General features: G+C 42.9%; 1 protein-coding gene, 1 long non-coding RNA gene and 1 pseudogene across 6 annotated transcripts; 1 reads left to right on the plus strand and 2 right to left on the minus strand.

The window, feature by feature from the left end:
• Nucleotides 1–17908: 17908 nt before the first annotated feature.
• On the minus strand, nt 17909–37062 carry LOC114114832 (taurochenodeoxycholic 6 alpha-hydroxylase-like). Of its 5 annotated transcripts, none has more exons than XR_009598933.1 (14): nt 36827–37062; nt 34097–34238; nt 33425–33469; nt 32863–32990; nt 31782–31906; nt 31278–31432; nt 30680–30786; nt 30406–30596; nt 30175–30308; nt 28207–28271; nt 27987–28063; nt 25613–25785; nt 21427–22394; nt 17909–18540 (listed from the first exon to the last, which is right to left on the minus strand). XR_009598933.1 is itself a non-coding variant. In XM_060408364.1 (13 exons), exons 1-13 carry the CDS (start codon nt 37019–37021, stop codon nt 22252–22254), a joined length of 1680 nt encoding a protein of 559 aa, XP_060264347.1. In that variant the 5' UTR covers nt 37022–37062; the 3' UTR covers nt 17909–22251. The 5 variants fall into 5 exon arrangements, 3 of the variants coding, with proteins under 3 accessions (XP_060264347.1, XP_027825538.2, XP_027825530.2); XR_009598931.1 differs by having other exon boundaries at nt 17909–18882; nt 19475–22394; XM_060408364.1 differs by having other exon boundaries at nt 17909–22394.
• Nucleotides 37063–49124: 12062 nt separating this feature from the next.
• On the plus strand, nt 49125–80568 carry LOC132659120 (uncharacterized). The gene is made up of 2 exons (XR_009599098.1): nt 49125–49262; nt 74545–80568. It is a non-coding gene; the product is annotated as an uncharacterized LOC132659120 (long non-coding RNA).
• LOC101113645 (cytochrome P450 4A11-like) lies at nt 79908–88987 on the minus strand (annotated as a pseudogene).
• Between the last annotated feature and the right edge of the window lie 36377 nt (nt 88988–125364).

Genomic DNA, 125364 nt, shown 5'->3' on the forward strand with positions numbered 1-125364 from the left:
ATGTGCCTGTCTCTGGGATTGAGCGCATTATTCTAGGGGGCTGTTTCTGATGGATGTATGATGGATATATCTGGTTGAGAGTGAACTGTGGATTGAGCTTGGTGTGAATATGCACAGATGAGAGAGAGGTGGACTCACCACCATCAGTTGGACAGAGTAGGCCATGTGCCCCATGGAGGGCTTCAGGATGTCATGGTGGAAGGCTGGGGTCAGCGTCCGCCTGTACTGGAACCACATCTGCCCCTCCAACAGGAGAGAACCATTCCCTGGGCCACAGTTGTGTGTGTGTGTGGGTCAGGAAGACTGGATCAGAGGGGATAGGAGGCACCAAGATTGTGAGAAGGAGGTATGTGACAGGCAAAGTCAGGAAGGCCAGTACATTTCCAGCAAGTGAATTTCCAAAATTGCTGTACCATTAAGATGTGACAGTTTGAAATAAAGGTTGAAAAAGAGTAGGAGAAACAAGAACCTATGGTATAAAATAAGGAACTATGCTCAATATTTTCTAGTAAGCTCTAAGGGAAAAGCATCAGAATCCCTGTGCTGTACACATAACATTACAGAACAGGGCAAATCAGTGACATGGCAATAAAAGGTTTTTTTAATGAATTTTTAAAAACTCATATAAATTTAAATATAATCACATTCTGAAAACATTTAATAATCTCTTTCCTATGATCGTCCCTGGTGGCTCAGACAGTAAAGCGTCTGTCTACAATGTGGGAGACCTGGGTTCGATCCCTGGGTCGGGAAGATCCCCTGGAGAAGGAAATGGCGATCCACTCCAGGAATATTGCCTGGAAAATCCCATGGACAGAGGAGCCTGGTAGGCTACATTTAATGGGGTCACAAAGAGTTGGACATGACTGAGTGACTTTCCTTTCCTTTCATTTTCCTTTGATCAGTGCAGTTCAGTTCAGTCACTCAGTCGTGTCCAATTCTTTGTGACCCCATGAATCGCAGCATGTCAGGCCTCCCTGTCCATCACCAACTCCCAGGGTTCACTCAAACTCACGTCCATCGAGTCAGTGATGCCATCCAGCCATCTCATCCTCTGTCATCCCCTTCTTCTCCTGCCCCCAATCCCTCCCAGCATCAGAGTCTTTTCCAATGGGTCAACTCTTCGCATGAGGTGGCCAAAGTACTGGAGTTTCAGCTTTAGAATCATTCCTTCCAAAGAATACCCAGGACTGATCTCCATTAGAAAGGACTGGTTGGATCCCCTTGCAGTCCAAGGGAATTGCAAGAGTCTTCTCCAACACCACAGTTCAAAAGCATCAAGTCTTCGGCACTCAGCTTTCTTCACAGTCCAACTCTTACATCCATACATGACCACTGGAAAAACCATTGCCTTGACTAGACGGACCTTTGTTGGCAAAGGGATGTCTCTGCTTTTGAATATACTATCTATATTGGTCATAACTTTCCTTCCAAGGAGTAAGTATCTTTTAATTTCATGGCTGCAATACCATCTGCAGTGATTTTGGAGCATTACTTTACTAGTGTGTGAGATGAGTGCAATTGTGCAGTAGTTTGAGCATTCTTTGGCATTGCCTTTCTTTGGGATTGGAATGAAAACTGACCTTTTCCAATCCTTTGGCCACTGCTGAGTTTTCCAAATTTGCTGGCATATTGAGTGCAGCACTTTCACAGCATCATCTTTCAGGATTTGAAATAGCTCAACTGGAATTCCATCACCTCCACCAGCTTTGTTCGTAGTGATGTTTTCTAAGGACCACTTGACTTCACATTCCAGGATGTCTGGCTCTAGGAGAATAATCACACCATCATGATTATCTTGGTCATGAAGATCGTTTTTGTACAGTTCTTCTGCGGATTCTTGCCATCTCTTCTTAGTATCTTCTGCTTCTGTTAGGTCCAGTCCATTTCTGTCCTTTATCAAGCCCATCTTTGCATGAAATGTTCCCTTGATATCTAATTTCCTTGAAGAGATCTCTAGTCTTTCCTATTCTGTTGTTTCCCTCTATTTCTTTGCATTGATCATTGAGGAAGGCTTTCTTATCTCTTTTTGCTATTGTTTGGAACTCTGCATTCACATGCTTATATCTTTCCTTTTCTCCTTTGCTTTTCACCTCTCTTCTTTTCACAGCTATTTGTAAGGCTTCCCCGATAGCCATTTTGCTTTTTTTGCATTTTTTTCCATGGGGGTGGTCTTGATCCCAGTCTCCTGTACAATGTCACAAACCTCTGTCCATAGCTCATCAGGCACTCTATCTATCAGCTCTAGGCCCTTAAATCTATTGGTCACTTCCACTGTATAATCATAAGGGGTTTGATCTAGGTCATACATGAATGGTCTAGTGATGTTCCGTACTTTCTTCAATTTAAATCTGAATTTGGCAATAAGGAGTTCATGATCTGAGCCACAGTCAGCTCCCAGTCTTATTTTTGCTGACTGTATAGAGCTTCTCCATCGTTGGCTGCAAAGAATATGATTAATCTGATTTTGGTGTTGACCATCTGGTGATGTCCATGTGTAGAGTCTTCTCTTGTGTTGTTGGAAGAGGGTGTTTGCTATGACCAGTGCATTTTCTTGGCAAAACTCTATTAGTTTTGCCCTGCTTCATTCTGTATTCCAAGGCCAAATTTGCCTGATACTCCAGGTGTTTGTTGACTTCCTACTTTTGCATTCCAGTCCCCTATAATAAAAAGGACATATTTTTGGGGTGTTAGTTCTAAAAGGTCTTATAGGTCTTCATAGAAGTGTTCAATTTCAGTTTCTTCAGTGTTACTGGTTGGGGCATAGACTTGGATTACAAATAGAGATCATTCTGTTGTTTTTGAGATTGTATCCAAGTAATGCATTTCCAACTCTTTTGTTGACTATGATGGCTACTCCATTTCTTCTAAGGGATTCCTGCCTGCAGTAGTATATATAATGGTCATCTGAGTTAAATTCACCCATTCCAGTCCATTTTAGTTCGCTGATTCCTAGAATGTCGACGTTCACTCTTGCCATCTCCTGTTTGACCACTTCCAATTTGCCTTGATTCATGGACCTGACATTCCAGGTTCCTATGCCATATTGCTCTTTACAGCATCAGACCTTGCTTCTATCACCAGTCCCATCCACAACTGGGTATTGTTTTTGCTTTGGCTCCATCTCTTCATTCTTTCTGGAGTTATTTCTCCACTGATCTCCAGTAGCATATTGGGCACCTACTGAGCTGGGGAGTTCCTCTTTCAGTATCCTATCATTTTGCCTTTTCATACTGTTCATGGGGTTCTCAAGGCAAGAATACTGAAGTGGCTTGCCATTCCCTTCTCCAGTGGACCACATTCTGTCAGACCTCTCCACCATGACCCGCCTGTCTTAGGGGGCCCCACACGGCATGGCTTAGTTTCATTGAGTTAGATAAGGCTGAGGTCCATGTGATTAGATTGACTAGTTTTCTGTGAGTATGGTTTCAGTGTGTCTGCCCTCTGATGCCCTCTCGCAACACCTGCTGTCTTACTTGGTTTTCTCTTACCTTGGACTGTTCAGAAAAAAATAAGAAAACCAACTTTACTAGCATGTGAGATGAGTGCAATTGTGCAGTAGTTTGAGCATTCTTTGGCATTGCCTTTCTTTGGGATCGGAATGAAAGCTGTCCTTTTCCAATCCGGTGGCAGCTGCTGAGTTTTCCAAATTTGCTGGCATATTGAGTGCAGCACTTTCACAGCATCATCTTTCAGGATTTGAAATAGCTCAGCTGGAATTCCATCACCTCCACTAGCTTTGTTCATAGTGATGCTTTCTAAGGCCCACTTGACCTCACATTCCAGGATATCTGGCTCTAGGTGAGTGATCACACCATCATGATTATCTGGGTCGTGAAGATCATTTTTGTACAGTTCTTCTATGTATTCTTGCCATCTCTTCTTAATATCTTCTGCTTCTGTTAGGTCCATACCATTTCTGTCCTTTATTGAGCCCATTTTTGCATGAAATGTTCCCTTGGTATCTCTAATTTTCTTGAAGAGATCTCTAGTCTTTCCTATTCTGTTGTTTTCCTCACAAGTTTTATCCATCATGATAGGTCATGAAACAATCTCCTTCTTTGTAGTATATGAAGAATAACTCTGGGCAGCTTATAGGGCTATTTTTTTAATTAAAAATTATTTACTTATTTTATTATGTTTGGTTGTGCTGGGTCTTTGTTGCTACATGCAGGCTTTCACTATTTGTGGCAGGTAGGGAAACTCATCTGGCACTTAGTAAGAAGAGTTCGTGTTACTAAGAGGGCTTATTTCTTATTCTTTAGATCTGAGAAAATACTTCAGAGGGTTGTTGCTACTATCATGACTATTTTTAATAATAATAGTACTATGAACTGCATTCCCTTCCTGATGACTCTCAGCTATCAATCTGTCTCAACCACCACAAGCTTGCTTCCCATCCCTGACTCTCTCAGGCTTCAAGGATGGCTGGTAGAAAGTCACATACTGATGCTGAAGGGCCAGGCTCTGTCGGAATTTCCCAGACCCAGGGGCATGTACCCAAGAGGGAAGATTTGCTCCTGCTGGCATGCGGATTTCACTCCACCTGTAATTGCAGGACCACCTTCATGTGTCAGGGTCAGAGTCACAGGGCTAACCTTGCTCACCCACAGTAGTGAACATGAATGCGTGGGAATTTCTCTGTCCTTTTCAGAAGTTGTTGCTGTTTCTGTTCCTTTGGAACTATAAAAAGAGCAAAAAATAAAAAAACAGCAGCAACACTGTTTTAAGGTCAAGTGCTTGAGGTAAGGATGAATGTTTGCACAGGCATGGCGAGATGGTTCTGAGGGTATCCACGGAGATCAAAGACTAGACCTGCTGAGTCAGACTCTGATCCAGACTTCTAGTATCTCTCCAGAACTTGGCCTAAGATCTGATTTAGTTTCCTTGTTTGTTTCTCACTAGAACCATTAGAACTTTAAACACAGTGAATGCTTGACAAATGTTCAGGGATTAACTCCACGAAGTACAAAACATTTTCATAGGCTTGTGTAAACCTCAAGGCAAACCTGTATGAGGGGAGATTATTACTCAATCATGTTTCACTGAAGAATGAGGAAACCCATGTAAAGTAAATATACCCAGGTGAGCTCCATTAAACCCAAAGCTGCTGACCACAAGATGTCCCTTCCCAGGATCCCCAAGACTCCCTGGATGCCTCTCTTATCACGATTCCATTCAATGTTCTAATTGTTTGGCATCATGTTGACAGGCTTGTCTTTCATATCTATCATCCCTGTTTTCACAGCCAGTGTAGAGCATGTTCACAGGGATTAAGCCTCACTTTTCAAAGAAGCAATAAGTTCATGAAGAAGAAATGGTACATATAGGAGTGATGAGTGAGTTTAATACAAAATTCTGTTTGCAAGTATCAGATAGAGTCAGAATTAATGTAGGAAAGAAGGAAGACCAAATACAAAGCTGGGGCTCAGGGGCATCTCACAGAGCTCAAGGGGAGGGGCAGCCAGGGTGTGGAGGGGGAGCCAGGACTGGAGGGCTTCTAGGGCTGCATCTCCCATTCCTTCTCTCTGTACATCCACGCAGTCATCCCTCTGCAAGTGTCTAAGGAGGCTCTACCTTGAACCCGACAGTTTTCTAGGGGTTGGTGACACAGTCATGAATCAACAGACACAGTACTTGTCCTTGGGCGGGGTCTGGGAGGTGGAGGAGGGAATGCCTACCCTTCTGGGCTTGGCACGTTTCCCCAGGTTAGGTGGTCTGTTATTCCCATCTCTTTCAGAATTTTCCACAGTTCATTGTGATCCACACAGTCAAGGGCTTTGGCATAGTCAATAAAGCAGAAATAGATGTCTTTCTGGAACTCTCTTGCTTTTCCATGAACGCGCAGGCGGCTGCGGGCCGGCTCCCTAAGCGCGGGCGGCTGCGGGCCGGCTCCCTAAGCGCGGCCGAGAGAAGGTACCCCACGTCCGAGGTCAGGGGCAGCGGCCTACAGTGCCTAGCTGCAATGGCGCAGGAATGGCCGAGAGGGGCTGTCCGGCGTCTGAGGTCAGTGGTGGCGAGGCAGAGGAGCTACCCTGTGTCCTAGGTCAGTGGCTGCGGCCGGGAGGAGCTACCCTGCGTGTGAGGTTAGGGGCAGCGGCCGGGAGGAGACACCCCGCGTCCGAGGTCAGGGGCTGACGGGAGGAGACACCCCGTGTCCGAGGTCAGTGGCAGCCGGGAGGAGACAACCCGAGTCCGAGATCAGGGTCGGCCAGGAGAAGCCACCTGACGCCCGAGGCCAGGGGCGGTGACCTTGAGGAGCCACCCAGAGCCTGAGGCCAGGGGCGGCAGCTGGAGCAGCCACCCATGCCTGAGGCCATGGCCAGCGGCCAGGAGGAGCAACCCGAGGAGTGGTAGCTGTACAGGCACAGGAGGGCCTAGAGGAGCTATCCCACGTTGAAGGTCTGGAACGGTGGCGGTAACGAGATACCCCTCGTCCAAGGTAAGGAACAGTGGCTGCGCTTTGCTGGAGCAGCTGTGAAGAGATGCCCCATGTCCAAGGTAAGAGAAACCCAGGTAAGACGGTAGGTGTTGCGAGAGGGCATCAGAGGGCAGACACACTGAAACCATACTCACAGAAAACTAGTCAATCTACTCACACTAAGACCACAGCCTTGTCTAACTCAATGAAACCAAGCCATGCCTGCGGGGCAACCCAAGATGGACAGGTCATGGTGGAGAGGTCTGATAGAATGTGGTCCCCTGGAGAAGGGAATGGCAAATCACTTCAGTATTCTTGCCTTGAGAACCACATGAACAGTAGGAAAAGGCAAAATGATAGGATACCAAAAGAGGAAATCCCCAGGTTGTTAGGTGCCCAATATGCTACTGGAGATCAGTGGAGAAATAACTCCAGAAAGAATGAAGGGATGGAGCCAAAACAAAACAATACCCAGTTGTGGATGGGACTGGTGATAGAGGCAAGGTCTGATGCTGTAAAGAGCAATATTGCATAGGAACCTGGAATGTCAGGTCCATGAATCAAGGCAAATTGGAAGTGGTCAAGAGATGGCAAGGGTGAACATCGACATTCTAGGAATCGGCGAACTAAAATGGACTGGAATTGGGTGAATTTAACTCAGATGACCATTACATCTACTACTGCGGGCAGGAATCCCTCAGAAGAAATGGAGTAGCCATCATGGTCAACAAAAGAGTCCAAAATGCAGTACTTGGATGCAATCTCAAAAATGACAGAATGATTCCTGTTCGTCTCCAATGCAAACCATTCAATATCACAGTTATCCAAGTCTATCCCCAACCAGTAACGCTGAAGAAACTGAGTTGAACGGTTTTATGAAGACCTACAAGATCTTTTAGAACTAAAACCCCCAAAAGATGTCCTTTTCATTATAGGGGACTGGGATGCAAAAGTAAGAAGTCAAGAAACACCTGGAGTAACAGGTAAATTTGGCCTTGGAATGCAGAATGAAGCAGGGCAAAGACTAATAGAGTTTTGCCAAGAAAATGCACTGGTCATAGCAAACACCCTCTTCCAACAACACAAGAGAAGACTCTACACAGGGACATCACCAGATGGTCAACACCAAAATCAGATTGATTATATTCTTTGCAGCCAAAGATGGAGAAGCTCTATACAGTCAACAAAAACAAGACCAGCAGCTGACTGTGGCTCAGATCATGAACTCCTTGTTGCCAAATTCAGACTCGAATTGAAGAAAGCAGGGAAAACCACTCGACCATTCAGGTATGACCTAAATCAAATCCCTTATGATTATACAGTGGAAGTGAGAAATAGATTTAAGGGCCTAGAGCTGATAGATAGAGTGCCTGATGAACTACGGAATGAGGTTCGCGACATGGTACAGGAGACAGGGATCAAAACCTTCCCCATGGAAAAGAAATGCAAAAAAGCAAAATGACTGTCTGGGGAGGCCTTACAAATAGCTGTGAAAAGAAGAGAGGCGAAATGCAAAGGAGGAAAGGAAAGATATAAGCATCTGAATGCAGAGTTCCAAAGAATAGCAAGAAGAGATAAGAAAACCTTTCTCAGCGATCAATGCAAAGAAATAGAGGAAAACAACAGAATGGGAAAGACTAGAGATCTCTTCAAGAAAATTAGAGATACCAAGGGAATATATCATGCAAAGATGGGCTCGATAAAGGACAGAAATGGTCTGGACCTAACAGAAGCAGAAGATATTAAGAAGAGGTGGCAAGAATACACAGAGGAACTGTACAAAAAAGATCTTCACGACCCAGATAATCATGATGATGTGATCACTAATCTAGAATCAGACATCTTGGAATGTGAAGTCAACTGGGCCTTAGAAAGCATCACTATGAACAAAGCTAGTGGAGGTGATGGAATTCCAGCTGAGCTATTTCAAATCCTGAAAGATGATGCTGTGAAACTGCTGCACTCAATAGGCCAACAAATTTGGAAAACTCAGCAGTGGCCGCAGGACTGGAAAAGGTCAGTTTTCATTCCAATTCCAAAGAAAGGCAATGCCAAAGAATGCTCAAATTACCGCACAATTGCACTCATCTCACATGCTAGTAAAGTAATCCTCAAAATTCTCCAAGCCAGGCTTCAGCAATACGTGAACCGTGAACTCCCTGATGTTCAGACTGGTTTTAGAGAAGGCAAAGGAACCAGAGATCAAATTGCCAACATCCGCTGGATCATGGAAAAGCAAGAGAGTTCCAGAAAAACATGTATTTCTGCTTTATTGACTATGCCAAAGCCTTTGACTGTGGGGATCACAATAAACTGTGGAACATTCTGAAGGAGATGGGAATACCAGACCACCTGACCTGCCTCTTGAGAAATGTATGCAGGTTAGGCAGCAACAGTTAAAACTGGACATGGAACAACAGACTGGTTCCAAATAGGAAAAGGAGTATGTCAAGGCTGTAGATTGTCACCCTGCTTATTTAACTTCTATGCAGAGTACATCATGAGAAACGCTGGACTGGAAGAAACGCAAGTTGGAATCAAGATTTCCGGGAGAAATATCAATAACCTCAGATATGCAGATGACACCACCCTTCTGGCAGAAGGTGAAGAGGAACTAAAAAGCCTCTTGATGAAAGTGAAAGAGGAGAGTGAAAAAGTTGGCTTAAAGCTCAACATTCAGAAAACGAAGATCATGGCATCTGGTCCCATCACTTCATGGGAAATAGATGGGGCAACAGTGGAAACAGTGTCAGACTTTATTTTGGGGGGCTCCAAAGTCACTGCAGATGGTGACTGCAGCCATGAAATTAAAAGACGCTTACTCCTTGGAAGAAAAGTTATGACCAACCTAGATAGTATATTCAAAAGCAGAGACATTACCTTACCGACTAAGGACCATGTAGTCAAGGCTATGGTTTTTCCTATGGTTATGTATGGATGTAAGAGTTGGACTGTGAAGAAGGCTGGGCGCCAAAGAATTGATGCTTTTGAACTGTGGTGTTGGAGAAGACTCTTGATAGTTCCTTGGACTGCAAGGAGATCCAACCAGTCCATTCTGAAGGAGATCAACCCTGTGATTTCTTTGGAAGGAATGATGCTAAAGCTGAAACTCCAGTACTTTGGACACATGCGAAGAATTGACTCATTGGAAAAGACTCTGATGCTGGGAGGGATTGGGGGCAGGAGGAGAAGGGGACGACCCAGGAGGAGATGGCTGGATGGCATCACGGACTCGATGGACGCGAGTCTGAGTGAACTCCAGAAGATGGTGATGGACAGGCAGGCCTGGCGTACTGCGATTCATGGGGTCACAAAGAGTCGGACACAACTGAGCGACTGAACTGAACTGAATGACCTGGGGAGTTCCTCTTTTGGTATCCTATCATATTGCCTTTTCATACTGTTCATGGGGTTCTCAAGGCAAGAATACTGAAGTGATTTGCCATTCCCTTCTCCAGGGGACCACATTCTGTCAGACCTCTCCACCATGACCTACCCATCTTGGGTTGCCCCACAGGCATGGCTTGGTTTCATTGAGTTAGACAAGGCTGTGATCCTAGTGTGATTAGATTGATTAGTTTTCTGTGAGTATGGTTTCAGTGTGTCTGCCCTCTGATGCCCTCTTGCAACACCTACCATCTTACTTGGGTTTCTCTTACCTTGGACATGGGGCATCTCTTCACAGCAGCTCCAGCAAAGCACAGCCGCTCCAGCAAAGCACAGCCACTGCCCCTTACTTTGGACAAGGGGTATCTCCTTACCGCCGCTGTTCCTGACCTTCAACGTGGGATAGCTCCTCTAGGCCCTCCTGTGCCTGTACAGCCACTGCTCCCTGGGTTGCTCCTCCAGGCCCGCGGCCCTGGCCTCGGGCTTGGGTGGCTCCTCCCATTGCCGCCCCTGGCCTCGGGCTCCGGGTGGCTCCTCAGGGTCACTGCCCCTGGCCTCGAGCGCGAGGTGGCTTCTCCCGGCCGCCCCTGACCTCGGACGTGGGATGTCTCCTCCCAGCTGCCACTGACCTCAGATGCGGGGTAGCTCCTCTCGGTCACTGCCCCTGATCTCGGACGCGGGGTAGCTCCTTCCGGCCACCACTTACCTCTGACACAGAAGAAATTGAGAGATGATTAAGCATCGTGTGTGTGTGTGTGTGTGTGTGTGTGTGTGTGTGTGTGTGTGTGTGTGTTAGTTGCTCAGTTGTGTCCTACTCTTTTTGCCAATTCATGGACTGCAGCCTGCCAAGCTCTTGTGTCCCTGGAATTCTCATAAGTATTGCAATTCTCCAATATACTCCAAAGTATAATGGAGTGGTAGCTATTCCTTTCTTCCGGGGATCCTCCCATTTCAGGGGTCAGACCCAGGTTTCCTGCATTGTAGGCAGATTCTTCACCATCTGAGCCATTATCAAAGCACCATGAGTAATACAATGGACATAAGAGAAATTGTCTACTTACAGAGTCTATCTATTATGTAATGGCCATCGGTGAAATGGGAACATCAGTGACAATGTTTTAATAGTTCCATGTGTCAACCCTTATCCCAGAAAATTGACATTTGCACCCAAAAAAAGACCACAAGTTCTGAAAATCAAAATAATCTGAAAATCTAATACAACAACATCTGTGAACAAACTGCGCTTTGGCTGTCTCCCTGTGTCTGATTCTAACAGTCCCCATCTTACCTCCACTCTGCTGATAATGACTGAGACTCCTTCTCTTGAAAAGACTGGCCCCACAATGAGCCCTCGCCCCCTCTCCCGCCCGGGGCCCAACCCCGCCACAGGGCTGAGTGCTGGCTCATTCAGTGGGTAGATGCTGCGCTTCCCCAGCCTGCAAGCGGCTCATTTCTCTCTTCCTCTCTCTCTCCACACACCTGGGCTAGCATCCCTCCAGGTCAGTCTCTGTGCTGAGTACAGGGATACAGGGAGGGGATGATACCTCAGCCCCAGGAAACTCACAGCACACTGTATGAGGGAAGAACGCCCAGAGATAACCAGACCCAGTTTAAGGGCACAAGTCAAATATCAGCACCCTTTGCTAGACGCCATTCTTGAGGCTGGTCATTCTGTCTGGGAATGTCAGTTTTAAGCAAAGTCCTGTGTTCCACAATCTCAAGCCAGGTAGGGTGGGATTGAGGAATGGGCAGGGAAGCATCCAGAAGCCTGTGAGAACAGCTGAAGGTGCTCAGCTTGGAGGACAGGGAGACTCAGGAAGGAACAGCTGTTGCCTTCTAAGGGCAGGGCTGCCAGGACAGCCTGAGATCTCCCTAAGGAAGGGGTGTCTGACAGACCCAAGGTTACCAGCACAGGGCCTGAAGAGGAGTGAGCTCCCAGGACTGGGTGAGGGGTCAAGACCTGAGAGGTTAGCTGGCTTTCCCCCAGAAACCATGTGATTGTTACACAACAAGACTTTGTCTTGTGGACTTGTTGACCATAACCATACTCTAAGAACCCGAGCCATTCCGGCCCTCCCAGTCCCCTGTCTTACCCTCTCCTACCAACCTCCTGGTTGTGACTGTAGCTAATTCACAACCCTTAAGCACATTTTTATAATCACATTGCAATGACTGTTTAGTCACGCAAGGCTTTTCTGGGTCTTTCTGACCCCTTGGACTGTAGGCCACTAGGCCTCTCTGTCCATAGAAATTTCCAGGCAAGAATGCTGGAGTGGGTTGCTATGCCCTCCCCAGATGATCCTCCTGACCCAGGGATCAAACCTGGGTCTCCTGCATTGCAGTAGATTCTTTATTGTCTCAGCCTCCAGGGAAGCCCTATGATCACATTGGAATGATTGGTTCTGCAATATCAATACATAATTACTTCTCCATTCAAACACTTGAGAATTTCAACAAAGTTTTGTTCTTGATATTAATTATGATATTTTCCTACTAATAGGTTTACTTTGAGCTGCAACCAGAAAATGTGCTCACCTTGGACTACACCCTTCACTTTCCATCAGCCATAGAGGATCCAACACCAGTTTCAGTCCTACTTCACTGAAGTACTACACTTGTAGCAGGAGTAGGTCTAGTAATTCCCTTTTATACTATGTTAGAAAACAATTATAATCAACAATTTTACATGCTGCTTGGGAGCTTTTAATACACTGCTTGTTGCAATCTGTTCTTAAATCAAAAAAAAGTGGTATTTTAAAACTTGTTGCTTTCTTCTAAGAAAACTTTAGCTAGACTCACCAAGAAAAAGAAAAGATGTTACAAGTGATACCTCAGAAATACAAGTAAGAGAATACTATGAACAATTACATGCTAACAAATTTGATGACCTAGAAGAAATGGTAAATTTCTATAATCATTCAAACTACCAAGTCTGAAACATGAAGAAAAGAGAAAATCTAAACTTACTGAGTAGTAGTAAGGAGATTGAATTGGTAATCAAAAACCTTCAATAAACAAGTTGTCTAGGACCAGACAGTTTCACTGGTGAGTTCTACCAAACCTTTGAAGAAGAATTCATACCGATCCTTTTCAGACTCTTATCAAAGTAGAATAGGTGAAAACACTTCCAAACCCTTTGTACGAGGCCAGTATTACCCTGGTAACAAAACCAAATAATGATATCTCAAGAAAAGAAACTTTCAGGCCAATATCTGGTGGACATAGACACAAGCATCTTCAACAAAATATTAACAAACTGAATTCAATAATAATTTAAAATTGGAAGCATGAAAGTCCCCACATACCCAAAGCAATCTTGAGAAAATGAACAAATCTGGAGGTATCATGCTCCCAGGCTTCAGCCTAGACTACAAAGCTGTAGTAATCAAAACAGTACAGTATTGTCATAAAAATGGACCCATAGATCATTGACATAGAACAGAGATCCCAGAAATAATCCCACATATATATGGTTGGTTAATTCATGACTAAGGAGTCAAGAATATACTATGGGAAAAAGACAATCTCTTTAACAAGTGGTGTTGGGAAAACTGGACCATATAACATGCAAAATAATCATACTGAACCACTATCTTACACTTAACTGAAAATAGATTAAAGACTTGAACATAAGCTCAAAGATCTTAAAACTCCTTTGAATAAAACATAGTTGATAACCTTCTTGACATCAGTCTTGCCAATGACTTTTTGAATTTGACACCAAAAGCAAAATAACCAAGTGGGATATAACATATAAGTCAAACTGAAAAGCTTCTGCACAGCAAAGTAAGTGATCAACAAAATGAAGAGGCAACCTACCAGATGGGAGAAAATATTTGCAATTCATAAGTCTGATAAAGGGTTGGTATACAAAATGTATAAAGAACTCATAAAATTAATAGCAGACTTATATATCTGATTAGAAATTGGTAAAGATCTGGATAGGCATTTTTCAAAAGAAAACATATAGATGGCCCACAGATACATGAAAAGGTGCTCAATATCAGTAATCATCAGGGAAATGGAAGTCAAACCACGATGAGTTATCACCTCGGAACTGTTAAAATGCTTATTACCAAAAAGACAAGAAATGTGTTAGCAAAGATAATGAGAGAAGGGAACAATAGTGTATCATGTGTGGCAATGTAACTTGGTAAAACCACTATGAAAACAGTATGTTATTAATAACAGCTAAGAAAAAGAGAAACAATCTAAGTGTTAATTGATGGATGAATGAATAAGAAAATGTTTCAGTTCAGTTCAGTTCAGTCACTCAGTCGTTTCCGACTCTTTGTGACCTCATGAATTGCAGCACGCCAGGCCTCCCTGTCCATCACCAACTCCCGGAGTTCACTCAGACTCACATCCATCGAGTCGGTGACGCCATTCAGCCATTTCATCCTCTGTCGTCCCCTTCTCCTCCTGCCCTCAATCCCTCCCAGCATCAGAGTCTTTTCCAATGAGTCAACTCTTCGCATGAGGTGGCCAAAGTACTGGAGTTTCAGCTTTAGCATCATTCCTTCCAAAGAAATCCCAGGGCTGATCTCCTTCAGAATGGACTGGTTGGATCTCCTTGCAGTCCAAGGGACTCTCAAGAGTCTTTTCCAACACCACAGTTCAAATGGATAAAACATGTTTTATGTATATATACACACATATATATAGAGAGAGAGAGGGAGAGAGAGGCTCCCCTAGTGTCACAGTGGTAAAGAATCCGCCTGCAATGCAGTAGCCACAGGGGACATGGGTTCGATCCCTGAGTTGGGAAGATCCCCCGGAGGAGGGCATAGCAATCCACTCCAGTATTCTTGCTTGGAGAATCCCCATGGACAGAAGAGCCTGGTAGGTTACAGTCTATAGGGTCACAAAGAGTCAAACATGACTGAATCGATTGAGCACATATATAGATATATATAACTGGAATGTAATTCAGACATAAAAAAGGAAGGAAATCTGGCTATTTGTGACAACATGGATGAAACTTGAGGGCATTATGCCAATATTTCACTTAGTTATGTCTTATTAAGTGAGACATCATCTCAATTAAATGTCTAATCCAAAATAAAACAATTGGACTTACACAGAAAAAATTGGAGGTTGCCAGAGGTGGGGGATGGGAGTTAGCCAAAATGGGTTGAGTCAAAAGGTTCAAACTGTCAGTTATAAAATAAATAAATCCTGGGGTGCAGGAGATGCAGGAGATTCTGGCTAAATCCCTGGGTCAAGAAGATGCCCTGAAAGAGGAATCGGCAACCCACTCTAGTGGGTTAGTCTTATGCTTTGTATCTATTATTCGTAATTTAAATGATGAGCCAGGTTTGCAAAAAATAGAATGATCACTTGAAACTCTTCCTGTATCTTTGGTAAATTTTGGAAATCTAGCCCTAACAGACAAACAGTTCCTGACAGGCTTCTATATTTTAAGGAGGGCAACAGATGTAAGGCCGATCTTTTGAAAGTTTTTTCTATTCTTATAAATGAAATCATCTTAATCAACCCCATAAATATTAGCTTTACTCCAAGATGGGTTTCTTAAGGTAGCCAGGCCTGGCAATTTTATAACACTTTAACCTTTCTATTCAGAGGGGCAATTCCTCTTAACAATATGTTCATTACCAATGACGTATTGTTAGCTGTGTGTGTGTTTGAGTGTGCCAAGTCGCTCAGTCATGACCACCTCTTTGCAACCCCATGGACTATAGCCCTCCAGGCTCCTCTGTCCATGGGATTTTCCAGGCAAGAATTCTGGAGTGGGTTGCCATTTCCTCCTCCAGGGATCTTCCCGACCCACGGATCAAGCCTGTCCCAGGCCATCTCCTGCGCTGGCAGGCAGATTCTTTACCACTGCACCACCTGGGAAGCCCTGTGACTAGCTATTCCTATTTAATTAGCCTTAGCTTTCCTAATATTAATGGTACAAAAAGTTTTAGGGTGTGCATAACTTCACAAAGGATCTAGTTTATTGTCTTCTATGGAATACCAATACTAATTGATGAAGCTATAAAGTTACTAAAGAATTATTATACAAATGAGCTTCCTCTGTATTAATATTTATCATTGCATCAGTTCTATTGCTTGCCTTAATATTAACAAATTGAATTTTTCTACCCATACCACATCCCCTAATTAATATAAGATTAATGCTAATATTTATTCTACAAATAACAAGTTAGCTCTGTACTCCATCCTAAGGTCAGAATGAGCTTCCAATTCAAAATATTCCTACAATTGGTACATTAAGAGCAGCTGTGGGGACAGGGGAGAGAATGAATTCACCGTAGAGATTCCAAGGAGGGTATGGCCCTGCCAATATCTTGATTTTGGCCCAGTAATATTGATTTCATACTATGATCCCAAGAATTATGGCACAATAAATTTATATTGTTTTAAGTCACCAAGTTTCTGGTCAATTGGTACAGTTCCCCTGCAAAACTAATAAAGATAGGATGGTAATTCTTTCTCTAAATACCTCACACAATTATTCATTCATTCACTCAAAAATTAATATCTTTTGAGTTCATGGTTTGGTGACTTAAGACAGAAAAATTCATTAGTTCAATCAAATATGATTAAGGATACACTGAAGGAATGAATAGTAGGCTTGGGCCACCTAAGGAAGGTGAAAATTAAAAGATAAAGAGGTCTTGGAAGATGGGGTTGGAGAACACAAGTTGGCAAATGCTAGGAAAATTTTCCAAGTGTTGGCAAATCCATGGATGTCATACATGAAAAAGCAAGGGGTGAGGACATCACCTTCAATTCAACACACCTCTCACTTTTCCCACGATTATCTCCTAGGTCATGTCCAAGGCCCATAACACAGAAAGTAAAACACCATACATTTCAGGAAGGACTCTTTGGAAAGCTTTCCCAAAGGGGCCCCATTTCCTACAGACATGCTTTTTGAACTATTTAACCTCTTACTCCCAACAACCTCCTCCTTTGCCCATCCTCATGACAAGGGATTTATTACACAACCCGTGAGACCAGAGTTCTTCTCTTTTTCCCCTAAATCCTGAGCTCTGTCCAAACACCAGGGCATGTAACCGCTTACACTCATTCCTCTCCACTTTCACCTAGTTCTTTGGTTGCCTTCCATCCCACTCTGTGCCCTGACACAAGGACTCTTGGACCCTGACTCTTTCCTTCACTTGGCTCAGCGCTAGCTTTTCTCCCACAGCATAGGGGTAGTAAGGGAAAGAACTTTGAACTGGGAGAAGCTGGATTTGAATTCTGGTTGTTATCCTTTCCCTCCCTCAGTCCTTGCCTTCTTCTGTATACCTGGGCTCAAAAAGCTTGGCAATAGCTAATGTTAGTGAGCACCTCCTACATTCCAGGCACTAAACAACGAACATTATATATGTTATCCCACAACGATCCTACAAGACAGATTAAGAAATTCCCCATAGTCTAGACAAGAAAATGAAGGCACTAAGAGGCTAGTTTCTCACCCAGGGTCACTCTGTTGGTGAGAGGTAGAACCAGGATTCAAACCCAGGCAGTTTGGATCCAGAGACTTTGCCGTTAACCACGAGCAGAAAAAGATAATGAATGGGTTGAGCTGTCATCCATATATGAATGCAACCCAATTTTCCAAGGGCGTTTCATGTTTGATCTGTTTTCCAGTGTTCCAAGTAGCAGGGAGAGTCTTTCAGGTTATCAACTTCATGTATTCGTATAAACGCAGCCTCACTACTCAGGGCTGCCTTTGTGAGAAAGTGTTGGCAAACTCTGTGGTTAGATGAAGCAATCACTGAAAATGATGTTTATGGAGAATTTTCAACGAGCTTTTTACAAAGTGAAACCATTTAGCTAAAGTATGAGCTAAACTCTTTAAATTAACCAGTAAATATTTTTTCCACTCATTTGGTACTCACCTAACCCAACCAAGGATTCCTTGAAAGTTGTCACTAAGCATTCTACGTCCTTATAATTTCCATAACCTGGACCAGAAGACAGTACCTACTGATGATCCTCAGTAAATACTTACTGATTTGAATGAAATCAAATCATCTGAATGAATGAAAGAGGGAAGAAGTGTAACTTTGGACTAGTTAAATCATAATCTTCAACAGACTAGAGTCAGTTTTTACTGCCATATTTTAACAAGAAACTCAATATTTTTATTTCAGAATGCTTCCTGGTTCAGGTTATAGGCAATAGAAAGATGGAAGAGGGAATGTAGTCAATTTCCAAGCCAGCAGCTTGTAGTGATGACTGCTGCGGGGAGGTTACAGACACTTCTTGTTCTCTGCATTTGAAAAAGTTGGGTTTGATGCTGATGCAGCTTAACATATCTTGTTTACTTTTACCCTCATATAAAGACAGCAAGTTCCAGGAAAAGTCTTTCAAGCCAAACATTTGCTTGCTTTCCCCATGCAGTGGAAGTCAGAAACCAAATCTCTATTTTAGCCAGGAATCACTATGTATCACCCCCGTGGGAGCTGGCTTAAAACTCAACATTCAAAAAACTAATATCATGGCATCTGGCCCCATCATTTCAGGGCAATTACATGGAGAAACAATGGAAACAGTCACAGACTTTTTTTTCTTGGGCTCCAAAATCGCTGCGGACGGTAACTGAAGCCATGAAATTAAAAGACATTTGCTCCTTGGAAGGAAAACCATGACAAGCCTAGTCAGCATATGAAAAAGTAGAGACATTATTTACTGACAAGGGTATGTAAAGTCAAAGCTATGGCTTTTCCAGTAGTCACGTATGGATGTGAGAGCTGGACCATGAAGACAGCTAAGTGTCGAAGAATCGATGCTTTTGAACTGTGGTGTTGGAGAAGACTCTAGAGAGTCCCTTGGACTGCCAGGAGTTCAAACCAGTCAATCCTAAAGGAAATCAATCCTGAATATTCATTGGAAGGACTGATGCTGAAGCTGACATTCCAATACTTCATCTACCTCATGGGAAGAGCTGACAAAGACCGTGAAGCTGGGAAAGATTGCAGGCAGGAGGAGAAGGGGATGCCAGAGGACGAGATGGTTGGATGGCATCACTGACTCAATGGACATGATTTTGAACAAGCTCCAGGAGATGGTGAAGGATAAGGAAGCCTGACGTGCTGCAGTCCATGGGGTCACAAAGAGTCAAACACGACTGAGGGACTGAACAAGAACAAATTTATGTCACCTCTTTTGGCCTGGATTTAGACAGAGAAATGATTGTGAGAAACACAGAATCCTTTTTCCCTACTCTGCACAATGCTGGCAGTAAAAGCCATAAAGGTTTTAAAGCTGTCTCTTCAATGTTTACACAGAGCTTATACTTTCTAAAGCACAATCACTGCTGCTGCTGCTGCTGCTGCTAAGTCGCTTCAGTCCTGTCTGACTCTGTGCGACCCCAGAGACGGCAGCCCACCAGGCTCCGCCGTCCCTGGGATTTTCCAGGCAAGAGTACTGGAGCGAGGTGCCATTGCCTTCTCCAAAAGCACAATCACTAAGTAAGTGAGTAAGTGAAGTCGCTCAGTCGTGTCCGACTCCTAGAGACCTCATGGACTGTAGCCCACCAGGCTCCGCCGTCCCTGGGATTTTCCAGGCAAGAGTACTGGAGTGAGGTGCCATTGCCTTCTCCGAAAGCACAATCACTAAGTAAGTGAGTAAGTGAAGTCGCTCAGTCGTGTCCGGCTCTTTGCAACCCCACGGACTATAGCCCACCAGCCTCCTCTGTCCATGGGATTTTCCAGGCAATACCGTGGGTTATTAACCTTGTTTTATGGACAAGAAATCAGGGATAGTGGATTTTTCAAGACACAAAACAAGTCAGTGTCAGAATTAAGACCATCACCTTAAATTTATAACTCCAGCTTTGCTAATTCCTGCCTCTCATTCATTTTGTATCAGCTTGCTATGTGCTGGCATGGTGCCAGCTCCTTTCTATGTTCTCAGTCCTAGAGCATACACCACCCTCTAGACAATCTCGCCAACCTTATCTCCGACTACAGCGCCATCTAGTGGCAGCTCCCGGGAGACACAATATTTTTTCCTACTCCAGACACTGCTTGCTCCTCCCTTTACCTGGAATGCCCCTCCCCTTACTCTTCGCAGGGTCAGCTCCATTATCATCCCGCGGTTGACCTTGAATGTCCTCTCCAAAAAGAGTCCATCCTGGGTCTCTCTATCTAAACAGGGCCTCCCTGTCAGTCTGTCTCCCAGCGCTGTGCTTATTTCCTTCTTAGTACTTAGTACTGTCTGCAGTCATTTTACTTCACTGTTTACTTGTTTATCGTGCAGGGAGGGGTGCTCCCTACATCTTCCCGGGCAGCTTTCCCTGTTCCCTGCTGGCCTGGCGGGTGTCCCTGGGTTCATGAGAGGCAGGCCTTCTGTTGCTATTTCAGATCCAGTAAACCAGGAGTTTGAACAAGGTGGTGTCCTGGGCCCCTCAGTTTTCTTATGCCCATCGACTCTGGTTTGGACAGTTCCTAGGCTTCCTAAACATCTATGACCTTGATTTGCCAAGCTGTGTACACTGGAGAAGGTCAGGGCTCCTGGGAGAAGTTGAAGCTCCTGAGAGCACAGGGCTCAAGATGCCATGTGTGGAGGGGTCCTGGACCTGCACCTAAAGTCTGGCCAGGTGGGGACTCACTTTATTTCTCACCTGGCATCCTCAGGGAATCCCTCAGTCTCTGCCTGACTCAGTCTTCTCTGTGTCCTAAAGATCCTAAGGACAAGGTATACATGACTTCTTCTCTAGTGGATTGGTGAGTGAGCACCTGCCTTCCCTGCCCTTCCCACTCCCCTTTGGTGCTGTGTGAGAAGGATCTTGCCTGGCCTGGCTCTCCCTGCCCTGTTCCCACTCAGTTATCTGATCCAGCGGACTGCCTGGTCCCCATGATCCTTTCTTAAGCTCAGCTGTTCAGCTTCCTAGTGGGATGGCAGAGAAGGAGGCAGGAGAACTCGTGGCTGGGCAGAGAAGCAGCGCTCAGGCACCTTCTCCTGCTGCGTTTGTCTTTTTCCCTGTGTGGACGTCTATTCTGCTGGTTCTGTTTCTCTGTTAGAACTCAGACTATCTCAGATTTTGCTACCCATAATGTTGAAGAGCAGCAAAATCTTGGGGATGAGTTTCCTGAATTGGCTTCTGGATGGAACTGGTTCTCTAATAGAAGTAGCTGGAAAGACACTAACGACTATGCAGTCAATGGTAAAGAGGACCCAGGTAGTCTAGGGCATGAGGTAGCAATGTTGTTGTTGTTCCGTTGCTAAGTTGAGTCTGACTCTTTGTGGCCATGGACTGCAGCATGCCAGGCTTCTCTGTTCTTCACTTTCTCCTGGAGTTTGCTCAAATTCATGTCCATTGAATTGGACATTATATCCAACCATCACATCCTCTGCCACCCCCTTCTCTTCCTGCACTCAGTATTTCCCAGCATCAGGGTCTTTTCCAATGAGTCTGTTCTTCATATCATGTAGCCAAAGTACAGGAGCCTCAGCTTCAGTATCAGTCCTTCCAATGAGTATTCAAGGTCGATTTCCTTTAGGAATGACTAGTTTCATCTCCTGGCAGTCCATGGGACTCTCAGGAGTCTTCTCCAGCAGCACAAATCAAAAGCAACAATTCTTTGGCGCTCAGCCTTGTTTATGGTCCAACTCTCACATCCGTACATGACCACTGAAAAAAACCTTAGCTTTGACAATATGGATCGCTGTCAGCAAAATAATGTCTCTGCTTTTTAATATGCTATGTAGTTTTAGCATCGTTTTCCATCCAAGAAGCAAGTGTCTCAAATTTCATGGCTGCAGTCACCATCCACAGTGATTTAGGAGCCCAAGAAAATAAAATCTGTCACTGCTTCCACTTTTTCTGCTTCTTTTTGCCATGAATTGCTGGAATCAGATCCCATGATCTTAGTATTTTGAATACTGAGTTTCAAGCCAGCTTTTTCACTCCCTTCTTTCACTCTTATTAAGAGGCTTTTAGTTCCTCTTCATTTTCTGCCATTAGAGTGGTATCATCTGCGTATCTGTAGTTGTCGGTATTTCTCCCGGCGATTTCGATTCCAGTCTGTGACTCAGCCAGCCCAACATTTGGCATGATATATGCTGCATATAAACTCAATAAACAGGGTGACAATATACTGCCTTGACGTACTCCTTTCTCGATTTGGAACCAGTCTGTTGTTTCATGTCCAGTTCTAACTGTTGCTTGTTGACCAGCATCATTCAGGTTTCTCAGGAGGCAGGTAAGGTGATCTGGTATTCCCATCTCTTGAAGAATTTTCCACAGTTTGTTGTGATCCACATAGTCAAAGGCTTTAGCATAGTCAATGAAGCAGAAGTAGATGTTTTTCTGGAATTCCTTGCTTTCTCAATGATCCAACGAATGTTGATAATTTGATCTCTGGTTCCTCTATTTTTTAAACCCAGCTTCCACATCTGGAAATTCTCAATTCACATACTGCTGAATCCTAGCGTGAAGGATTTTGAGCATAATCTTGCTAGCATGTAATGTGAGCACAAGGATATATAGTTTGAACATTCTTTAGCATTGCCCTTCTTGGGAATTGGAATGAAAACTGACCTTTGCTGAGTTTTCCAAATTTGCTGACATATTGAGTGTGGTCCTTTAAGAGCATCATCTCTGAGGATTTTAAATAAAGATACACAACACATCATCATTGGATGTTACTAACCAAATTTTTACAAAAAGCAAGATTCTGATGACCATATATTCAATATTTTAGAACTTTTCAGTCAAATTAAAGAGTTTAGTAAACCAGCTGGTTGTTCCTAGCTGTACTGGTGAAAGCACTGAAGGAAATGGATGAGGTTGGGAATTCAAATTCCCAGGCCAAACTACACATAACTGACCAGAAAGCTTCAATATCTGACCTGAAAGAAACCTTTGTTTCCTGTAGCCACAGGGCCTCAGCCAGGGCTGACATTTGTGAAAACTAAATCCAGAGTCTCATCCTGTCAGTGTCTGCATTACATGCAAATTGATTTCCCAATCTTCTGCCAAAGTGTGAGCATTTACTGGGAAGTAATGGGAACCTGAAATTGGAATGGGGACATATGGGAAGATCCCAGTGAAGCTGGAAACATTAAACCCCTAAATTTAGCTACTTCTTCTTTACCAACTGATGAATATATGTGGTCTAGTTATGCATTCCAGAACCAGAAAAATACCTTTAGGAGGGGTGGGTATACAGCACCTCTAGGTGCTGGCATGTCTGAGGTAAGGTTCTCCAGGAGAGTGTAAATGCTCGAAATTAAAGGCCAATGTATGGTGCTTTTTTTTTTTTTTACTTGATTGACTTCTAGTTGATTTGCAATACTGTGTTAGTTTAGTTGCACAGCAAAGTGACTCAGATATATGCACCATATGCATACATATTCTTTTCCAGATTCTTCTCCATTATAGGTTATCAAAATATGTTGAATAAGATTCCCTGTGCTCACACTAAATTCTTGATATTTATCTACTTTATATACAGTAGTGTTTATCGAATAATTCCATGCTCTGAATTTATTCCTTTCTCCCTTTTTCCTTGGTTAAGCTAATGCATGTTTCTATGACTGTACATCATTTCTGTTTTGTAAACAAATTCAATCATTTTTTTAATAATTATTCCACACTGCCTCCATTGCTTTTATTTATTTATTTATTTTAAGTGGAGGCTAATTACTTCACAGTATTGTGGTGGTTGTTCCCAAACGTTGACCGAGCACGGGTGTGCATGAGTCCCCCCATCCTGAACCCCCCTCCCACCCCAACTCTCTGGGTTGTCCCAGAGCACCAGCTTTGAGTGCCCTGCTTCATGTATTGAGCTGGCACTGGTCATCTGTTTTACATATGCTAATACACATGTTTCAGTGCTATTCTCTCATATCACCCCACCCTTGCCTCCTCCCACATAGTCCAAAAGTCTGTTCTTTACATCTGTGTCTCTTTTGCTGTCTTCCATGTAGGGTCATCATTACCATCTTTCTAAATTCTAAATATATGCGGTAATGTACTGTATTGGTCTTTCTGACTTACTTCACTCTGGATAATAGGCTCCAGTTTCCTCCACCTCATTAGAACGGACTCAAATGCATTCTTTTTTACAGCTGAGTAATATCCTGATGTGTATATGTACCACAACTTCCTTATCCACTCATCTGCTGATGGACATCCAGGTTACTTCCATGTCCTGGCTATGGTAAACTGTGCCGCGATCAACACTGGGCTACACGTGTCTCTTTCAATTCTGGTTTCCTCAGTGTGTATGCCCTGAAGTGGGATGGCTGGGTCATATGGCAGTTCTATTTCCAGTTTTTTAAGGAATCTCTACACTGTTCTCCATGTGGCTAAACTAGTTTGCATTCCCAACTGAGGCATTGTCATTTCTGCCTTACCCTCTGGAGAAGCTCAGTATTTACAAGTGTCCTGAGGGGCTGGCTTCTCCCTGTGTGGCATCTAAGACTTGTGCCCAGCTGGTTCCTCCAGGCCTTCCGGCACACACACACACCCACCCCTTGTGGCATCTGAGGAGCCTGCAGGCCCTGCCCATGAGGAATGGCTGCCAGGGGGCTAGTGACATGGCCAGGCTGGGCTCTTCTCAAATCTCTTCTAGGGTGAAGGAGGCCTTTGTGCCTGACAAAGTCTGTAAGTCTTCCCTGCTCAGGACAGGGTGGGCGCTGGCTGGGCCCCTCTACAGATGTGGTGAGGAAGCTACCACAGAAGAGGCAGGCTCCCTCCCTGACAGGTGTTGGAGTGAGTGTCTTCCCTCTGAGCCTCAGGTGACGAGGCCTTTCTTCTGACTCAGCTGTCATGGGAGCCTCAGACGCCAGGCAGGCTGTGGGGCTTGAGTGACTCCAGAGTGTGAAGCTGCAGGGGGGCTGGACATGCTCTCCCTACTAGGCCTCGGCCTCACAGAGCAGCTGTTATCTCCCCTCCTCCTCCCTGCTGTTATTCCCTCCCCTTCTCTCTCTTCTGCTTCATCCAACTCCTTTCAGACAAGACACACACATTCCGTATGATATTGTGCACTTTATCCAGGGATGGGGAAAGAGGAAGCCATGTGAGTGAAACGGGGGTAGACCCATCTCACACAGGAGAGAGCAGTGGCCCAGGGCGAAGGGAGGCACACAGGATTTAACAGGTCCAGGGATGGCTCCCCAGGTGTTCTTGTCCTAGTTCCCAGAACCCCAGAATAAGCCTGTTCGATCTGAGTTGCCCAGCTAAGCACAAAGTCTTGATGAAAGAGAGGGTTATGTGAAGATAGAAGCAGAGGGACATTTGAAGATGCTGCTGGATTTGAATGTGGAGGAAGGCCCAGGAGCCAAGGAATGCAAGGATTGAAGCTCTAGATGCAAAAATGACAAAAAGCAGGATCCTGTCCCAGGTCCCTGGATGAGGGGCGTGTCAACATCTTGGTTGTGTCCAGGGAAACCCTTTTCTGACTTCTCACTCCAGAGCCATCAGAGGATAATTTTGTGTTGTTCTAAGTCCCTAAGGCAGACACAATTCATTTTACCATCAAAACAGAAGTGAATTCAGGGACAGAGAGGCAGGCAGAAGGGGAGAAATACAGGAGAGAACAGACAGATTGGAGGGTGTTGGGTGATCAGGATTCAGGTAGACAGTGAGAGATACAAGGGGTCAGAGACAGATGGAGGGACAGCACATAGGGAGCCTGGAGAAAGGTGAGAGGAGAAGGGCAGAAAGTCTGCTGCTGGGCAGGGGGCAGGACATGACGCAAGCTGGCAGGGGGGCAGACAAAAGCAGGAAGTGGGCAAAGGGGCAAGGACAGGGAGAGTGACAGCAAGACGGGATGGCAGACAGGGGCCCTCAGAGCTTGTCCTTGTCCCTACCTGAATCAGAGAGCTTCCTGAGCTGCAGGTGGATCCCATTTGTGGATCTCAGCACAACGACTGGCACGGGCACAGGGACCCTGGCGGGATCTGGTGACAGCTCAAAGCGAAGCAAGGTCAGGGCCACGGCCACCTTCAACTCATTCATGGCAAACTGCTTCCCGATGCAGTTCCTAGGTTGGGAGATAAAAAGGAAGTAAGCAGAGGCTTCTAACCCCTGCTGAGCACAGGGAATCAGGGCTCTCCTCCTGTGGTCAAGATCTGATCCCTTCCTTACTCATCCCACTGAACTTGCCAGCAAAACTCTTGCCCTGACAGATGACAAAGCCCACCTTTCTAAGGACTGCTCCTAACTCATACTCCTGCTCTCAGCAGGAAAACCTGGGGAGCATCAGCGCTTTAAACCGCAGAGTCAAGTTAAGTGATCAAGAACTGTGAACTAGTACTTTATTCACTCATCCACTGGCAATTCCTGGTTTCAGGAAAGCCCAGGGCATTGATCCCCCCACAGTCTGCTCAAGGACTGAATGAGTGAGAGAGCGGATGGGTGAATGATGTCTGTTGAAGTAGACATGTTGTTGACAGTGAGCCCTGGGGGAGGACGGCGTTATCATCCCCGTGTTCCCATCTCCTAGCACAGGTCTTGGCACACGGAGACACGCTTAATACATACTTTCACATTTGAACAATATTGACTGAATTGAAAACAACTCAAGTGGAATGAGAAGAAAAGAAATATTCAGTCTGACGTAGGAATCAAGCTGCCGAGTCCCTCCTGCCCTCTAGCAGCAACTGAATGACCTGCAGCCATGTCTACAAGGAAGAACTGGACCCTGGCATAAACCAAATCCTAGAATCAATTCAGGAAGGCAGTTTACTTCAACACTGTTCTGTAAAGGTTGATTCACCAGCTGAAAATTTCCTAGGTCTGTACAGTCAAAAAAAAACTTGTTTCTACTAAGTTACAAAGCCACTGAAGTTACTATTTCAGGGGAGGTTCTGTGCCCTTTAAGATCTTCACAGCAATCATTTAGGAGTGTATCAATCAGGCTAATAGCTTTCTCAAGGGTGCTTTATGTTTACATGCGATAGATTTTTCAAATGCACATGTCAAACACAAAATACTCTCCCTCCTGTAGGGAAAGAGCAAATTAGCCAAGATGGCATTGTCAGGCGCTCTCTCCCTGAGGCCTCTCACTGTTGCCTCGGGGTTTGTAACTAATGATTATGGAAGAGCTGGATTACCTATAGCACTGCGCACATGCATCACATGGTACTCGCTTGGACTCTGGCTACTTTTGGTATCTAAGTTCCACCTGCAAAAGCTCTGGGGGAGGTGTGAGGTACGCCTTTATGAGTTTCGCTATGAAAGCCCTGGTTACTACTGCACTGGGGCTAAGTTGGACCAACATCATGGTTATATTATATGAGGTTATGTTATGGTTTTTATGGCTGCTGCTACGGCAGCTGTGTCAGGCAGGACAGAGCTGTGTTATGGCGGCCATAACACAGCCAGGACAGAATAAACGTGTCTGCAGTCCCTATGGCTCCTCCAGTCCTCCTCCAGCCTCTTAGCTGATGCTTTGCATCTATCCTGCGTTCAGCAAACAGTGTGCACAGTATGAGCAGTGAGAAACTGGCATCATGAGCAGGATCAGCAATAGACTCCCCAAAGCAGGCTTGATTGTCCTCCACTTTAAGACTGTTCTTACTAACATTACTCTGTATAATCTGGGACCATGGTGTCTAAACTCTGCTTTTTAATAAAGAATTTTGGCAACAGAAAATATCTGTCATGGTTATATTAATACACAGTCAAATCTATGTTGGATGTTAGTGCAGGAAGTGAGAACATACTCATGACTGTGAAACTTTCTTCAAACAACTATAACTGATCACATACATAACTTGAAGCCTCAGGACATGGAATTCCCAATCCAAGCAAGCACGACGAATACAGTGTGGGCGGACAGGTGAATTAAGCAGAAAGGCACGGGGCTGACTAGGAAGGTGGGAACAGAAAAAATCATCTTTCAATGAAGATAATTGTGTGACTGAAATGGTGTTAACCAAACATGTGTAGTTTAAATGTCATGAAGACTGTAATGCTATAACGTCATACTCCTACAGTGAGGAAAACCCTGGATACTTTGGATTGGCCACGGACATGGAAATGAGGTCAATCCTTGTGGACAGTGGGAGGTCTGTCATTGTGGTGGGTCCTGAAGACCTTCTTGTACATGGAGACCCACGCCTCCTTCTCAGCTCATCAACATACAAGGACGGAACTTCATGCTCCTCATATGAAGGTAGACAGTCACACACATCGGGTAGCAACCAGTGACACTTGCTTCCCCCAGTACAGAGGCCTCACCTGGATCCTCCTGAGAAGGGCAGGAAGGCATGGCTGTGTCGAGTAGAACCTGGTGCGAACCGGGTTGGGTCAAATACCTGCAGAGAGAGCACCAGGGCCTGGACATTCGGGGTCAAACCCCTCACATGAATGCACTGGGGGATAAGAATCCCGGAGAGGGAGCAGGGGAAGGGTTTGGTGTCGAGAGAGGCCCCATCTCCTCCTCCCACGTCCATCGTACCTCTGGGTTCGGCCACACCTTTGGGTTGTGATGAAGCCCATAAATGGAGAGGGACAGTAAGATTCCTGTGGGGCAGAGGAGAGAGAAGCTGATGGTCCCATAGTGCAGGGGATGTGTGGCCTCGCAAAAGCCCCGGGAGCCATCATGGGAGCAGCCTCCGTCACTCTGAATGGAATGATGCTCTTTCAAGACAGGTGGGCGGGGCATGACAAAGCACACGGTCACAGATTAGGGGTAGGTGACCACAGCCCAGGACTGAGAATTAAAGGAACGGCAAGGATACACTTAGGAGCAGCTCAGGTGACAACTCACATTTATCAAGTGCCATCATGAACCTGGGGAATGTGCAAGAATCATTTAATCCTCACGCAAGCACTCCTGTCCCCACAAGCCCATGAAGCACCTGAGCCTCAGAGAGGTTAAGGGTTGGGTCTATGATCCCACAATTAGGAGGGAACGGGCTGGGATTCAGACCCACTGGGTGCTGAGTCAGTGGGTGGCCTCCAGCCATGGCAGGGCTCTCAGACCTCATCATCACCTGCTCCTTGCCATCCGCCAGAGGGCACCTCAGAGACTAGAGCCTATGACCCATGTCAGTGGAGTCTCTTGAGCGCCCTCCCTTATTTACACCCCATTTGGAAGCACCATGCCTCCCCCTGCTTCTGCCTTCATGATTCAAGAATTAGAATTTTAGGCTCCATCATAAGACCACACAGAAGGGTCAACATTTACTTGTTGCCCTTTGTTGCATTCAGGTTTTGTGTCAAACATTTTTTTCTTTCAGTAGAGGTTAGTTACTTTCCAAAGGTGTGTTAGTTTCTGCCATGCTGCTGCTGCTGCTGCTGCTAAGTCGCTTCAGTCGTGTCTGACTCTATGAGAGCCCATAGACGGCAGCCCACCAGGCTCTCCCTTCCCTGGGATTCTCCAGGCAAGAACACTGGAGTGGGTTGCCATTTCCTTCTCCAATGCAGGAAAGTGAAAAGTGAAAGTGAAGTCACTCAGTCATGTCCAACTCTTTGCAACCCCATGGACTGCAGCCTACCAGACTCCTCCACAAGGTGCAGTTATGTATCTATATATAGAGAGAGGGAAATGGCAACTCACTTCCTTATTCTTGCCTGACAAATGTCATGGACAGTGGAGCCTGGTGGGCTACACTCTGGGGTCGCAAAAGAGCCAGACATGACTTAGCAACTAAACAACAGCTATATCCCCTCCATCCTGCACCTCTCTCGCCCTTCCCATTCCACCCTGCTAGGCCATTTCAGAGAATTAGGCTGGGCTTCCCTTTATATAGCAGCTTTCCACTAGATACATACTAGTATTTTACACATGATAGTCTATCTGTGCCGATGTTACTTTCTCAACTTGTCCTACCCTCTCCTTCCCCTCCTGCATCCACAAGTCCATTCCCTGTGTCTGCATCTACATTCCTGCTCTGCAAATACATTCATGAGCACTATTTTCCTAGAGTCTATGTTTACGTGTGTGTGTTAATATGCGATATTTGTTTTTCTCTTTCTGAGTGCTTCACTCTGTATAACACGCTGTAGATTTTTCCACCTCACTGCAACTGACTCATATTTGTTCCATTTTATACTGAGTGATATTCCATTGTGTGTACGGACCGCAGCTTCATTATCCATTCATCTATCAGTGAACACCTTGGTTGCCTCCACGTCCTGGCTATTGTAAACAATGCTGCAATGGACACTGCGGCACATGTGATTTTTGGATTCTGGTTTTCCCAAGGTATGTTCCTAGCAGTAGGATTATTTAATATATGGTAGTATTAATCCTAGGATTTATGGAAAAGAATTCTTTAAAGCTCATTCAAACTAGAGAATAAATATTATCTTCAGGCAGACAAGAGCCCGAGCATCCTGAAACTGGAAATGCACAGGTGGATTTCTGATCTAGCATGTGTCCTACAGAGTGCTTAGCTGAGTGGGGAGGTGAAGTTCATACCTGCAGGTAAGGAGCGTCCATCAGGGAAGGTGATGGGCTTGCTAAGCTCTCTGCCAATGACTGGTACTGGTGGATAGAGTCTCATGGCCTCCTTGATGCACATGGTGGTGTAGGGCATCTGGTCCAGATGGTCCCTGAAAGGAAGCCCATCTGAGGGCAGGCAGGACTGGACAACCACGGATTCTCTTGAGTTCAGGTAGGACAGGGTTCTTCCATCTCCAGGACACTCACCAGGTTATGGAAGCACCATCCGCAAGGAGGCTCTGGATCTCTTCCCGACACCTCTGCTGATGTTCTGGGTGGGAGGCTAGAGCATAGAGGATCCAGGAGATGCCACTGGCTGTGGTGTCGTGACCCTCAAACATGAACGTGTCCACCTCGGCACGGAGGTCCTCATCAGACAAGCTGCTCCCATTCTCCATCTGTGGAGGCAGGGCCAGAGTGCAGGTACGCCCTTCCTGTGTGCTTCTGCCCAAAGGCTCAGGCCTCTCCTGCCCACACTCACTCTGGCAAAGAGGAGGATGTCCAGGAAGTCCAAGTGCCTCCTGCTCCTCACCTTCTCCAGCTCTCCCTCCTTCTGCAGGTTAGCCTTCCTCTCCTTGATCACTGCATCTGTCCCAGAGCAGTGGTTCCCAGCCAGAGCTGAGGACTCTGGGCGGTTCAGAGTCTGCAACCACCATAAGCCCCTCTGCCCTTCAGGCCCAGTCTGGGTGCCAGGTGAATGAGGGTGAGGTTGGGACTGGCTGAGCATGTCAGGGATTAGAGTTCCAACATATTCTACTCCAGACGGGAATCCCGACTCTAGCACAGCCCGGGGGGCTCTGCCTGAATGCTGCTGGGAGGGGTCTCACTCAGGCATCACCAACCTGGTGACTCCTGTAACTCCCTGTTCAACACCTGACACCCTGAGCTCTGGGTTCCCAGTCCCTGCAGCAGGCGGGTGTGTGCCAGCTCCTGAAGAGGAAGCAGGGGTCTGGGCTTTGCCTATGGGGTCAAGGCTAGGCCACGTGAGCCTGATGGAGCTGTGGGGGCGGGGCTGTGGTGGGGGCTGGCTGTGGTGGGGGTGTGTGGTCAGGGGGGACCAGCCCAGGTGGGAGGGGAACCTGTGTGTTGATGGGCGAGCTGGCAGGCCTGGTGGTTCCAGCGGCCTTCAGGGGTCAGCCTGTAGATGAGGTCGTTCTGGTGGAGAGCATTCCGCAGTCGGGAAACAACCAGATGACTGAGGTCCCTGATGGCCTGGATGTAGGCCTGGGAGTTTCTGAAGGGAGAGGGCGCAGAAGAGACTGGAGTTGAGAGAGGCACTGACCTGGAGAGGGTCAGATTCCTCAGGCCACACCGAGGCATTGTGATTTCTGCCTCATTTCCCTGGAGCCCTCCCCCTGGAGTCCTTTACAAGTGTCCAGAGAGGCCAGGCTTCTCCCCGAGCAGGAGTCAGGGACCTCTGACTGAGTCAAGGGTGGTCTGGGTGGAATTTGACCATGGTCCATGTCTCTCTGTAGAATGTTACTTTTTGTGCTGATAAGCATCCACACTGCCCTTACTGCCCCTCAGGTAAGTCCTTCCCATTCATGAAAACAGGACCCTGCCCTTGAAGAGCTGTCACTGACCTGTCCGTCTGGACGCTGCCCTGGTGGCTGAAGGCGCACTTCATGATGGTGTCCAGGGTCATCGAGGAGACATGTCCAAAGATCTCCAGGTGTGAGTCCTGGCTGACAAGCTCCTCCCACTTGTCCTGTGGAAGGATGGGGACTGACCCTGCTCTGCTCCCCTAGAAGACCTGTGCTGCCAAGGCCAGGCTTTCTCTCTGTCTCTACATCTGCAGATGAGATTTCCTCATCTTCTAAGCAGACATGTTTTAGCAACTTTGGCCTGTAACACCCATGTGTAACGTTGATGCCTATTTTTTCTGAATCTTTCTTATACACGCAGTTATATTCTCCTCTAATATCCTAACTGATTCTGAATATTTGGAATAATTTATGATAATAACCACCTTTGGCAGAGCAGAAAGCATAGTGTCTCAGGGGACAGAGGGAGAACTTCTGTGTCCTGATGTCAGATGTGGACAGGTGATATCCAACACTAGGAAGCAAAGATTTCAAGGCAAGGAAAAGCTAAAATGGCTCTAATGCAGCTCCTAGAAGGGGCATGAGCTACTCAATTGCTTTCATTCATCTAATGTTAGCTAAGAACAGATGGTACCTGTTCTGGATCAGAGATGATATTTGTGAAGGCCCAGCTCTGTGAGTGTAGACCTGGGCTCATTTCCTCCCATGAGTGGCTCAGTGATGTTCAGAATCCATGGAACCCAGGCCAGAGCCCACCTGCATGACATCATGGGATGTCCACTCTGCCTCTGCAGCTGCCATTGTCCAGGCCAGCCAGGGCCAATTTGAGCTGACCTCCTTGATCTACTCCCCTGTGTTCAAACATGGAGATAGAAGAGTGGACCCTGAATACACCATGGCCCTGATTTCTCTTGGTGAGGAGAAAATTATGGATCCAAGCTGGAGCCTAGATGTTCCTCTGTCCCACCTAGCTTTAATGAGTGCTCTCTCATACAAAGTCATGAGTGCGTCATTCTGGGTGGCTCTATTCAATGGGTGTGTGAGGGACATAAGTGTCTGATAGTGGACTTTGTCAGCTGTGCTGGATTCTAGTGTGTATGGTGACAAGCAATGGACTCACCAGCATCACTCGGACTGAGTCGGCCATGATTCCCACGTAGGGCTTCAGGATGTCATAGTGGAAGGCTGGTGTCAGCATCCGCCGGTGCTGGAACCATGTCTGCCCCTCCAACAGCAGCAAACCTGTCCCTGAACCACAGATGGGTGTGTATGGGTGTCACAGAGACTAGGGCCCTCTTGGGAGGAACCAAGGGTGTCAAGAGAAGTCTCTTCATGGGCAAGGGTCAGCGAACCAGTATACTTCAGGGATGTGAATTTCCAGTATGTCTGTCCAAAGCAGGTGACTATGACAGCAATGAGGTCAAAAAAGTGTAAGGGGGCAGGTCATAAAAGAACTTATCGAAAAGTCAGGCAACATTAGAAAAGACTGAGAAGCGATGAAGAAGCAGCTAGGCTTCAGGAGGGCTAGAGCACCGTTACAAAGACTGGTGGCGTTTTAGAAAAACGAGGTTTGATTCAGAGATGAGGGTGCCTGACACCTGTTTTTCTCCATTTACACAAAGAGACCACTCTTGGTAAACCTAACAGGTGGGTGGTTGGCAGTTGTATTTAAATATACTTACCAATCCAGGGCTTTACGAATCTGTGGGTAATTGGAGATTTTGGGTCTGAAAAATAAGGAGGGAAGATGGATGGGACCAAACATGGAGACAGCCTCTAGAGCACCTGAGGTCTAGACCTTGGGCTCCCTTCCCTTCCTGGTGCTTTTCAAATGGCAGTCACTCTGAAGCCACCACCCACTTGCCTCCCACCCCTGACTCTCTCTGTCCTGATAGTCACCATGGTCCCAGGAACGTAGACTCAGTGTTGCGGAGCAGAACACCCACAGGACTAAGATGGTGAATTGCCCTGAAACATAGACTCTGTTCTGTGCCATAGAATGAGACAGAGTCTGATTTTTCTATAGTCAGTGGTGGTCTGGCCATCTCAAGACCCAGGACTGGCAACAGTGAAAGGTGCCCAACCTAGGACCGTGTGGACAGGGAATTGGCTCCAGGTCTGGGATCATCTCAATTTGTTTGTAAAAAGAAAAGAGACGTAAAAGAGAATCCAGCCCCACCAGGAGTAAAGCATTTAATAACAGTAAATAATGTTGTCCTCTCTGGCTTTGGTTGGGTGGGTGTTTGGAGGAATTCAGGCCTTGGCATCTGATGTGCCTGTGTCTTCTGGAATTTCACACCCAGGGGCATGTACTCAAATGGAAGATTGTTTCCAGCTGAGGGTTTCCCTCTCACCTGATCTCCCCAGGACCATCTTCATGTAGTCAGGGTCGTAGACCAATACAAAGGCCCTTGTGCCCCACAGCCAGCGAACACAGGCCCTTGGGTATTTCTCTACCCTTTTCAGTAGGTGTGGCAGCTCACCCTCCTCTTGGAACTGTCACCAAGGGAAACACAAGTCAATGACCTCTCTTTTAGTTTCAGGGCAGGAGGGGAGGTGAAGGCCTGGAAGGGTACCAGGTGATCACTCTGCATCCATCAGCAGAATTAAGAGTTAGAACTATTACTTCTGACCTGGAATCCCATCCAGCCTGCGAAGATCGGATTCTGTTCCATGTCAAGTAGAGTTGCGGGCCAACACTACAAACTGCCTACAGAATCTTACATCAAAGATAACTCCAGGGCTTGCGAAACATTTGGAAATAATTTGCACACAGTCAAAAAGTTGCTTGAGCAATTTATGATAATTTCTATCACTTGATGGGATTCTCTGGCAAGTCAGCTATTATGAATTTACCTACAAAGTGGGAGACCTGGGTCATGCCTGATTGGGAAGATCCCCTGGGGAAAGCAAGCAATTTTTCATATTATTTGGTTTATTTAGAGAAGAGATAGATATTTTAAGAATTGACTTTATATATAATTTCATTTTGCCACCCTGATAATATATATGTTTGATGTTATCCCAGCATACCTGTTAATGTACATGAGTAGGAAAGAATGTTTGGAATGTGTATGACTAAGTGAAAAAAATTAAGTATTACGTTGTGAGTGTACTCTTATTTTCCATATTGCATGTGTGCACAGTTGTAGGTCAGATTCAGCATGTACACATATGAGAATGGTATTGAAATAAGATTTTGACATGTGGATTTTTGATCTCATTTTCGTTGACTAATTGTCAGAAACTGTTGTGCACTTCCCGTCTTGTAGTGGAACCTTTGTGCACACCTGAGTGTGGACCCCAGAGGCCTTTCCTTTCTGAATTTACCCTCTGTCTTCTTGCCCTGACAGGCTGGCGATTCCACAGGACCCATTGCGATGCCCCCAGGATGCTGCTGCCAGCGCTCCTGCACTGGGTCCACCTGCTCCTCTTCCAGGTCTTTGCTCACGTGCTTCCCTCTGCCCGGTGGCCTGGCATCTTTACCACAGAGCAACTGCCTCTCCTCTCCTTTGCAGACTCAGTTTGTTTTGTTACCTCTGGATTTCTTGTCAACAGTTGATCCCAGGCAAGGTCCAAATAGTCACATCGTCTTTATTTCAATGGCTTCTGTGTAACTCAAATCAAACACTCTGCACTTTGGTATCTGACCTCTACCAGCATCCTTCTACCATCAAGACTCACCAGCTCTGAGGCAAATTGGCCACTCTGGGTCACGTTCCTTCACTGAGCTTGTGTTTACTGAGCAGTAACTCTGTGCCAGACACAGATTGAAGGCGCTAAATTAGGAGGTGGCTCTAGATGCTTGTCTGTTTGTGGCCTGCAGGCTAGTGAAATAGATGAGAGAGCTTCTGGCCATAAGCGGAGGGCGTCATGAAAGGGTGATGGACAGAAGACAAAGCCTATGGGGAGGCTTTGGGGAAGGGGGCCTAACTCAGACCTGGGTGTTAGGAAAGTCTTCCTGCACTTGCTCTTTCTTTGGCTCATAATTTACCAACATGCTTTCAGGATAGAAACATGAGCCAGAGGCAAGGTTTCCCAGAAGCAGCTCATCGCTAAGATCTTGCAGAGAGAGATAGCTGCATCCAGTTACCACTGACTTGTGAGAAGGACATCCAAGGGAAAAAGAGAGTCCTCTCCTCTCCTGGGAAACCCAGGATGAAAATGACTTGGGCCTGGGGCTTGTGAGACAGTCATAGGAGGGATGAGATCATTCCTGGGAGAGGGCACATGGGAGCCGAGTCCCAGAGGCTGGTGTGCACAGGCAGTGGGGGAGGACCTTGAGTGGCCTGGGGTGCAGGAGATCAGGAAGGAGCGGGGAGAGAGGTGCTGGGCCAGCCCGCATGGGGCTTGGGCTGCTTCTAGTTCTCGTCTTTGGCTGCACTCTGCTCTAATCGTGCTGCTGAGTGGGACCTCAGCTCTCTGCAACCTGTGATTATCTCCTAAAATTTGTTTAAGCCACAGACCCTTGGTGGCTTGGTGACCCATGTCCATGTGGGCCCTGACTTTGCTCTGAGCTCCCCCACCCCCAGGCTTTGGTGCCAGTGCTGGGTGGGCAGGTTCTGCCCCTCCCAACCTGCAAGCTGCTCCTTTTCCTCCCGCCTGTCCCTCCGCACAATGGACTGACACCACTCTGTGCAGGCTCTGTTTTGGGGGCCGAGGGTGGGAGGATTACAGGCTCAGTTCCAAGAGCTCATAGTTCAGAGAGAGGACACCAAGCAGGCAGTTTTCCTCATCTGGCCCCATCCTGGGAACTTCGCTCCTGTGTGTGGCCTCTGGTGTGGGTTTCTGGCACTGACCGTATAGGACTAGAAAATCCCTTAGTCTGAATGGACCAAGCCAGTTTGTCTCCACACCTGACGTAACCCAACCTTGCAGATAAGCCTCTTTTCCTGTGACTTGACACCTTCTTAGATTCCTGTCTGTTGTCCCCACACACAGTGAACCCACGGGGCTGATCCATCAGACTGCACATCTGTGCTCTCAGGCAACCACAGGGCCAGGTATGAGCTTGCTGAGTGTGACCATGCTCTAGATCTCCGGCCCTCCCGACCCTCCCACTCCCCCATCCAGCTCCATCCTACCTCCAGCTTGTGTCCATAGAACCAGTGGGAAGGAGGAGACGGGAAGTGATGAAGGGCTTTGAGCAGCCACTGTCTGCGCAGGTAGAGCTGTGCCGCCTTGAGCAGAAGCAGAACCAGGCTGAGCAGCGAGACCACCTGCAGGAGCCCGGGGACCCCGCCCAGGGCTCTGGAGGGGCTCAGTGCAGAGACACTCATGGTGCAGTGGCTTCTGGATCACTGACTCCCTGACTGTGCCTGACCTCCCCTGAGCACCCAGCCTGATCTGGGAGGATGTCCCCGCCCACCTGGGGGAGGATGAAGGTGAAGGCAGAGCTCAGACTGGGCTTCCAGGTTTGTTGCTGTTTTTTGTATTTGTTTTCTTAAACCAATCTCTCTTTTGTTACAAAATGTAAGTATTATAAAGAGAAGATAGTATTTCTAACTTGATCTGAGAGTTTGAGTTGTTCTAGGATACTGCAAACTATCATCTGCTTACATTTTTTAAACCTTTAGACAGTTTGAAATAAAAGAGAAAAGTAAATATTTTTAAAAGCTTCCTAATGACTGAGTCTCTTCAGAGTTCTCCTGAAACTATCACACATTGATCATTGACTGTACTCCAATAAAAATTGGGCTGGTGGCTCAGAGGGTGATTAATCCGCCTGCAATGCAGGAGACCCAGGTTGATCCTTGGTCAGGAAGATCCCCTGGAGAAAGCAATGGCTACCCATTCCAGTATTCTTGCCTGGAGAATTCCACAGACAGAGGAGCCTGGCACTTTACAGTCCATAGGGGTGCAAAGAGTTGTACCCTACTGAGCAACTTTCACTTCAGTAAAAAATACAAAATGTTAAAGAACAAACAAGCTGATTTTAAAAAAGAAAAAAAGCTTCCTTGAATAGAATATCCCTGTGGTGTCTTATTTAACAGTGTGATATTGTTCAGAATCAGGTTTAATTCTCTAGTATAAATAGCCTTGAAATACCCTGCTTGACAACATGAATCATTTTCATTTGTCCAAGGCAACTGAAACTTCCACGGGTTCTCGTAAGACAAGCTGCTCCTATTCTCCATCTATGGAGGCAGGACCAGAGTGCAGGTATCACTTCCTGTTTGCTTCTGCCCAAAGGCTCAGGCCTCTCCTGCCCACACTCACTCTCGCAAAGAGGAAGACGTCCAGGAAGTTCACGTTCCTCCTAGTCTTCTCCTTCTCTAGTTGTCCCTCCTCTTGCAGGTGAGCCTTCCTCTCCTTGATCACTGTGTCTGCCCCAGAACAGTGGTCCCAGCCAGAATTGAGGACTCTGGGGGCCCAGATGCAGCCCCACCATAGCCCCAAATTCTTATTTCTATATGGCATGGTATGTTGAGGTGTGTGTTATATAAGATGGGTAATAATATGTCCATGTGTCTGCAAGAGGGAACAGGCTTGGCTGTAGAAGGGAGTTTCAGCACTTGACAATATGTTTGTGCACTCTAGGGTGTAATGTGCCTGTCTCTGGGATTGAGCGCATTATTCTATGGGGCTATGTCTGATGGATGTTTAATGGATCTATCTACTTGAGAGTGAACTATGGCTTGAGCTTGGTGTGAGTATGAGCAGATGAATCAGAGGTGGACTCACCACCATCAGTTGGACAGAGTAGGCCATGTGCCCCATGGAGGGCTTCAGGATGTCATGGTGGAAGGCTGGGGTCAGCATCCACTGGTACCGGAACCACATCTGCCCCTCCAACAGGACAGTACCATTCCCTGGTCCACAGATGGGTGTGTGTTGAGGAGACTGGATCAGAGAGGTGACTGGGGACACATAGGAGGAACCAAGATTGTCAGAAGGAGGTATGGCACAGGAAAATTCAGCACAGCCAGTACATTTCTGGAAAGTGAATTTCCAAAATTGCTGTTCCATTAAGATGTGACAGTTTGAGATAAAGGTTAAAAAAGAGTAGGAGAGACAAGGACCTACAGTGACAAATGAGGAACTACACTCAATATTTTGTAGTAACCTATAGGAAAAAAGAATCTGAATCCCTGTGCTATACACCTAATGCTGCAAAACAGGGTAAATCAATGATGTGGCAATAAAAGTTTTTAACAATAAGTTATAAAAACTCATATATATTTGAAATATAGTCACACTCTGAAAACATTTAATAATCTCTTTCCTTTGTTAGTTGTTATTAATTATTCATTGTTCAGAAATAAGTAAGAAAACAGATCATCTCACAAGTTTTATCCATAGTGAAACATTCTCCTCCTTTCTAGTATATGAAGAATAACACTGGGAAGCTTATAGGGCTATTTTTTTAATTAAAAATTATTTACTCATTTTATTATGTTTGGTTGTGCTGGGTCTTTGTTGCTACATGCAGGCTTTCACTATTTGTGGCAGGTAGGGGAACGCATCTGGCACTTAATAAGAGTTCGTGTTACTAAGAGGGCTTGTTATCTCTTATTCTTTAAATCTGAGAAAATACTTCAGAGGGTTGTTGGTACTATCAGGACTATTTTTAAAAATAATAATATTATGAACTGTCTTCCCTTCCTGATGACTCTCAGCTACCAAATATCAAACTGTCTCAGTCACCACAAACTTGCCTCCCATCCCTGAGTCTCTCAGGCTTCAAGGATGCCTGGTAGAGTCACGTACTGATGCTGAAGGGCCAGTCTCTGTCGGAATTTCCCAGACCCAGGGGCATGTACCCAAGAGGGAAGATTTGCTCCTGCTGGCATGCGGATTTCACTCCACCTGTAATTGCAGGACCACCTTCATGTGTCAGGGTCAGAGTCACAGGGCTAACCTTGCTCACCCACAGTAGTGAACATGAATGCGTGGGAATTTCTCTGTCCTTTTCAGAAGCTGTTGCTGTTTCTGTTCCTTTGGAACTATAAAAAGAGCAAAAAATAAAAAAACAGCAGCAACACTGTTTTAAGGTCAAGTGCTTGAGGTAAGGATGAATGTTTGCACAGGCATGGCGAGATGGTTCTGAGGGTATCCATGGAGATCAAAGATTAGACCTGCTAAGTCAGACTCTAATCCAGACTTCTAGTATCTCTCCAGAACTTGGCCTAAGATCTGATTTAGTTTTCTTGTTTGTTTCTCACTCAGAACTGCCATTAGAACTTTAAACACAGTGAATGCTTGACAAATGTTCAGGGATTAACTCCATGGAGTACAAAACATTTTCATAGGCTTGTGTAAACCTCAAGGCAAACCTGTATGAGGGGAGATTATTACTCAGTCATGTTTCATTGAAGAATGAGGAAACCGATGTAAAGTAAATATACCCAGGTGAGCTCCATTAAACCCAAAGCTGCTGACCACAAGGTGTCCCTTCCCAGGATTCCCAAGACTCCCGGGATGCCTCTCTTATCGCGATTCCATTCAATGTTCTAATTGTTTGGCATCATGTTGACAGGCTTGTCTTTCATATCTATCATCCCTGTTTTCACAGCCAGTGTAGAGCATGTTCACAGGGATTAAGCCTCACTTTTCAAAGAAGCAATAAGTTCATGAAGAAGAAATGGTACATATAGGAGTGATGAGTGAGTTTAATACAAAATTCTGTTTGCAAGTATCAGATAGAGTCAGAATTAATGTAGGAAAGAAGGAAGCACAAATACAAAGCTGGGGCTCAGGGGCATCTCACAGAGCCCAAGGGCGGGGGCAGCCAGGGTGTGGAAGGGGAGAATCAGGGACTGGAGGGCTTCTAGGGCTGCATCTCCCATTCCTTCTCTCTGTACATCCACACAGTCATCCCTCTGCAAGTATCTATGGAGGCTCTACCTTGAACCAGACAGTTTTATAGGGGTTGGTGACACAGTCATGAATCAACAGACACAGTCCCTGTCCTTGCAGAGCTGGGTCTGGGAGGTGGAGGAGGGAATGACTACCCTTCTGGGGTTGGCACATTTCCCCATTCCGCCACCCTTAAGCCTGAGGGGCCCTGTTGAATCCTGTTCCAAGACTCTGATTCTAATATCATGGCCAAGGTGTCCACCTGTTACAATCACCTGTGGCTGGGGTGAAGGCCTTCCAAAGGCCCGCCCTCTGTGAGGGAAGAGATCTCAGAGCAAGTGAGCTTGGCAGACATCCCATAATGTTTCCACCACAGTGAATGTCAAGTACATGAAAGAGTAGGTGGGTAGATGAGCTGAGTTATTCATTTATTTGATACCTATATCTTGAGTACATGCTTTGGATCAATTGCCATCCTAGGAGCTAGAGATTCAGCAGTGAGCAACAGAATCCTTGCCTTCATGGAGCTCCTATTCTAGTGGGGGCTGACAATCCTGCCTTAACCTGAGACTTGTCCTGCTTGATGGCATTCTGAGGGCCCTCTGTGCTCCAAAGTCATGACCATCATTTGGTCTGCCCTGTTCTTCTCATCCAGTGCAGGGACTGACCTTTAGGAGCTTCTTAAAACTCCAACTATGTTACCTGGTTTTCTTGGATCTCCTCTGGTGGACCCAGAGGTCTTGGACGTCTTTTCTGATTGCTTGGTGCCCAAGAAAGCCAGATGCCTGCAAATCCTTCTTCCTGGACATGTCCTTTGTTCTACCCAATTAAGCTGGCATTCTAATCCCTACTGTGCCAATAACAGAAGTGTTGAAAAAATCTGTGTATTATAACAGCTAGAAATATTTGGTTGCAATTGCTATATTAGACCAGCAGAAATTGAGAGATGATTAAGGACCATGTGTTTGTGTTAGTAGCTCGTCATATCCTACTCTTTGCCACTTGATGGACTGCAGCCTGCCAGGCTCCTGTGTCCCTGGAATTCTCGTAAGTACTACAATTCTCCAATATACTCCAAAGTATAATGCAGTGGTAGCTATTTCCTTCTCCAGGGGATCCTTCCATTTTAGGGATCAGACCCAGGTCTCCTGCATTGTAGGCAGATTCTTCACCATCTGAGCCATTATCGAAGCACCATAAGTAATACAATTGACATAAGAGAAATTGTCTACTTACAGAGTCTATATATTATGTAATGGCCATCAGTGAAATGGGAACAGCAGTGAAAGTGTTTTAATGGTTCCATGTGTCAACCCTTAGTTCAGAAAAGCGACAGTTGCACCCAAAAAAGACCACAATTTCTCAAAATCAAAATAACCTGGAAATCTAATATAACAACTTCCGTGAACAAACTGCGCTTTGGCATCTTTCTGTGGCTGAGTCTAACAGTCCCCGTCTTACCTCCACTCTGCTGATAATGACTGAGATTCCTTCTCTTGAAAAGACTGGCCCCACAGTGAGCCCTCACCCTCTCTACCCGCCAACCACTGCCCCGCCACAGGGCTGAGTGCTGGCTCATTCAGTGGGTAGATGCTGCACTTCCCCAGCCTGCAAGCGGCTCATTTCTCCCTCTCTCTCTCCACATACCTGGGCTGAGCATCCTTCCAGGTCAGTCTCTGTGCTGAGTTCAGGGGTACAGGGAAGAGATGATACCTCAGCCCCAGGAAATTCACAGCATACTGTATGAGGGAAGAACGCCCAGAGATAACCAGACCCAGTTTAAGGGCGCAAGTCAAATATCAGCACCCTTTGCTAGATGCCATCCTTGAGGCTGATCATTCTGTCTGGGAATGTCAGTTTTAAGCAAAGTCCTGTGTTCCACAAAATCAAGCCGGTTGGCCTGCTCTTCCTGACGTAACTCCCCACACGGCAGGTGAGCCTCTTTTCCTTGACATGACAGCTTCTTAGATTCCTGTCTGTTGTCTCCACACACAGTGGACCCACAGGGCTGACCCATCAGACTGATGTCTGTGTCCAAGGCAGGCTCAGGTCCTGGCAGGGAGGGTGGGATTGAGGAATGGGCAGGGAAGCATCCAGAAGCCTGTGAGAACAGCTGAAGGTGCTCAGCCTGGAGGACAGGGAGACTCAGGAAGGAACAGCTGTTGCCTTTTAAGGGCAGGGCTGCCAGGACAGCCTGAGATCTCCCTAAGGAAGAGGTGTCTGACAGACCCGAGGTTATCAGCACAGGGCCTGAAGAGGAGTGAGCTCCCAGGACTGGGTGAGGGGTCAAGACCTGAGAGGTTAGCTGGCTTTTCTCCAGGAATCATGTGATTGTTACACAATAAGACTTTGTCCTGTGGACTTGTTGACCATAACCATACTCTAAGAACCCGAGCCATTTGGCCCTGCAGTCCCCTGTCCTTCCCCCACTACCTACCTCCTGGTTGTGACTGAGGCTAATAAACAACCTTTAAGCACATTTTTATAATCACATTGCTATGACTGCTTAGTCATGCAAGGCTTTTCTGGGTCTTTGTGACCCCTTGGACTGTAGTCCACTAGGCCTCTCTGTCCATAGAATTTTCCAGGCCAGGCAAGAATGCTGGAGTGTGTTGCTATGCCTTCCTCCAGATCTTCCTGACCCCAGGATCAAACCTGGGTCTCCTGCATTGCAGATAAATCTTCACTGTCTGAGCCATCAGGGAAGCCCTATGATAACATTGGAATGATTGGTTTTGCAATATCAGTACATAATTACTTCTCCATTTAAATACTTGAGAATTTCAATGAAGTTTTATCCTTGATCTTAATTATGATATTTTCCTACTAATAGGTTTACTTTGAGCTGCGACCAGAGTACGTGCTCACCGTGGACTACACCCCTCACTTTCCATCAGCCATAGAGGATCCAACACCAGTTTCAGTCCTACTTCACTGAAGTACTACACTTGTAGCAGGAGTAGGTCTAGTAATTCCCTTCATCCTATGATAGACAACAGTTATTTGATTAACGACTTTACACTCTGCTTGGGAACCTTTAATACGGTTTGTTGCAATCTGTTCTTAAACAAAAACTGATAGTATAAAACTTGTTGCTTTCCTCTGAGAAACTTTAGCTAGACCCACCAAAAAAAAAAAAAAAGATGTTAGAACGATATTACAGAAATTCAAGCTACATAAGAGAATACTATGAACAATTACATGCTAACAAATTTGATGACTTAGAAGAAATGGATAAATTTCTAAAATCATTCAACCTACCAAGTCTGAAACATGAAGAAAAGAGAAAATCTAAACTTACAGATTAGTAGTAAGGAGATTGAATCGGTAATCAAAAACCTTCAATAAACAAATTGTCTAGGACCAGACAGTTTCACTGGTGAGTTCTACCAAACCTTTGAAGAAGAATTCATACCGATCCTTTTCAAACTCTTGTCAAAATAGAATAGGTGAAAACACTTCCAAACCCTTTGTACGAGGCCGGTATTACCCTGGTAACAAAACCAAATAAGGATATCTCAAGAAAAGAAACTTTCAGGCCAATATCTGATGGACATAGACACAAGCATCTTCAACAAAATATTAACAAACTGAATTCAATAATAATTTAAAAAGTGGAAGCATGAAAGTCCCCACATACCCAAAGCAATCTTTAGAAAATGAACAAATCTGGAGGTATCATGCTCCCAGACTTCAACCTAGACTACAAAGCTGTAGTAATCAAAACAATACAGTATTGCCATAAAAATGGACCCATAGATCATTGACATAGAACAGAGATCCCAGAAATAATCCCACACATATATGGTTGGTTAATTCATGACAAAAGAGTCAAGAATATACAATGGGAAGAAGACAATCTCTTTAATAAGTGGTGTTGAGAAAACTGGACCAAACATGCAAAGCAAATGATACTGAAACACTGTCTTACACTTAACTGAAAATAGATTAGAGACTTGAACATAAGCTCAAAAGATCCTAAAACTCCTTAGAAGAAAACATAGGGAATAACCTCTTTGACATCAGTCTTGGCAATGATTTTTTGGATTTGACACCAAAAGCAAAAGTAACCAAGTGGGATATAACATATAAGTCAAACTGAAAAGCTTCTGCACAATAAAAGGGGATCAACAAAATGGAGAGGCAACTTACAAGATGGGAGGAAATATTTGCAGCTCATATATCTGATAAAGGGTTGGTATACAAAATGGATAAAGAATTCATAAAATTAATAGCAGAATTATATATCTGATTAGAAATGGGTAGAGGACCTGGATAGGCATTTTTCAAAAGAAAACATATAGATGGCCCACAGATACATGAAACGTTGCTCAATATAAGTAACCATCAGGGAAATGCAAGTCAAACCACAATGAATGATCACCTCAAACTGTTAAAATGCTTGTTACCAAAAAGACAAGAAATGTGTTAAAAAGGATAATGCGAGAAGGGAACACTAGTGCACCATGTGTGGCAATGTAACTTGGTGAAACCACTATGGAAAACATTATGTTATTTATAACGGTCAAGATTCGGAAACAATCTAAGTGTTAATTGATGGATGGATGAATAAGAAAATGTTTATAAATGGATAAAGAGAGAGAGAGAGAGAGAGGCTTCCCCAGTGTCCCAGCGGTAAAGAATCTGCCTGTAATGCAGGAGCCACAGGAGACATGGGTTTGATCCCTGAGTTGGGAAGATCCCCCAGAGGAGGGCATGGAAACACACTCCAGTATTCTTGCCTAGAGAATCCCCATGGACAAAGGAGCCTAGTAAGTTACAGTCTATAGTGTCAGAAGGAGTCAAACATGGCTAAAGTGACTAAGTATATGTATGTATACATACACACATATATATGTATGTATGTATAACTGAAATCTTATTCAGACATAAAAGAGATTGGAAATCTGGTTATTTGTGACAACATGGATGAAACTTGAGGGCATTATGCTAACAAAAATAAGTCAGACCAAGAAAGACATCATCTCACTTAAATGTCTAATTCAAAATAAAGAAAACAACTGGACTTACAGAGAAAAAACTGGAGGTTGCCAGAGGTGGGAATGGGAGTTAGGCAAAATGGGTTGAGTCAAAAGGTTCAAACTGTCAGTTATAAAATAAGTAAATCCTAGGGTGTAGGAGATGCATAGATTCTGGCTCAATCCCAGGGATGAGAAGATCCTTGGAGGAAGAAATGGCAACCCACTCCAGTGGATTAAATTATGCTTTGTATGCATTATTCGTAATTTAAATGATGAGAAAGATCTGCAAAAAATAGGACGATCATTTAAAACTCTTCCTATATGTTTGCTAAATATTGGAAGTCTAGCACTAACAGACATACCATTCCTGACAGGCTTCTATATGGCAAAACCAATACAATAGTGTAATTAGCCTCCAATTAAAATAAATAAATTTAAATTTAAAAATAATAATAAATAAATAAATAAATAATAATAAAAACCATCACAGTATTGTAAAGTAATAAAAATAAAAAGGGCAACAGAAGTAAGGCCTATCTTTTGAAAGTTTTTTATATTAAATAGGTGAAGTCATCTTAGTCAAAACAATAGATTAGCTTTACTCCAAAATGGGTTTGTTAGGGTAGCAAAGCCTGATAATTGTATAACACTTAAACCTTTCTATTCAGAGGGTCAATTCTTCTTAACAATATGTTCATTAGTAATGACATGTTATCAGCTGTCTGCGTGCTCCAGTGTGCCAAGTCGCTCAGTCATGACCACCTCTTTGCAACCCCATGGACTATAGCCCTCCAGGCTCCTCTGTCCATGGGATTTTCCAGGTAAGAATACTGGAGTGGGTTGCCATTTCCTCCTTCAGGGATCTTCCTGACCCATGGATCAAACCTGTCTCCTGCCATCTCCTGCACTGGCAGGCAGATTCTTTACCACTGCACCACCTGGGAAGCCCTGTAACTAGCTATTCCTATTTAATTAGCCATAGCATTCCTAATACTAATGGCAAAAAGTTTTAGGATGTGCATAACTTCACAAAGGATCTAGTTTATTGTCTTCTATGGAATACCAATACTAATTGCCGAAGCTGTAAAATTATTAAAGAATCATTATACCCATGAGCTTCCTCTGTATTAATATTTATCATTGAATCAGTTCTATTGCTTGCCATAATATTAACACATTGAATTTTTCTACCCATACCACATCCATTCAGTTCAGTTCAGTCACTCAGTCGTGTCTGACTCTTTGCGACCCCATGAATCGCAGCATGCCAGGCCTCCCTGTTCACCATATCCCAGAGTTCACTCAGACTCACGTCCATCTAGTCCGTGATGCCATCCAGCCATCTCATCCTCTGTCATCCCCTTCTCCTCCTTCCCCCAACCCCTCCCAACATCAGAGTCTTTTCCAATGAGTCAACTCTTCTCATGAGGTGGCCAAAGTACTGGAGTTTCAGCTTTAGCATCAGTCCTTCCAAGGAAATCCCAGGGTTGATCTCCTTCAGAATGGACTGGTTGGATCTCTTTGCAGTCCAAGGGACCCTCAAGAGTCTTCTCCAACACCACAGTTCAAAAGCATCAATTCTTCGGCGTTCAGCCTACTTCACAGTCCAATTCTCACATCCATACAGGACCACAGGAAAAACCATAGCCTTGACTGGACGGAGCTTAGTCGGCAAAGTAATGTCTCTGCTTTAGAATATACTATCTAGGTTGGTCATAACTTTTCTTCCAAGGAGTAAGCATCTTTTAACTTCATGGCTGCAGTCACCATCATCCATTAATTAATATAAAATTTAGGATGTGATTGATTCTACCAATAACAAGTTAGCTCTGTACTCCATCCTAAGGTCAGAATGAGCTTCAGATTCAAAATATTCCTACAACTGATACATTAGGAGCAGCTAGGGGGGTGGTGCTGGGAAGGGAATGAATTCACCCTGGAGATTCCATGGAGCATATGGCCCTGCCAATATCTTGATTTTGGCCCAGTGATATTGATTTCATACTATGACCCCAAGAATTATAGCAAAATAAATTTATACTGTTTTAAGTCACCAAGTTTCTGGTAAATTGCTACAGTTCTCCTGCCAAACTAATAAAGGTAGGATGGTAATCCTTTCTCTGAATACTTCACACAATTATTCATTCATTCACAGTCATTCATTCACTCAAAAATGATTATCTCTTGAGTTCACGGCTTGGTGCCTTAAGACAGAAAAATGAATTAGTTCAATAAAATATGATAAAGGATGCACTGAAGGAATGAATAGTAGGCTTGAGCCACCCAGGGAAAGAGAAAATTAAAAATAAAGATGTCTGGAGGATGGATAATAGAACAGCAGTTGGCAAACGCTAGGAAAAATTTCCAAATATTGGCAAATCCATGGATGTCATACATGAAAAAGCAGGGGGTGAGGACATCACCTTCAACTCAACACACCTCTCACTTTTCCCACGATTATCTCCTTCTAGGTCATGTCCAAGACCCATAATACAGAAAGTAAAACACCATACATTTCAGGAAGGAATCCTTTCCCAAAGGGGCCCCATTTCCTAAAGACGTGCTCTTTGAACTATTTAAACTTTTACTCCCAACACCCTCCTCCTTTGCCCATCTTCAAGACAGGGGATTTATTACAGAACCTGTGAGGCCAGAGTTCTTTTCTTTTCCCCCTAAATCCTGAGTTCTGTGCAAACTCCAGGGCATGTAACCACTTACACTCATTCCTCTCCACTTTCACCTAGTTCTTTGGTTGCCTTCCATCCCCCTGTGCCCCCACACAAGGACTCTTGGACTCTGACTCTTTCCCTCACTTGGCTCAGCACTAGCTTTTCTCCCTAGCATAGGGGCAGTAAGAGAACGAACTCTGAAGTGGGAGAAGCTGGATTTGAATTCTGGTTATTACCCTTTCCCTACCTCAGTCCTTGGCTTCTTCTATATAGCTGGGCTCAAAATGCTTGGTAGTAGCTAACATTAGTGAGCACCTCCTACATTCTAGGCACAAAGCAAAGAAAATTATATGTTTTATCCCACAAGCATCCTACAAGACAGATTTTAAAAATCCCCATAGTCTAGACAAGAAAGTGAAGGCACTAAGAGGCTGGCTGCCTGCCCAGGGTCACTCTGTTGGTGAGAGGTAGAACGAGGATTCAAACCCAGGCAGTCTGGCTCCAGAGACCTTGCTGTTAACCATGAGCATAAAAAGATAATGAGTGGGTTGAGCTGCTGTCCATATATGAATGCAGCCTAATTTCCCAAGGGTGTTTCATGCTTGATCTGTTTTCCAGTGATCCAAGTAGCAGGAGAGTCTTTCAGGTTATCACTCCATGTACTGGTATAAATGCAGCCTCACTACTCAGGGCTGCCTTTGTGAGAAAGTGTTGGCAAACTCTGTGGTTAGATGTAGCAATCACTGAAAATGATGCTTGTGGAGAATTTTCAACAAGCTTATTACAAAGTGAGACTATTCAACTGTAGAGAATGAGCTAAATTCTTTTTTAAAAAAGTATGTCAGCTGTGGTTAATATTTATTAATCAGTAAATATTTTTCCCTTTCATTTGGTTCCCACCTAACCTAACCAAGGACTCCTTGAAAGTTGTCACTAAGCATTCTATGTCCCTATGATTTCCATAACCTGGACCAGAAGATAGTACCTACTGATGATCCTCAATAAATACTTACTTGCTGGAGTCCAGCTCCAGCAGCCAGGGAATCAACCTGAAGGGGTGGATGGTGTTGGTGAGTAACGATGCAGCCTGTCAGTTTTCTTGGACTGCATGTTTATTTCAAGCTTTAGATTCTCTTGCATACTTTGACAAAAGCATTAGGTCAGAGGTTTGACATTTTCAGTTTCCCCTCACCCACATTTATTGTCTCCATAAATCATTGCTGTCCTTCAAGCAGAGTTTCTGCTTCAGCGGTTCTCTCAGAATTGTGTTTACTTTAACTCGTGATTACATTGTAACTCAGGCTTATACCTGGGCTGCATACTGCAAACCTCAGTTTATTTCTCATCTTTCTAAATCCTGTTTGCCCCTAGTATCCTGAGCTCACTATCTCTTAAAAAGCCTTCTAGCTATTAATATCTCTAAAATTCCTAATCTCTATAAGCTACAGTAAAATATGCTAACATTACAACATTCCTTAAATCTTTAGCTTCTAACTATTTTTAATTATTCCTGATCCCTAAATTCAGCAAAATCCTTTGCTATAAACATTTCCCTCACAAATAAGTTTCAGATAACATTCCTTCCCATGGCCTCAAGCTGTGGCCTTTGTGCTCATCCTAGAACACTCCTTTGTAAAGATCCTTGAACAAATGTCAATGACTAACTTTATGAATTATTCTCTGAGCACAACTGCAGAAGGCTTTGTGCCTTCTCATGCTCCCCTCAAGAACAATAAGCACCTTAATATTCTTTTCAGTCAACTCAGCCAAGGAAAGGAAAAAACAAGTCAGAATCACAAGACCTAGCTCCTTCATCCCGGGTCCGTGCCTGCAGGACAAGGAGAAGGAGTTGGGGCTGTGCCTCCATTTTGTCAGTAATGCCTAACGTGAATCCCGACACTTACTGATTTGATAAATGAATGAAAAAGGGAGGAAGTGTAACTTTGGACTTGTTAAATCATCATCTTCAACAGACTAGGGTCAGTTTTAGTGCCATTTTTTAACAAGGAACTTAATATTTTTATTTCAGGATGCTTCCTGGTTCAGGTTATAGGTAGTAGAAAGGCAAAGAGGGAATGTAGTCAATTCTCAAGACAACTGCTTGAAGTGATTACTGCTATGTGGAGGTCACAGGTACTCTTGTTCTCTACATTTGAGAAAGTTGGGTTTGATGCTGATGCAAGTTATCATATCTTGTTTACTTTTGCACTCATATAAAGACAGCAACTTCCAGGAGAAGTCTTTCAAGCCTATATATTTGTTTGCTTTCACCATGCAGTGGAAGTCACAGAACAATTCTGTTTATTTAGCCTGGGGTCATATGTACCACTCCCATTGAAGCTGGCTTAAAACTCAGCATTCAAAAACGAAGATCATGACATCTGGTCCCATCTCTTCATGGCAAATATATGGGGAAACAAAGGAAACAGTGACAGACTTTATTTTGGGGGGCTTCAAAATCACTGTGGATGGTGATTGCAGCCATGAAATTAAAAGGTTCCTTGGAAGAAAAACTATGACAAGCCGAGACAGTATGTTAAAAAGTAGAGACAGTACTTTGCCAACAACTGTCTGTAAAGTCAAAGCTATGGTTTTTCCAGTAGTCATTTTTGGATGTGAGAGTTGGACCATAAAGAAAGCTGAGCATGAAAGAATTGATGTTTTGAACTATGGTGTTAGAGAAGACACTTGAGGGTCCCTTGAACTGCAAGGAGATCAAACCAGCCAATCATAAAGGAAATCAGTCATTGGAAGGACTGATGCTGAAGCTAAAGCTGAAGCTCCAGTACTTTGGCCACCTATTATGAAGGACTGACTCATTGGAAAAGACCCTGATGCTGGGAAAGATTGAAGGCAGGGGGAGAAAGGGATGACAGAGGAAGAGAAGGTTGAATGGCATCACTGATTCAATGGGCATAAGTTTGAGCCAGCTCCAGGAGATGCTGAACGTCAGGGAAGCCTGATGTGCTGCAATCCATGGGGTCGCAAATAGTCAGACACAACTGTGTGACTGAACAATGAGAAATCTATATCACCACTGTCTGCCTGGAATGAAATACAGAAATGATTCTGAGAAAGCGAGTTATCCTTACTCCTGCACGGTGTAATCCTGTACCCTGCACGATGCTGACAGTAAACGCTGTAAAGGTTTCAAAGCTAACTCTTCAATGTCTGCACAGCGCTTATACTTTCCACAGCACAATCACAACTACTCCTCAATTTACCAGGTGTTATTAACCTTGTTTTACAGACAAGAAAACAGAGATAGTGCACTTTTCAAGACACAAATGAAGTAAGTGTCAGAATTAAGACCATCACCTTAAATTTCTAACTCCAACTTTGCTAATATTTGACTCTCATTCATTTTGTATCTACTTGCTATGTGCTGGCATGGTGCCAGCTCCTTTCTCTATATCGTCCTTTCTATACTCTCTGTCCTACAGAGACCCTCTGTATACATACCCTCTGTATACATACCCTTTGGACAATCTCTCCAAACTTATCTCAAGCCACTGCCCCATCTAGTGGCAGCTCCTGGGAGACACCACACCTTTTCCTACTCCAGACACTGCTTGCTACTCCCTTTACCTGGAATACTCTTCTCTTACTCTTCACAGGGTCAGCTCCATTATCATCCTTCAGTTTGACCATGAATGTCCTCCCCAATAAGACCCCATCCTGGGTCACCCTATCCAGCAGGGCCTCCGTGTTAGTCTCTCTCTCAGTGCTGTGCTTATTTCCTTCTTAGTACTCACTATAGTCTGTAGTCATTTTACTTCATTGTTTGCTTATTTTTTATCAGTCTTCCCCTCACAGAATGAAAGGGAAGGACCATGTTTATCTTATTCCCCAAGACATCTAGACAGTAGTCTGCATACAGTAGGTCCTCAGTAAAAATGTGTCCCATGACCTAACAGAAGTGAGATCAAGGTGGTTTCTGTATTGAACAATAATCTGGAATATTCTTTCTAATGAAAAACTTTGATGCTGAAAAAAATCTCTTTCTGACTGCAGTGGAGATGGGGGATGGTGGCAGGTACCAGGTGGAAGTAAGTTGGCTAGTCTGGGGTCTCTGAGCTCACCCAGGGGAGGGTGACTTGGATTTAGAGCAGTGGTTAAGGGCTGGAGGGGGGACTGAGCCCAAAGATGTGTAGGACTGTGGCTGGCTGGGAGGGGCATGAAGTAGGACGCAGGGGTGCTCCTAGCATCTTCCCAGGCAGCCTCCTCTTTTCCCTGCTGATTTCACTGGTGACATTGTGTTTCTGAGTGGCCAGGTTTTCTGTTGCTATTTCACATCCAGCATACCAGGAGGCTGAACAAGGTGTTGTTCTGGGCCCACCAGTTCCCCTACCTCCACCCACTCTGGTTTGGAGAGTTCCTTGGTTTCCTGAACATCTATGACACTAACTATGCCAAAGTTGTATACACTCAAGGAGGTGAGGGTTCCTGGGAGAAGTTGAAGCTTCGTGAGAGCAAAGGGCTCAGGGTGCCATGTGGGGAGGGATCCTGGGCCTGCACCTTAAGTCTAGGCAGGCGATGTCCCTGTCCTATTTCTTACCTGGCTTCCTCTGGGAATCCCTCGGTCCCTGCCTGACTCAGTCTTCTCTGTCTCTTGAAGATCCTAAAGCCCAGATATACATGACTTCTTCTTCCAGGGGATTGGTGAGTGGGCACCTGCCTTCCTTGCCCTTCCCACTCCCCTTTGGTGCTGTGTGAGAAGGATCTTTGCCTGGCCTGTCTCTCCCTGCTCTGCCCTTCCCACTCAGTCAGTTGTTTGATCCACTGGACTGCCTGGTCCCATGGTCCCTTCTTAAGCTCAGCTGCTCAGCTTCCTAGTGGGATGACAGAGAAGGAGGCAAGAGAACTCGTGGCTGGGCAGAGAAGCAGTATTCAGGCACCTTTTCCTGCTGCATTTGTCTTTTTCCCTGTGTGGACATCTATTCTGCTGGTTCTGTTTCTCTGTTAGAACTCAGACTAACTCAGATTTTGCTATCCATAATGGTTGTAGAGGAGCAAAATCTTAGGGATGAGTTTCCTGAATTGGCTTCTGGATGGAACTGGTTCTCTAATAGAAGCAGGTGGAAAGACACTAATGACTAGGTGGTCAATGGTAAAGAGGACACAGGTAGTCTAGGGTATGAGGTAGCAATGTTGTTGTTCAGTTGCTAAATCGAATCTGACTCTTTGCGGCCATGGACTGCAGCACACCAGGCTTCCCTGTCCTCCACTTTCTCCTGGAGTTTGCTCAAATTAATGTCCATTGAATTGGTGATGCTATCCAACCATCTCATCCTCTGCTGCCCCCTTCTCCTCCTACCATCAATATTTCCCAGCATCAGGGTCTTTTCCAATAAGTCTGTTCTTCACATTAGGTAGTGATACTACAGGAGCTTCAGCTTCAGCATCAGTCCTTCCAATGAATATTCAGGTTTGATTTCTTTAAGGATTGACTGGCTTGATCTCCTTGCCATCCAAGGGACTCACACGAGTCTTCTCCAGCACCACAATTTGAAAGCAACAATTCTTTGGTGCTCAGCCTTCTTTAAAGTCCAACTCTCACATTTGCACACGGCTACTGGAAAAACCATAGCTTTGACAATATGCTTATTTGTTGGCAAAATAATGTCTTTGCTTTTTTATCATCACTTTCCTTCGAAGGAGCAAGCATCTTCTAATTTCATGGCTGTGGTCACCATCCACAGTGATTTTGGAGCCCAAGAAAATAAAACTTGTCACTGCTTCCACTTTTTCCACTTCTATTTGCCATGAGGTGTTAGGACCAAATGCCATGATCTTAGTATTTTGAACCCGGAGTTTCAGGCCAGTGTTTTCACTCTTTTCTTTCACTCTTATCAAGAGGCTTTTTAGTTCCTCTTTGCTTTCTGCCATTAGAGTGGTATCATCTGCATATCTGAAGTTGTTATTTCTCCTGGTAATCTTGTTTCCAATTTGTGAGTAATCCAGCCCAACATTTCTCTTGATATACTTTGCATATAAACTCAATAAGCAGAGTGACAATATACAGCCTTGACGTACTCCTTTCCCAACTTGGAACCAGTCCATTGTTCCACGTCCAGTTCTAACTGTTGCTTCTTGACCAGCATACAGGTTTCTCAGGAGGCAGGTAAGGTGGTCTGGTACTCTCATCTCTTGAAGGATTTTCCACAGTTTTTTGGTGATCCACACAATCAAACACTTTAGCCATAGTCAATGAAGCAGAAGTAGATGTTTTTCCGAAATTCCCTTGCTTTCTTTATGACCCAGAAAATGTTGATAATTTGATCTCTGATTCCTCTTCCTTTTCTAAAACCAGCTTGTACATCTGGAAATTCTCAATTCACATACTGCTGAATCCTAGCTTGAAGGATTTTGAGCATAATCTTAAAGTGAGCACGACAGTACATAGTTTGAGAATTCTTTAATATTGCCCTTCTTTGGGATTGGAATGAAAACTGACCTTTTCCAGTCCTGTGGCCACTGCTGAGTTTTCCAAATTTGCTGATATAATGAGTGTAGTCCTTTTTTTAAAAAAATTATTAATTTATTTTAATTGGATGCTAATTACTTTACAATATTGTGGTGGGTTTTGCCATACATTGATATGAATCAGCCATGGGAGTACATGTGTTCCCCATCCTGAAATCCCCTCCCACATCCCTCCCCATCCCATTCCTCAGGATCATCCCAGTGCACCAGCCCTGAGCACCCTGTCTCATGCATCGAACTGGACTGGCGATCTATTTCACATATGATAATATACATGTTTCAATGCTATTCTCTCAAGTCATTCCACCCTCTTCTTCTTGCATAGAGTCCAAAAGTCTGTTCTTTACACCTGTGTCTCTTTTGCTGTCTCACATATAGGGTCATTGTTACCATCTTTCTAAATTCCATATATATGCATTAATATACTGTATTGGTGTTTTTCTTTCTGACATACTTCGCTCTGTATAATAGGCTCCAGTTTCATCCACCTCATTAGAAGTGATTCAAATGCATTCTTAGTAATAGTTGAGTAATATTCCATTAGGTACATGTACCACAACTTTCTTATCAATTCATCTGCAGATGGACTTAGAGGTTGCTTCCATGTCTTGACTATTGTAAACAGTGCTGCAATGAACATTGGGGTACACATGTCTCTTTCAATTATGGTTTCCTTGGTGTATATGCCAACAGTGGGATTGCTGGGTCATATAGCAGTTCTATTTCCAGTTTTTAAGGAATCTCCACACTGTTCTCCATAGTGGCTCTGCTAGTTTGCATTCTCAACAACAGTGTAAGAAGGTTCTCTTTTCTTTGCGTCCTCTCCAGCATTTATTGTTAGCAGACTTTTTGATAGCAGCCATTCTGACCAGCATGAGATGGTACCTCCTTGTGGTTTTGATTTGCATTTCTCTGATAATGAGTGATGTTCTAGCTCTAGCAGCCAGGGAATCAGCCTGAAGGGATGAGTGGTGTCGGCGGGAAATGATGTAGCCTCTTACTCGAGGTACCGGACTACATGTTTATTTTAAGCATCAGGTCTTTTTTAATATTTTTTCAAAAGTGTTACGTCAGAGGTTTTGCATTTTTAGCTCCCCCTCACCCAGATTTATTATCTCTTTGTTGTCCTTCAAACAGAGTTCCTGTTTCAGTGATTCTCTCAGAAATGTGTTTACTTGTGATTACATTGTAACTCATGTTTACCTGTGGGCTGCATACCACATTTTTCAGTTTATTTTTTATTTTTTAAATCTTGTTTGCCCCTAGTATCTTAAGCTTACTATCTCCTAAAAAGGCTTTTAACTATTTTTAATTATTTTTAAACCCTGAACTCAGCAAACTTCCTTTGCCATAAACATTTTCCTCACAAACAGGTCTCAGATAACAATCTTTTTCATGGTCTCAAGTTGCGGCCTACGTGTTCATCTTGGGACTTTTTTTTGTAAAAATCTTTGAACAAATGTCAATGGTTACTTTATAGATTATTTTCTGGGCACAACTGCAGAAGGCTTTGTGTTTTGTCATGTTTTTTTCAAGAACAATAAGCACCTTAACATTCTTTCTAGCCAACTTAACCGAAGAAAGGAAAGAACAAGTCAGTATCACAAAACTTAACTCTTTTATCCTGGGACCGTGCCTGCGAAATGAGGAGAAGAGGCTGGGGCTGTGTCTTCATTTTGTCAGTAATGTCTAATGTGGCTCCCGACATCTCCCTCTTCTTTATTTTTTAGAGCATAAGTATGAAACTCAGTAGATAAAGCAGAAACACTTTGGTTGAGTATTCTGAAAAGGCACGGGGCTATTACACAAATCAGAACCAACAGGCATAAGCACATGGCTGCATTAATCACTATCGTAAAAAAGGATCTATGAGAAAGATACCCCTCTAGATTTTTTAGAAAGGGAATTAGAAGCCATTGAGAGGAAAAGTCAGACTCTGCCTGTTTCATACTTTAAATATCTTAATGTAACTTAGAAATATCAATACTAAAATCTGAATGATTTTAGATGCCTAAAATATGATTTTTAATGTGTTTTTAAGAATGTACAGAATTATTTACTTGTAGGGGGGTAACGCACATCTATTTAAATTCAGCATGGCACCTTAAAGACAACTTAATTTTTAAATTTGTAATTTTTTGCCATATAAGCAAGACTATTTTTTCTAAAGCATTGACCTTATTTTTTATTTTTTATCCATAATTTTTTGTGTAGTAAGAGCTACGGAAACATTTTTGGACAGCTGATCAACAAACGAGGCAGTATGTACTTTTTTTTGACAGGGCAACAGCAAAAACCATAACTGAAACAATTATGGCAATCAAAGCAGTTATTTCCACAATTAGAGCTGTAATGATCTCTTAGGTTGAGAAATTAAGCCATTAAGTTCATACAAAAATTTTAATGCATAATTATCAAACCACTGTCCCTCTAATTTTACAGGAACCATCAAATATGGTGGTTGTTTTACAACCATCACAGTCTTATAATTACTATAATCATTTCTATTAACACAATTTGATATAAAACAATTTACAGATTTGACATTATAAAGAGTTTTTTTTTAAAAAACTCCCAAATCACTCTGATTTTTGGCCAACAAAAAGGCATATGGAGAATGTATGCAGGCCTGTACTATATATCTTTGTTCATTTAAAGGTCTATGTAAAATCACAGGTGTCATAGCAGCCAATGTTTTCCATAATTTAGGTTGTATGGGACCTGTTTCATTGAAACTCACTAAAGGAGGAACCCATCCATTAACATGTCACCTAGTAATTGCTAAAGGATAAGTGATGAATGAATCATTTCATATGGATCTATAAGGTTTTTTAAAAATCAAGTTTAATTGTTGATCTGAAAGATAGGGACGCCCCCATTTGATCAGAGAATGTCTGGTGGCAATAATGGGAATAAATAACTTTAGGGTATACATGTATTTTTTTTTAAATGAGGAAAGCCAGAAATTTTATGTTCTTTTAGGCCTGTAGTCTTTGTTTATCAGAATCTGGAGGAGGGAGTGTACAGCTCGGAAAGTCTTTTAAATGAGGGGCTGTCTGTTTTATGGCATCGTATGTTTTTGTGTGTCCCCGGCATCAGCAGCTGTAAGGACCAAAAGTCTCTTGCCATTGTCTCTCGGAGAATCAGTAAGCATGCCTTTTAAGGAAGTGCTAACATATCCATTCAAAACCGGAGCTGATCCTTGTAAGGAGGAAGGTATGGCAAAGCAAATAGGTGGATAAATGGACACGCCTGAAAAATTGAAGGGAGTGCTCACCACTGTTTTAGCATTATTAGAATAGGTGGAAGCCCAGTCCAAAAGATGAGTATCATTAACAAAAACACAAATGGGCTCATTTATCCAATCAACAGGCTCGAAAGAAGGTGGATTAGGCAAATAGGCCCAATGAACTCTTTCTGCGCTGGAGGGCCGCAGCTGACAAGCCAACACAGCAAGCATAGCCACAAACATTACCATAGAGGTGGCCTCAGGTGTCTCCCTTTGTATTAATTCTTCAGCCTGTTGAGCGAGATGTTTTAGCTGGCCCCAAGTTGGCACCATCTTGGAGGTAGTTGTTTGTGTACGATTACGGTGATAAGATGGAGCAGAATACAGTTGGACTTGATCAACATGTCTCTCCTGAAGCGCCAGGTGTCTGAAGCGATGTATTAGTGGTGAAGCCTCAGGTGAAGGGTCACTTGCCCTTCGGCTTTTTTTTTTGGCTCTCTCAGGTCTGGACTTGACGAGCTTTTGATCTCCCCATCTTTTTTTGGTCTCGGACTGTAGGACTCCAGGGATCTCAGTGACCTCAGAGGTCTTTGTGATCTTGGAGACCTCATGGGACTGGACATGTCAAATCAGTCTGTCAGGAATCCAGACAGGAGAAGTGGAATTTTGTGGAAACACACAAGCATACCCTTTCTTGCAAATTAACAGCACATCTGGCCTTTTCCACTTTTTGGTAAGGAGGTCTTTTTACTTGACCAGGGGCCGAGTCATAGCCCCTTCAGGAATCTAGTGTCTCATCATTGTAGTCTGTCCCTGTGTGTCCACGTTTAAATGATTAATTACAAATAAAGCATGGTGTGGAACATGATGTGGAGAGGAATACTTAAATTTTCCCTGCCTTAATTTAGTTATCTGATTTTTTAAAGTCTGGTGTGTCCTGTTTACTATGGCTTGGCCTTGGGGATTATAAGGTATTCTTGTCAAATGTACTATGGAAAATTGTTGACAAAATCTCTTTAAAGCAGCAGAAGTAAAAATTGGGGCATTATTTGTTTTTATCTGTTTATGGGAGTCTTATTTGGGAAAAGCATTGAAACAAGTGTTGAATTACATCTTTTGTTGTTTTATGTGATCTAGCAGAGGCTATAATAACATGAGAAAAGGTATCTATGGTAACATGTACAAAGGACAGTTCTTTAAAGACCAGGGTATGAGTCTATTTGTCAGAGAGCTTTAGGCCTAAGGCCTCGGGGATTTACTCCTAATGGTAGAAATGGATTAGATGTTGGACAATTTGGACATAACTTAACTATTTGTCTAGCTGTCTTCTTCAGTTTAGTTCAGTTCAGTTGCTCAGTTATGTCCGACTCTTTGCGACCCCATGAATCACAGCATGCCAGGCCTCCCTGTCCATCACCATCTCCCGGAGTTCACTCAGACTCACGTCCATCGAGTCAGTGATGCCATCCAGCCATCTCATCCTCGGTCATCCCCTTCTCCTCCTGCCCCCAATCCCTCCCAGCATCAGAGTCTTTTCCAATGAGTCAACTCTTCTCATGAGGTGGCCAAAGTACTGGAGCTTCAGCTTTAGCATCATTCCATCCAAAGAAATCCCAGGGTTGATCTCCTTCAGAATGGACTGGTTGGATCTCCTTGCAGTCCAAGGGATTTGCAAGAGTCTTCTCCAACACCACAGTTCAAATGCATCAATTCTTCGGTGCTCAGCCTTCTTCACAGTCCAACTCTCACATCCATACACGACCACAGGAAAAACCATAGCCTTGACTAGACAGACCTTAGTCGGCAAAGTAATGTCTCTGCTTTAGAATATACTATCTAGGTTGGTCATAACTTTTCTTCCAAGGAGTAAGCGTCTTTTAATTTCATGGCTGCAGTCAGCATCTGCAGTGATTTTGGAGCCCCCAAAAATAAAGTCTCACACTGTTTCTATTGTTTCCCCACCTACTTCCCATGAAGTGATGGGACCAGATGCCATGATCTTCGTTTTCTGAATGTTCTTAGGGATATGAAATTTATACCTTAAACCAGCTGTATTTTGATGGTGAATTTTGTGAGAATTTTTGGCCTTGTCAATCTTTTAATGTAAGTTTAAAGCAATTACTTTAGTTAATGTATTTGTCAAAGCATTTTTTTAATGTAAAGGGCCAGGCAAGCTGGAATGGGCTCTAATATGTCCCACAAAATATTTTTTATCTCTATGTTTAATCTCTTTTTGTAAATTAAATAAGGAGAAGATGGTAGTCTTATTTTTTGGAATATTAGCAGTCTCAATATGAGGAAACAACCCTACAATATATCGGGAGTCAGTCAAAAGATTGAAGGTCAATCAGTCAGTCAGTCCAGTCACTCAGTCATGTCCGATTCTTTGTGACCCCATGAATCGCAGCACGCCAGGCCTCCCTGTCCATCACCATCTCCCGGAGTTCACTCAGACTTGCGTCCATTGAGTCAGTGATGCCATCCAGCCACCTCATCCTCTGTTGTCCCCTTCTCCTCCTGCCCCCAATCCCTCCCAGCATCAGAGTCTTTTCTAATGAGTCAACTCTTCTCATGAGGTGGCCAAAGTACTGGAGTTTCAGCTTTAGCATCATTCCGTCCAAAGAAATCCCGGGGTTGATCTCCTTCAGAATGGACTGGTTGGATCTCTTTGCAGTCCAAGGGACTCGCAAGAGTCTTCTCCAACACCACAGTTCAAAAGCATCAATTCTTCATCATTCAGCTTTCTTCACAGTCCAACTCTCACATCCATACATAACCACTGGAAAAACCATAGCCTTGACTAGACGGACCTTTGTTGACAAAGTAATAACTCTGCTTTTCAATATGCTATCTAAGTTGAAGTTATGGTCTCTCAAATGTTGAAAAGCCCTTGTTCTTAACTCAGCTCTTTGGGCAGATGTTATCTGAACATGGGATTTTTTTATTAATAATTGTGACTGCTTTACCACTAGAGGAACCATCTGTGAAAACTAAAATTGCCCCTTCCAAAGGTTGAATAAAAAAAAATTTTTTTTTAATCACAGAATGTGTTTTTTAAAAAAGTAGAAAGGGAGCTTGAGGGTAAGTGAAACAAAATTTGACCCCTGAAATCTATAAGGGCAACTTATAGTCAATCACCACTATTTTGTAAAAGAAATTGTAGTTGATCATTATTAAATGGAATCAGTATATTGGTTACTTTTTTTTTAAGTTTCACTTTTTTTTTTTACCTTTTATAATTAATTGTGTCACCAAGCTAGGATAAAACTATTTTTTGGGGGGGTCACTGGTATATGGAGCCATTTTAATGGTCCTTTTTGTCACAAGAATCTTATAGGTGTATGTTCTGTGGTGAGAATAATTAAATTTCATCTTTTGGTAATATTAATCTTAATTAACTGATCATTTAAAGTCTCATCTACTTTAACAAGAGACGACTCTGCCTCACTAGTCAATTTTTTTTTTTAGAACTGGGATCAGGATTACCCTTTAAGCAATCAAACAAAGGCTTTAAATCTGTAGTAGTCAGTCTTAAATGTGGGCATATCTAATTAATATCTCCTAATAATTTTTGGAAATCATTTAAAGTTAGTAAATTATCTCTCCACAGCTGTAAAGGGGCATGACTCACAGTATGGGTGTTTAACACCCTCCCTAAATAAGAAAAAGGAGGATTTATTTGTATCTTATCTGGAGCTATTTTTAAATCCCAGTTTTTTAAGGCCTCAATAAATTTAGATAAGATTTGTTGTCATAATTTCTTTTAATTTCAATTTCAATTTCAAATGAAATTAAAAGATGCTTGCTCCTTGGAAGAAAAGTTATGACCAATCTAGATAGTATATTCAAAAGCAGAGACATTACTTTGCCGACTAAGGTCTGTCTAGTCAAGGCTATGGTTTTTCCAGTAGTCATGTATGGATGTGAGAGTTGGACTGTGAAGAAGGCTGAGCGCCGAAGAATTGATGCTTTTGAACTGTGGTGTTGGAAAAGACTCTTGCGAGTCCCTTGGACTGCAAGGAGATCCAATCAGTCCATTCTGAAGGAGATCAGCCCTGGGATTTCTTTGGAAGGAATGATGCTAAAGCTGAAACTCCAGTACTTTGGCCACCTCATGAGAAGAGTTGACTCATTGGAAAAGACTCTGATGCTGGGAGGGATTGGGGGCAGGAGGAGAAGGGGACAACAAAGGATGAGATGGCTGGATGGCATCACTGACTTGATGGACGCAAGTCTGAGTGAACTCTGGGAGATGGTGATGGACAGAGAGGCCTGGCATGCAGCGATTCATGGGGTCACAAAGAGTTGGACATGACTGAGCGACTGAACTGAACTGAACTGAACTGTTGTAATAAGGCTCTATCTTTATGGGCAGCCAAAATATCATCTATATAATGTATCAAATATAGATCTTTATACTTTTTTTAACATTTTGTACAGCTTGATCTTTTAACACAAGGTAGGGCTATTTTTTTATTTTTTGAGGTAAAACCTTCTATTGAAACTTTTATAAGGCTGTTTAAAATTAGCTGAAGGGAGACAGAAAGCAAACCTCTTACAATTTTGAACAGCCAGGGGGATGGTAAAGAAACAATCTTGTAGATCTATAGCTCTCACATTATATTGAAAGGGCACAGTTATTGGGGAAGGGAGACCCATAATCATGACAAGCTTGTTTAAGCTCTTTTAGTATATCAGAGAAGGCAATGGCACCCCACTGCAGTACTCTTGCCTGGAAAATCCCATGGACGGAGGAGCCTGGTGGGCTGCAGTCCATAGGGTATCTGAGGGTCAGGCAAGACTGAGCGACTTCACTTTCACTTTAAACTTTCCTGCTTTGGAGAAGGAAATGGCAACCCACTCCAGTGTTCTTGCCTGGAGAATCCTGGGACGGGGGAGTCTGGTGGGCTGCCCTCTATGGGGTCGCACAGAGTCAGATACGACTGAAATGACTTAGCAGCAGCAGTAGCTTATATGGGACCAGTTCCTATTTTTCCTCTTTTTTGTCTTTCCTTTCTGCTTTGGTAAAAACTACTGGAAAGGCCATAGAGAATTTCAAGCTTCCCTGTTGTTTTGCTTTTATTTTAGCCTTGGTGAGGCCCCCCTGAAGGGGCTTTTTCTAAGGAGCATGCTCTGTATATTGTGTATATGTCTGTTTCAAGAAGTTTTTTTTGTTTTAGAAAACCCTTTATCTTTTTCAGCCTCAAGCAGTCTGTTTCAAGAGCTCCTTTGTTTCAGAAAACTCTTTTTCTTTTTCAGCCTCAGACAATGTTTTGGGAGGCTTTGGGGGCAAAGTGGGGAACTCTTGGGCCCTGTGAGGTGCAAACGGAGGCAATGGCCATTGCCTTAAATCAGAAAGTGATGGATAAATTTTTAAAGGTTTGTGTAGAGGTGGCACCCCACTCCAGTACTCTTGCCTGGAAAATCACATGGACGGAGAAGCCTGGTAGGCTGCAGTCCATGGGGTTTCTAAGAGTTGGGCACGGCTGAGCGAATTCACTTTCACTTTTCACTTTCATGCATTGGAGAAGGAAATGGCAACCCGCCCCCGCCCCCTCAGTGTTCTTACCTGGAGAATCCCAGGGATGGGGGAGCCTGGTGGGCTGCTGTCTATGGGGTCGCACAGAGTCGGAAACAACTGAAGCGACTAAGCAGTAGAGGAGGAGGGACCTCGCTAGGGTGCCCAGCCGCAGTGTCTTGTAAGTCCTCTAATTCTTCAGGAGGTTGAGCACAGTCTCCCTCCTTTTCTTTCATCAATGGAAGAAAACATGATCTGTGTAGAAAGTGGAGGCCCACCATCTACTGCTGTAGCCTCTCCCATAGGCTGTCTAACAGCCTCATGCCGAGAGTCCAGGATGTCCCTAATCATATTTTACAGAGTAAAAGCATCTACAGGAACGTTTTCTGGCCCATGTAAAGTATAAAACAAATGTTACTGATCTCCAACCTTAGTCCTGGTTTTTAGATTTACAGTGTCCTCCTCAGGAAACCATGGGCATTGTTCTTGGACAAAAATTAGAAATTTAGACAGTCTTCCTTTGTTTATCTTAACGCCTCTATGGGCTAACATGTGAAGTAATATTTCAATAAACATTTGTCTATTCTTGGATCCAGAGAGACCCATTTTCCTAGAGAATATTCTTATTTCTTTTGTACCTTCCTCACCCTGCCTAAACTGCAGAGGGGTGCCGGCAACCCACAGGTACAATCCTAACCGCTCCACATTGCAGTCACGAAGTTACTTACCTTTTAGATGTCCCTGTTTGGGTGCCACTTGTCGGAATCTAGCTCTAGCAGCCAAGGAATCAGCCTGAAGGGATGAGTGGTGTCGGCGGGAAATGATGTAGCCTCTTACTCAAGGTACCGGACTACATGTTTATTTTAAGCATCAGGTCTTTTTTTAAATACTTTTTCAAAAGCATTAGGTCAAAGGTTTTACATTTTTAGCTCCCCCTCACCCAGATTTATTATCTCTTTGTTGTCCTTCAAACAGAGTTCCTGTTTCAGTGATTCTCTCAAAATCGTGTTTACTTGATTACATTGTAACTCATGTTTACCTCTGTGCTGCATACCACATTTTTCAGTTTATTTTTTATCTTTTTAAATCTTGTTTGCCCCTAGTATCTTAAGCTCACTATCTCCTAAAAAGGCTTTTAACTATTTTTAATTATTTTTAAACCCTAAACTCAGCAAACTTCCTTTGCCATAAACATTTTCCTCACAAACAGGTCTCAGATAACAATCTTTCCAAGGGCCTCAAGCTGTGGCCTACGTGTTCATCTTGGGACATTTTTTGTAAAAATCTTTGAACAAATGTCAATGGTTACTTTATAGATTATTTTCTGGACACAACTGCAGAAGGCTTTGTGTTTTGTCATGTTTTTTTCAAGAACAATAAGCACCTTAACATTCTTTCCAGCCAACTCAATCGAAGAAAGGAAAGAACAAGTCAGGATCACAAAACTTAACTCTTTTATCCAAGGACTGTGCCTCAAAATGAGGAGAGGGGGCTGGGGCTGTGCCTCCATTTTGTCAGTAATGTCTAACGTGGCTCCCAACAATGCTGAGCATCTTTTCATGTGTTTGTTGACTATCTGTATGTCTTCTTTGGAGAAATGTCTGTTTAGATCTTTGGCCCATTTTTTGATTGGGTCGTTTATTTTTCTGGAATTGAGCTGCAGGTGCTGCTTGTATATTTCTGAGATTAATTCTTTGTCAGTTGCTTCATTTGCTATTATTTCCCCCCATTCTGAAGGCTGCCTTTTCACCTTGCTTATAGTTTCCTTTGCTGTGCAAAAGCTTTTCAGTGTGATTAGGTCCCATTTGTTTTGCTTTTATTTTCATGACTCTAGGAGATAGGTCATAGAGGATCCTGCTGTGATTTATGTCGGAGAGTGTGTTGCCTATGTTCTCCTCTAAGAATTTTATAGTTACTGGTCTTACATTTAGATCTTAATCCATTTTGGGTTTATTTTTGTGTATGGTGTTAGGAAGTGTTCTAGTTTCATTCTTTTACAAGTGGTTGACCAGTTTTCGCAGCACCACTTGTTAAAGAGATTGTCTTTTCTCCATTATATATTCTTGCCTCCTTTGTCAAAGATAAGGTGTCCATAGGTGCGTGGGTTTATCTGTGGGCTTTCTATTTTGTTCCATTGATCTATATTTCTGTCTTTGTGCCAGTACTATCTTGATGACTGTGGCTTTGTAGTAGAGCCTGAAATCAGGCAGGTTGATTCTTCTAGTTCCATTCTTCTTTCTCAAGGTTGCTTTGGCTATTCGAGATATTTTTGTATTTCCATACAAATTGTTCTAGTTCTCTAAAAAATACCATTGGTAGCTTTATAGGGATTGCATTGATCTATAGATTGCCAGTACTTTGGCCACCTCATGTGAAGAGTTGACTCATTGGAAAAGACTCTGATGCTGGGAGGGATTGGGGGCAGGAGGAGAAGGGGACAACAGAGGATGAGATGGCTGGATGGCATCACTGACTCGATGGACGTGAGTCTGAGTGAACTCCAGGATTTGGTGATGAACAGGGAGGCCTGGCATGCTGCGATTCATGGGGTCACAAAGAGTTGGATGCGACTGAGCGACTGGACTGAACTGAACTGAACTGATAGATTGCTTTGGGTAGTAGACTCATTTTCACTATGTTGATTCTTCCAATCCATGAACATGATATATATCTCCATCTATTTGTGTCATCTTTCATTTCTTTCATCAGTGTTTTATAGTTTTCTATATATGGGTCTTTTGTTTCTTTAGGTAGATTTATTCCTAAGTATTTTATTTTTTTTCATTACAATGGTGAATGGAATTGTTTCCTTAATTTTTCTGTTTTCTCATTGTTAGTGTGTAGGAATGCAAGGGATTTCTGTGTGTTAACTTTATATCCTGCAACTTTACTATATTCATTGATTAGCTCTAGTTATTTTCTGGTGAAGTCTTTAGGGTTTTCTATGTGAGGATCATGTCATCTGCAAACAGTGAGGGTTTTACTTCTTCTTTTCCAATCTAGATTCCTTTTATTTCTATTTCTTCTCTGATTGCTGTGGCTAAAACTTCCAAAACTATGTTGAATGATAGTGGTGAGAGTGGGCACCCTTGTCTTGTTCCTTGCTTTATGGGAAATGCTTTAAATTTTTCTCCACTGAGGATAATGTTTGTTGTGGGTTTATCATGTATGGCTTTTATTATGTTGAGGTGACTGAGCAACTTCATTTTAGCGTTTTACTTTCATGCATTGGAGAAGGAAATGGCAACCCACTCCAGTATTCTTGCCTGGAGAATCCCAGGGACGGTGGACCCTGGTGGGCTGCCGTCTATGGGGTCACACAGAGTTGGACACGACTGAAGCGACTTAGCAGCAGCATGTTCCTTCTATTCCTGCTTTCTGGAGGGTTTTTATCATAAATGGATGTTGAATTTTGTCAAAGGCTTTCTCTGCATCTATTGAGATAATCATATGGCTTTTATCTTTCTGTTTGTTAATGTGGTGTATCATATTGATTGATTTGCTAATGTTGAAGAATACTTGCATCACTGGGATAAAGCCCACTTGGTCATGATGTATGATCTTTTTAATATGTTGTTGGATTCTGTTTGCTAGGATTTTGTTAAGGATTTTTGCATCTCTGTTCATCAGTGATATTGGCCTGTAGTTTTCTTTTTTTGTGGCATTTTTGTCTGCCTTTGGTGTTAGGGTGATGGTGGCCTCATAGAATGAGTTTGGCAGTTTACCTTCCTCTGTAATTTTCTGGAAGAGTTTGAGTAGGATAGGTGTTAGCTCTTCTCTAAATTTTTCGTAGAATTCAACAGTGAACCCGTCTGGTCCTGGGCTTTTGTTTGTTGAAAGATTTCTGATTACAGTTTCTATTTCCATGCTTGTGATGGGTCTGTTAAGATTTTCTATTTGTTCCTGGTTCAGTTTTGGAAAGTTATACTTTTCTAAGAATTTGTCCATTTCTTCCAAGTTGACCATTTTATTGGCATATAATTGCTGATAGTAGTCTCTTATGATCCTTTGTATTTCTGTGTTGTCCATTGTGATTTCTCCATTTTAATTTCTAATTTTGCTGATTTGATTCTTCTCCCTTTGTATCTTCTCACAGAACCAGCTTTTAGCTTTGTTGACTTTTGCTATGGTCTCCTTTGTTTCTTTTTTATTTATTTCTGCCCTAATTTTTATTATTTCTTTCCTTCTACTAACCCTTATGTTCTTCATTTCTTCTTTTTCTAGTTGCTTTAGGTGTAAAGTTAGGATATTTATTTGATTTTTCTCTTCTTTCTTGAGGTAAGTTTGTATTGCTATGAACCTTCCCCTTAGCACTGCTTTTACTGAATCCCATAGTTTTGGGGTTGTTGTGTTTTCATTTTCATTCATTTCTATGCATATTTTTATTTCTTTTTTATTTCTTCTGTGATTTGTTGGTTATTCAGAAGCATGTTGTTTAGCCTACATATGTCTGTATTTTAAATAGTTTTTTTTTTCTCCTATAGTTGACATCTAATCTTACCACATTGTGATCAGAAAAGATGCTTGGAATGATTTCAGTTTTTTTGAATTTACCAAGGCTAGATTTATGTCCCAGGATGTGATCTATCCTGGAGAAGTTTCCATGTGCACTTGAGAAAAAGGTGAAATTCATTGTTTTGGGGTGAAATGTCCTGTAGATATCAATTAGGTCTCACTGGTCCATTGTATCATTTAAAGTTTGTGTTTCTTTGCTAATTTTCTGTTTAGTTGATCTATCCATAGGTGTGAGTTGGGTATGAAAGTCTCCCACTATTATTGTGTTACTGTTAATTTCCCCGTTCATACTTGCTATCATTTGCTTTATATATTGCGGTGCTCCTAAGTTGGGTGCATATTTAATTGTTATATCTTCTTCTTGGATTGATCCTTTGATCATTATGTAGTGTCCTTCTTTGTCTCTTTTCATGGCATTTATTTCAAAGTTTATTTTATCTGATATGAGTATTGCTATTCCTGCTTTCTTTTGATCTCCATTTGCATGAAATATATTTTTTCAGCCCTTCACTTTCGGTCTGTATGTGTCCCTTATTTTGAGGTGGGTCTCTTGTAGACAGCATATATAGGGGTTTTGTTTTTGTGTCCATTCAGCCAGTCTTTGTCTTTGGGTTTGGGCATTCAACCCATTTACATTTAGGGTAATTATTGATAAGTATGATCCCATTTCCATTTACTTTGTTCTTTTGGATTCGAGTTTATAAACCTTTTCTTTGTTTCCTGTCTAGAGAAGATCCTTTAGCATTTGTTGAAGAGCTCGTTTGGTGGTGCTGAATTTTCTCAGCTTTTGCTTATCTGTAAAGCTTTTGATTTCTCCTTCATATTTGAATGAGATCCTTGCTGGGTACAGTAATCTGGGTTGTAGGATTTTCTCTTTCATCACTTTAAGAATGTCCTGCCATTTCATTCTGGCCTGAAGAGTTTTTATTGAAAGATCAGCTGTTATCCTTGTGGGAATCCCCTTGTGGGTTAATTGTTGTTTTTCCCTTGCTGCTTTTAATATTTGTTCTTTGTGTTTGATCTTCATTAATTTGATTAATATGTGCCTTGGGGTGTTTTGCCTTGGGTTCATCCTGTTTGGGACTCTCTGGGTTTCTTGCACTTGGGTGGCTATTTCTTTCCCCATTTAGTTGAAGTTTTCAACTATTATCTCCTCAAGTATTTTCTCATGGTCTTTCTTTTTGCCTTCTTTTGGAACTCCTATTATTCAAATGTTGGGGTGTTTGACATTGTCCCAGAGGTCTCTGAGGTTGTCCTCATTTCTTTTAATTCTTTTTTCTTTTTTCCTCTCTGCTTCATTTATTTCCACCATTCTATCTTCCACTTCACTTATCCTATCTTCTGCCTCAGTTATTCTACTGTTGGTTCCCTCCAGAGTGTTTTTTTTTAATCTCAGTTATTGCATTATTCATAATTGGTTGATTCTTTTTTATTTCTTCTAGGTCCTAGTTAAACATTTCTTGCATCTTCTCAATCCTTGTCTCCAGGCTATTTATCTGTAACTCCATTTTACTTTCAAGATTTTGGATCATTTTTACTATCATTATTCTGAATTCTTTTTCAGGTAGACTCCCTATCTCCTCCTCTTTTGTTTGGTTTCATGGGCATTTATCATGTTCCTTTATGTACTGTACATTTCTCTGCCTTTTCATCTTGTTTAGATTGCTGTGTTTGGGATGGCCTTTCGGTATGCTGGAAGTTTGTGGCTCCTCTTTATTGTGGAAGTTCCTCCCTGTGGGTGGGGTTGGACGAGTGGCTTGTCAAGGTTTCCTGGTTAGGGAAGATTGTGCTGGTGGGTGGAGCTGTATCTCCTCTCTCTAGAGCGCAATGAAGTTTCCAGGAGTGAGTTTTGAGGTGTCTATGGGTTTGGTGTGACTTTTGGCCGCCTGTATTTTAATGCTCAGGGTTATGTTTCTGCATTGTTGGAGAATAAGCTTAGTATGTCTTGCTCTGAAACTTGTTGGCTCTTGGGTGGAGTTTGGTTTTAGTGTAGGTATGGAGGCTTTGGGATGAGTTCTTGTCGATTAATGTTCCCTGGAGACAGGAGTTTTCTGGTGTTCCCAAATCTTGGAGTTAAGCCTCCTGCCTCTGGCTTTCAGTCTTAATCTTACAGTAGCCTCAAGACTTCTCCATCTATACAGCACTGATGATAAAACATCTAGGTTAATGGTGAAAAGATTCTCCACAGTGAGGGACACCCAGAGAGGTTCACTGAGTTACATGGAGAAGAGAAGAAGGAGGAGGGAGATAGAGGTGACCAGGAGGAGAAGAAGGGTAATCAAAAGGAGAGAGAAAGATCTAGCCAGTAATCAGTTCCCTAAGTGTTCTCCACAGCCTGGAACACCCAAAGAGACTCCCAGAGTTCGGTAGAGAAGAGAAGGGGGAGGAGGGAGATAGAGGTGACCTGGGGGAGAAAAAAGAGAGTCTAAAGGGGGAGAGAGCAATCAAGCCAGTAGTCACACTCTTGAGTAAAAATGGATCCTGAAGATTGGATGCTTAAAGGTACAAAATTGATGACAAATACCAACAAGCAAAGATTAAAAATCTAGAATAGAGGTTCAGTTCAGTTCAATTCAGTCACTCAGTCGTGTCCGACTCCCCGTGACCCCATGAATCACAGCACGCCAGGCCTCCCTGTCCATCACCATCTCCCGGAGTTCACTCAGACTCACGTCCATCGAGTCAGTGATGCCATCCAGCCATCTCATCCTCTGTCGTCCCGTTCTCCTCCTGCCCCCAATCCCTCCCAGCAGCAGAGTCTTTTCCAGTGAGTCAACTCTTTGCATGAGGTGGCCAAAGTACTGGAGTTTCAGCTTTAGCATCATTCCTTCCAAAGAAATCCCAGGGCTGATCTCCTTCAGAATGGACTGGTTGGATCTCCTTACAGCCCAAGGGACTCTCAAGAGTCTTCTCCAACACCACAGTTCAAAAGCATCAATTCTTCGGTGCTCAGCCTTCTTCACAGTCCAACTCTCACATCCATACATGACCACAGGAAAAACCATAGCCTTGACTAGATGGACCTTAGTCGGCAAAGTAGTGTCTCTGCTTTTGAATATGCTACCAGGTTGGTCATAACTTTTCTTCCAAGGAGTAAGCGTCTTTTAATTTCATGGCTGCAGTCACCATCTGCAGTGATTTTGGAGCCCCCCAAAATAAAGTCTGACACTGTTTCCACCGTTTCCCCATCTATTTCCCATGAAGGGATGGGACCAGATCCCATGATCTTTGTTTTCTGAATGTTGAGCTTTAAGCCAACTTTTTCACTCTCCTCTTTCACTTTCATCAAGAGGCTTTTTAGCTCCTCTTCACTTTCTGCCATAAGGGTGGTGTTATCTGCATATCTGAGGTTACTGATATTTCTTCTGGCAATCTTGATTCCAGCTTGTGTTTCTTCCAGTCCAGCATTTCTCATGATGTACTCTGCATATAAGTTAAATAAGAAGGGTGACAATATACAGCCTTGACGTACTCCTTTTCCTGTTTGGAACCAGTCTGTTGTTCCATGTCCAGTTCTAACTGTTGCTTCCTGACCTGCATACAGATTTCTCAAGAGGCAGGTTAGGTGGTCTGGTATTCCCATCTCTTTCAAATTTTCCACAGTTTATTGTGATCCACACAGTCAAAGGCTTTGGCATAGTCAATAAAGCAGAAATAGATGTTTTTCTGGAACTCTCTTGCTTTTTCCATGATCCAGCGGATGTTGGCAGTTTGATCTCTGGTTTCTCTGCCTTTTCTAAAACCAGCTTGACATCAGGAAGTTCACAGTTCATGTATTGCTGAAGCCTGGCTTGGAGAATTTTGAGCATTACTTTACTAGCGTGTGAGATGAGTGCAATTGTGTGGTAGTTTGAGCATTCTTTGACATTACCTTTCTTTGGGATTGGAATGAAAACTGACCTTTTCCAGTCCTGTGGCCACTGCTGAGTTTTCCAAATTTGCTGGCATATTGAGTGTAGCACTTTCACAGCATCATCTTTCAGGGTTTGAAATAGCTCAATTGGAATTCCATCACCTCCACTAGCTTTTTTTGTAATGAGGCTTTCTAAGGCCCTCTTGAAATTAGACTCTCAAAAATACAATATTAAAGAAACAAAACGAAACCACAAAAAAATTATGAATTTATATATATGAAATTTGCTTTAAAAATATGGTCTTTTTTGGACGGTAACAGTAGGTTACAAAAATGAAAATCAAAAGAGTAATAAAGAGCTTAAAAATTAAAAGTTTTTTAAATGATAATAGTAAAATATATCTAGAAATTTCTCTGGAGTTGTTGAGGGCAGTGTTGGGTCAGTTCAGTTTCAGACAGTTCCTTGTTCCATCTTATACTTCTTTTCAAGGTATATAGACCCCTTCCAATTTAGTCAGTGCTAACTACAGGGTTTTAATCTGTTGCACCTGTCACTTCCAAATTGGTTCCCTCTTCTTGTTTATTTTGGCTTCCTCTGTTTGCAAGTCTCTTCAGTGTCTAATTTCCACCCTGACACACAGGGGTGAAGGCAGTCACTTATTTAGGCTAACTTGTTTAGTTGTGCTGTGGGGAGGGAGGAACACTGCAAACAAATATCACTGGCATGTGTGGGGAGTGCTCACAATGTCTGGGCCACACTGAGTTTGCCCCAACTCATGACGTGTATGCTTTCCTGGCCTACACTGCTCAGGCTCCAAGTTACTTTGCAGGGGACTTGTATAAAGCGGGCCCCTGGTTGTGTGCATTTCCCAGGTCTAAGCCACTCAGGTTCAGATTCTCGGGTACTCCACAAAAGCACTGACTTTGTTGGGCCTGCGTTTTTTGCCCTTCCAAAGTCTGAGCAGCTCAGGGGACCAGATGCTTGATGAGCACACTCTCCCAGCTGGGCGGTACATCTTATCACCTCCTCGGTCCCAGTCACTCAGTTTCCTGGGTGTGCAGCAGGAGTGCCATCTCAAATGTGCCATGTGTCTCCTCTGGGGAGCTGATCTCTGACTGCGACCCTTCTGGCAGATGTCAACTGTCCAGGATCCCAGGAAGACTTGGTTAGTAAGTGGGAGCCTGCTCACAGTTTGGTAGAGGATGCCATCTCTGGGGCAGAGATTGCCCCTCACCTTCAGGCTCTGGCTGTTGCCCGCCTGCCTCTCTGCCTCCCGCAGGTGGAGGGGCTGGTTCACAGCCAGCTAGCTCTCCTCTGGTATTCACTCAGTCCTTTGTTCTGTGAGCAGGCCCAGCAGTGCCTTAGGTTAGAGCTTTTCACCGGAAAGCTCTCTCTTTCTCTTTTCTATTTTTTCTCTCTCTGGCTATCTCACAGTTCGGGTTTCTATCTCATGTTAGCTCCCACCTGCACCTCCCTGTTCATCCCCATCTCGCTGCTGGCAGCCGCGAGTGTCTGGGCTACTTCTCTGCTGGGAGTTGCAGTTAGGCACATAATTTGTGGGTTCCCTCCCCCAGTTCTGTTGCCCTCTGAGATTCCAAAACTCCCCACAGACCCATCGGCGAGAGGGTTTCCTGATGTTTGGAAACTTCTCCTCCTTCACGACTCCCTCCCCGGGACAGGTCTCCATCTATAACACTTTTGTCTCTCTTTTTATCTTTTATATTTTGTCCTACCTCCTATCGAAGAGAATGGGTTGCCTTTCTGGGTGCCTGGTGTCCTCCACCAGCATTCAGAATTTGTTTTGTGGAATTTGCTCAGTGTTCAAATGATCTTTTGATGAATTTTTTGGGGTGAAAGTGGTCTCCCTGGCCTATTCCTCTGCCATCTTAGGGCCACCCCCGTGAAAAACTTGAGTGCCATCCTTTAAGAGCATCATCTTTGAGGATTTTAAATAAAGATCCACAAAACATCATCATTGGATGCTACCCACCAAATTTTTATAAAAAGCAAGATTCTGATGACCATATATTTGATATCTTAGAACTTTTTAGTCAAATTAAAGACTTTAGTAAGATCGGCTGGTTGTTCCTAGCTGTACTGGAGAAAGTACTGAAGCAAATGGATGAGGTTGGGGATTCAAATTCCCAGGCCAAACTGTACATAAATGACCAGAAAGATTCTCAGCCTGACCTGAAAGTAACCTTTGTTTCCTGTAACCACGGGGTCTCAACCAGCACTGAGATTTGTGAAAGCTAAATCCAGAGTCTCATCCTGTTAGTGTCTGAATTAAATACAAATTTATTTCCCAATCTTCTGCCAAAGTGCGAGCATTTATTGTGAAGTAATGGGAGCCTGAAATTGGAATGGGGACATATGGGAAGGTCCCAGTGAAGTTGGAAACTTTAATGTTTAGCTAACATTTAGCTAAGTTTAGCTGTGATTAAGTTTAGCTACACGTAAATTTAGCTGCCCCTAAGTTTAGCTGCATCTTCTTCACCATTTATGCATTCCAGAACCAAAAAAATAACTTTAGGATGGGTTTGGGTATACAGCACCGGCTAGGTGGCAATAGCTTGCATATATCTGAGGTAAGGTTCTCCAGGATATTGTATACGCTATAAATTAATGGCCAGTATGTGGTGCTATTTGTTATTTTTTTATTGATTTTTAGTTGATTTGCAATATTGTGTTAGTTTCAAGTGTACAGCAAAGTGATTCAGATATATGTGTGTATATATATTCCTTTTCAGATTCTTCTCCATTATTGATTATCAGAAGATATTGAATAAACGTCCTTGTGCTATACAGTAAATTACTGAACTGTGGTGTTGGAGAAGACTCTTGAGAGTCCCTTGGACTGCAAGGAGATCCAACCAGTCCATTCTAAAGGAAATCAGTCCTGGGTGTTCATTGGAAGCACTGATGCTGAAGCTGAAACTCCAATACTTTGGCCACCTCATGCGAAGAGTTGACTCATTGGAAAAGACTCTGATGCTGGGAGGGACTGGGGGCAGGAGGAGAAGGGGGCGACAGAGGATGAGATGGCTGGATGGCATTACCAACACGATGGACATGAGTTTGAGTGAACTCCAGGAGTTGGTGTTGGACAGGGTGGCCTGGTGTGCTATAATTCATGAGGTTGCAAAGAGCTGGACACGACTGAGTGACTGAACTGAACTATCTACTTTATATATAGTGGTGTGTATCTATTAATCCCATATTCCTAGTTTATTCCTTTCTCCCTTTCTTCTTGGTAACCATATGTTTATTTCTATGTCTGTGAGTCCATTTCTGTTTTGTAAACAAGTTCATTTGTATTAGGTTTTTTTGATTCCACATATAAGTTATATCATATAATATTTACTTTCTCTGTCTGACTTCCTTCACTTAGTATGGTTATCTATAGGTCTATCCATGTTACTACAAATGGTGTTCTTTCATACTTTTCATGTCTGAGTAATATTTCAATGTATATACAGAACATCTTTATCCATTCATCTGTAATGGAACATAGGCTTCTTCCACGTCTTAGCAACTGTGAGTAGTGCTGCTATGAACATAATTCTGTTTCTTCTACTGCCAAGATTCACATGTCCAGGAATTAAGGGATGGAAATAGAGTGGTGCCTTTCATTATTATTATAGTGTGAAGTGATTGTATTAGCAAGATGTTTGCTTTTTGTCCCTGCAACCTAATTTTCCATTAGCCTAGATGTCTTAGTTCTAAAGGGAGAGAGGCTTCTACTCAGAAACACAACAATGGTAACACTGAACTGAAATTAAGACTGTCATCTGGCCACTTTAGTCTCCTCGTGCCTTTGTATCAAAGGCAGTTTCTATACTGGATTGATACTGAATACCAAAGTGAAATTGGTAGGTTCCTTGCTAATGAAGGTAAAGAGGAGTATGTCCAGAATAGAGGTGATACTTTGGGTGACCCTTTGAAACTACTGGGTTGCCCAAAAAGTTCATTAGGGTTTTTCCATTCCATTTTATGGAAAAATCTGAATGAACTTATTGGCCAACCCAATATCATGCCTGCTCATTAATGTAAATAGAAAAATGCCATAGTGCAATTCAGGCAGGCTAGTTATGGCTCAGCTCTTTAAAGAATAAAGCTTTAAGTCATCTCACCAGGTGAAGAACCATGATCAGCTGATGTGCTTTCTGAGGGCAAAAACAACATGGAGAGGATGGTGGAAGAAGGTAGTTATGACCATATATAAAGAATTTGCTTGCAACGCAGGAGACCTGGGTTCAATCCCTGGGTCAAGAAGACTCCCTGCAGAAGGGAATAGCTACCCACTCCAGTATTCTTGCCTGGAGAATTCCATGGACAGGGGGAGCCTGGTGGGCTACAGTCCATGGGGTCACAAGCAGTTGAAAATGACTGAGCAACTAACATTTTCACTTCCTTGACCACGTGACCAGTTGCAGAAATGAGGGCAGTAATTATTATGAGTATTTCTTCCTTATTTTGTTATGAATATGACTATGGGTACACATTTGTATCAGATTTTTTTTCTTCCTTCTCTCTCCCTTCACATATAACATGAGATATATTAATAACAGTTAACCACACAGCATTAAATTCCAGGATATCAGGGAGAAGAGTGACCACCAACTAATGACTTTCCATTGTCTTGAGTGGAAAGAGTGAAGCATCTTTCAATTACACATACGATCATTGGCAGAAGTATGACTTTATTTGCAGATTAAGTATGGTTTAAAGGGATATATAGGAATGCCAGGTGGAAGGGATGGGATGTATTGTCTGCTTTTATGTGTCAATTTGAATAGGCTGTAGATCCAGGTAATCAATTAAACCAAAGTCTAGCTGTTGTGAAGATTTTGAGGATATAGTTAATATTTACAATCCATTGAATGTAAGAAAAGGAGATTCCCTTCATAATCTTGGGGAGCTTAATCCACTCAATGAAGAGCCAAAGAGCAAAGTTCTAGAAGCTGAGAATGCACAAAGAGAGATTCTCCCTTGAGTTCCTCAACACCTTGGTTGAGGCTGAGTTAAATCAATTTCAGATTTGTGATCTCCTAAACTATAAGATTATAGTTTTATGTTGTCATATGTCACTACATTCATGGTAAATTCTTGTAGCAGAAAGAAGACACTAATAAAGGGCAGACAGGCAGAAAGGAAAAAAAAAAGACAGGGAGAAGCAATACAGGCTGGAGTAGGGCAGGTGATGGAGAGTTAAGTGGACAGTCAGAGATACAGGTGAGTAGGAGAAGGGAGCAAAAAAGAGGTAAGAAGCCTGAGAATGGATGAGAGAGTCTGATGAGCAGGAGACAGATGAGATCAACTGGCAGCCAAGCAGGTGGAAAGAGGGAAGTCGGCAGAGAGGCAGGCAGAGGGGAGCAATACAAAGATAAGATGGCAGGAAAGAGTCCCTCAGAACTTGTCCTTGTCCTTGCAGATCTTAAGTGAGACTCTTGAGATGCAGGTGGATCCCATTCTTGGGCTTCAATATAATTTCTGGTATGAGGCAGGGAACCCTGGAGGGGTCCGGTGACAGCTCAAAGCGAAGCAAGATCAGGGCCACGGCCACCTTCAACTCATTCATGGCAAACCGCTTCCCGATGCAGTTCCTGCGCCCAGGAGGGAAAATGAAATGAGAAATGGTCTCAGATCCTGTTCTGATCTGGGTAGGCATTGGCCACTGACCAGAAACAGGATATTCAGAGCTGTCTTCCATGTGGCCAAGCCCTGATCCCTTTCTTACTAGTCACACTAAACTTGCCACCCAAGCCTTGGTTCACCCTCTCCCTGTGACCTCTGACAAAGTCCACCTCTCTAAGGACTCCTAACTCCTACTTCTCTCACCAGAAAATCCTGTTGGCAAGGGTCAGCACTCCTAAGTCACAGAGTCAAGTCAAGTGAATCAGGAAATGTGAATTAGAACTTTGTTCACTGGCCCACAGGCAGTTTCTGGTTTCAGGTTGGGCAGGGCAGTGTAGGGGGTAGGGTAGGCCATACTCTCAGGTCCTTGTCATATATGGGGAAACACAGGGACCTGAATCTCCAGACAGGACAAGACAGGGTTGTCTAAGGAAGTCTAAATGGCAACAGGGAGATATCCTGGAGAGGTCACAGGTTAGCGACCCTGAACCTGCTGGATCATTTGCCTCCCAGTTGATGAACTGGCCTCCTGTGTCCCCTCAGCTCCTCAGTCAATGTGCCTCTGGAACCTTCTCATTCTAATCCAGAAATGACCCTCTAACCATCCCTTGGGCTCCTCAGCTGTCCTTTTCGGTCTCCCTACCTCTTCTTCATCTTCTAAAGCCGCAGCATCTCCAGGCCTGCTATGTTCCCCATCACAGGCAGGACAATTCCCAGTTCTTCAGCTGCATCACAACCCTCTCTGGATTGTTCCTCGCTCATCTGGGGTCTGTCCAGCTTCTCTTCCTCACTTAGCTCCTCTTAAGATCCCTTCCCCACACCTCTTTCAACCACAGGCTCAAGGCTCAATCCAGTGAACACCTGTCCTCACCCCTCTGCTGACAACACTCTTTCTTCCCTGGACCCCAAATACCATTAGTATTAACCCAAGAACACATCACTTGTGTCCTGTCCCAGGATGGTGCCAGGAACATGGAACCTTCCACAGTCTGCTCAATGAATGAATGAATGAGTGAGTGAGTGAGTCAAAGAAAGAAGGAATGACGTCTGTCTTGAATAGAGGTGGTTTTTTTGGTTTGTTTTTGTTTGTTTGTTTCTTTGACCATGCCATGTGGCTCATGGGGTTTTAGTTCCCCAACCAAGGATTGAATCTGGGCCCTCTGCAATGAAAACAGAGTTCTAACCATGAGACCATCAGGGAAATGCCAGAGTATTTGTTTCTTGATGGTGAGCTCTTGAAGTTAGGGACAAAATCTTTTGTCTCAATGTCCCCAATTCCTAGCCTAGGATTCAACACACAGAGACAGGCTCAATAGTTTTCTATTTAAATAAAGTTGATTGAATTTTTAAAAGATGGAGTAAAAGTAAATATTAATTCTGACCTAGGAATCAAGCTGCCTAGTACTTCTTATCCTTGAATGGCAACCACAGGACATGTAGACATGTCTACAAGGAAGAACTGGATCCTGGCACAAACCAAATCCTAGAGCAAATTCTGGAAGACAGTTTGACTCAAACCTGTTCTGGGAAGGTTGATTCACTAACTGAAAATTTCACAGAATTGTAGATTCAGAAAAAAACTTGTTTCTACTAAGAAGCTCAAAGTTTATGGAAACTAGTATTTCAGCACAGGATCCTAGCAGCCTGGGAGGATTTTCCAAGCAGCTGATAGAGAGTACTTTTGCCCAGCTCACAGCTCTTTCAAATATGCTCTATGTTTTACATGCCAGGAACTTTTAAAATGCATGTGTCCTATTCAAATTAGTGGATTTTTCTCTCGAAAGCACTTGACTGTCTCCTTTCTATACTTTTGCCAGCTTGGACTATTGGACTCAAAGTATGGTATCATGAAAAAAAATCCCAGATCACAGGAAAAGTTTTGACAACTGGGGAAATTGTCATGTGTTTCAGACATTAGTATGCTGTCAAGATGTCTTTCGGACAGACCACAAGACAAAGTGAGGCACATTCGTATCAAACTTTCTTGAAAGGCTGCCATAACTTTTCCAGTGTATGGCTTCAATAGTTGAGACAGGTAGGGCGTCTGAAAATGGAAACATGCAAACTACTCAAGATTAAACCAGATGGAGAATGGGGATGTAAGTAGAAAAGGTGTAACTGAGAAGATGTAGAATTTAAAAATCCACCCTTTAAATTTTGACAACTGAAATGGATGACATGAAATTTAATATTTAGTGAGTAATCCTCGTTTTGTAGCATCATCATCTTACAGTGAGGAAAACATTACAATACACTAAACTTCTAAACAACACTAAAATGTTGCCAGCCATTGAGAAAGAGCTGTGGGTAGTCTGTGGTCTGCTCTAATAGCCATTTGTCTTTTGGACAAAAGACACACACTTCTATCCCAACTCACCAACATAAAAGGCATAACTACATGCACCACATGTAAATGTAGACAGTCACACACATCGAGTGGCACCCAATGACACCCACTGTCCCAAGTACAGAGGCCTCACCTGGATCCTCCTGAGAAGGGCAGGAAAGCATGGCTGTGTTGATTAGAACCCAGTGCAAACCGAGATGGGTCAAACACCTGCAGAGAGAGCACCAGGGCGAGGACAGGTGGGGTCAAACTTCTTGCCCAATCCACCAGGGGACAAGACTCTCAGAGCAGGAGCAGGAGGAGGGGTTGGTGTGGAGAGAGCATCCCATCCCCTTCTTTCATGGCCATTGTACCTCTGGATTCGGCCACACCTTTGGGTTGTGGTGAAGTCCATAAATGGAGAGGGCAACTTTGATTCCTGTGGGAAAGGGAGGAGAGAGAAAAGCCTGATGGTCCCCATGGAACAGGGGGCAGGTGTCAGCACAAAAATCCTGGGAGCCACCATGAGAACCACCCTCCATCACTCTGAATGAAATGATGCTCTTGCAAGGCAGATGGGCTGGGCATGACAAAGCACATGAGCACGGATTAGGAGTAGGTAACCATGTAAAAGAAGGCTTATACAGGGAACTCTGTTCAATGTTACATGGCAGCCTTGGTGGGATGGGAGTTTGGGGGAGAATTGATACATATATATGTATGACTGAGTCTATTTGCTATCAACCTGAAACTATCACAACATTGTCAATCAGCTATACTCCAATATAAAATAAAAAGTTAAAAAGAAAAAGAGAATTAGAGGCTTACCTTTGGGACCAAATCATATGACAATTCACATTTATAAAGTGCCATCCTGACCCTTGGGGAATGTGAATTAACTCAACCCTCACAAAGCCCTTAAGGAAGACACTCATAACCTCAGGTGCAGATGAAGTATCTGAGCCTCAGAGAGGTTAAGGGTTGGGTCTATGATCCCACAACTAGGAGGAAACAGTGCTGGGATTCAGACCCACTATGAAGTGAGCCAGTGGGTGGCCTCCAGCCATGGCAGGGCTCTCAGACCTCATCATCAGCTGTTCTCTGCCATCCATCAGAGGGCTCCTCAGAGAATGAACCATCTGAGCCATGGCAGTGGAGTCTCTGAGCTCCCTCCTTTACTTAGACACCATACGGAAGAACCATGCCTCCTGCTGCTTCTGTCTGCTTTTCTCTGAAGCCTTCACATCTCAAAGAATTAGAATTTCAAGCTCCATTACATGACCACATTCAGAAGTGAGCATTTTCCCCTTGAGCTTTTGCTGTGTTCAAGTTCTGTGTCAAGCATTTCACACACCTTATCCTAACTACAGAGTAAATAATTACCTTAAGGTAGATACAGTAGTCATGTCATTCCACAACTGGGAAAGCACATGTGGATTTCTGGTTTACCACGTGGTCCTACAGAGTGCTTAGCTGAGTGGTGAGGTGAAGTTCATACCTGCAGGTAAGGAGCGTCCATCAGGGAAGGTGATGGACTTGCTCAGCTCTCTGCTGATGGCTGGTACTGGTGGATAGAGTCTCAGTGCCTCCTTGATGCACATGGTGGTGTAGGGCATCTGGTCCAGATGGTCCCTGAAAGGAAGCCCATCTGAGGGCAGGCAGGACTGGACAACCATGGATTCTTTCGAGTTCAGGTAGGATAGGGTTCTTCCATCTCCAGGACACTCACCAGGTGATGGAGGCGCCATCCCCCAGGAGGCTCAGGATCTCTTCCCGACACCTCTGCTGATGCTCAGGGTGGGAGGCTAGAGCATAGAGGATCCAGGAGATGCCACTGGCTGTGGTGTCATGGCCCCCAAACATGAATGTGTCCACCTCGGCACGGAGGTCCTCGTCAGACAAGCTGCTTCCATTCTCCATCTGTGGAGGCAGGGCTAGACTGCAGGTATGCCCTTCCTGTGTGCTTCTGCACAAAGGCTCAGGCCTCTCCTGCCCACACTCACTCTAGCAAAGAGGAGGATGTCCAGGAAGTCCAAGTGCCTCCTGCTCCTCACCTTCTCCAGCTCTCCCTCCTTCTGCAGGTTAGCCTTCCTCTCCTTGATCACTGCATCTGTCCCAGAGCAGTGGTTCCCAGCCAGAGCTGAGGACTCTGGGGGCCCATATGCAGCCCCACCATAGCCCCATATGCCCCTCAGGCCCAGTCTGGGTGCCAGGTGGATGAGGTGGGTGGCACTGGGTGAGCATGTCAGGACTGAGAGCTCCAGCATCATCTACTCTAGGCAGCAATTCCCACAGTAACACAGCCCAAGGAGGCTCTGCCTGAATGCTGCTGGGAAGAGGGGGGGGTCTCACTCAGTCATCACCAACCTGGTGACTCCTGTAACTCCCTGTTCAACACCTGACACCCTGAGCTCTGGGTTCCCAGTCCCTGCAGCAGGCAGGTGTGTGCCAGCTCCTGAAGAGGAAGCAGGGGTCTGGGCTCTGTCTGAAAGGTCAAGGTCAGGCCCTTTCACATGAGCCTGATGAAGATTGGGGAGCAGCCCATGAAGAGAAGAACCTGTGTATTGATGGGCGAGCTGGCAGGCCTGGTGGTTCCAGTGGCCTTCACGGGTCAGCCTGTAGATGAGGTCGTTCTGGTAGAAAACATTCCTCAATCGGGAAAAAAGCATACTGTTGAGGTTCTTAATGGCCTGGATGTAGGACTGGGAGTTCCTGAAGGGAGAGGGTACAGAAGAGACCGGAGTTGAAGGAACCTCTAACCTGGAGAGGGAGTGGATCTCTGGGTGGAGGATTCCTCAGTCAGTGGGGACAGGCAGCACTGAAGCATTGCCATTTCTGCTTCAGCCTCTGAAGCCCTCAGTATTTACAGGTATCCTGAGGGCCCAGGCTTCTCCCTTTGTTGTGATCATGGACTTAACTGTGGTCCATGTCTCTCTGCAGAATGTTACTTTTTGTGCTGATAAGCATCCCTGCTGTTCTTCCTGCCTCTCAGGTAAGTCCTCCCCAGCTGGTGAGAACAGAAAAGTTTCCTGCTCTTGAAAGGCTGTCACTGACCTGTCATTCCTGACGCTGCCCTGATGGCTGAAGGCACACTTCATGATGGTGTCCAAGGTCATCAAGGAGATGTCTCCAAGGATCTCCAGAGATGAGTCCTGGCTGACGAACTCCTCCCACTTGTCCTGTGGAGGGAGGGTGAAATGGACCTTGCTCTGCTCCCCCAGAAGGCCTGTGCTGCCATGGCCAGGCTTTCTTTCTGTCTCCACACCATCAGATGAGATTTCCTCAGTTTCTAAGTGGTTATGTTTTAGCAACTGGGGGCTGTAGCACACAGGTGTGTGTAAAGTGATGCTTATTTTCTCAGAATCTTTGCTATATAATTATTCATATTCTCTCATAATATTCTGAATTAGTTCTGAATTTTATAAATAATTTATGATGATAAACAACTTTTTGAAGGCCAAAATGCAGTTTCTCCGGAGACATAGGGGGGATATTTTGTGTTCTGATATTGGACCTGATCAGGTGATGTCCAAGACTAGTAAGCAAATTTCTCAAGGCAAGATAGAGCGTAAGAGTATAGTACCTGTGCCCTCAAGAAAGGGACATCAGAGACATCCTTTCCTTTCATTCATTAAGCATCAGCTGAGACCAACTGGTGAGAAATCAAAATCCTAACTGGTGCTCATGTAGCAGGACTCAGCTCTGTGAATGTAGACTTTGTCCCATATTCTCCCATGAAGAGTTCAACTCCATGCAAGACTCCTGGGCCCCATGCCAGAGACTGCTTGAGTGGCATCCTGGGATGTTTACCCTACCCCTGAAGCTGTCATTGCCCAGGCCAGCCAGGGGCAGCTTGGGCTGCTTTCGAGGGGCATGACCCCTGCTGTATTCCACTGTGTTGAAGATGTGGAGGTGGGAGAAGAGTAGACCCTGAATACACCAAGGGTCTGTTTTCTCTTGTTGAGGAGCAAATTGTGTATCCAAGCTGATGCCTGCATGCTCCTCAGTCCAACCCAGGTTTGGAGAGAGCTGTCTCATATTGAGTTCTGAATATATCATTCTGGGAGGCTGTGTCTGATTGACGTGTGAAGGACACAAGTATCTGAGAGTGGACTTTGCCAGCTGTGCTAGATGTGAGCAGGTACAGGTGACCAGGGATGAACTCACCAGCATCCCTCGGACAGAGTCGGCCATGAGACCCAGGTAGGGCTTCAGAATGTCATGATGGAAGGCTGGGGTCAGCATCCGCCGGTGCTGGAACCATGTCTCCCCCTCCAACAGCAGCAAACCTGTCCCTGGACCACAGATGGCTGTGTATAGGCGTCAGGGAGCCTGGATCAGAGGGGCAACTGGGTACAACTTGGGAACCAAGGGTGTCAGGAGAAGGCACATCATGGATGAAGGTAGAAAAGGCCATATTTTCTATTTGTGTATATAGAATATAATATATATGTATAGTATATTTCAGGAATGTGAATTTCCAATATGTCTGTCCATAGGATTTGAGTGAGATAGAGGTCAATAAAGGTAGGGGAACAGGCCATAAAGGACTTATCTAGAAGTCACACTGCAAACATTGGAAAGGACTGAGAAGCGATATGGAAGAGGCTGAACTTCAGGAGGGCTCTCTACACCATTATGAAGAATGAGGGTTTTATTGGAAGAAAAGAAATGAGGCTTGATTCAGAGATGAGGATTATGACAGGGTGCTTGGCACCTGTTGTTCTCTGTGAGTCAGAAAGTCAACTCTTGGTAAACCTAACCGGGAATGTAACAGAGTACTAGTTTAGATGTACTTACCAATCCAGGGGGCCAAGAATCTGCAGACATCATTAGACTTAGGATCTGAAAGGTAAGGAAAGCATAATAGGAGAGTGGACTGGACCAAACAAGGCAAGCAGCCCCCAGAGTAACTGTGTTCCAGACCATTGGTTGCCTTCCCTTCCTGATGTTTGTCAGATGGCAGTCTGTCTCAAGCTACCTTCCACTTGCCTCCCATCCCTGACTCTATATCCTGATCATCACTGTTGGTCTAGGAAGGCAGACTCAGTGTTCCAGCAGTAGAACACCCACCAGACTAACACAGTGAATGGGCAAGAAATATAGGCTCTGTTTAGTGTCCCAGGGTAAGACAGAAACCTGTGATTTCCCTGCAATGTACAATGGTATAGCCATGCTACGACCAGGATAGGCAAATGCAAGTCAGAGTGGATAAAAAAAATTGTCTTTTAGATCTGGGGCTATTTATACAAACATTATCTAAATAGGGTTGAAGAAGAAAGAAGGAAAATACGTGGCCTCAACCAGCTGTTTCGATTTTAGAGTAAGTGAACAAAGTTCTTGTCCTGGAATATGGGCTGGATGTTTGGATGGTAGTGAGTTTGGGTATTGATGACTGAACTGCCAGTCTCTTCTGGAATTTCAGACCCAGGAGGATGTACACAAATGGAAAAGAGACTCCAGCTGGGATCCTCTTTTGTACTCACCAGATCTCCCCAGGACCACCTTCATGTAGTCAGGGTCATAGACAATAAGGTAAACATTGTCCCCCCACATCCAGCGAGGATAGGCACAGGGGAATTTTTCTACCCTTTTCAGTAGCTCTTGTAGCTCATTTTCCTTTGAGCGCTATAACAGAGAGCAAGATCAGTCAGTAAAGTGTCCCCTTTAGGATCAGTGATGGGAGCGGTGCTGGCGACAGGAGAGCAACATGGAGATAGTTCTGGATCTATCAGCAGCTATTTAGGACTTTGGAATTGCTTCAGAGAAGCTGGGATCTGATCTGGATTCCTGCTCTCTTGCAGTGACTTGGCCTAAGGCCCAATCTTGGCTTCCAGATGGATCCTTTCTAGGCCCTCACCCAGAACTGCCTTTAGAATCTTTCATATAGTAGATGCATGATAAATGTTTAATAATGGACTCCATGGTGTACCAATGTTTTTCGCAGACTTATATTGGAATTACTGGTTAAACCATGCTGGAGAAGACTGTTCAGAGTCCCTTGGACAGCAAGGAGATCAAACCAGTCAATCCTAAAGGAAATCAACCTTGAATATTCACTGGAAGGACTGATGCTGAAGCTGAAGCTCTAATACTTTGTCCTCTTGATGTGAAGAATTGATTCACTGGAAAAGACCCTGATCCCAGGAAAGACTGAGGGCAGGAGGAGAAGAGGGCAACAGAGGATAAGATGGTTGGATAGGCATCACTGACTCAATGGACATGAGCCTGAGCAAACTCTGGGAGATAGTGAAGGACAGGGAAGCCTGGCATACCGCAGTCTATGTGATCACAAAGAGTCGGACATGACTGAGCGACTGAATAACAACAATAAATTAAGTTTAAGTGAGGTCATTAGTTATACCCAAATCCAATTATAACAGGGAAAATGCAGACACAGAGACAGACATTCAGAGAAAGAAGATGAAGTAAAGAGACATGTGGAAAAGATATGATTTACCATCTTTACCAGGAGAGAGTCCTGAAACCTGCTGAAGAAATGAGCCAACTTGATTTTAAGCTCCTGTCTCTAGAACTGTGAGACACTAAATTGTTTTGTTTCAGCCATCGAGTTAGTGGTACTTTGTGGCTGGCCTTATACACTATTGGGGCTTCCCAGGTGGCACTAGTAGTAAAGAATCCACCAGTGAATGCAAGAGACGCTAGGGATGTGGGTTCCATTCCTGGGCTGGGAAGATCCCTTGGAGAAGGAAATGGCAACCCACTTCAGAATTCTTGCCTGGAGAATTCCATGGACAGAGGGGCCTGGTGGGCTACAGTCCAAAGAGTCAGACATGACTAAGCAACTGAGGACTTACACATTATTACAAGTATGCTTGTATGTGTGCTAAGTCGCTTCAGTCATGCCCGACTCTTTGTGACCTTAGGGACTGGAGTCTGCCAGCTTCTCTGTCAACAGGATTCTCCAGGCAAGAATACTGAACTGGCTTGTCATGCCCTCCTCCAGGGGATCTTCCTGACCCAGGAATTGAACCCACGTCTCTTCCATCTATTGCATTGGCAGGCAGGTTCTTTACCACTAGCACCACCTGTAAAGCCCTATTACAAGTATAGGATTGGCCGAAAAGGTAGTTTGAGTTTTCCATAAGATGGTAGAAAAAACCCCAAAGGAACTTTTTGGCCAACCCAATAGGTAATATTCAAGGCAAATCTGTTTAAAGGAGAGATTATTACTTGATTCAGTCTCACTGAAGAATGAGGAAACCCATGTAAAGGATATATACCCAGGTGAGCTCCATTTAAACCCAAACCTGTTGACCCCAAGATGTCCCTCTCCAGGGTTCCCAAGGCTCCTTAGGTGCCTATATTGTCACATTTCAACTCAATGTCCTCCCATCCAAGTACTAATCAGGCCTGACTCTGCTTAGCTTCTGAGATCAGATGAGATCAGTCATGTTCAGGGTGGTACGGCCATAGACTCAATGCAATGGGTAACATGTTGACAAACTTCCCTTTAATATCTCTCATCCCTGTGGTTTCAGAGTCAGCATAGAGCATATTCATAGGGATTATGCCTCACTTATCAAAGTTTCAATGGACAATAAGTTCACGAAGAAGGAAGGAGTACATGTAGGAGTGATGAGAGTTTTAATACAAAATTCTGGTTGGAAGTGTCAGAAAGAATCAGAACAAATGTAAAAAAGAGGGAAGCAATATCTGTTAGACCAGCAGAAGTTGAGAGATGATTCAACACCCTGAGGAATATTAGTTATGCAAATAGAAACCATCTACTACTGAAACTACGTATCATCCAATGACCATTAGTATGACGAGAAAGTCACCGGAGGAAATTTCAGTTGTTCCTTATATCAAATCCTAGCTCAGAAAGGTGACAACTGCATCAAACAAGAGGTAACGATTTCCCTGAATCAATAAATAAGTGGGAAGTCTCTAGTACAACCACTTGCATGAACAAACTGAGTTTTGGTTATCTCTCTGGAGCTGATATTATTTCCTCTGTCTTTGGCTCTACTCTGCTGGAAATTGCTTGGCTTCCTTCTTTGAGAAATAGAAGCTTCAGGTCTCTGCAATACCCTACCTCCTGAGATTGGTTCAGTTCACCGCCACTAATGAGCCCCTCTCCATGTGGTCCCTCTCCTTGTTCTGTGCCATCCTCTCCAATCAGGGCTAACAGAGCTCCCTGGTAGGCACTGTCCCTCGCCAGCAAGCAAGCAGCTCCTTTCTGTCACTCCACACACTCTGGGCCTAGCATTCCTTTGTGTCAAGCTCTGTGCTGGGTACTAGGGAACAGGATGGGGATCATATCCTCAGCCCCCATAGAGCTCACAGTCCAGGGGTTTGGAGGATGGGAGCTAAGAAGTAAACAGATTCTGTTTAATGTTGCAACTCAAGTGCCAGTACTCCTTACCTGGCACCATCCTGGAAATCTCACTCATGCAATTCAGCTACTAGTTTTTGCATTGAAATCGTCAGCCTTGAAAAATCCCTCAGCCTCAAGCAAATCAAGCTGGTTTTGGCCTACACCTGATTTCACCACCACCGAGTAGGTGAGCCTCATTTTCTGTGACCTGACACCATCTTAGACTCCTGTCTGTTGTCCCCACACACAGTGAACCCACAGGGCTGATCCATCAGACTGACATCTGTGCTCCCAGGCAAGCTCAGGACCAGGCAGGGTGGGGAGGATTGAGGAATGGGCAGGGAAGCATCTGGAAGCCTGTTCTGTGAGGACAGCTGAAGGTGCTCTGCCTGGAGAGTGGGGAGACTCAGGAAGGAATAGTCGTTGTCCTCAAGAGGCAGGGCTGCCAGGACAGCCTGAGATCTCCCTAAGGAACAGTGTCTGACAGACCCGTGGACACCAGCACAGGTCCCGGGAGGAGTGAGCTCCTTGGACAGGGTGAGTAGCCAAGACCTGAGAGGTTAGCTGGGTTCTTTTGTGAGGTCATGTGCTAGTCATATAGCAAGGCTTTGTCCCATGGACTAACTGACTATGCCCAGGCCCTGGAGCCCTAGTCCTCCCTTTCCTCCCACTCCTCCATCCTGCTCCATCCTACCTTCAAGCTGTGCCCACAGAGCCAGTGGGAAGGAGGAGACGGGAACTGATGAAATACTTTGAGCAGCCACTGTCTACGCAGGTAGAACTGTACCGCCTTGAGCAGAAGCAGAACCAGGCTGAGCAGAGATACCACCTGCAGGGGCGCAGAGACACTGCCCAGGGCTCTGGTGAGGCTCAGTGCAGAGACACTCATGGTACAGTGGGTTCTGGGCTGCTGACTGTTCCTGATTGTGGCTGACCCCTCCTGAGCACCTAACTTGGTCTGGGAGGATCTCCCCGCCCACCTGGGGGAGGGTGAAGGTGAAGGCAGAGCTCAGACCTACGCCTCCAGAGTTAATTAACTGTGGAGGATACACCTTGGGTGGACCCTGCAAAAAGTCATGGAGATCAGATATAGAAAGAAGAGCAAGGGATGAAGATTTATTCTCATCTCTCATTCTTATTTTTTCATGTTTATCTCCATTCAGGCAGTCTGGCTCCAGAGACTTTGCTGTTAACCACAAACTTAAGAGATGATTATTGGGTTGAGACTCTGGTCCATACATAGCAGCCCCCAAACTTTCCTGGGGATGTTTCAATTTGATCTGTTTTCCAATGTTTCCAAGTAGCTGTAGAATATTTCCGGTTATCAAGTCTGTGTACTGGCTTGAGTGCAAGCTTCACCATCTTCCAGGTCAGCTTTTGCGGAAGAGTGTTAGGCAAACCATGTGGTTAGATGTAGTAGTCATTGAAAATGATGTTTATGAAAATTTTTCAATCATCTGAGAAAAACTTATAACAAAGTGTCAAAGAAGAGCGTACAACTGTCTGTAAAGTATGAGCTTAACTCAGAAAAATTGTGTCAGCTGTGGTCAACATTTATTAACCAATAAGTGTTTTTTCCATTTGTTTGGTACCCACACAATCCAATCGAGGATGCCTTGAAGGTTGTTACTAGGCATTCTATGTCATTATACTTTCCATAGTCTGGAACAGAGGCTTGTGCCCTTACTGATACCCAATAAATACTTACTGATTGGATGAATGAATGCAGGATGGAATGAGGATAACTTTGGATTGGTTTTATCACCATCTTGAACAGACTGGGTTCAGTTTTGGGTGTCATATTTTAAAACGGAAATTAATATTTTTATTCCAGGATGCTTCCTGGATCAGCTTATAGGGAACAGAAAGGTGGAAGAGGGGGCAGTCGACTACTCCCTATCTGCTAGAGTAGTCTCCTCCCCGAACTACACTATCCCCAAGGTGGCCACTTGAAGCAATTACTCCTGTGGGCAAATCATCCCAGATACTTATTTCTGGGTCTGATAAACTTACCACTTCTTTACCACTAGATGTTCTTTATCCTAATTTGTTCTTAGAAAAAAACAATTTATTGAGGTGAAATTCACAAATTTTAAAATTAACCATTTAAAAGTACATATTTCGGTGGCATTTAGTACATTCTCAGTGCTGTGTAATCACCACCTCTGTCTAATTTCAGTTTTTCCATTGCTTCAGCAGCAGAATCCCTAACCATGAAGTAGTTTCTCCCACTCTCTTCTGATAATCCCCTGGAAACCAGCAACCAGTAGTTTATTATACTGTTTTTACTTTTACTCCTCTACAAAAACTGAATCTGCCAGATAGAGGCCTTTTATTAAAAAAAATAAAAGACTTATTGGCATGTAATTTATATACTATTTAGTTCATCCACTTACCATAAATGATTTTTGATACATTACATCTTGTTTTTTAATTAGTAAAATATATGTAATATAAGGTTTGTACTTTAACCATTTTAAAATATGCAATTCAGTGGCATTAATTATATTTACTTATGTGCAGCCATTACAACTAAATATTTCCAAAATTTTTGCATCGTGTCAAACAAACTCTGTAGCCATTAAGGATTAACTTTGCATTCTGCCTTCCCAGAATCACTGGTAATTTCAATCTTTCTGTCTCTATGAACTGAATGAATTATACTAAATTCTACACATAAGTAGAATCATACAATATTTTTCCTTTTAAGTTGGGCTTCTTTTACTTAACATAATGTTGTCAGGTTTCATCCATGTTGTAGCATTTATCAGAACACCATTCCTTTTTATAACTGTATAATATTTCATTATATCTAGCTTCTCAGATGGTGCTAGTGGTAAAGAACCTTTCTGCCAATTCAGGAGACATAAGAGATGTCGATTCCATCCCTGGGTCAGGAAGATCCCCTGGAGGAGGGGATGGCTTACCCACTCCAGTATTCTTGCCTGGAGAATCCCATGGGCAGAGGAGCCTGCAGGCTACAGTCCTTAGGGTTGCACAGAGTCAGACTGGACTGAAACAACTTATCAGTCATGCATACACCCACATTTTGTATACCCATTCATCTATTGATGGACACTTCTATTCTTTCTGCTACTGCTGCTAAGTCACTTCAGTTGTGTCTGACTCTGTGCGACCCCATAGACGGCAGCCCACCAGGTTCCCCCGTCCCTGGGATTCTCCAGGCAAGAACACTGGAGTGGGTTGCCATTTCCTTCTCCAATGCATGAAAGTGAAAAGTGAAAGTGAAGTCGCTCAGTCATGTCCGACCCTCAGTGACCCCATGGACTACAGCCTTCCAGGCTCCTCTGTCCATGGGATTTTCCAGGCAAGAGTACTGGAGTGGGGTGTCATTGCCTTCTCCGTCTATTCTTTCTACTGTTTCTCAATTGTATGTTGCAAGGTACATTGCCTTACCAGTATTTGTTTGAGTTCTTTCAATCCCTTTGGCTATATACCTAAGGATTACTGGATCATATGACAACTCTGTTTAGCTTTTTAAGAAACTGCCAAGCACCCTTTCACATTTACCAGTGACACACAGAAGTTCAGTTTCCTCACACCCTGTCCAACATTTATTCCTTTTTATTTGCCTTTTTACAAAATTAATCATAACTATCCTAAAGGTGTGAGGTTTTGATTCACATTTCTCTAATGACTAATGATGTTGAGCATATTTTCATGTGCTTTTTGGTCATTTGTTTATCTTCTTTGGAGATGTGCCTATTGAAGTCTCTTGCTTATTTTTGAATAAATTGTAATTCTTTTTTTGGTGAGTTGTAGGGGTTCTTTTTCATCCTGATATATGTGAATATTTTCTGCCATTCTGTGAGCTATCTTTTAACTCTTTGATCTACTTTGTTATTTTTTGTATATGGCATAAGATGAGTCTACCTTCATTCTACTGCATATGGATATCCAGTTTTCTCAGCATCATTTCCTGAAAACACTGTCTTTTCCCCATTAAATTGTCCTGATACCCTTGTTGAATATCAGTAATCCATATAGGGCTTCCCAGGTGGAGCTAGTGGTAAAGAACCCAACTGTCAATACAGGAGACATAAGATCCCTGAGTCAGAAAGATCCCCCAGAGGAGGGCATGGCAGCCCACTCCAGTAGTCGTGCCTGGAGAATCCCATGGACAGAGGAGCCTGGTGGGCTATAGTCCACGGGGTCACAAAGAGTCAGATATGACTGCAGTGACTTGGCATGCATGTAATCAGAGTTTACTTCTGAGTGGGCTTCCCTCATAGCTCAGTTAGTAAAGAATCCACCTATAATGCAGGAGACCCCAGTTCAATTCCTGGGTCAGGAATATCCCCTGGAGAAGGGAAAGGCTACTCCAGTACTCTGGCCTGTAGAATTACATGAACTGTATAGTCCATGGGGTCACAAAGAGTCAGGCACGACTGAGCGACTTTCACTTTACTTCTGAATACTCTTATTTTTCGCTTTTGTCTATACATCTATTCTTATGCCAGTACCACAGTGGTTTGATTATTGTATCTCTGTAGTAAGTTTTGAAATCAGGAAGTATAAATTCTCCAACTCTGTTCTTTTTTTCTAGTTAGTTTTGGCTATTTGGAGTCCTTTGATATTCTATATAGATTTTAGTATGAGCTTTTCTGTTTCTGTAAAAAAAAAAAAAAATCATTGGAGTTTTGACAGGCATTGTACTGAATCTATTGATTGCTTTCAATAGTATTTTCACCTTAACAGCATTAACTGTTTCAATCCATTTAATCCAATGTCTTTCCATTTACTTGTCTTCTTTAGTTTCTTTCAGAAATGTTTTATTCTTTTTGATGCTGTTGTAAATTGCTTTTAAAAAGTTTCTTTTTCAGATATTCATTGCAAGTATATAGAAATACAAGTGATTTTATATGTTGATTTTATATCCTGCAACTTTGATGAATTAGTTTATTAGCTCTAACAATTTTTTTTCCAGGATTTTTCTACACATAAGATCTTGTCATATGCAAAGAGCTAATTTTACTACTTTCTTTCCAATTTGAGTGCTTTCTTTTTCTTTTTCTTTCCTAACTGTTCTGGCTGAAATTTCCAGTACTGTGTTGAATAAAACCTATGCAAGTTGGCATCTTTATTTTTCCTGATCTCAACAGAAAAGTTTTCAGTATGTCACTATTGAGTATGTTGTTACCTGTGGGTTTTTTCTACGTAGGCTTTATAATTTTTGAGGATGTTTCCTTCTTTTTCTAATTTTTTGAGTGTTTTTAATCATTAAAAGGTGCTGAATTTTGTCAGAAACTTTTCCTGCATCAATCGGAATGATCATGTTGCTTTTCCCCCTTTGTTCTATTAATGTGGTGTATTATACTTATTGATTTTTACATCTTGAACCAACCTTGCATTTCTGGAATACATCCCATTTGGTCCTGATGTATAAACCTCTTGATATACTATTGAATTTGTTTGCTAGTATTTTGTTAAGGATTTTAGCATCTATAATCATAAGAAATATTGACCTGCAGCTTTCTTTTGTTGTGGTATCTTTGTCTGGTTTTGGTATGAAGCAATGTTGACCTTGTGAGAAAGGAGGTGTTTATTCCTCTTCAACTTTTTGCAAGAATTTGAGAAGAATTGGTATTATTTCTTCTTTAAACATTTGATACAATTCACCAGTGAAACTATGTGACCTGGGCTTTTATTATTTGGGAGGTTTTTGATTACTGATTTGGTCTCCTTACTAGTTACAGTTCTGTTTGAATCTTCTATCTCTTCATAAGTCAGTTTGGCAGATTATGTGTCTCTAGGAAACTGTCAATTTTACCTAATTTGTTAGTTACTTTTATAATCCTTTTTACTTATATAAAATCAGTAGTAATAGCCTCACTTTCATTTCTAATTTTTTACCTTGAGTCATCTCTCCTTTTTCCTTTAGTCAGTCTAGCTAAAGTTTTGCCATCATATTGATCTTTACAAAGAGCCAACTTCTGGTTTTGTTGAGTTACCTGGTTGTTTTTTTATTCTCTATTTTATCTATCTCAATTATAACCTGTATTATTTTTTTTCTATCAGGTTTGGGTTTAGTTTGCTCTTCTTTTTCTAAGTCTTTAAGGTGAACAGTTAAATTATCATTTGAGATTTTCCTTTTTTTTTCAGTGTATGTGGGTGCAGTTATAAATTTCCCTCCTAACATTGCTTTCATCATATCTCATAAGTTCTGACATACCATGCTTTTGTTTTAATTTGTCTCGAGGTATTTCCTCCTGTGGCTTTGACCTATTAGTTGTTTAATAGTGAGAGACTTAACTTTAAGCAGGTTGATAAGGAGTCCAAGGCCCCTTAAGGAGGAAATGAACATTCTTTTACACATTCTTTTGCTTTAATCACCAACATATAATCTCCATAAGCAACACTATATCCTGCTCATGCTTTCCTTAAATTCTTTGCTAATATTGCAACAATGTATCTTGCCTGAGAACTGGCTTTTCTTTATATATTTTTTGCTAATGATTACAGAGCCATGAAATTAAAAGACGCTTACTCCTTGGAAGGAAAGTGATGACCAACCTAGATAGCATATTCAAAAGCAGAGACATTACTTGGCCAACAAAGGTCCATCTAGTCAAGGCTATGGTTTTTCCAGTGGTCATGTATGGATCTGAAAGTTGGACTGTGAAGAAAGCTGAGCGCCAAAGAACTGATGCTTTTGAACTGTGATGTTGGAGAAGACTCTTGAGAGTCCCTTGGACTGCAAGGAGATCCAACCAATCCATTTTGAAGGAGATCAGCCCTGGGATTTCTTTGGAAGGAATGATGCTAAAGCTGAAACTCCAATACTTTGGCCACCTCATGCGAAGAGTTGACTCATTGGAAAAGACTCTGATGCTGGGAGGGATTGGGGGCAGGAGGAGAAGGGGATGACAGAAGATGAGCTGGCTGGATGGCATCACTGACTCGATGGAGGTGAGTCTGAGTGAACTCCGGGAGTTGGTGATGGACAGGGAGGCCTGGCATTCTGCGATTCATGGGGTTGCGAAGAGTCGGACACAACTGAGCGACTGAACTGAACTGAACTGAATATACAAAGAACGTTCATTTGACATGCTTTCTGATACATGTATAGAAGAACATATATTTGAGTCAAGAGGGAGTCTAGCAAAAGGAACAACCCTTAAACTGGAGATTTGTTTACTGACAGCAGTTTGCAGGGCCAAACCTAAAGTACAGACCCTAGTTTGGTATAGATTAAAAACACTCTTGATTAAAACCTGAACAACTGGGGTATATATGAAGTGTTGCATTGCCAGTCTGATCTCCAGATTCCCTTCCTGCCAGCTATTCACCATTTCTTTTGTTACCGGATAGCCTGGAGTAACCAGGAGAGGTCACTTAGGGTTTCAACTTTGACCCATTGGCATATGTTACAGTCACATCTTTCAGTGTCATATCTTTTTGCCTTTTCATACTATTCATAGGGTTCTCAAGGCAAGAATACTGAAGTGGTTGGCCATTCCCTTTTCCAGTGGTCATGTATGGATGTGAGAGTTGGACTATAAAGAAGTCTAAGCACCAAAGAATTGATGCTTTTGAACTGTGGTGTTGGAGAAGACTCTTGAGAGTCCCTTGGACTGAAAGGAGATCAAACCAGTCAATCCTAAAGGAAATCAGTCCTGACTACTCATCGGAAGGACTGATGCTAAAGCTGAAACTCTAACACTTTGGCCACTTGATGAGAAGAACTGATTCCTTGGAAAAGACCCTGACACTGGGAAAGATTGAAGGCAGGAGAAGGGGATGACAGAAGATGAGATAGATGGATGGCATCACCGACTCATTGGACATGAGTTTGAGCAAGCTCCTGGAATTAGTGATGGTCAGGGAAGCCTGGAGTGCTGCAGTCCATAGGGTCACAAAGAGTCGGACATGACTGAGTGGCTGGATTGAACTGAACTGAACTGAACTGTCACACAGATCACATAGGAATGTCTTGGGTCATGAGAAGGGAATTCATAAGGATGCCCACTCTTCAAGATTTGGCAATAGAAGCCTTAGAGCAGGCTATGCTACCCCTTCCAGCCTGGGACAGGAGATGAACGGGAAATCCTAGGGCAATCCTTTCTGTCAGAGACTGATAGTCATTAGGGACGTGTCCAGGGACTTTTCCAGTCAGTCCCCACCTTTTCCTCAGAGCAGGCTTATAGAAAGGCACCTGTGCCAGATGGACAAGAGGACCCCAACCAGCCAGAGGCTTCAGGGAAAGGCTAGAGGTTCCACCCGCCAACCATCAGAGACCTGGGGGAGGGATACCTCCACACTGAGAAAGAACAAGCGCTGGACACTGGCTCTTTCTTTGTCTTACAGATGGGAACCTCACACAGTGCCAGCCCCACCCCACTGGAGTATATCCTGGAAAACCGGGATAGGTTCCATTCCCAGAGCTTAAAAAAGAATCACCTTACTTTCTTTTGTGACACCGAGGCCACTGTACCCCCTTGGAAATGGTGAACGTTGGCTAGGTTTGGGGGGAGGTCCATTAATTTTATACTGTACAGGCTCTTTTTGCTTTAAGAGAAGACTTCACCTCTCCAGAGAGACAATTCCTGCTGGAAGAATAGCTTATTAGTCTGTCCCTGTCATCAGAGCCAATTTGAGCACTCTCTGGTTTAAATTCTAGCTATAAAACTATGACTACAAAAAGGAGAAATGACATTTTTGACACTGGATGGCCATGATATTCTTTGGGCTCTGGAGAAAACTGATTCTTTTTGCACGTGCAATTAGGAAAAAGCTGGCTTGTTAAAATACTTTTTGTGGAGCTTTGATCCTGTCTGAGAAGCAAAAACATGTCTATGAAAAAAACCTGAAATTAATTTTTATCATGTCCTTGAGATGCACAGCCCAGTCTGTCTGACTCTAGCCATGAGCAAATTACTGGGACTGCAAGCCAAGAGAGAAAAAAGGGGGGAGGGGCGGGGGTCAAAAAGACATTTTAAATCTCAAATGAAAAACTATGAGTCTCTGTCCAGATTTGAGTATGTGTCTTTAGATAATATTGCTGAGGCTATTTTGTCAATGAGCTGTATTTAATTGACAGAAAAAGAAATAAGCACTTACAAATCAAACAATTCTAAATTCAAGAAAAATTAAACTAGATGAATTTCAGGTTCATATGGACTGGAAAATATTCACTATTAAACTAATTATTAAACTAATACCTGGTATTAATGTTTGTTTATTAATCTAATTAACATAGACACTGTGAAGATACTTTTAAGAGAAAAAGAATGCAAATGACATGGTTTTGGGTGCTTTATATTTACCAATCTACAGAATGACAATATAAAGTATAGTTCATGATTGCTTAAGGAAAATAGGATGTGTGTTTTTAATAATAAGGTATAAGGAATGGAACTACATTGTATGAAGGGAAAGGGAAGTAAATATGAATTTACAGGTGGTTGTTCTCTGAATGGGCAAATAAAGTGATGAATACAGAAGGTGAAAAAAAGGTTTGTGGAAAGTAGACCCCAAGAAGAGAGTTTTGTGCATGATACAAGTTTCTTAAGACATTAAACTGTCTTTGAAATCTTTTATTGTTACTTTGACTAAGTAAATAATTCTTGTATCACAGTGAATATAATCTGGTACCAAACTAGAATTTGGTTTCCTCTCCCAGTTAAAAGAACAAAGTTTTCTGAGAATATGGCTTTTGATAACAGGCTATATAAATCTCTTTGCCTTTAAGTGATTTATATTTGTTCTTAAAATCTTTTTTTACTTTGATAAAACGAATAAATATATTTCATAATGATCTATGAAGACTATGGCACACACAGACAAAGCTCATTCTCCTTCTACAAAATTAGCCCCTCATCTACTCCTAAAGCAGGGAATTTAAGGTGGATAAACAATGGCTGTAAACCAAATAGTCAAGGCTATGAGAAGTCCAAGACAGGCGCTTGGCTTTTCTTGGCTCCCTGACAAACCTCACTTTTATTTGATAGGATAAAGTCTTTCCTGGATGCAGTTAGTGTCTCACAATGGAGAAAAAAAAAAATGGTTAAAATGTGTTTTCTACAATCTCCAGTGATCAAGGCAGCTACTTTATTAAATAATCATACAAGCATTAATAAAAACTTCACAAACTTCTTAAAAACTATTGCTTTCAGTAGCATCCTCAATCATCAGGTAAGGACAACAACAACAAAAAATAATTACATGGGATTAAACTGCTAAATATGCTTACAATTTTCATGACTTTTTGTCTGACATATTATGGGCTTCTAATCTTTGTTTTCAGATATAAAGAAGCTCTTCTCCTCAAGTTACTGATGGTTTAAAACAATTTAGTAATTCACACCTGTGGGTAAAATTAAAACATGTTTCTTTTCTCTCTGCCCTTGTCCCTCCAGAAATTGGAGACACTTGCATTTTGAACAGTGTTATCAAGTGAAAAAGAGAAAGAGAGACTGTGTGCTGACATACACAGAAATCTCAAAATATACTGGGGATCTCTAAAAGAAAATCCACCTGAACAAAAATTGATGTCAGGCCTGTAGCATCTATAGTCAATGAATCAAATTTATTTTTTTTTAAAAAGGAAATCAGTCCTGACTGTGCTTAATAAAAATGGGGTAATATTAGGAAAATACTATGTTTCACTGAATATTAAGTCCTAATTTTGTTAATTAAGGTCTGTATTTACTAAAACTCACTTCCGAGATAGTTCTTCATTGTTATGTTATATTGCTAAGAGGTTTAATTAAGTTATTTAAAAGGATGCTCTGTTTCTAAAACTTATTTCATAACCAATATTTGAATAAAGATAAGATGCTCCAAGATCTACAACCAGGAGATTAACAGCAGGCTATAGTCATTTAACAAACTAAGTCAGATGACCTGGAAATATCACTGGACTCTACCTACTGGAAGTTCTTAACTCAAGTTCTTATTTATGATCTTACAATTCCTGGTAACTGTATTGTTTTCTATATTGCCTGTTTCAAAAAGTGTTGTCCCTTACATTATTCGGTGTGAGACTGAGCCACTGACATAATGGTGGTATACGGTTCCATATGAAATCCATAATTATAATGGTGTCACTCTATGTATGAGAAGAAGCAACAAGAGGGAATATTTTCCAGGACCAAGAGACTAATAAAACAGGTGTGGTCCAGAGATTTTTGCTACTCACAGAGCCTAGTCCAGTAATAGCACATTGAGTGGCCTATCAGTGAAATCTTTGATAGACCTGGAAATAAGCTTTCCTAGTGCAAAAATAAAGTTGTTCTTTACTATTGTACAAAATATATAATACTGGCCTTTATACCTACCTATAAATTTACCTTTACTAGTGTTCTTTAATGTATGTTTTATGTCTTCAACTTACTGTTGACTGTCCTTTCATTTGGGCTTCGCAGGTGGCTCAGTGGGTAAAGAATCTACCTGCAATGAAGGAGATGCAGACAGATGTGGGTTCAGTCCCCAGGTTGGGAAGATCCCCTGGAGGCAGGCATGGTAAACCACTCCTGTATTCCTGCCTGAAGAATCCCGTGGTCAGAGGGGCCTGGCTCTGTGGAATCTACAGTTCATAGGGTCACAAAGAATAGGACACTACTGAAGCTACTGAGCATGCACACAAGTCCTTTCATTTGAGACTGAAGATTTTTTTTAAAGCATTTTTTAGGGCGGGTGCACTGGTATTAAATTCCTTCAGCTTTTGTTTAGCTTGGGATGTCTTAATTTCTGTTTCATTCTTTAAAGAGAATTTTGCCAGAAATAGAATTCTTGATTTCATTTTCTTTCAGTATTTTACATATATCATTCCACTACCTCTGGTCCTCATGATTTCTGGTGTGAAATCAGTTGCTAATCTTCTCAAGGATCCCTTATATGTGATGAGTCCCTTCTCTCTTGCTGCTTTCAAAATTCTATTTCTGTCTCTTTGTTTTTATAATTTGACTATAATGTGTCTCATTGTGGATCTCTTCAAGTTCATTCTGCTTGGAGTTCATTGACATTCTTAGATATATGTGTTCATATCTTGCATCAGATTTAAGAAGTTTTTAACCATTGTTTCTTCAAATATTTTTTCTTCCTCTTTCTCTCTCTCCTTGTGAGATTCTTAAAAATGCGCATATTGGTATACTTAATAGGTCCCACAGGTTACAGGCTCTGTTTTCTTTCATTTTTCTTCCGTCCCTCCAACTGGTTAATTTCAAATGTCTTACCTTCAAGTTCACTGATAATTTTCTTCTACTTGCTTAAACCTGCTGTCAAATCTTGTGAGTGAGTTTGTCTTTTCAGTTGCTGTACTTTTCAGATCCAGAATTTCTGTTTGATTTTTTTATAATTTCTGTTTTTTACTGATAATCTCATTTTTTTCAAACATAATTTTTCTAATTTTCTTTAGTTCAAGACTGTTAATACTTTTGACCAAAAATTTCAATGTCTGGGCTCTATCAGAAATGGTTTATGTTATTTCCTTTGAGTAAGCCATAGTTTTCTGTTTCTTTGTATGTTTTGTAATTTTGTTGACAACTGGACATTCTGAGTATTGTTATTGTTGTTGTTTAGTCACTAAGTCATGTCTGACTTTTTGCAACCCTGTGGACTACAGCACTCCAGGCTCCCCTGACATCACTATCTCCTGGAGTTTACTCAGCTTCATGTCCATTGAGTTGGTGATGCTGTCTAACCATGTCATCCTCAACCATCCCATTCTCCTTACCTTTAATATTTCCCAGCATCAGAGTCTTTTCCAATGAGTTGCTGTTTGCATTAGGTGGTCAAAGTATTGGAGCTTCAGCTTTAGCATCAATCCTTCCAATGAATATTCAGGGTTGACTTCCTTAAGGACTGACAGGATTGATCTCCATGCTGTTCAAGGGACTCTCAAGAGATTTCCAGCACCACAGTTCAAAAGCATCAGTTCCTTGGTGTTCAGCCTTCTTTATGGTTTAACTTTCACATCCCTACATAACTACTAAAAAAACCACAGCTTTGGCTATACACACCTTTGTCAGCAAAGTGATGTCTCTGCTTTTTAATATGCTGTTTAGGTTTATCATAGCTTTCCTTCCAAGGAGCAAGTGTCTTCTAATTTCATGACTGCAGTCACTAACTGCAGTGATTTTGGAAATCAAGAAATTGAAATCTGTCACTGCTCCCACTCTTTCTCCATCTATTTACTGTGAAGTGATAGGACTGTATGCCATGATCTTAGTTTTTTGAATGTTGAGTTTCAAGCCAGCTTTTTCACTCTTTTCTTTCACCTTAACCAAGAGGCTCTTTAGTTTCTCCTCTCTTTCTGTCATTAGAGCAGTATCATCTGCCTATCTAAGGTTGTTGATACTGCTCCCAGCAATCTTGATTCCAGCTTGTGATTCATCCACCTCAGCATTTTGTAAGATGTATTCTGAATATACATTAAATAAGCCGAGTGACAGTGTACAGCCTTGATGTACTCCTTTCCCAACTTTGAACCAATCATTGTTTCATGTCTGGTTCCAACTGTTGTTTCTTGGCTCTCATATAGGTTTCTCAGGAGACAGGTAAGGTGATCTATACTCCTGTATCTTTAAGAATTTTCCACAATTTGTTGTGATCCACACAGTCAAAGGTTTTAGCATAGTCAGTGAAGTGGAAGTAGATGTTTTTCTGGAATTCCTGTGCTTTCTCTATGATTCAGCAAATGTTGGCAATTTGATCTCCTGTTCCTCTGCCTTTTCTAAACCCAGCTGGTACACCTGAAATTTCTCTGCTCACGTACTACAGAAGCCTATCCTGAAGGATTTTGAGCATAACTTTGCTAGTATGTGAAATAAGAACAATAGTACAGTGGTTTGAACATTCCTTACTGCTTTCACCACCTAGGAAGCCCATTCTGATCATTATATTATAGTAATTTGGAAGTCTAATTCTCTCACTTCTCAGTCATTATCTATATTTTACTTTTTAATGACTAGAGCCATCCTTTTGTGACTCTTCCAAACTATTTTAGCAAAGTGTGTATTCCTTGTGGTGTATGGTCAGTCAGTCGTTTTCTATTGTCTATGTTGTCAGCCACTGACATAGCAAATATTTCTTTAAACAGACATTTTAAAGAAATAAATGATGGTTCACAAGATGTCACTTTATTTATTTAGTTTGATGAAAGATGATGACTCTGACTTTATTTTTTAATGAAACAAAGGTGAATACTTTTAATGATAAAAGGTACAATTCATAAAGAAGATAGATATCATAAACCACTAGACACCTAACAACAAAGAAACAAAGACACATGAAGCAAAATTCAGAAGAAATAAAAGGTGAAAGAAAAATATATATAATCATAGTGAAACATATTAACATTCCTCTAAGAATATTTTATCAAGTGCAGAAAAAATAAGAATAGGAGCATTTTAATAATTTAAATATAATAGACTTCAATTTGTATTAATTTATATTATTTTATGTCCTACACAAGTACATTTAAAATTTTATATCTCATATGCTGTTATTAGATGTCCATAGGACATGTAGAAAAAAACTGGCAAAAAAATAAATATTACTAAATTTCAGAAAGTAGAGTTCTTTTTTTGTGTGTGATCCAGTTATACATATACACATATTATTTTTGAAATTATTTTCCATTATAGTTTATTACAAGATATTATAAGATATTGACTATAGTTCCCTGTGCTATACAGTAAACCTTTGTTTCTTGTTGCATATCTATTTTTTAAAATTAGAAATCCAGCATTCTGTTCATACTAAGTACAACAAGTAGAATCAAAATGTCATAAATTTTTTAGTTAGACAAAAATTAGTAACTGTTTTAAAATATATATATTATGCATGTTATTTTTATATGTGTATGCGATAGCTTTTCTACCATGCTTGGAAAGGCTTGAGAAAGTACATTAAAAAAAGAAGAGATGGAGAAATTGGAAAACAAAAACTAAATGAAATGGGAGCACTGAATATGAAATAGGAAAAAATGAAACAAACTAGGTAAAAGTAAAAGATCCTAATGTAGTCCGATTGCTTTTAAAAATGACTGCTCATTAGAACAGAGAAGGCTATGGCAGTACTCTTGCCTGGAAAATCCCATGGGTGGAGGAGCCTGGAAGGCTGCAGTCCAAGGGGTTGCAAAGAGTGGGACATGACTGAGTGACTTCACTTTCACTTTTCACTTTCATGCATTGGAGAAGGAAATGGCAACCCACTCCAGTGTTCTTGCCTGGAGAACCCCAGGGACAGGGGAGCCCAGTGGGCTGCCATCTATGGGGTCGCACAGAGTCGGACACAACTGAAGCGACTTAGCAGCAGCAGCAGCAGCAGCAGCAGCTCATTAGAAACATATTTGGAGCTCTGGTGGAAAAAAGTAATACCTGGGCATCTGTGTTTTTCAAAGAATTCCAAGATAATTCTGATATGCATCTGGAGTTTAAAAAGTGATTACAGATTTTCCTATTAAATTGTAGTTTTGGTAATAAAGAATTTTATTATTTTTCTGTTGATGGAAATACAACATGATACAATGGTATTAAGTGAGTAATAGTTACATAATCACAATAGTGAAAGATGTTTATCAGTTTTCACAATCAATAGCCAGGCAAAAAGTAAAAGATAATTACAATTGAAAGCCATATGGGAATATGATTAACCAAAAGAGGAAAGTGAAAAAGTTGGCTTAAAACTCAACATTCAGAAAACTAAGATCATGGCATCTGGTCCCATCACTTTGTGGGAAATAGATGGGGAAACAGTGGAAACAGTGTCAGATTTTATTTTGGGGCTCCAAAATCACTGCAGATGGTGACTGCAGCCATGAAATTAAAAGACACTTACTCCTTGGAAGGAAAGTTATGACCAACTTAGACAGCATATTGAAAAGCAGAGACATTACTTTGCCAACAAAGGTCCATCTAGTCAAGGCTATGGTTTTTCCAGTGGTCGTGTATGGATGTGAGAGTTGGACTGTGAAGAAAGCTGAGCACCAAAGAATTGACACTTTTGAACTGTGGTGTTGGAGAAGACTCTTGAGAGTCCCTTGGACTGCAAGGAGATCCAACCAGTCCGTTCTGAAGGAGATCAGTCTTGGGTGTTCTTTGGAAGGACTGATGCTAAGCTGAAACCAATACTTTGGCCACTTCATGCGAAGAGTTGACTCATTGGAAAAGACTCTGATGCTGGGAGGGATTGGGAGCAGGAGGAGAAGGGGACGACAGAGGATGAGATGGTTGGATGGCATCACCTACTCAATGGACATGAGTTTGGGTGAACTCCGGGAGTTGGTGATGGACAGGGGGGCCTGGCATGCTGCAGTTCATGGGGTTGCAAAGAGTCGGACATGACTGAGCAACTGAACTGAACTGAACTAAATAATATAAAATCAATTCAATTGAATCATTCAGCCATGTTCAACTCTTTACAACCCCATGGACTGCAGCATGCCAGCCTTCCCTGTCCATCACCAACTCCCAGAGTTTACTCAAATTCGTGTCCATTGAGTCAGTGATGACATCCAACCATCTCATCCTCTGTCGTCCCCTTCTCCTCCCACCTTCAATCTTTCCCAGCATCACGGTCTTTTCAAATGAGTCAGTTCTTCTCATCAGGTGGTCAAAGTATTGGAGTTTCAGCTTCAGCATCAGTCTTTTCTTTCCACTGAATATTCAGGACTGATTTCCTTTAGGATGGATTGGTTGGAACTCTGCATCCCAAGGGACTCTCGAAAGTCTTCTTTTCTCCGACACCACAGTTCAAAAGTATCAATTCTTTGGCACTCAGCTTTCTCTATAGTCCAACTCTCACATTCGTACATGACTACTACTGGAAAAACCATAGCTTTGATTAGATGGACCTTTGTTGGCAAAATAATGTCTCTGCTTTTTAACATGCTATCTAGGTTGGTCATAACTTTCCTTCCAAGGAGTAAGAGTCTTTTAATTTCATGGCTACAGTCACCATCTACAGTGATTTTGGAGCCCCCCAAAATAAAGTCTGAGACTGTTTCCACTGTTTCCCCATCTATTTCCCATGAAGTGATGGGACAAGATGCCATGATCTTTGTTTTCTGAATGTTGAGCTTTAAGCCAACTTTTTCACTCTCCTCTTTCACTTTCATCAAGAGGCTCTTTAGTTCTTCACTTTCTGCCATAAAGGTGATGTCATCTGCATATCTAAGGTTATTGATATTTCTTCTGGCAGTCTTGATTCCAGCTTGCACTTCATCCAGCCCAGAGTGTCTCATGATGTACTCTGCATATAGGTTAAATAAACAGGGTGATAATATACAACCTTGACATGCTCCTTTCCCTATTTGGAACTAGTCTGTTGTTCCATGTCCAGTTCTAACTGTTGCTTCCTGACCTGCGTATAGATTTCTCAAGAGGCAGGTCAGGTATATAAAATACCTTTACATACAATTTGGGGGGTCAAGCAGAGTGATGTGGTAAGTGGAAGTGCATATATGCACATGTTTTCATCTGTTTAGCCAGTCTATGTCTTTTGGTTGGTGCATTTAATCCTTTCACATTTAAGGTTACTATCAATATCTATGATCCTATTATCATTTTCATAATTGCTTTGGTTTTATTTTTAGTAGGTAGGTCTTTCCTTCTCTTGTTTCGTGCCTAGAGAAGCTCCTTTAGCATTTGTTGGAAAGCTGGTTTGGTGGTGCTGAATTCTCTTAACTTTTGCTTGTCTGGAAAACTTTGATTTCTCCATCAAATCTGAAGGAGAGTCTTGCTGGGTAGAGTATTCTTGTTTGTGCATTCTTCCCTTTTACCACTTTAAAAATATCATGTTGTTCCCTTCTGGCTCATGGGATTTCTGTTGAGAAATCAGCTGATAGCCTGATGAGAGTTCCCTTGTATGCTATTTGTCATTTTTCCCTTGTTGCGTTTAAGTTTTATCTCTGTCTTTAATTTTTATCAGTTTGATTACTATATGTCTCAGTGCATTCCTCCTTGGGTTTATCCTTCCTGGGACTCTCTGTGCTTCCTGAACTTGGTTGACTATTTCCTTTCCCATGTTTGGGATGTTTTCAGCTATTATCTCTTCAAATATTTTCTCAGGTCCTTTCTCTTGCTATTCTCCTTCTGGGATTCTGGGACCCCTATAATGCAAATGTTGGTACATTTAATGTTTTTCCAGAGGTCTCTTAGGCTGTCTTCATTTCTTTTATTCTTTCTTCTATATCCTGTTCTGCAGCAGTGATTTCTACCATTCTGTCCTCCAGGTCATTTATCTGTTCTTCTGCCTCAGTTATTCAGCTATTGATCCCCTCTAATATATTATTCATCTCTGTTTCTTTGTTCTTCTAAGTCTTTGATAACATTTATTACATCTTTTCAACCTTTGCCTCTGTTCCTTTTCCAAGATCCTGGGTCATCTTCACTATCACTATTCTGAACTCTTTTTCTGGAAGGTTATCTATCTATCTCCACTTCATTTAGTTGTTTACTGGGGTTTTATCATGTTCCTTCATCTGAGATGTAACTTTCTGATTTTTCATGCTGATTAACTTTCTGAAATGTCATTTTTGTTTTAGTCACTGTGGGACTGTAGTTTTTCTTGCTTCTTCTGTCTGCCCTCTGATGGAGGAGGCTAACAGGCTTCTGTAAGCTTCCTGATGCAAGGGACTGATGGTGGGAAAAACTGGGTCTTGCTCTGGTGGGCAGGTCCTTGCTCAGTTCAGATCATTTGCTCAGTCATGTCCAACTCTGTGACTCCATAGATTGCAGCACACTAGGCTTTCCCGTCCATCACCAGCTCCTGAAGCTTGCTCAAACTCATGTCCATCTACTCGGTGATACCATTCAACCATCTCATCCTCTGTCGTCCATTTCTCTTCCGGTGAAGATCTTTCCCAGCATCAGGGTCTTTTCCAATGATTCAGATCTTCACATCAGGTGGCCAAAGTATTGGAGTTTCAGCTTCAATATCAGTCCTTCCAATGAATATTCAGGACTGATTACCTTTAGGATTGACTGGTTGGATCTCCTTTCAGTCCAAAGGACTCTCAAGAATCTTCTCCAACAGTACAGTTCAAAAGCATCAGTTCTTCAGTGCTCAGCTTTCTTTATGGTCCAACTCTCACATCCATACATGACTACTGGAAAAATCATAGATTTGACTAGATGAACCTTCATTGGCAAAGTAATGTGTCTGCTTTTTAATATGCTGTCTAGGTAAAGCTTTAATCCAATTATATGCTAATGGATGGGGTTGCATGCTCCCCTGGGAGTTTTTTGGCCTGAAGCAACACAGCCTTCAGGTCTACGGGCTCTATTGTTGGGTTAATGGTAAGCTCCAATAAGGTTTACACCAAGGGGGATCTTCCCAGATGCAGCTGCCAGTGTCCCCATCCCTGTGGTGAGCCCCTGCTGACCCACATCTCCGCAGGAGATCCTCCCACACTAGCAGGTAGTTTTGATTTATCTCCTGTGGGTTCACTGCTCCTATTGTCTGAGTCTTGGTGCATGCAAAGTTTTGTTTGTGCTCTCTGAGACTGGAGTCTCTGTTTGCCCCAGTTGTTTGGAATTCTTATAATCAAATCCCGCTGGTTTTCAAGGTCAGATTCCCTAGGAATTCCCAGTCCTTTTGTCAGATCCCCAGGTTGGGAAGCCTGATGTGGAGTTCACAACCTTCACAACAGTAGTTCACAAAGGAGAACTTCTTTGGTGTCATTGTTCTCCATTTTATGGGTCACTCACACAGTGGTTATATGCAGAGTATATCATGAGAAACGCTGGGCTAGAAGAAGCACAAGCTGGAATCAAGATTGCCAGGAGAAATATCAATAACCTCAGATATGCAAATGACACCACTCTTATGGCAGAAAGTGAAGAGGAACTAAGAAAACCTCTTGATGAAATTGAAAGAGGAGAGTGAAAAAGTTGGCTTAAAACTCAACATTCAGAAAACTAAGATTATGGCTTCTGGTCCCATCACTTTGTGGGAAATAGATGGGGAAACAGTGAAAACAGTGTCAGACTTTATTTTGGGGGGCTCCAAAATCACTGCAGATGGTGCTTGCAGCCATGAAATTAAAAGACGCTTACTCCTTGGAAGGAAAGTTATTACCAACCTAGACAGCATATTAAAAAGCAGAGACATTACTTTGCCAACAAAGGTCCATCTAGTCAAGGCTATGGTTTTTCCAGTGGTCATGTATGGATGCGAGAGTTGGACTGTGAAGAAAGCTGAGCGCCGAAGAATTGATGCTTTTGAACTGTGGTGTTGGAGAAGACTCTTGAGAGTCCCTTGGACTGCAGGGAGATCCAACCAGCCCATCCTAAAGGAGATCAGTCCTGGGTGTTCTTTGGAAGGAATGATGCTAAAGCTGAAACTCCAATACTTTGGCCACCTCATGGGAAGAGTTGACTAATTGGAAAAGACTCTGATGCTAGGAGGGATTGGGAGCAGGAGGAGAAGGGGATGATAGAGGATGAGATGGCTGGATGGCATCACCTACTCAATGGACATGAGTCTGAGTGAACTCTGGGAGTTGGTGATGAACAGAGAGGCCTGGCGTGCTGCAGTTCATAGGGTCGCAAAGAGTCAGACACAACTGAGCGACTGAATTGAACTGAACTGAACCCAGTGGTTATAGGATTTGATTTTATTGTGATTGTGCCCCTCGCTGCAGCTTCTTCTTTGTCTTTGGACATAGGGTATCTTTTTTTGGTAGGTTCCTGCATCCTCCTTTCGATGGTTGTTCAACAACCAGTTGTGATTTTGGTGCTTTCGCAGGAGGAAATGACCACATGTCCACTCTGCCATATTGAACCAGAAAAAAGAAGCTATCACTTTAAGTTTTTTCTTATCTGGGAAGCCATTTCAACCTGTGGGAGCCAGAACAATTGGTGTTGGCCCCTGAATGATGAAAAGCAACAAATCAGCAACTGAAATACTCACTTCCAGCCTTGGGAGGACAATGCCTTATTGCCTAACTGGCTCTAGCAAGTTGCCCTGGAAACACATGCCACTGTCCCCACAGCTGCCTGTCCTGGAGATTGTAGTCTCTAATGCAAGAAAGGTGAAACTGAATGAAATTTACCAGCCCCTTCATCAAGCTTTCCCTTGGATGCTTCAATTTTTCTACCAGACTCAGAGTTCCAAAACAGTTTCTTAAGACAGCTCCTGCTAGTTCAAGTATTTCAGTGTAGATATGAATTCCTGAGGTTTCCTACATTGCCATCTTTCCTATGTCATTCTGGAAGAGGGCCTTCTAATATTCAACTATTTGCCTGCTTTTCCTATCCAAAACAAAGCACGGAACTTTCAAGTTTGTCTTCAACTGAGAACTTTATCACCAGTTCCTACCTGGAATGAGTCAGAGGCAAATTTTAAGATAGTGAGATTTTCCTTCCTCATTACCTAATATAGTGCTGGCACATAGTAGAGCAGGAAATTAAAAAAAAAAAAAAAGTCTACTCTTTTACCGAGTCCTTAAACTTTTTGAATGCATAGTTGCATCTACTCCTCAATTTATCAGGTATTATTAACCTGATCTTACAGATAAGAAAACTCAAGCCCAGAGATGTCAATTGACTTTCTCAAGGTTGCAAAGCAAGTTTGTGTAGGAGTCAGGACCCACATTTGAGAAAACCCTGGGAAACAGTGGAGAACAGAGGAGTCTTGCGGGCTGCAGGGCATAGGGTTGACACCCTAAGAGTTGGACACGACTTACCAACTAAACAACAACAGGACCCATACCTCAGATTTCTAACTCCAGTTTTGCTACCACCTGCCTATCATTTATTTGGCACAACACCTATGAGGAAGCAAGGGCAGCAGGGATTGTCAGGCAGAGAATATGAACTGTGATGCACTTGAAAGAGTTGCCTCAGGCAATCTCATGGTAAGCACTGAATCTGGGGTGTCCTTTAGGGTTGTTCTGAAAGGAGGTGAGGGGAATAACCATTGTATCTTCATACTGTCCAGTCATTGGTTGCAGACTGCCCCTAAAGGAGGAAGCTTGCCTTGAGCAAGCAGAATCATGTGGCCCAGGAAATTCCCAGAGCGGAACACAGGTATGAGCCATCAGTAGGTAATACTTCTAGCAGCTGGGATAATATGTACCTAATTCCTAAAAGGGGAACTCTATGGAGTGCCATAATCTGCTTTATAGTCTACACTGTTCACTTCCTGGATACACTTGCTTCATGTAGTGAATTCCTCGGGAAACTTAGAAGGCTAATGATATGACCATTTGCAGCCTCAAAGTCACAAATGATATTCACCGTCTTCCTCCTCTACTCCTAAATTTTCCTCTCTTTAGCTGGTATCTCTCCTGGTCTAGATGGGGTGATCCAGCTTCTTATCCCTGAGGGACTGAGCCTTGATCACCATGATCATCTCAGGATGCATTGTCTATCTATGGTCATAATCGTGTAGGGGAATGCCCAGGTACCAAAGTAATTACCCTGCTTCCATTGCAAATAGCTGCTATACTTCCTGCTCATGATCAGGGTCAATTACCCTTTACAGAGATGGGATTCTTTTTCTTGCCTGCTTATCTGTTGGTAAAAAGGAACGTGAAGTAACTGGGTGGAAGCCATAGCTTAGTGTTTAATGGGACTTTTGTTGTGCCTCTGGTAGAAATATCTCCCCCTTGGAAAACAAGTCTTTAGCTTCACAGAGCCTATTGTTGTGCATAAGGGGAGCACTAATTTCCCAAACTGAACTGCTGAGAGTGATAGTGAGCAGAGTCAATTTTTCTTCCACCCTTTGGTTTCTGGATTCAAGCAGATTCATGAAAATACAGAACCATTAGTACTTAACACACACAGGTCTGTATTAGGTCTGACTAGATTGTGTATAACATCCATGGGGCCCCATCTTCCCAAGATATTGTCTCCAAGTTGGAGACTTAGCTCTGCTTTCAAAAGGCCATTTCATCACCTGTTCAGGACAAGCTTTTTGACGGACAGTTTATGGTGGATCCTGTGGTTCTATGATCACTACCATACTTCCTTTCCTGTAAAGGGGGGAGGTGCATCTCAGAGTTCAAGGTGATGTTGTGTGAGATCTAGTATTAATGGGTCAAACCCTGTGTAAGCCTTTGGACAGTGGTATTGTTATTCAATCACTCAGTCATGTCCGACTCTGCTACCCTATGGACTGCAGCATGCCAGGCTTCCCTGTCCTTCACCATCTCCTGGAGTTTGCTCAAACTCACTTCCTTTGAGTTGATGCCATCCAACCATCTCATCCTCTGTTGTCCCTTTCTCCTCCTGCCTTTAATCTTTCCCAGCAGGCAAGAATGGTAAACCAGTAAGTGGAACTTGGCCAAATCATGTAAAGTTCAATTTGTCTCTTTCAGGATGCAAGACATCCAATGCGTTTGTCTTCTCAGAGGATGACCTGAGGGGCTTAGAATTGATCTCTTTTGTTGTCAGGTTGAATGTTTCACCTGCTCAGCCATAAAGAAAGCTGAGCACCAAAGAATTGATGCTTTTGAACTATGTTGTTGGAGAAGACTCTTGAGAGTCCCTTGGACTGCAAGGAGATCCAACCAGTCCATCCTAAAGGAAATCAGTCCTGAATATTCATTGAAAGGACTGATGCTGAAGGTGAAACTCCAAACCTTTGGCCACCTGATGCAAAGAGCTGTCTCATTTGAAAAGACTGTGATGCTGGGAAAGATTGAAGGTGGGAGGAGAAGGGGACGACAGAGGATGAGATGGTTGGATGCCAACACCGACTCAATGGACATGAGTTTGAGTAAACTCTGGGAGTGGGTGATAGACAGGGAGGCCTGGCATGCTGCAGTCCATGGGGTTGCAAAGAATCAGACATGACTGAGCGACTGAACTGAACTGAATGTTTCACAGTGGCAGTAGCTAGGTCAAACTTCATGAGTAGAAGGGAGTCCATGTTATTGGGCCCATCCATAGCCTCCTTCCCTGTTACTAATGGCTACCCTGCTCATGTACCCTTTGTGCCAGTACTAGAACACATGATGCAGGAGGCTGGCTGATGTCAACTGATTGAGTCACTTTGTCTACCAGTTTCCCACGCCTCATTTGTGGTAGAAACTCTTGGGTGGATGTTAGGGTGCAATACAAAGGTCTTCACACCTCACACCCACTGCCACTTTTCCATCCACATGTCTGATTCCCAGACCTTCTTGTCTCCTACTTTCTAATCTTTCTCCCTCTAGATACCAGTCAAACCACCAAGCCATTCACCACTGTTCATGACTCTAGAAATTTTTATCCTATTTCTCATCAAAAGGATGACCAGATGCACGTCCTAAATCTCTGTCCATTGGAAAGATTTCTTCTCACTACTGCCCTTCAGAACCACTCCTGAAAGGGGCTGGAGAGCAGCTCAGTTCAGTTCAGTTCAGTTCAGTCACATAGTCGTGTCGGACTCTTTGTGACCCCATGAATCGCAGCACGCCAGGCCTCCCTGTTCATCCCAACTCCTGGAGTTCGCTCAGACTCATGTCCATTGAGTCCATGATGCCATCCAGCCATCTCATCCTCGGTCCTCCCTTTCTCCTACTGCCCCCAATCCCTCTCAGCATCAAAGTCTTTTCCAATGAGTCAACTCTTCGCATGAGGTGGCCAAAGTACTGGAGTTTCAGCTTCAGCATCATTCCCTCCATGAAACTCCAGGGTTGAGCTCCTTCAGAATGGACTGGTTGGATCTCCTTACAGTCCAAGGGACTCTCAAGAGTCTTCTCCAACACCACAGTTCAAAAGCATCAATTCTTTGGCACTCAGCCTTCTTTACAGTCCAACTCTCACATCCATACATGACCACAGGAAAAACCACAGCCTTGACTAGACGGAGCTTAGTCGGCAAAGTAATGTCTCTGCTTTTGAATATCCTATCTAGGTTGGTCATAACTTTTCTTCCAAGAAGTAAGCGTCTTTTAATTTCATGGCTGCAAGCACCATCTGCAGTGATTTTGGAGCCCCCCAAAATAAAGTCTGACACTCTTTCCACTGTTTCCCCATCTATTTCCCATGAAGGGATGGGACCGGATACAATGATCTTCGTTTTCTGAATGTTGAGCTTTAAGCCAACTTTTTCACTCTCCTCTTTCACTTTCATCAAGAGGCTTTTTAGCTCCTCTTCACTTTCTGCCATAACGGTGGTGTAATCTGTGTATCTGAGGTTATTGATATTTCTCCTGGCAATCTTGATTCCAGCTTGTGTTTCTTCCAGTCCAGCGTTTCTCATGATGTACTCTGCATAGAAGTTAAATAAGAAGGGTGAGAATATACAGCCTTGACGTACATCTTTTCCTATTTGGAACCAGTCTGTTGTTCCATGTCCAGTTCTAACTGCTGTTTCCTGACCTGCATACAGATTTCTCAAGAGGCAGGTTAGGTGGTCTGGTATTCCCATCTCCTTCAGAATTTTCCATAGTTTATTGTGATCCACACACTCAAAGGCTTTGGCATAGTCAATAAAGCAGAAATAGATGTTTTCTGGAACTCTCTTGCTTTTTCGATGATCCAGCAGATGTTGGCAATTTGATCTCTGGTTCCTCTGCCTTTTCTAAAACCAGCTTGAACATCAGGAAATTCACAGTTCACGTATTGCTGAAGCCTGGCTTGGAGAATTTTGAGCATTACTTTACTAGCATGTGAGATGAGTGCAATTGTGCAGTAGTTTGAGCATTCTTTGGCATTGCCTTTCTTTGGGATTGGAATGAAAACTGACCTTTTCCAGTCCTGAGGCCACTGCTGAGTTTTCCAAATTTGCTGGCATATTGAGTGCAGCACTTTCACAGCATCATCTTTCAGGATTTGAAATAGCTCAACTGGAATTCCATCACCTCCACTAGCTTTGTTCATAGTGATGCTTTGTAAGGCCCACTTGACTTCACATTCCAGGATGCCTGGCTCTAGATGAGTGATCACATCATCATGATTATCTGGGTTGTGAAGATCTTTTTTGTACAGTTCTTCTGTGTATTCTTGCCACCTCTTCTTAATATCTTCTGCTTCTGTTAGGTCCACACCATTTCTGTCCTTTATCGAGCCCATCTTTGCATGAAATGTTCCCTTGGTATCTCTAATTTTCTTGAAGAGATCTCTAGTCTTTCCCTTTCTGTTGTTTTCCTCAATTTCTTGCATTGATTGCTGAGGAAGGCTTTCTTATCTCTTCTTGCTATTCTTTGGAACTCTGCATTCAGATGCTTATATCTTTCCTTTTCTCCTTTGCTTTTTGCCTCTCTCCTTTCACAGCTATTTGTAAGGCCTCCCCAGACAGCCATTTTGCTTTTTTTTGCATTTCTTTTCCATGGGGATGGTCTTGATCCCAGTCTCCTGTACAATGTCACGAACCTCATTCCATAGTTCATCAGGCACTCTATCTATCAGATCTAGGCCCTTAAATCTATTTCTCACTTCCACTGTATAATCAAAAGGGATTTGATTTAGGTCATACCTGAGTGGTCTAGCAGTTTTCCCTACTATCTTCAATTTCAGTCTGAATTTGGCAATAAGGAGTTCATGATCTGAGCCACAGTCAGCTGCTGGTCTTGTTTTTGTTGACTGTATAGAGCTTCTCCATCTTTGGCTGCAAAGAATATAATCAACCTGATTTTGGTGTTGACCATCTGGTGATGTCCATGTGTAGAGTCTTCTCTTGTGTTGTTGGAAGAGGGTGTTTGCTATGACCACTGCGTTTTCTTGGCAAAACTCTATTAGTCTTTGCCCTGCTTCATTCCACATTCCAAGGCCAAATTTGCCTGTTACTCCAGGTGTTTCTTGACTTCTTACTTTTGCATTCCAGTCCCCTATAATGAAAAGGACACCTTTTTTGGGTGTTAGTTCTAAAAGGTCTTGTAGGCCTTCATAAAACCGTTCAACTTCAGCTTCTTCAGCATTACTGGTTGGGGCATAGACTTGGATAACTGTGATATTGAATGGTTTGCCTTGGAGACAAACAGAGATCATTCTGTCGTTTTTGAGATTGCATCCAAGTACTGCATTTCGGACTCTTTTGTTGACCATGATGGGTACTCCATTTCTTCTGAGGGATTCCTGCCCGCAGTAGTAGATGTAATGGTCATCTGAGTTAAATTCACCCAATTCCAGTCCATTTTAGTTCGCTGATTCCTAGAATGTTGACGTTCACTCTTGCCATCTCCTGTTTGACCACTTCCAATTTGCCTTGATTCATGGACCTAACATTCCAGGTTCCTATGCAATATTGCTCTTTGCAGCATCGGATCTTGCTTCTATCACCAGTCACATGCACAGCTGGGTATTGTTTTTGTTTTGGCTTCATCCCTTCATTCTTTCTGGAGTTATTTCTCCACTGATCTCCAGTAGCATATTGGGTACCTAATGACCTGGGGAGTTCCTCTTTTGGTATCCTATCATTTTGCCTTTTCATGCTGTTCATGGGGTTCTCAAGGCAAGAATACTGAAGTGGCTTGCCATTCCCTTCTCCAGTGGACCACATTCTGTCAGACCTCTCCACCATGACCTGCCTGTCTTGGGTTGCCCCGCAGGCATGGCTTGGTTTCATTGAGTTAGACAAGGCTGTGGTCCTAGTGTGATTAGATTGAGTAGTTTTCTGTGAGTATGGTTTCAGTGTGTCTGCCCTCTGATGCCCTTTTGCAACACCTACCATCTTACTTGGGTTTCTCTTACTTTGGGCTTGGGGTATCTCTTCACGGCTCCTCCAGCAAAACACAGCTGCTACTCCTTACCTTGGACGAGAGGTATCTCCTTACCGCCGCCGTTCCTGACCTTCAACATGGGAGAGCAGCAGCAGTCCATTATCAATTAGCACTCACAGATTGAACCAACCCATATGTGTTCCACACTCAGCCTTTTTTCTCTTCCTTCAGTGAGTCATAAAGGACCGGACCTGCAGCCACTGGTATGAACTGAGGGGAAGTTTCCTAGGTGACAGTGGTGGACAACATGAAGGTCTTTTTCTTTAATTTCTTATTTACTCATTTGACCATACTGGATCTTCATTGCGCACAGACTTTCTCTAGTTGTGGTGAGCAGGGCTTACTCTCTACCTGTGGTGCTCAGGCTTCAAATTGTGGTGGCTTCTCTTGTTGTGGAGCACATGCCGTAGAGTGTGGGCTCAGCAATTGTGACAGATGGGATTAATTTGTCCCATGGCATGTGGAATCTTCCTGCACCAGGGATCAAACCCATGTCCCTTGCATTGGCCTTACCACCAGAACACCAGGGAAGTCTGACAACATGAAGGTTTGCGCCACTTGATGATGATGATATTCAGTCACTCATTTGTGTCCAACTTTTTGCAACCCCATGGACTGCAGTATGCCAGGCTTCCCTGTCCTTTACCATCTCCTGGAGTTTGCCCAAACTCATGTCCATTGACTTAGCTCATGCATAAAATAAAGCTCGTATAACTTATTGGTTTTCTCTGGTCCTAGTTGCACCTGATCCTGGGTGTACCACTCCATCTTGTGATTTATTGCTGCTGGGCCTGTCCAAACTTATGACTTACTAGGTCTGACAAAACCAACTCAAACAAATGTTTGTGACTACAAGGCACTCATGCTCCATGATTAGGTACCCTATCTCCACTTGGGCACAGTAGTATGACAATAATTGATTTCAAATGGCTGGAATCATTCAAGGGAGGTTGGGGACCCAGATTTTTAAGTGTATTGACTCAGATGTTCTATCTCTTGTATTAGGGTCCCAGTCTTCCCAATTACTACCCTGACTTTGTTGTGGCAGTCCTGTTGAAGTTGAAAGTTTAATCTCCTCCAAAGTTTGCTCTTCTTAGAATTAAGTCCCAGAGCTGATCTGCAGTCCTTTCTGCTCTTTGGCTGCCACAGGGCAATCACTAGAGAATGATGTATCTTCTCTAAAATTTATTTTTAATTGAAATAATTGCTTTACAATGTTGTGCTGGTTTCTTATGTACAGCAAGGTAATTCAACCATAAGTATACATGTATCCCCTCCCTCTTGAACCTCCCTCCCACCTAGCCCTAGTCCCACCCCTCTAAGACACCGCAGAGTTCCCGGCTGGGATCCCTGAGTTATACAGCAACTTCCCACTAGCTATTATTTTACACATGGTAATGTATATGTTTCAATGCTACTCTCTCAATTCATTTCACGCTCTTTTTCCCTCGCTGTGTCCACAAGTCCATTTTGTTACATCCGTGTCTCTATTCTGCCCTGCAGATAGATTCATTAGTACCATTTTCCTAGATTCCATACATCCGTGTTAATATATTTGTTTTTTTCTCCTTTTGACTTACTTCATTCTGTTTAACAGGCTCTAGGTTCACTCACCTCAGTTCAACTGACAGTATGAAGATTCCTTTAAAAACTAGGAATAAAACTACCACCTGAACCAGCAATCCTGCTATTGGGTGTATACCCTGAGAAAATATAATTCAAACAAACACAAATACCGCAGTGTTCATTGCCACACTACTTACAACAGCCAGGACATGGGAACAACCTAGGTGTCCATTGACAGACAAATGGACAAAGAAGTTGTGATACATATACACAATGAAATATTACTCAGCCATAAAAAGGATGCATCTTTGATCCCTTAGCAGCCAGCACACCAAGGAGCTAGAGGAATGAGTGCCTTGATTCTGCAGGGGGATCTTCAAGGTGAACCAAGGCTTTTGCAGCAAGCCCTATATGAATAAGTACTGAAAAGTGCCCATTTTATGATGGTCTCCAAAGCAGTAAAATAACTCGCTCAAGGCTACACAGATAGCAAATAGTGATCCAATATTCAAAACTGGTTTGTTCTGAATATTGTGCCAGAAGTCTTAAGCAACATGTTGTTTATACTTCATGAGTGCATTTGCCAAATATCTCAGTTTCAAAAACCTGCTTAGTCCCTTGGACAAAGCCCTTAGTTAACTTTTGGATTATTTTCTGTGATAGGCAGAATACCTGCCCCTCCAAGTATGCCCATGTTCTTATCCTGAGAACCAGTAAATAAAACTACAAAGTGCCATTTTTAGTGAGGATCTGATACATTAATTGGGAGTTTTATTGTTGTTGTTTGTTTATGTTTTAGTGAAAAGTAGTAGAAACCTAACTTGAGACTTTACTGATTAATATAATCAAGACATAAGATGCCACAGGCCTGGAGTTAGAGATTCCAAGTAGGCCACTTTCTCTCCACCTCTCTTCTTGGCTTTTCTTTTATTTAATTAATTTTCATTGAGGTACAGTTGATCCACAATATTACATGTTTCAGATGTACAACATAGTAATTGACAATTTTTAAAAACTGTACTCCATTTATATTTGTTATAAAATATTGGCTACATTCCTTGTAGTTTCTTTTATACATAGCAGTTTGTACCTCTTAAACTTCTACCCCAATCTTGTCCTTCCCCACCCCACTCTCCCCACTGCTAACAGCTAGTTTCTTCTGTATATCTGTGAGGTGTTTGTGGGTCCTTCCTTTTATGGGATTTGACAAAAACTGTGCCTCTGAGTCAAAGTTCTTTACACAGACAGGTACGGAAGGGACAAACACTCCTTTCTCGGCTGCATAATTGCAAGTGAGGGAGATTTGGGAGGATCAACAGCAAGATCCTGATCATCTCAGTGGCAGGGGATGACAGTGATTCCATTAAAATTAAATTACCTTATGCAAAGGGACATTCTAGGCTAGGCACTACATTCAACATGAGGCCCTAGGATTTTTTTTAAGGTAAGGAATGATTTTTGCCTTGGTTTGTGGCTGGTTCTAATAGCTTTCCCTTGTGCTTGGAGGCACAGTGGTTGAAATGTGAGGCAGTATCACCTAAAAGGGCTTCCCAGGTGGCTCAGTGGTAAAGAATCTGCCTGCATATTTATTTATTGATGGGATATGTTTGTTTAGTATACCTATTCTTTGTTTAACATATGTGTGTTTAATGGCTGAATGACGTACTCCTTCATTCACTTCCTTAGGTCTCCCTGGCTAGAGCCCTGGTTTCTCTGATAGTCACAATATTTAAAAACACACGTGTAACCCAGTGCTCCAGTACAGTGCTCCATGCTGTGCATTTAATTCTTACAGTAACTGACAGTGGTAGGTGCTATCGTCATTGCCATGTTTTACAGTTGGGGAAACTGAGGCTTAGAGAAGTTGCCACTGGTTTAAGTACCATGTGAGTCCAGGAGTTATGTTTCATCTACAGAACAGAGCTTTGCAGGAAGTGGGTCAGAACTTGATCTGTAAATAGATCTGACACAAAGCAGGATAATTTTTGGAGACGTGAATCCTCATATCCTTTTTTCCTGCTCCCATTTACTGGCTCGGTTATTTCTTGTCCTGGGGAAGGTTTAATGCAAGGCAGGCAGGCTGATTTCTTCTCTTGCTTTGTTTTCCACTGCGTGAGATCCAGATGCCATATTCCTAACTCTGAGCAAAGTTTTAGGCAACAGGATTATAAAGCATCATTTTTGTTACACAATTGATGCAATGATTGTTCAGCAATTTTAATATTTCCAGAACTAACCTACTGATGCTGACATACTTGCATTTCTTCCTCCAACCCAATTATTTCACGTGGAGGAAAGTCTATTTTAAAAAATATAAAGATTGCAGGAAAAAAAATCAAGTGACCCATCAGAACTATTGCCAATATAATGAAGGCTTTGAATAAAATCATTAAAAATGAAATTGGAAAAATATTTCTGCAGATCTGCTGAGATCATTATTATAGATACAATACATGTGCAAGTTTTGCAGAATAGGTTCTTAATTAATTTTATTTTTACAATTTCTATCTTTGTCTCTACAGTAGAATGTCTTTCTCCATCTTAAAAATTAAAAGCCATTTAAGTAACACAATGGGATAACCATGATTAATAGAGCTACTATTATTAACCATGGAAACTAAAGCAATTGAAAAATGGAAGCAGTAACATGTTTATGATTTTCCTAATGTCAGATTATAAGATAGAATATTTTAAGCTTATTAAAAATTTTAAATTTGCTTGTAAGGCAAAATCTTTAGTCTTCATCAAGTTTTTCCTTAAAGTTTTAAGATTCCATATTTGCTTATATAATGGTTTTGTTTATCAAAATGGATACCATTTTATGAATAAAGTTATGTGATATTTACTCATGGAAAAATAACTCTCTTCATTGACTATGCCAAAGCCTTTGACTGTGTGGATCACAATAAACTGTGGGAAATTCTTCAAGAGATGGGAATACAGACCACCTGACCTGCCTCGTGAGAAACCTATATGCAGGTCAGGAAGCAACAGTTAGAACTGGACATAGAACAACAGACTGGTTCCAAATAGGAAAAGGAGTACGTCAAGGCTGTATATTGTCACCCTGCTTATTTAACTTATATGCAGAGTACATCATGAGAAACACTGGGCTGGAAAGCTGGGATCAAGATTGCCGGGAGAAATATCAATAACCTCAGATATGCAGATGACACCACCCTTATGGCAGAAAGTGAAGAGGAACTAAAAGGCCTCTTGATGAAAGTGAAAGAGGAGAGTGGAAAAGTTGGCTTGAAGCTCAACATTCAGAAAATGAAGATCATGGCATCTGGTCCCATCACTTCATAGGAAATAGATGAGGAAACAGTGGAAACAGTGTCAGACTTTATTTTCTGGGCTCCAAAATCACTGCAGATGGTGCTTGCAGCCATAAAATTAAAAGACTCTTACTCCTTGGAAGGAAAGTTGTGACCAACCCAGATAGCATATTCAAAAGCAGAGACTATTTTGCCAACAGAGGTCCGTCTAGTCAAGGCTATGGTTTTTCCAGTGGTCATGTATGGATGTGAGAGTTGGACTGTGAAGAAAGCTCAGCGCCAAAGAATTGATGCTTTTGAACTGTGGTGTTGGAGAAGACTCTTGAGAGTCCCTTGGACTGCAAGGAGATCCAACCAGTTCATCCTGAAGGAAATTAGTGCTGGGTGTTCTTTGGAAGGAATGATGCTGAAGCTGAAACTCCAGTACTTTGGCCACCTCATGCGAAGAGTTGACTCATTGGAAAAGACTCTGATGCTGGGAGGGATTGTGGGCAGGAGGAGAAGGGGACGACAGAGGATGAGATGGCTGGATGGCATCACTGACTCGATGGAGGTGAGTCTGAGTGAACTCCGGGAGTTGGTGATGGACAGGGAGGCCTGGCGTGCTGCGACTCATGGGGTCACAAAGAGTCGGACACGACTGAACAACTGAACTGAACTGATTGTCCATACACAAGTTTAGGTCTTATTTTATAAGAATATAGGAACTTGGATATATTTTTCAATTTTGAATAAGTTCCAGAATTCATCATAGTTGGTATAGGTAACTCTAACTTTCAGGAATTTAAGGAAATATGAATAGTGGTCATGTGGGGAAATACTTAGAAATAGATTTTTGAATTTGGTAATATTGAATACTTCAAAATGTATAATTCAGGCCGATTTTCCTTTTTGTTTCTTACCAGGGTAAAATGTTACTATTTAGTCAATAATGAATGCAGGTTGATATTAGAAAATTTTGGTCCACTTACGGCTCACTGTGTGTCTGTGTAATGAGAAGAACTGGCAGAGGAGGGGGTCTTACGATACCCTGAAGGCACCATGTGATACAGAGGAGAGATTAAGATCTTGACTTAGCTTCTCTAACCTTCAGTTTGTTCATCTGTAAAGTAGGGATGGTAAGTCAGACCTGCTTAGGTGGAGAGTGCATATGGAGAGTGCATGTAAAGTATCTGGCAAGTAGTATAATTCAATATTATTTTATATTATTATTATTCTAGGTGAGAGTCTATCCTGGCATAGGCTGTTATGCCCTATAGTTATGTTACTCATGTAATTGCACAAATAAAATTAATATTTTTTGAATTGCACCCATTTAAACAAATAGGAAGGATTCCTGAAGGCGTTTGTTTAACTTACTGTTGACAGCAGCAGCTTATTTACCTTGATATTACACAAGTATACTTTTTATCAGATGACTTCAATATACTCTGAAATTCAAGTATTTTGAATTTAAAATAGTTTTGAAATTATTTCAACATTTATGTTTTTTTAAAAAAAGGAGATAGAGACTGGATCTTGAAATTGTAAAATTTAATGATATGGATATAATTCAAAACTATCCATGATCTGGAGATTTTTTACAGAATTTTTTTAACATAAATTTATTTATTTTAATTGGAGGTTAATTACTTTACAATGTTGTAAAAGATTTACATTTTGTATTGCTGCTCTCTGTTGTGGTTTGAAATAACACAAAATGTGAATCTTTGCATCTACCCTAACATTTTCTTCTTTCTAATTCAAGGCTATTGAACTCTTGAGAGTCCCTTGGACTGCAAGAAGATCCAACCAGGATCAATCCTGGGTGTTCATTGGAAGAACTGATGTTGAAGCTGAAACTCCAATACTTTGGCCACCTGATGCAAAGAGCAGACTCATTTGAAAAGACCCTGATGTTGGGAAAGATTGAGGGCAGGAGGAGAAAGGGACGATGGAGGATGAGATGGTTGGATGGCATCACCAACACAATGGACATGGGTTTGGGTGGACTCTGGGAGTTGGTGATGGACAGGGAGGCCTGGCATGCTGCAGTTCATGGGGTCACAGAGTTGGACACGACTGAGCAACTGAATTGAACTGAACTGAATGGTCTCCCCAGTTCACTGGTTGTATCATTCAAAGGGACTGGGGAGACCAGTGCAATTGCTGTGTCACACAGGAGACAAAGAGAAATGAAGGACCTTAAAATTCTCAGTCTGGTGATAAGGGGCTTAGGGCAAGCCTCTTCCCCTTTTTTGGATTCAATTTCCTTATTCCAAAGACAGGACAATGTCTAGATAATCCATATGGGTCCTTCCAATTGTGGCATTTACCCATTGTACTATATCTCTTTGCTTATCAATCTATCCCCCCCACCACCAGATTGTGAACTCCGCCAGGGCAAGGCCTCCCCTTGATCCATCTTTGTATCCTGGCATCGCTCAGCACTGGCTGGTATACAGAAGGCAACAGTGCCTGCGGGGAATGGGTCTACGCTTCCTACCTGAACATTTCCATTCTCTTACCTCCAGGCTCTTGCGGAAGGAGGTAATGGGACTCTGTGTCCTTGGCCCTCTACATGAAACTTGCTATGTAAATTCCACTGGCTCCTGTCTTTTCACATCTTATGTGCCTATGTCCTCACATTAACCATGGTGGCTGTTCCAAATCACCACTCTGCTCAGGCACTCAATCCTCCCTGTCCTTGCCAGGGCAAACAATGCCTCAGAATCCTTTAAGAAAATTGAGGTTATTTGGCATCAGAAATCTAATCTACCCACTCCCTCCCTGTTTCTCACCTCTCACACTTCTCACATTTCTTCCCAGTTGCACCCCCTTCAAAAACTATAACTTCTGTGTTAAATTAAGAGCAGAACACAGTGATTTCTACCCAGCCTCAATATTTTCATGAAAATATCCATCTACGAAGTTTCTGAGCCACATCCCACCAGCTGATTCATTCTATTCAATGCCCCATTCATCCCCTGGCCCTATTTTTTCTCTTATTGCTCCTCTCTAAGCACTTTGCAACACCATGTCCATTATGAACAAGCACCAGGCTCCCTGTCATGAAAATAATTGTCAATTTAATTTATTCTTCCTCTTCTCAAATCCCTTCCCCACTCCCTGCTGCTGCTAAGTCACTTCTGTGTGACCGACCCCCTAGACGGCAGCCCACCAGGCTCCCCCATCCCTGGGAGTCTCCAGGCAAGAACACTGGAGTGGGTTGCCATTTCCTTCTCCAACGCATGAAAAGTGAAAAGTGAAAGGGAAGTCGCTCAGTCATGTCTGACTCTTTGTGACCCCATGGGCTGAAGCCTACGAGGCTCCTCCGTCCATGGGATTTTCCAGGCGAGAGTACTGGAGTGGGGTGCCTCGCCTTCTCCCTCCTCACTCCCTATGTTATGCTTATTCTCTTGGTATACAAACTACTTGACCCGGGAAGACTCCAGTTCTTTGTCTTCCATTTGTTTTGGAGATAATTATTCTATATTCCTCATTCGGCTCTTTCCCAAATCTCCCCCTCCCCGCACATGTCTCCTTAGTTCAAGTGAATTAAAGAACTATTTTTAAAACATCTACTGTGTGTCTAGCCCAAAGTTGGGCTCCAAGAGAATCCAAGAGATGAAAAAAAACAATATTTGTACCACTATAGAGTTTCAAAACCTAATTAGGAAAGCAAGTTGCATATATAAAGAGGTATATAATGAGGCATACATAATGAGGCTGCATAGGATTGGTGATTGTGATATGAATAATAAATGAAACATGAGCAAAGTGTCAAATGAGAGCTGTAAAAATGTGTTGGGACATCCCTGGTGGTACAGCGGATGGAAATCCACTTGCCAATGAAGGGAACATGGGTTCAACCCCTGGTCCAGGAAGATTCCACATGGTGTGGAGCTGCTGGGGTTGTGCACCACAACTACTGAGCCCACGCTCCAGAGCCTGAGAGACACAGCTACTGGAGCCCGTGTGCTACAACTACTGAAGCCCGTGTACCTACAGCCTGTCCTCCGCAACAAGAGAAGCCACCACAATGAAAAGCCTATGTAAAGTCTGAAGAGCAGACCTCGCTCACTGCAACTAGAGAAAGTCTGCATGCAGCAATGAAGATCCAGCGCAACAAAAAATAAATAAAAATAAAAATGAATGTGTTGATTGTTCACAGGTTAGATTCCCATGGGCTGGGGCTAGTTAGAGAAGCATTTATAGAGGCAGTGAATCTTGAAGATGAGTTTGAGAAGAGCACAAGACACACAGGACAAGGATTGGTGGGTGTCTGGAAAGAGGGATGTTAGGGAATATTAATTCTTCTCGCTTTGTCTATCTCAAGAACAGAAACATAAGGATCATCCTAGATTTCTTCTCTACTGTGCCCACATCCAGTCAGTTACAAATTCCCATAAAAAAAAAATACACCAGTATTTCTCCTACTCATTCTGCCTCTCTGTCCCATGATACTGGCAGTCCAGACCATTTTCGCATCTTACCTGAACACAACAGTAGCATTTGAACTGTTCTCCTAGTTCAGGTCCTATATCCCTCTGTTTTTGTGGTTTAGCCCCTAAGTTGTGTCCAACTCTCACAGCCTCATGGACTAGAGCATATCAGGCTCCTGTCCATGGGACTTCCCAGGCAAGAGCATTGGAGTAGGTTGCCATTTCCTTCTCCAGGGCATTTTCTTGACCCAGGGATTGAACCTGCATCTCCTGTGTCTCCTGCATTGGCAGGAGGATTCTTACCACTGAGCCACCTGGGAAACCCATATCCTTCTATATACACACATAATTTGCTCCCATAAATGTTAAGATCCTGAGA

This window comes from Ovis aries, chromosome 1 (assembly GCF_016772045.2).
Source record: "Ovis aries strain OAR_USU_Benz2616 breed Rambouillet chromosome 1, ARS-UI_Ramb_v3.0, whole genome shotgun sequence".
Classification (NCBI taxonomy): domain Eukaryota; kingdom Metazoa; phylum Chordata; class Mammalia; order Artiodactyla; family Bovidae; genus Ovis; species Ovis aries.

What these genes read in the sequence shown, in the direction of transcription:
- LOC114114832 (XM_060408364.1), bottom strand. Translation starts at nt 37,021, where the DNA reads ATGAGTGTCTCTGCACTGAGCCCCTCCAGAGCCCTGGGCGGGGTCCCC. An exon ending in GATGGTCCTGGGGAGATCAG is followed by an intron (nt 33,470 to 34,096) that starts GTGAGAGGGAAA and finishes CTTATTTTTCAG; the next exon opens with ACCCAAAATCTCCAATTACC. An exon ending in CAGGAAGCTCTCTGATTCAG is followed by an intron (nt 22,395 to 25,612) that starts GTAGGGACAAGG and finishes TAAAATCCTCAG; the next exon opens with AGATGATGCTCTTAAAGGAC.